Source organism: Mustelus asterias, chromosome 5, assembly GCF_964213995.1.
Source record: "Mustelus asterias chromosome 5, sMusAst1.hap1.1, whole genome shotgun sequence".
Lineage (NCBI taxonomy): Eukaryota > Metazoa > Chordata > Chondrichthyes > Carcharhiniformes > Triakidae > Mustelus > Mustelus asterias.
This window is the reverse complement of record NC_135805.1, coordinates 146,389,248-146,533,426: the sequence shown is the minus strand read 5'-3', so window position 1 is coordinate 146,533,426 and position 144,179 is coordinate 146,389,248. Positions and strand designations below refer to the sequence as shown.

The 144,179-nt window shown below is 44.3% G+C and overlaps 1 protein-coding gene across 3 annotated transcripts; it reads right to left on the bottom strand.

The window, feature by feature from the left end:
- Positions 1-24,327: 24,327 nt before the first annotated feature.
- LOC144493873 (Fc receptor-like protein 3) lies at positions 24,328-112,703 on the bottom strand. Of its 3 annotated transcripts, none has more exons than XM_078213449.1 (15): positions 112,410-112,703; positions 111,120-111,266; positions 93,092-93,121; positions 78,437-78,709; positions 67,464-67,751; positions 63,536-63,802; positions 60,418-60,702; positions 55,826-56,104; positions 54,885-55,172; positions 43,920-44,030; positions 42,217-42,235; positions 39,879-39,922; positions 38,601-38,666; positions 33,504-33,535; positions 24,328-31,748 (listed from the first exon to the last, which is right to left on the bottom strand). In XM_078213449.1, the coding sequence occupies exons 2-15, from the start codon at positions 111,148-111,150 to the stop codon at positions 31,608-31,610; spliced, it is 2,154 nt and encodes a 717-aa protein (XP_078069575.1). In that variant the 5' UTR covers positions 111,151-111,266; positions 112,410-112,703; the 3' UTR covers positions 24,328-31,607. The 3 variants fall into 3 exon arrangements, with proteins under 3 accessions (XP_078069575.1, XP_078069574.1, XP_078069576.1); XM_078213448.1 differs by having other exon boundaries at positions 112,022-112,471; XM_078213450.1 differs by lacking the exons at positions 111,120-111,266; positions 112,410-112,703 and adding an exon at positions 110,511-110,586.
- Positions 112,704-144,179: the final 31,476 nt, after the last annotated feature.

The following is a 144,179-nucleotide window of genomic DNA, read 5'->3' as shown; positions in this document are numbered from 1 at the left end:
TTTTCGCTGTGGCGCCTCGGAACTGTCGATCGATGAGTCGAGCGCCATATCCTGTTCTTATGAGGGCATCTTTCAGTGTCTGGAGGTGTCTGTTGCGATCCTCCTCATCCGAGCAGATCCTGTGTATTCGGAGGGCTTGTCCGTAGGGGATGGCTTCTTTAACGTGTTTAGGGTGGAAGCTGGAGAAGTGGAGCATCATGAGGTTATCCGTGGGCTTGCGGTACGGTGAGGTGCTGAGGTGACCGTTCTTAATGGAGATGCGTGGCTCCACATCATAAACCATAGCAGCAGTGTTGCTCTGTTGATAAATATTCAACACTGGTAGTTGAAATATTGCACAACAACACATTACAGGCTATGATATCCTACTTTATGCGTTTCATGAACCAAGTAGCTATATAATTCCAGTGATACAGAATGATCAGTAACTGTATATTCCTGATGGTGTAGATTTGTGTGTAGTACAGGTCTACGGTCAGTTCATATTTTGCTCTCATATCACATCTGATTTGCACTTCCACTTTTCCATTGTTGCAGAACAGTTTAAGTACCTATATTGTCTTTGTAGTCCAGATCTACCATTATTGCAAATGCTGTCCTGTTTGTGAAATACTAATATCCGTATCAAAATCAACCATTGGAAGAAGTAAATGAGCTTGAATCCATTAAGATAATCATTTAATTAATGTCAAGATGCCAATGGGCACATGTATAGTGAATGCAACTTTACATGTTACAGTAAAGTATGAGTACGATTACTCTCCGACTGTTGCAGGTCTAATATTATTGGATATTCCAATGGTCCAGGTGTATGATTACATCTGTGCCACCCCACAGATCGTTTTCCTTCACAGTGTGTTTTGCACTGCTGTCTTAGCTAGCACCTATTGCCCATCCCCAATTGCCTTTGAAAAGTTGATGGGCTACCTTGTTAAACAATCATTTTCTATGTAGTGCAGATGCGCACACAGTGCTTAGCTGGTAGTTTTAAAATCCCTATTTTTGGTGTGGCTGTACATTCCCAGCTTGAAATATGGTGTTCTTGAGCACTTTGTGCAAAATTAATTGAAGCCATTCCAGTAGAAACTCAACCAGTATGATTGGAAAGCAGCCAGAATAGTTAAGTATCTTAGTTAAATAGTTAAGCCTTATCTTTGAGACAAACAAAGGGTAAATAATTAATAATTAAATACATTTTTGAAAGGCTGTAAATGTAACTTGAACACAATTCTGGACATATTCTTAACATTCTGTTATTAACACAGATTCTGTCCATCATGTAGAAGTATGTAGTCTGTGCCCTTAACAAGATGAAAGAATTAGGATGTGTGTATGTCTGTGTGTGTGTGTATATATATATATATAAAGAGATATAGCTTGAGAGAATATATTGTCTTGAAAGATGTGGCATTATGCAAAATTATCTCAACACCAATGGGCTCAGTCTTATTTCGATATTGAAAATTTATAGACCAGTTTGCTACTTTCCAACAATTGGCTAAGCTGGACTTTCAATATTATTAACGTTATGGGGAAAGGGCCGGAAAGTGGATGAGGGGAATGTCGGATCAGCCATGATCGTATTGAATGGTGGAACAGGCTCGAGTGGTAAACGGCCTATTCCTGATTCCATTAATTATTTTCTAATGGTCTTATGGAAAAATGTTAATGATGATTATTCGAACTGAAATCTGCAGTAGATGTGGTCATTTACAGATAAGCATTTGAGGGGAGATGGAAATTCAGTTCAAGAAGCTTGAAATTAAAGGGAGAATCCATGACATGCGTAAGAAACGTTGAAAACGCAGTCTGGGTGCTGGAAGTCAGAAATTACAGCAAAATAACTATTGCAAATGCAGCAGGTCATGAGTAACTGTGGAGAGAGTAATTGAGTTAAAGTTTCAGTTCTGAAGTTTCATTTTCGCTGAGTCAATAGATATTCTTTCACAATGCATTTTCCATGGTTCTACTTTTCCGCAGGTGGAACAGAAAATACACAATACACAGGTGGCGAGTTTATAGAGCAAATGGGAAAATTGTTGTCTACAGCATGAACTAAATGAAGCACCGCTGCCTCCTGATCTTTTGTAAGTCAATGTCAATGTTTACATCAGCTCTTACAATGTACATCGTTCATTTCTCCGCTATGAACGTGGTATTAAAATACATTCTGTCAGGGGGATCATCATACAACATTTCCATTGGGAATTTATCAGTGTCAAATATTCGAAGGAAATATCTTGGAATTTATATTCTATGCTTCAGATTTAATCAGGAGTCAGTAACTATCTCAGTTAGTTTAATGAAGCTAACAACATTGTTTTTTGGATCATCTAAACGGAGTTACCATTGTGTATTGTTTATATGCAAGCTGTTTTGATGCGAATGAGATCCAAGGTAATTAGTTAAAGTGAAAAACAGAGAGGGAGACTTTGTTGACTTGTTTAATTTCGCCTCCCACAAAACGCAGTGTCTCATTTAATCCCGGATGATGTGTGCTCAAAGAAAGTTTATATGCATCACCTGTTTCTCTAAATATCACCAATGTAAATGACGAGTTATTGAAAACCATAGCATACTTGACATGACAAAAAGGTCATAAACTGCCTGTTATTGCATCGTCTACTAATTGACCAACTCTTCTCAAAGTGCACATCGCTATGTGCATAAGGTAAACTCAGTAAGAAGTCTCACAACACCAACAGGCTTATTTGGTTGGACTTTAACCTGGTGTTGTAAGACTTCTTACTGTGTTTACCCCAGTCCAACGCCGGCATCTCCACATCATAATGTAAACTATCAGATTTTTTCAATTCATTAATTCATACCAATTGATTTCACTGCCCATTTTTCTGTAACTACATTTTCACTGGATCCATGTGACAGAGTAATATTTTATGTTGCTTTCTGTGGCCCGACCTCCTGCAGAGTGTCCACAGAGGGAATACACGGTAAAACACACATTGGATAATGGAAGAGTGAGAGAAAGAGAGAGAGAGACAGACAGACAGACAGTATGAAAGATAGGCAGACAAAGACAGACAGAGTGAAAGAGTGAGACAGCCAGAGGCAAAGAGAGAGAGAGGCTTACGGACAGTAAGCATGAAAAGAGAACGAGGGACTGAGAATGAGCGAGTGAAAGAAATAGAGAGACAGACAGATAGACAGACATACAGTATACAAGAGAGACAGACGCAGATAGAGTGAAAGAGAGCGAGGCAGACAGATTTACAGAGAGACCGACAGAGCCAGAGAGAGATAAAGAAGCAGATAAACAGAGTGAAGAGAGAGAAAGAGAGATTGAAATAGAGACAGATAGACAGAGACATAAAGACAGACAGCCGGGCTTAGGAAATGGTTAAAGAGTTGAACCGGAAAAAGGAACGGTGCCCAACATGAAAGGGTCAGAGTGAAAAGACACAGAAAAGCGAGATGGAAACAGAACATTAAGGAGACACATGAAAACATAAAAGGTTCGATACTCGAAAGATGCTGCAGAGAGGCAAATGACTACATAGGACGAGGGATTTAATGGAGTGCACTTGACAACACGGCATCGGGTTTGGATAAAGGAAAGTTGGAAGATTCTGCCACAAGCCTTTCAGATATAGTTGGAGATAGAAGTTGGGAAGTATTAGAAAAACATAGAAAGGGCAGAGGCAGAAAAAAAATCAAAGGCATTTATCAAGACTCAGAACTCAATGCAAAGCGGTGTAGAAATAAAGAGAACTGATACACCAGTAAGAGATGGCGATGGAGTGACAATCAAAGAGACAAATATGTGAGGGAAAATCGTGACAATTGTATTTCTTCAATGGAACATTGTAGGTTTTCTATTTTGATAATTTCTAATGATCCCCAGATACCAGGGAAAAAAGTTGTGTATCTCCAGGAGTCAATGTTCATGTCCACACTCGTTGATGCACTTGATGGAGCTGTAAAAAACCTGTTCCTATGATTTGAGTTGAGCTAAGTTAACTGGAGGATCTTTGAGCAGAGCAGCTTATAGTGTTGCATCTGCAAATGTGGCAGATAGCTGGAGCTTGATATAGAAATAATTCCTTGTTGTCACGTGTTGTTTCTGCACCTTTTACGTGCTATTCTGAGGTGAGTGCGGTGTTGCATTGTTAACCACTGGGCCACAAACTTCCATTTGATGTCACACTGTCATGTTAGCATAACCCGATTCCATTTCTAACTCGAACGTGCATCTTTGCCACAATAGCCACAGTAAATTGCACTAACGGTCGTGACAAGTTTAAAAAGACATAAACATACTTAAAAATGTACTCCATGTGGAATAGTAAATCGGAGGTGAGTTACTGACACTGAATATGAAGAGGAACTCGGCCAAGTGGATCGAGATAAAAGTTTGGCAGGTAAATTAGCAAATCAGGAATGTGAGGATTTCAAGGTGCAGAATAATTGCTTGCAGGATTGCAATCATTCTTATAACATAAAAAAGGAAGACCAGCCAAAAATAGAAGCCTCATTCTCACGGATGTCTGGACGTTAACAGAAAGCAGGGTTTAATAATAAATATCATAGCCATAATGTATTGGGGAACCACACTTAATACAGAGATATAAATATGAGCAAACAGGTGGGATGTCGGTGCATTGACCATGTTGCTCACCCAGTAATCTAGCGGTCTAGACTAGGTATTTGGGTTCAACTGCCACCATGAAAAGAAAACAAAGTGCACCTTTAGGACAAGAAATCAGCCGTCCTTACCTGGTTGAAACGACATGTGACTTCAGAACCACAACGATGTGACTAACACTCAACTCACCTTTGCAATAGCCTTGCAAAACTTTCAGTTCAAGGGCCGTTCGAGATGAGCAACAAATGCTGGCCTTGTTGCACGCCATGGAAAACAAAATAAACTATCAAATGTGTTGCAAAAAGAAATGTGGCAATAGATTGGCAGTTACTAAGAAGTAAAATGAAATGTTTTACAAATCTGCAAGCAGAGAAGGGAACTGGAAGTCTGGAACAGTGGAATAGTAAACTAGTGTTCGACTAGTAAGTGTAGAACAGATTAAGGTCCAAATAGGGAGAAACCAAAACTGTTGTGGTGAAAGGTGTTACTTTTTCGAGAAGAGGGACTTCGGATGCTACATACAGCCCTGGAGGAATACAAAGAAAGTAGGAAAGAACTCAAACGAGGAATTAGAAGGGCAAAAAGGGGTCATGAAATGTCCTTGGCAGACAGGATTAAGGAGAATCCCAAGGCATTTTATTCATACGTTAGGAACAAAAGAGTTGCCAGGGAAAAAATCGGACCTCTCAGGGACAAAAGTGGGGAATTATGCTTAGAGCCCAAAGAAGTAGGGGAGATCCTAAATGAATACTTTGCGTCGGTATTCACAAAGGAGAGGGATGTGTTGACTGGGAGTGTCTTGGAGGGGAGTGTTGACCCGTTAGAGAAAATCTCCATTACAAGGGAGGAAGTGTTAGGTCTTTCAGGGAATATAAAGACTGACAAATCCCCAGGGCCTGATGGAATCTATCCCAGGCTGCTCAGGGAGATGAGCGATGAAATCGCTGGGCCTCTGACGCAAATTTTTGTCTCGTCACTGGACACAGGTGAGGTCCCAGAGGATTGGAGGATAGCTAATGTGGTCCCGTTATTTAAGAAGGGTAGGAAGGATAACCTGGGAAATTATAGGCCGGTGAGCTTGACATCCGTGGTCGGGAAGTTGTTGGAGAGGATTCTTAGAGATAGGATGTATGCGCATTTAGAAAGGAATAAACTCATTAACAATACTCAGCATTACAAGGGAGGAAGTGTTAGGTATTTTAGGGAATATAAAAACTGACAAATCCCCAGGGCCTGATGGAATCTATCCCAGGCTGCTCAGGGAGATGAGCGATGAAATCGCTGGGCCTCTGACGCAAATTTTTGTCTCGTCACTGGACACAGGTGAGGTCCCAGAGGATTGGAGGATAGCTAATGTGGTCCCGTTATTTAAGAAGGGTAGGAAGGATAACCTGGGAAATTATAGGCCGGTGAGCTTGACATCCGTGGTCGGGAAGTTGTTGGAGAGGATTCTTAGAGATAGGATGTATGCGCATTTAGAAAGGAATAAACTCATTAACAATACTCAGCATTACAAGGGAGGAAGTGTTAGGTATTTTAGGGAATATAAAAACTGACAAATCCCCAGGGCCTGATGGAATCTATCCCAGGCTGCTCAGGGAGATGAGAGATGAAATCGCTGGGCCTCTGACGCAAATCTTTGTCTCGTCACTGGACACAGGTGAGGTCCCAGAGGATTGGAGAATAGCTAATGTGGTCCCGTTATTTAAGAAGGGTAGGAAGGGTAACCCGGGAAATTATAGGCCGGTGAGCCGGTGAGCTTAACGTCCATGGTCGGGAAGTTGTTCCTCTAACGGGTCAACACTCCCCTCCGAGACACTCCCAGTGAGAGGGAGGTCCTGCCTCTCTAACCTGGTGGAGTTTTTTGAAGAAGTGACTCGAATGGTTGATGAGGGAAGGGCCGTGGATGTTGTCTATATGGACTTTAGTAAAGCGTTTGACAATGTCCCTCATAAAGGGAGTGCAGCCGAAGACACACAACATAGACATGGTCCACGGACTCCACAAGGCCACAGAAAGGGCAGTCTTTGGAGCCCGTGAACCAGTGAATCCTATGGTTGTGCGGAACTGCTGCATGCATCACCCTCCACCCCAGGTCCCCAACGGAATTGGGGGAGATCCCTCTGTAGAGGGACCTCCAGCGGGGACCTCCGCCGCCCGGCGGCAACAAGGCCCGCCAAGGTGTATCCGCGCAACAGGCGAGGAGGCGGTAGTGGAAGGTGTGCAGCAGCAGCCCGCACAGAAAATGCCTCCGCATGGTAGAAAAAGGCACGGAGGACATTTCCGCGAGGTGGCTCAGGCTGTGGGGCACCTCACCCAGGGAGGGGGGTTGAGGTTTTGGGCCAATGTGGAATTCCATCTGCTCAGGAGAATGCTCGGCCGGGATCCCACCGCACGCCTGCGCCACCTCGAGTTTGCGTGCAGTTTCGGGGCCGAGCACAACCGTCCTAAGGTCTAAGATGGCTTTGGCCGCACGCCGGATGGTCGTCCCCGCACGCTCAGCCAGCACGCGGGGACTCACCCAGCCCGCCCCTCAGCCATCGAGCACGTCCCCGATTCTGGTCGCCCCGACGTCCACCGCCCTCCTCTCCGCCAGCCACCTGAAGTCATACGCAGATGCTGCGTTGCCAACATCTCAAATGGTCTACGAAATTTTCCGCTCCTCTAACTCTTTTCAATCATTACATGCACTTCAACCAATAAAACTCCTTGAGAAAGCATTTGGCCATCTGGCCTAATATTTCCTTCATGATTCGGTGCCGTTCTTGCTGCTTGGAACAATATATTATATTAATGACACTGTATAAGTTGCCCCTGTGTCAGCGCCACATAAAAGCACCACGTGACTTTATAATGTCTCAACTGCTCCTGTGACTTTCCGAGTGTTGGATGTCAGCTTGCACAGATACATCTGGCTGGCCTGCTGCACATCAGAATACAATGTCTGATCGTGTAACTGCATCAGTACAAGTGCAATGCACAAATTATGGACCGTCATCATTGCAGCAGTTCATGCATTAGTTATTAAACTGGAATAATGGAAAAGTGCAAGCACTAATTATTTTTCTCTATCAGTAAGAGGATCGGAATACAGACAAGCGTTGCATTGTAGGGTTGCATTGTAACTTCTGACAGATTAATTTCCAATCACCGACCTTTACAATAAGGCAGTGTAAACATTCCCCTTAGGATATTATCACATGGTTATTATAGCTACCGATCAGAGGCAGGCAGCAGAAGGACAGACTTGTAAATTCTTCAGAAAGTTGTACTTGAACAAAAAAAATCATAAGAATCCTCAAGAGAAGAGCTTAGGATTTGATCATCAATGACTCCAGTGGTCCAAATGCCAACGTGTTTTAGATACAGGACAAGTATTAATATATCGCCTGAGCATAGCTTATTTCTATTGGTAAATAGGTTACGATAAATAATCTGCACCATTAGTCCGGTATATGAACATAGAACATAGAACAGTCCAGCACAGAACAGGCCCTTCGGCCCACGATGTTGTGCCGAGCTTTGTCTGAAACCAAGATCAAGCTATCCCACTCCCTACCATCCTGGTGTGCTCCATGTGCCTATCCAATAACCGCTTCAATGTTCCTAAAGTGTCTAACTCCACTATCACTGCAGGCAGTCCATTCCACACCCCAACCATTCTCTGCGTAAAGAACCTACCTCTGATATCCTTCCTATATCTCCCACCACGAACCCTATAGTTATGCCCCCTTGTAATAGCTCCATCCACCCGAGGAAATAGTCTTTCAACGTTCACTCTATCTATCCCCTTCATCATTTTATAAACCTCTATTAAGTCTCCCCTCAGCCTCCTCCGCTCCAGAGAGAACAGCACGAGCTCCCTCAACCTTTCCTCATAAGACCTACGCTGCAAACCAGGCAGCATCCTGGTAAATCTCCTCTGCACTCTTTCCAGCGCTTCCACATCCTTCTTATAGTGAGGTGACCAGAACTGCACACAATATTCCAAATGTGGTCTCACCAAGGTCCTGTACAGTTGCAGCATAACCCCACGGCTCTTAAACTCCAACCCCCTGTTAATAAAAGCTAACACACTATAGGCCTTCTTCACAGCTCTATCCACTTGAGTGGCAACCTTTAGAGATCTGTGGATATGGACCCCAAGATCTCTCTGTTCCTCCACAGTCTTCAGAACCCTACCTTTGACCCTGTAATCCACATTTAAATTAGTCCTCCCAAAATGAATCACCTCACATTTCTCAGGGTTAAACTCCATTTGCCATTTTTCAGCCCAGCTTTGCATCCTATCTATGTCTCTTTGCAGCCTACAACAGCCCTCCACCTCATCCACTACTCCACCAATCTTGGTGTCATCAGCAAATTTACTGATCCACCCTTCAGCCCCCTCCTCTAAGTCATTAATAAAAATCACAAAGAGCAGAGGACCAAGCACTGATCCCTGCGGCACTCCGCTAGCAACCTGCCTCCAATCCGAAATTTTTCCATCCACCACCACCCTCTGTCTTCGATCAGACAGCCAGTTACCTATCCAATCGGCCACCTTTCCCTCTATCCCACACCTCCTCACTTTCATCATAAGCCGACCATGGGGGACCTTATCAAACGCCTTACTAAAATCCATGTATATGACATCAACTGCCCTACCTTCATCAACACACTTAGTTACCTCCTCAAAAAATTCAATCAAATTTGTGAGGCACGACTTGCCCTTCACGAATCCGTGCCGACTGTCCTGGATTAATCCGCATCTTTCTAAATGATCGTAAATCCCATCCCTAAGGACCTTTTCCATCAATTTACCAACCACCGAAGTAAGACTAACCGGTCTATAATTACCAGGATCATTTCTATTCCCTTTCTTAAACAGAGGAACAACATTCGCCATTCTCCAGTCCTCTGGCACCATCCCCGTGGACAGTGAGGACCCAAAGATCAAAGCCAAAGCCTCTGCAATCTCATCCCTTGCCTCCCAAAGAATCCTAGGATATATTTCATCAGGCCCAGGGGACTTATCAACCTTCAGTTTATTCAAAACTGCCAGGACATCCTCCCTCCGAACATCTATTTCCTCCAGCCTATTAGTCTGTAACACCTTCTCTTCCTCAAAAACATGGCCCCTCTCCTTGGTGAACACTGAAGAAAAGTATTCATTCATCACCTAGCCTGTCTCTACTGACTCCATAAACAAGTTCCCACTACTGTCCTTGACCGGCCCTAACCTCTCCCTGGTCATTCTTTTATTCCTCACATAAGAGTAAAAAGCCTTGGGGTTTTCCTTGATCCGACCCGCCAAGGACTTCTCATGTCCCCTCCGAGCTCTCCTAAGCCCCTTTTTCAGCTCATTCCTTGCTAACTTGTAACCCTCAATCGAGCCATCTGAACCTTGTTTCCTCATCCCTACATAAGTTTCCCTCTTCCTTTTCACAAGACATTCCACCTCTTTCGTGAACCATGGTTCCCTCACTCGGCCATTTCCTCCCTGCCTGACAGGGACATACCTATCAAGGACACCCAGTATTTGTTCCTTGACAAAGTTCCACTTTTCATTAGTTCCTTTCCCTGACAGTTTCTGTTCCTAACTTATGCCCCCTAATTCTTGCCTAATCGCATCATAATTACCTCTCCCCCAATTGTAAACCTTGCCCTGCCGTACGGCCCTATCCCTCTCCATTGCAATAACAAAAGACACCGAATTGTGGTCACTATCTCCAAAGTGCTCTCCCACAACCAAATCTAACACTTGGCCCAGTTCATTTCCCAGTACCAAATCCAATGTGGCCTCACCTCTTGTCGGCCTATCCACATATTGTGTCAGGAAACCCTCCTGCACACACTGCACAAAAACTGCCCCATCCGAACTATTTAACCTACAAAGGTTCCAATCAATATTTGGAAAGTTAAAGTCCCCCATGACAACTACCCTGCGACCCCCACACATATCCATAATCTGCTTTGCAATTTCTTCCTCCACATCTCTATTACTATTTGGGGGCCTATAGTAAACTCCTAACAACGTGACCGCTCCTTTCCTATTTCTAACCTCAGCCCATATTACCTCAGTGTGCAGATCCCCCTCGAAGTTCCTTTCCGCAGCCATTAAACGATCCTTGATTAACAATGCCACTCCTCCACCTCTTTTACCAGCTTCCCTACACTTAGTGAAACATCTATACCCCGGAATGTCCAACAACCATTCCTGTCCTTGTTCTACCCACGTCTCCGTAATGGCCACAACATCGTAGTCCCAAGGACCAATCCACGCCCCAAGTTCATCTACATTGTTCCAGATGCTCCTTGCATTGAAGTAGACACACTTCAACCCACCTTCCTGTCTACCGGTACCCACCCTTGACCCTGATACCTTCCCCAATACCTCACCACCCTCACTGACCTCTGGACTACAACTCCTTTTCCCACTCCCCTGACAAATTAGTTTAAACCCCCCTCAAGAGCCGTAGCAAATTTCCCTCCTAGGATATTGGTGCCCCTCTGGTTCAGGTGCACCCCGTCCTGTTTGTACAGGTCCCACCTTCCCCAGAATGTGTTCCAATTATCCACGTATCTGAAATCCTCCCTCCTACACCATCCCTGCAACCACATGTTTAACTGCACTCTCTTCCTGTTCCTCAACTCGCTATCGCGTGGCACCGGCAACGTACCAGAGATGACCACATGTTTTGTCTTGGCTCTCGGCTTCCAGCCCAGCTCCCGAAATTCCTGCTTTAAATCCCCGTCCCTTCTCTTACCTATGTCGTTGGTACCAATGTGTACCATGACTTGTGACTGTTTCCCCTCCCCCTTCAGAATCCGGAAATCACGGTCCGAGACATCACGGACCTTGGCATCCGGTAGGCAACATACCATCTGTGAGTCTTTTGTTGCCACAGAACCTCCTATCTATCCCTCTAACTAATGAGTCCCCAATAACTATTGCCCTCCCGCTCTGCCCCTTACCCTCCCGAGCCACAGAGACGGACACAGTGCTGGAGATCCTCTCACTGCGGCTCACCACTGGTATGTCATCCCCCTCAACCGTATCCAAAGCGGAATACTTGTTGCTAAGGGGAACGACCACAGGGGATCCCTGCACGGCCTACTTCCTCCCAGCCCCTCTCACCGTCACCCATCTATTTTCATTCCTCGGAGTAACTGTATCCCTAAAGCTTCTGTCTATGGCCACCTCTGCGTCCCTAATGATCCTAAGTTCATCCAACTCCAGCTCCAGTTCCCTAACACGGTTTTGGAGGAGCTGCAGATGGGTGCACTTCCCACAGATGTAATCAGCAGGGACACTGTCGTCGTCCCTCACCTCAAACATAGTGCAAGAGGAACATAGCACTGCCTGCACACCCATTCCCTCGAGATACCTTGCCAGTACCAGGTAGAAACAGCAGAAATGAATTAAACTCACCCCTGCTCGCCCTTTCTGCCTAAGCCCTGTGAGCCAAAGCCTTCTCGCTCACACTCTGCTTCCCACACACTATGCTGCCCGCTGTATACTGCAGCCTACCTTTTATACTTCGCGCGCTTAAAAAACCCTTCCCAGACTCCTTAGCAACCCACTTCCAGTTTTCACTTTTAACTTAAGAAAAATACTACTACGAAAGTAAAGGCCAAAAAAAACCACACTCGCTGACTAATTAAATAAATAAATAATTCAATCAATCTCTCACCAGCACTCCTGCCTCCAATCACTCCCTCTCAGCTTGCTCCAGTGGAACAATGAGGGAGAACCTCCCAGGTAACTATAACTTAAGAGCGGGTGTTGTGTGGTTTCATATTCAGAGTTAAAATATCAGAAGCTGCAAAATGTGGCGGTGGGTGGTGGGGTGGGGTGGTGTGGGTGGAAGAGGGGGAGAGGACAGCACGTGAGCATAAATTGGAATATGGCAAATGTTGCTTATGAGATAATTAGAATTAGATTTTGGATGTGCAGCTCAATTTCAATTTCAATTCGACAAATCAGTAACATCAATGCTTTGATTTGAATGGGGCTGGAGATATCGAGTAAGGGAAGTGTTCTTGACTGTTGCCCATGGATCCCTCGGGAATGATGAAGATACAGAACCTTTCATGTTCCTTCCTGAAACTTTTCTAAGATGCTCTCTGCATCAGATAAGCTCATACAATTTGACCTGTATCATCTTTCCAATAATTTGTGGCATTTCGCTTCCAGCTGAAAACTCGAAAGTGTTGGGTGAGGATGTTTTGCAAACCAACGTTCCCTTGACAGTTCCTGAGTGCTGAAAATAGAGATGGGGATGGATGGCTATCAAAGTTTTTGTTTTCTGATATATTCTCACAGAGAGACTGTCCACTCATCCATTTTGAATGTTTCTCTACAGGATCTTGTGGTCCTTGGCATCAGATATCCAGGTCAAAATGGACTAGGCTTTGATGAATGGTGGCAAGAGTGCAAGGGTGTCATGAAAAATGCCTGAGGCACAGATATTCCAGGGCAATGCTTTACTAATGTGCATGTGACACTAACTCAACCTCGCGTCTGTTGGGAGAGCCAGAATGGCAAATTGCCTTGATGCAATCCTGGGTATCTGAGAACAATACGCAGCACTGCTTGATATATAATTAATATTATCCTGTATCAGCATTCGAAAGGGACAAAACAACGGGTATGTTTTTAAACAGAAAGTTAAATCATCCAGTTTGCAAAGTTGAAAATAATAACAATAGGAAATTTGAATTGTATTTCTGAATCTCACCAGAAGTAAATATATTCCGAGGACGAAGAATTTGTGAAATAGATGCGGACCTTTATTCATTCCGTTGATTTCAGTTATATCTATAAATACATTCCATGCCAAATATCCACTTCATTCACTGAAGACCAACTCTTTCGTTTGCTCCAACTACATTGCCCAATTTACTGCTTGATCATCGAACACTGGCTGTACTTTCCCTCCTCCGCCACCTTTTTATAATGCACTGCACTACAAATACTAAATTAAACGGTCCTGCTCCCCTGCCAAGAGCAAATGCAATCTAATAAATAATGACCCTGTAATGAGAGCCAATTAATGTGAATACCACAAGCTGTATCGAAGAGTCATTCCTAAATCTGGGTCACCTACTCATTGTACCATTAAATTAATAGATCAGTTCATCAATATCTACACTATCCAAATCTAACATAAACGTGCACACCTTTATCAAAGCTCCCGTAAATTTCTTTTGCTGCAGAAGAACAAGCCTAGGTTCTCCAATCTAGCAATGTAGCTGCAAGAACTGACAACAGGAATAAACATGCTACATGTCCTCTGCAATCGTTCAAAGATCATCATACACTTTATTCCAGCCTGTGCTCGTTACAACCGGATGCAATACAGGAAATGTGGCTAAAGTAGAATTATGTAAATGTTCATGAATTAAAGTAAAAAATGCTGACAAATGAAAAGCAGATTAAGCAGCATCCTTGCAGAGAGAGAATGAAACAGTTAAAATGTCATATCTGTCATCCTTCGTCAGAAAGCCCCCTTTTATCTCCTCAATGCAAGCATTTACGAAGTCTTAATGTTTTGTCCCGCACGCAAGCATAGGTACCCACGTTGCACACATCACCCTGTCCCTGCACACTATTCTGAACTGTGCAACTGAATTCACGTCTCCCGCTCCCCATCCCTTTCATCAAAAAAACAATCAACTCATACACCTATGAACCAGATTCCATCTTCCACTTCAAAAGCTTTTTTATTTGTCACAAGTAAGGCTTAGATTCACACTGCAATGATGTTACTGTGAAATTCCCCTCGTCGCCACATTCCGGCACCTGTTCAGTTCAGTGCACCAAACCAGCATGTGTTACCGATTGTGGGAGAAAACCGGAGTACCCAAAGGAAACCCACACAGACAGTGATCCAAGCTAGGAATACGAACGTGGGTCCTTGGAGCTAGGAGTGCTAACCACTGTGCTACCGTGCCGCCCAGTCTAATAGCTTGTGACATTGAGTTTAGCCCTTTGTAAGCTTACTGAGTAAGAAGCAGGCCTTTGTCAGAAATAGAGGGGGAAAAGTGGGTGGTGGGCAGCATCAGCTTCAAGAATTAATCATAATGGTGAATGGTTCGGTTTTGAATTATTCTACTTACTGGGTTACAGAGCCAAACTCCAATTAAGTTGCAATTTAAATGTTGCAACCAAAAGTGTGGCGAGTGTGCTGTTCGCCATTTTTCTGTAACGTTAATATTATCAAAACAATGTCGATAACATTTCTTTTTACAATTCCAGTAATCCCAATATCAAAACCGAATATAGAAATCCAAACACAATCAGAGATTTTTGAGTTGATTTGATTTATTATTGTCACATATATTCGTATACTGTGAAAAGTATTATTTCTTGCATGCTATACAGACAAAGCGTACCATTCATCGAGAAGGAAACGAGAGAGTGCAGAATGCAGTATTACAGGCATAGCTAGAGTGTAGAGAAAAATCAACTTAATACTAGGTAGGTCCATTCAAAAGTCTGACGGCAGCAGGGAAGAAGCTGATCTTGAGTTGGTTGGTACGTGACCTCAGACCATTGTATCTTTTTCCCGATGGAAGAAGGTGGAAGAGAGTATGTCCGGGGTGCGTGGGGTCCTTAATTATGCTGGCTGCTTTGCCGAGGCAGCGGGAAGTGTAGACAGAGTCAATAGATGGGAGGCTAGTTTGCATGATGGATTGGGTTACATTCAGGACCTTTTGTAGTTCCTTGCGGTCTTGGGCAGAGCAGGAGCCATACCAAGCTGTGATACAACCAGAAAGAATGCTTTCTATGGTGCATCCGTAAAAGTTGGTGAGAGTCATAGCTAACATATCAAATTCCCTTAGCCTTCTGAGAAAGTAGAGTCGTTGGTGGGCTTTCTTAACTATAGTGTCGATGTGGGGGGACCAGAACAGGTTGTTGGTGACCTGGACACCTAAAAACCTGAAGCTCTCGACCCTTTCTACTTCATTCCCATTGATGTAGACAGGGGATGTTCTCCTCTACGCTTCCTGAAGTTGATGACGATCTCCTTCATTTTGTTGACATTGAGGGAGAGATTATTGTTGCTGCACCAGTTCACCCGATTCTCTTTCTCATTCCTGTACTCTGTCTCATCATTTTTGATATCTGTCTGACTACGGTGGTGTGGCCAGCAAACTTGTAAATTGACTTGGAGGGAATTTGGCCACACAGTCATGGGTGTATAAGGAGTATAGTAGGTATAAGGAGTATAGTAGGGGGCTAAGAACACAGCCTTGTGGGGCACCAGTGTTGAGGATCATCGGGGAGGAGGTGTTGTTGCCTATCCTTACTGATTGTGGTCAGTGAGTTAGGAAGTTTAGGATCCAGTCACAGAGGGAGGAGCCGAAGCCCAGGTCATGGAGTTTGGAGATGAATTTCATGGGAATAATGGTGTTGAAGGCTGAGCTTGAGTCAATAAATAGGAGTCTGACATAGGTGTCTTTGTTATCTAGGTATTCCAGGGTTGAGTGAAGGGCCAGGGAGATGGCACCTGCAGTGGACCTGTTGTGGCAGTATGCAAAATGCAGTGGATCCAGGTAATCCGGGAGGCTCGAATTGATTCATGCCATGACAAGCCTTTCGAAGCACTTCATCATGATGAATGTCAGAGCCACCGGACGATAGTCATTGAGGCTGCTTGGTTTTTCTTAGGTACCGGGATGATGGTCGCCTTCTTGAAGCAGATGGGAACCTCAGATTGTTGTAAAGAGAGGTTGAAGGTGTCTGCGAATATCCTTGCTAGCTGATCCGCACAGGATCATAGTGGGAGAGACGCCTTCATTGATCTGCTCAGTGTCCACTGATTCTACCCCGAATGATTATGTTTTCTATCGCAATTTGATCAAAGCAACATACTGGGAGACTTCCAACCAAAACAGAATTGCTTATCAAATTGTTGATGTCAGAAAAATTGCTGAAGGAAATTACAGTTACAAACCAGGCATCAGAAATGTCTCTACATAGCGAATCAATTCCGTTGGTCCAGATAGGTGCGTGGGACCGCAATTGTTTACAATTTACATAGATGATTGGATTTGGGGACCAGGTGTAGTGTGTCAAAATTCGCAGATGACACGAGGATGAGTGATAGAGCAATGTGTGCAGAGGACACAAAGTCTGCAAAGGGAAATGGATGGTTTAAGTGAGTGGGAAAGGGTCTGGCAGATGGAGTACAATATTGATAACTGTGAGGACATCCATTTTGCTAGGAATAACAGCAGAATGGGCTATTACTTAAATGGAAAAATATTGCAGCATGCTGCTGTGCAAAGGGACCTGGGTGTCCTTGTACAAGAAAAACAAGGAGTTGGTTTGCAGGTGCAGCAGGTAATTAAGAAGGCAAATGGAATTTTGTCCTTCATTGCCAGAGGAATGGAGTTTAAAAACAGTGAGGTCATGTTGCAACTGTATAAGGTGCTGGTGAGGCCACACCTGGAATACTTGTGAACAGTTTTGGTCTCCTTACTTGAGAAAGGGTGTATTGGCACCAGATGGAGTGCAAATGTGAATTACCAGGTTAATTCTGGAGTTGAGAGGTTTGGATTATGAGGCCAGACTGAGTAGACTGGAACTATGCTCATTGGAATTTAGAAGAATAAGGGAGGATTTTATAGGAACATATAAAATTATGAAGGGAATGGATATGATAAAAGCAGAGAGGTTGTTCCCACGTCTGTTGAAACTAGAACTTGGGGGCAGAGCCTCAAAATAAGGGGGAGCAGATTTAAGACTGAGTTGAGGAGGAACCTCTTCACCCAACGGATTGTGAATCTGTGGAATTGCCTGCCCAATGAAACAGTTGAGGCTATCTCGCTGAATGTTTTTAAGGCAAAGATAGGTAGATTTTTGAACAGTAAAGGAATTAAGGGTTATGGTGACCGGGCGGGCACTTGGAGCTGAGTTCATGAAAAGATCAGCCATGATCTTATTGAAGGGTGGAGCAGGCTCGAGGGGCCAGATAGCCTACTTCTGCTCCTAGTTCTATTGTTCTTTTGCATTCCTGATTATCCTTTCACATCTTGGGCTTCATTTTCTGTGCCAGTAATTTTATTCTCCATCCCTAATTGCACTTGGTGTACAGAGGGCAGCACTTTGGATGGTCATTCCATGCAAAAGGAGCTGATGTCGTGATATAATGTGCTGGTGTAAAATCCAAGTTCTATCAGTCATATGGTTAATCTGCTGCATGTGGAACTGCCACTCATGCAATATCTTCATTTGATTCCAGATTGGATTACCCAAGCTGCTATCCAAGCGACAATTGGCACAATCTTCATCCTCAGCATTTGGTTGATTTGCGTCATCTGTCACAAGAAGAAACCCGGTTAGTAATGTTTCCCAAATATGTGACTGTCTCGACAGAAAGATGAGTACACTCAGTGCCGTCCAGTGATCCAACGAACCAGGATAATGCTTTGGGAGCCCAGGTTCAAATCCACCCACCGCAGATCACGAAACTCAATAAAAATCTGAAATATAAACCATTGTTGATTGTCTTCAAGAAAAACCAACTGGTTCACTTAAAATCTGCCACCCACATGGCCTACATGTGACTCCGGGCCCACATCAATCTGATGAACTCTTCAGAGGCCTGGCAAACCAATTAGTTCGGGGAGAGTCAGTGATGGGCAAGAAAGGTTGGCCCAAACAATGACATCCACATCCACTGAATGAGTAATAAATAAAATAAAACATTAAATAACCAACACAATAGATTTGCAAGAAGGTTGGAGCAATAACTGCCAACATTAATCGTAGTCAATATCAAATCTGGTGAAAAGAATATGCAATATCTTTAACATCACCATGTGTCATTTCTAAATTGATGCTTTGTCAATTTCCCCCAATTTCCAAATAGTTAGCATGACAATAAACATAGAAAGATAGGAGCAGGAGGAGGCCATTTGGCCCTTCGAACATACTCCGCCATTCATTATGATCATGGCTGATCGTCCAACTCAATAGCCTATTCCTGTTTTTTCCCCATAACCTTTGATTCCATTCGCCCCAAGTGCTATATTTAGCTGCCTCTTGAATACATTCTATGTTATGGCATCAAGTACTTCCTGTGGTAATGAATTCCACAGGCTTACCACTCTTTGGGTGAAGAAATGCCTCCTCACCTCCATCCTAAATAATCTACCCTGAATCCTCAGACTGTGACCCCTGCTTCTGGATTCCCCCACCATCGGGAACATCCTCCCCGCATCTACCCTGTCCAGACCTGTTGGAATCTCTATGAGATCCCCCCTCATTCATCTGAATTCCAGCAAAAACAATCCTAATCTACCCAATCTCTCCTCATACATCAGTCCCACCATCCCCGGAATCAGCCCGGTAAACCTTCGCTGCACTCCCTCGAAAGCGAGAACATCCTTCCTCAGAAAAGCAGACCAAAACTGCACACAATAGTCTCGGTGTGACCTCATCCTGCTCCTGTACTCGAATCCTCTCACAATGAAGGCCAACATACAATTTGCCTTTTTTACCGTCTGCTGCACCTGCATGCTTAACTTCAGCAACTGTGCACAAGGACACCCAGGTCCCGCTGCACTCCCCTCTTCCAATTTACAGCCATTCAGGTAGTATAATCTGCTTTATTGTTTTTGTTTTCGAATTGTAAAACCTCACATTTATCCAAATTATACTGCATCTGCCTTTGATTTGCCCACTCACCCAACCTGTCCAGATCATTCTGAAGGATCTCTGCATCCCCGTCACAGTTCACCCTCCCACCCAACTTGGTATCACCTGCAAACTCTGAGATGTTAAATTTTGTTCCCTCATCCAAATCATTAATATATATTGTGAATAGCTGGGATCCCAGCACCGATCCCTATGGCACCCCACTAGTTACTGCCTGACAATTTGAAAAGCACCCATTAATTCCTACTCTTTGTTTTCTCTCTGCCAACTAGTTTTCCTTCCATCTCAACACATTTCCCCCAATCCCATGCACGATAATGTCTTATATGGGACTTTGCCAAAGGCTTTCTGAAAGTCCAAATATACTACATCGACAGGCCCCCCTTGTCAACTCGAGTAGTTACATCTTCAAAGAATTCAAACAGATTTGTCAAGCATGATTTCCCCTTCATAAATCCATGCTGACTCTGCCTGATCCTGCCACTGCTTTCTAAATGTTCCGCTATAAAGTCTTTGATAATGGATTTGAGAATTTTCCCCACTACCGCTGTTAAGCTTACTGGTGTATTCTCTCTACCTCCATTTTTGAATATTGGAGTGACACTAGCTACCCTCCAATCTGCAGCGACTGTCCCCAGTCTATAGCATCCTGGAAGATGACCAGCAATGCATCCACGATTTCAAAGCCACTTCCTTTAGTACTCTGGGGTGTAGATTATCAGGCCATGGGGATTTGTCCGCCTTCAATCCTATCAATTTCCCAGCACCATTTCTCTACTAATATTGATCTCCCTCAGTTCTTCCCACTCAATAAATTTTTCATTTTCCAACATTTCTGGCATCTGATTCATGTCCTCTTTTGTGAAGACAGAACCACAGTATGTATTCAGTTGCTCTGCCATTTCTTTGTCCCCTACTATACATTCCCCCATTTCTGTCTGTCGGGGACCTACATTTGTCTTCACCAGCTCTTTCTCTTCACGTAGCAATAGAAACTCTTAGTGTCAGCCTTTATGTTCCCTGCAAGCTTCCATTCGTAATGTATTTTCCCCTTCTTAATCAATCCCTTTGTCTTTCTTTGCTGAATTCTAAACTGTTCTCAACCCTCAGACCTATTATCTTTCTTGGCCAATCTGCATGCTTCTTCCTTGGATTGGATACTCTCTCTAATTTCCTTTGTAAGCTATGGATTGGCGCTCTTACCCATTTTGCTTTTGTGCCAGACAGGAATAAACAGTTGCTGCAGTTCCCACATGTATTCCTTGAACGTTTGCCATTGCCTATCCACTGTCATCCCTTGAAGTAACTCTCCCCAATCTATCAAGGCCAACTCACGCCTCATATCTCCATAGTTTCCTTTATTAAGATTCAGCTGCCTAGTCTCCGAATCATCTACTTCACTCTCCATCTTGATAAAAAATTCTCTTATGTTATGGTCGCTCATCCCCAAGGGGCGTCGTACAGCTAAATTGGCAATGATTCCCTTCTCATTACACAGTACCCAGTCTAAGATGGCCTGCTCTCTAGGTTCCTTCACATATTGATCAAGAAAACCATCCCGTATACACTCCAAGAATTCTTCCTCTATGGCATTGTGGCTAATTTGATTTGCCCAATCTATGTGCAGATTGAAATCACCCATGATCACCAATATTCCCTAATCACATGCATCTCTAATTTTGTGCTTAATTAATGATGTTGTTGGCTGCTGAACAATGGGAAAGGTGCTTGCAATATATCATAATAAAGTTGGACTTTTCCTATTTCCCCCGGTCAACAGGGAGAGGAATGCAACACCACCGCTGTAAGTCTGAAATAAGATGGATTGTAATGATATCCGCCAATTTTCTGAGTCTCGGCATATTTGAACTTGATATATAATGTTCATCTTATCTCTGTGTGGTAGATTTCAATTTGCATTGAGCTTACATCCCGCGTTGGGGATCAACCAGATGCACAGTCTACCAGGTTTTAGTTTAATATTTACCCCCATTGGATTGAATCAAATGCGATATCTACAATGAATGCTGGTTCCATAAGGTCTGCTTAAATTCCAGGAGGCAACTTGAAAATTTCCACTGTGACTTTGGACTCTTTTTATATATCGCACTGCCACAATTCTAAACACTGTTATTCATAAGAAACATTATTCAAAATGCTTGTAATTTCTGAAGGATAACCAGTGAAATTCGTCCAGTTTGGTACATTATACCAGGCAACTGAAAATGATTTTAACACTGTGAACTGCTTTTGCATTCAGTAAATTCTGACCTCGTTTAGAGCAAAATTTAAAACCCATTGGGCAATCGTTGTCATCTCACCCCGCCCCCCCCCCAACTCCCCTCCCTCCCCAAATCCTGCCACCCGCCATCGTTCAGATCTGCTCAAAATTGTTTTACTTATCCTTTGAGCTAGCTATTTTATTTCTAATATTGTGTAACTCACAGTGACATGAATTTCTCGTGGGTGAGTGTGAGGGGAGTCTGCATGTATGGTTGATAACATAACACCAGGTTAAAGTCCAACAGGTTTATTTGGTAGCACAAGCTTTTGGAGTGTCACTCCTTCTTCAGGTGAGTGACACTCCTTCCTCAGGTGAGTGACACTCACCTGAGGAAGGAGTGACACTCCGAAAGCTTGTGCTACCAAATAAACCTGTTGGACTTTAACCTGGTGTTGTGAGACTTCTTACTGTGCTTACCCCAGTCCAACGCCGGCATCTCCACATCATCTCTTTTGTGAAGACAGAACCACAGTATGTATTCAGTTGCTCTGCCATTTCTTTGTCCCCTACTATACATTCCCCCATTTCTGTCTGTCGGGGACCTACATTTGTCTTCACCAGCTCTTTCTCTTCACGTAGCAATAGAAACTCTTAGTGTCAGCCTTTATGATCCCTGCAAGCTTACATTCGTAATGTACTTTCCCCTTCTTAATCAATCCCTTTGTCTTTCTTTGCTGAATTCTAAACTGCTCCCAACCCTCAGACCTATTATCTCTCTTGGCCAATCTGCATGCTTCTTCCTTGGATTGGATACTCTCTCTAATTTCCTTTGTAAGCTATGGATTGGCGCTCTTACTCATTTTGCTTTTGTGCCAGACAGGAATAAACAGTTGCTGCAGTTCCCACATGTATTCCTTGAACGTTTGCCATTGCCTATCCACTGTCATCCCTTGAAGTAACTCTCCCCAATCTATCAAGGCCAACTCACGCCTCATATCTCCATAGTTTCCTTTATTAAGATTCAGCTGCCTAGTCTCCGAATCATCTACTTCACTCTCCATCTTGATAAAAAATTCTCTTATGTTATGGTCGCTCATCCCCAAGGGGCGTCGTACAGCTAAATTGGCAATGATTCCCTTCTCATTACACAGTACCCAGTCTAAGATGGCCTGCTCTCTAGGTTCCTTCACATATTGATCAAGAAAACCATCCCGTATACACTCCAAGAATTCTTCCTCTATGGCATTGTGGCTAATTTGATTTGCCCAATCTATGTGCAGATTGAAATCACCCATGATCACCAATATTCCCTAATCACATGCATCTCTAATTTTGTGCTTAATTAATGATGTTGTTGGCTGCTGAACAATGGGAAAGGTGCTTGCAATATATCATAATAAAGTTGGACTTTTCCTATTTCCCCCGGTCAACAGGGAGAGGAATGCAGCACCACCGCTGTAAGTCTGAAATAAGATGGATTGTAATGATATCCGCCAATTTTCTGAGTCTCGGCATATTTGAACTTGATATGTAATGTTCATCTTATCTCTGTGTGGTAGATTTCAATTTGCATTGAGTTTACATCCCGCGTTGGGGATCAACCAGATGCACAGTCTACCAGGTTTTAGTTTAATATTTACCCCCATTGGATTGAATCAAATGCGATATCTACAATGAATGCTGGTTCCATAAGGTCTGCTTAAATTCCAGGAGGCAACTTGAAAATTTCCACTGTGACTTTGGACTCTTTTTATATATCGCACTGCCACAATTCTAAACACTGTTATTCATAAGAAACATTATTCAAAATGCTTGTAATTTCTGAAGGATAACCAGTGAAATTCGTCCAGTTTGGTACATTATACCAGGCAACTGAAAATGATTTTAACACTGTGAACTGCTTTTGCATTCAGTAAATTCTGACCTCGTTTTGAGCAAAATTTAAAACCCATTGGGCAATCGTTGTCATCTCCCCCCCCCCCAACTCCCCTCCCTCCCCAAATCCTGCCACCCGCCATCGTTCAAATCTGCTCAAAATTGTTTTACTTATCCTTTGAGCTAGCTATTTTATTTCTAATATTGTGTAACTCACAGTGACATGAATTTCTCGTAGGTGAGTGTGAGGGGAGTCTGTATGTATGTTTGATAACACAACACTAGGTTAAAGTCCAACAGGTTTATTTGGTAGCACAAGCTTTCGGAGTGTCACTCCTTCTTCAGGTGAGTGACACTCCTTCCTCAGGTGAGTGACACTCACCTGAGGAAGGAGTGACACTCCGAAAGCTTGTGCTACCAAATAAACCTGTTGGACTTTAACCTGGTGTTGTGAGACTTCTGGCTGTGCTTACCCCAGTCCAATGCCGGCATCTCAACATGATGTCTGATAATAAGCAGGAACTATCTCAGATAGAGACACATCCATCCAAACACAATTCAATCATATTTTGCCAAGGCACATTTATTAACCATTCAGAATGAATCACAATTCTTGGAAGATAATGTTTAATGTGAACTTGTTTGAACTTCAGTGTTTGGATTCATGTTGTTGTACCTATCTGCAGTAACGTCTGTCAATCATTTATATTCTCAGGGTGATTTCCGTAGATTCTCAACAATTATCCTGGTATTATGAGTTTCATGAAGTAGGATACTGAACTGCACGAGGTCAATTTATTCCGTATATTATCAGCGAATGTTGTCATTCTCTTAATGCGACCCATTTCAACAAATAAGTTAACATTGTTGCACCTGTTAATTCTCAGATACTTTCGACCAGTTTGCTTACTCTAAGGTTTTACCCGGTGCCCTTATTTGCAAGATGGACAAAGGACAAACACAAGTAAAGGTTCAACAAGTTTATTAATAATAACACTATTAACCCTTAAATTACCCACATAAAACAAGAGGATACACCAGATTCAAGTATACTACCCGCAAAGCTGGTTTGGTTAAACTGCAGCCTCGATTCTCTGAGTCCCTCTGGTCTGTCGTCACGAAGGTGAATCTCGATGGCAGCTTCTTCCTTCCTTCTTTCTCTGGTCAGTCTTCCAGATGGTCAAGGTCGCTTCCTTCGTTGAGCCTTCGCTGCTGGTGTGTCTGAAATGTGTCCCTTTATCCCCCTGCCTGCTTGCCTTTCCAGAAACTCCTCCGGCTTTCAGCCAATGAGGTCCCAGGAGGGGGTTCAAATACCCAGTGGGTTTCTTGATGTCTGCCTGACAGGACACTGGGGTCCACCCCCAGGTGTCCATCTGCATGCTGTTGCTTACATGTAACCTGTTATCAGATAAGCGAACTGCAGGAACTCTCAGTGACAGAAAGTCTGGCCCAATCTGGGCTTCTAACAATAGGCCGGGGGTGCATTTCAATGGGGTGCAATGATCTCCTGCTAAGTATCAGTAGAGTGCAACGACCTTTGATGGGTGATTGATGGGTCAAGCCCTGACATGTTTGTGTATTTGTACAATTGGCCTGCCCGAGGTTTGACTGTGTTTGATTTTAATATGCCCAATTCTTTAATTTAGGATATCCAATTTAATCAGCCTTAAAACTAGGCCCCGATTATATTACCACAACATGAATGAGTTTCCAAATATTCAATATTGCCTGGAAAGGGGTTGAAAATATTGCAGTGCACTGCTCCTTTTCTCGATTATTAAGTTATCAGTTAATTTTGGGACATAATAGGCTGAAGTTAACGAGTACATTGGAGAGCAACATCCCATGTCACAGAATTTGGGCAGCACCTGTTTCTTTCATGAGAAAGTGAATGTTGGAGTCAGTAGCAGTGTCAGTAGACCAGTAAATTCTAATTCCAGGCTAATGTTCTGGTGTCAAGACCTCGTGTACCACAAAGGTAGCTGGTGATACTTAAATTTAATCTAATCAAGACTGGCATTGTAAAGCTGTTCTCAGTAATGGTGACCAAGAAGCAATTGTTTATTTTTGCAAAATTCCCCATTGGTTCAAAGCTGCCCTGAAAGGAATGAATCTCACATCCTTATTGGTTCTTCATTATGCAGAGCATGTCCCTGACTCTGTGCTATTCTGTGAAATTGTATGGAAGCCACTGGGCAGCATAGTAATTACAAATGGTGAATAGTTGCCGTCCTTGCCAATGATGCCCATATCCCAAGAAGAAATGAACATAAGAAACATGACTAATAAAAAATTACTATGGAAGCCAACTTTTTATCTCGGGGTGAACATAAAATCAAATTTTACAGACTGGACATCCCTTTTAAATAATTCTGATTCCCTTAAATGTACTTCCATTACAGGAAGATTTGTTCAGTGAAGGACATTTTGTTCTTCAATCAAATTCTTCACTTCCATACTCCAGCACTTTGATCCTGAATTTCCTGCTGATGAAGTCGACCACTTCTCTCTATGTCTAATTGTCACCCTTACCTTGGTTACGCTGACTAACAACTGACCTTGGGCTACAGTTCCCACAATTGTTGATGCTTTCTGTGCTTGACCCATCCGTTAAATACGAGCAAAATGAATGGACATACCGAAGACAGCTTTGCTCAGTGATAAACATGACCCTGATTTTCAGACCACGTGCATTTCAATTCACTGTCTTGCTCTCACGCTCACATCTCTGCCCTGGGCCTTCTCCACTGTCCCAGCAAAACAAGCTTGAAAATCGGTGCCCCATCTTTCAATGAAGCATGTTTCAAACTTCTGCCCACATCAATGTGAGTCAGTGGCATGCTGGCGTTGTCACTGGGTTTGTAATCCAGAGGCCCAGGGTATTGCTCTGAGGACCCAGATTCAAATCCCACCATATCAGATGTTGGAGTTTGAATTCAATCAAAAATCTGGATTCAAAAGTCTCATGATGACCATGAAGCCATTGCCGATTGTCTTTAGAAAAAACATCTGATTCACTAAAGTTCTTTAAGGGAGGAAATTTCTATGGTTACCTGGCGTTGAGTGACTCCAGACCAAAAATGATGTGGCTCACTCTTAACCACCTCCTGAAATGTTCTGCTCATTTATTTTATTCATTCATGGGAGATGGAAGTCGCTGGCTGGCCAGAATTTATTGCCCAACCCCAGTTGCACTTGAGAAGGTGGCAATGAGCTGCCTTCTTAAATTGCTGCAGTCCATTCTGTTGCCAAGTTGGTGTTTGTGAAATTATTTTTTAAAAATGTATAATGCTAAGAGTTGTAAGATTGTAATGTCCCTTTAAAGAGGATAGTATTTTTCATGACCTAGAGATTTTTTTAAACAAAAAGGATGCAGGTGCATATCGAGAACTCAGACTGAAACATTGTGCCCAAAGGCAAAGCAACAGGATTGCCTTGGTAACAGACATCAGGCATTTGAATCAAAACAGGCCTTTGAATTTTAACCAATAAATTTAAATTAGGCACTTGGATGCCAGCAGCATATTAGATTTAAATTTGATGTTTTGGTAACCTGATAATCCTATTGTGGGGATGTTGGCATGTCATCAGGAGTTGTAAGAGACGGGGAAAACTGGAGGAGAAGAGCATCTGCCACCTGCTGAATACCAGCTTAGTCCAGCTCTCAGAGACAGAGAGAGACTGGCTGGCTCTCATAGCTGCATTTATATCCTAAAAGGAAGGCTCAGCTCGATAGTGAAGATAGCAAAGAAGAAAGAAGACTAGAAGATTCTGGAAGACACAAAAAACTGGTTGCAATTTGGAGAGTGACTAAAAATTCTATTTTTTTTTGTTAATAAGTAGGAATTGTATTGGTCTAAACAGCATTTCATTAGAATAGTGTGCTGTTTGCTTTGTTAATAGTTTTGTTAACCTGTTCACTGCTAGTTAGATAAATAATGATGATTTTAAAGTGAAAGTCTCAGGTAGTTATTTTGATTTAACCACGAAAAGTTGCTGAAGTGTAGATATTCCCACTTCTCACTCAATGTTCATAGATGATAAAGCGAGGTATTCCTCTTTGGGGGTTTCAGCGTTAGCTCTTAATGTGGACATCAACCTCCCCTTCATAACGATGTGCAGAGGATGTTGCCTGGTATGGTGGGAAGATCGTATGGGGAAAGGCTGAGGGACTTGAGGTTGTTTTCGTTAGAGAGAAGGTTAAGAGGTGACTTAATAGAGGCATACAAGATGATCAGAGGATTAGATAGGGTGGATAGTGAGAGCCCTTTTCCTCGGATGGTGATGGCTAACACGAGGGGACATAGCTTTAAATTGAGGGGTGAGAGATATAGGACAAATGTTAGAGGTAGGTTCTTTACTCAGAGAGTAGTAAGGGCGTGGAATGCCCTGCCTGCAGCAGTAGTGGACTCGTCAACATTAAGAGCATTCAAATGGTCATTGGATAAACATATGGATGATATTGGAATAGTGTAGATTAGAGGGGCTTTAGATTGGTTTCACTGGTCGGCGCAACATCGAGGGCCGAAGGGCCTGTACTGCGCTGTAATGTTCTATGTGTGTTGACCAACAGTGCCATAAGGAAGGGAATTCCAGGACTTTGACCAGCAACTGTGAAGGAACAGCCGATATATTTTCAAGTCAGGATGCTGAGTGGCTTGAAGGGAAACCTGTGGGTAGTTCTGTTCCCATGCTTCATCCTGCCCACGTTCATCGTTAATTTGGGGTGGACAACAAACACAATTATTGTCAATGGTGCCGGCATGCCAGAATTATTTGCAATTGCTAAAAAAAATGTAAATGTCCATGCCTATTTCTTCCAACGCTCCAGATGAAATCGAATCATGGATCTCATATTTCCTCACGCCAAAATGTAGCCTGTGCAATTTTCTTCTTTTAATTTCAACTACCAACTATGTGGCAATGTTTTAAATCTGGAAGTACCCTGCAGAAGACTTTTGCCATCCATTCGTTTCTGCATCATTTTCTAACCAATGTGCACATCCCCAAGATTAGACTATTCCCGTCAAAATAAAAACAGATAACAGCTAATATTCTACTTCTTTGCCTTTCACCGATATTCCCACATCCATTGATGCCATCAGTATCCAGAAATCTATCCAATGTTCACATGGATTTGACATTCGGCATCCCTCTGGGGTAGGGAATTCCGATGACTGACAACCCTCTGAGAGAGAAAAAAATGCCTCCTCAAATATTCGGAGACTGTGTCCCATGGTTCAAGACCCAACAGCCAGCATTCCTTCTGCATCTATCTTGTCAAGACATCAAAACATTTGTGAACTTTTTTGCAACTCTCAATATGTGCCCACTTTATTTCAATCGCTCCTCATAAGACAATCACGTTATTCCAAGAATCAGCCTGGTGAACAGTGGCTGCACTCCCTCAAAGGTAGATATATCCTTCCTGAGCTAGGGGAAGCAAAACTGTCCACAATGCAACACTCCCTCCCAACCAGGCTTGGTAAAATTGTGACAAGACATATTTACTCCTGTGCTCAAATGCCTTTGCAATAAATGCCAAAACTACAAACGTCTAACTTACCATCCGTCAATAAAACATATGAAAAATAGCCTTGTCCCGAACACTAATCCCTGTAATACAGCATTCTGTATTCCCCAATAAGGAAGCCAACTGTTCAACATTACTCTCTGCTTTATGTCCTTGGGTCAGGCAGCTTGATCAACATCACTAAACTCGCCAATGCTCTACAATGCCTCAAGGAAGAAAAATAAGTTATCTTTTCACATTTTTCGTATTTCTGTCAATTCTGTCTGTTATTTACTGTGTCTCTTTGACACTGCTTCCTTCTTCATGTCTAACTCTCTCTTTCATAGGGTCTCTTTGGCCTGTTTCTATCTTTCTCTGACCACCTCTATTATTCATTTCATCATTATTTTGGCTTATGCTACTACCAGGAGCAATATAAAAAAGGGATGACTCGCCACAAGGAAACGTTAGGTTTGTGATACATTCCAGATACAAAGTTCAACCTTTTAGGCACAAAATACATTGAGTACAAAAAAACATTAACCCTTTCCCTTCTTCACAGGGGAAGGCATTATCCAGCCCCGGAGCGATGTGGCAGGGGAGCCGCATTCTATCTTTCTTTTCTGCGCATGCGTGGTTGGAGGTGCTGATCGGAGCTGCAGGATTTTGGGTGCGTTAAGCCCCACCCAAAGGTTTCTGCAGCACGATTCGGAATCGCTGATATTTCTTCAGGCAGAGTATGTATGGGAGTGCCTGAGAATGGGTCTAAATGTCGGATCTGAAACACTCCCAGTTTCAAGTCCGCCCAGCACTTAGAATCAAAATGGTAAAATAGGGCCCATAGTCTAAGAATAAAGCATTGCCTAATGGCCCCAGTGTATGGTCATAAACCAGAAATCTAATACCAAGAACGGAAGTGCTCTCACACCAAATGTGTGCATGAAAACCAGCATGACCACTATTCTCACTGTTAGCAACAGTCCGTTTTCTGGTCCAAAATTAGCCATTACTGCAGCTTCCTCAGAGAGTTTGTCAATATGAAATGTCATTAACTCCGAGCTGTAGTTGGGATTTTCCAATATTTTCCATATGGGACCAAACAGTGTACCATCAATAAATAATGTATCCTTGGCATTAGGCCATCGGTCGCATTAACCTTGCAAATTAATAATTAAACTACTTGTAATATTAATAACTTGTAATAATTCACATGTCTGCAATCCACAGACCAAAGGTAATGTTCTAGGGTTGTGAGATCATGGCTGAAATTTCAAATTCAATAAAAACCTGGAATTGCCTGTCTAATGACGACTAGTGTGAAGCCCAACCGGTTTACTGATGTCCTTTTACTATGGATATCTGCCACCTTTACCTTTTGAGAGATTCCAGATCCACAGCAGTGTCGTTGGCTCTTAAGTGTCCTCTGAAATAGCATTGCAAGCCTTTCGGTTCAAGAGCAATTAGGGAAGGGTAATAAATGCTGGCCCAGCCAGTGATAGCCTCACCCCCGGAATGAATAAACTTTCTTCCCTTTTAAGTAAGGTCAATATGACGCAGGAAGAGAGCTTTCCTTGACACTTGAGAAATGAGGAACTTTTGCAATTTTCAGACTGTTAGTCTGCCAATAACATTTATATTGTTAGATTGGAATTGTCGACTTGGGGAACGTTAGCAGATCATCGTTCTCCGACATCCTGACTGTGATAAACTAGAAATAAGAAACTGTTATAATCCATTCAATTGGTGGATGGCCAGGTACTGCCAGAAGTTTACAATCTATTCCCTTTTTTATATATTGATTCGTGGGACACGGGCATCACTGGTTGGCCAACATTTATTGCACACCCCTAGTCGCCCTTGAACTGAGTGGCTTGCTAGGCCATTTCAGAGGGCAGTTGGGAGTCAACCACATTGCTGTGGCTCTGGAGTTACATGTAGGTCAGACCAGGTAAGGACGGCAGATTTCCTTCCCTCAAGGGAATTAGTGAACAGATGGGTTTTTCCAACAATCGACAATGGTTTCATGGCCATCAGTAGATACTTAATTCCAGATATCTTTTATTAAATTCAAATTCCACCATGGCGGCATTTGAATCTGTGTCCCCAGAACATTAGTTGCATTTCTGGATTAATGGTCCAGCGATAATACCACTAGGCCATCATCTCTCCAAATGGTCTCTAGTAGAGATGACAAAATCAAGTCATCTGCGAGACAATTTTGGAAATATGGACATCCACAAGCAGTCAATTCTTGATTCTTTTTTTGTAACCACAGTGGGCTTGCATGGATTAGTTGGGCTGAATGTCCTGTGTCAGTGTTGCAGTTCACATTGTCAGGAGTTAACACAACATATTTGAGTGATGCATGGTTAAGAATTGAAGTTCCCAGGCATTAAGTCCTTGTTGTTGGTACAAAGACAAATATTTTTAAACAGGAAGTTGGCTGGACCTAAGCTGAAATAGACCACTTTATCATCCAGGGTCGACAAGAAGGAAGAGTTGCTGAAAATAAACAGAATGGATGCTGCATTGTGCCTTATGAGATATCAGCTCCATTATGCCGTATATTAAAGGAACCATGTCCTGTGTGAAGAGGCTGATGTGCAGAAAGATCCAACTCATGTCTTTGGAATGTGAAACATTCACAACTCTTGCTTTGATTTAACAATTAAATATAGGACACTCACATGGCAAAACAAAAAAGAATTACTGGTCGGTAGGAACAAGGTTCACTCAGTGACTATGACCTCTGGACATTTTGGTAGATGTCTCTGTACTCTGGAGAATCGCCTTCCTCTCCTTCACGAAGTGCAGACTTGTGATTCTTTTTCATTTGGAGGTGGTCCAGGGACGCGTAAGTGACATAATAATCGGACCTCACCTGAAAGGGAGTGGAGATTGTGTCAATATATCACTGTTTGCTCACATCTATAGTTCCAAACTATACCTGGGATAATCTCATCCTCCTTCAGACACCAGGCCCTAAGAGAACATTGATAAGAATTGACTTATATAGGATTTATGAACAGGAAGAGGTCTTTGGGCCTTTCGCAATTCTACTCTGTCATTCAATGAGTTCAGGACTAACATGGATGTGATCTGAACTTGATCGTCCATCTGCCCACCCGTCTATCTATCTCTCCCTCTCTCCATCGATCCCTCTCTCCCTCTTTCCATTCCTCCATCCCTCTATCTATCTCTCCCACTACCTATCTAATTATCTCTCTCCCCCTTCTTCCCTCTCTCCATCTATCTATCTATCTATCTCTCGCCCACTATCCATCTCCCCCTCACTAAATTTAAAACTACCTCTCTCTCCGCCCTCCCATCCGTCCATCTATCTATCTGTCTATCTGTGTGTCTGTCTGCCTATCTATGTGTCGATCTATCTGTCTGTCTATCTAGCTGTCTGTCTGTCGATCTATCAACCTGTCTGTCTGTCAGTCTGTCTATCTGTCCAACTATCTATCTATCTGTGTCTTGATTATGTGCAATTATCACTGCTCTGGAAGGACGAGATTGCCACACACTAATAGCCCTCTGGACGAAATCAATTCTCCCCATACCAGTCTTAAAATAGATTATTACTCTAAAAGTATCTCCACAAGTTCTAGGCTGCACCACATTGGATCTCATTGCCTTTGTCCATGATTATGCTTGGCAAAGTAACGTCATGGATTGTTGTTGTCCTCTGCTTGTATGACTGGCCAGTAACATTCAACCTACCCAATGAAAGGACTGTTTCTGGCCAACAAGTCGTGTAATGGGAATTAAAGTATCTGGCACAGGAGTAGGTCATCGTTGCAAGCGGGATTGGAGAATCTGGCGCTCAGCCAAATCTCCATTCACTCTAGTGGGACCGGAAAATTGCAGCTGCAGGCGTGGTCAGAGAATTCCCACCCTATCATTGCACAAGTCATAACAGCTAAGGAAATGTAAATACAACAGCAAGTGAGTGATTTCTAAAGGCAGTGGAAACTGCTGTGTAAGTGCCCAGCGATTGCCAAGATCAGTGCAAAAGAGACATCTGTCATTTCAGCATTTTAGAATGTCTGGACGTAAATAGATAAGCACTTAAAGATAAATGGCTCAGTCACAATTTACAACCAGAGCAACGATTTATAAGGAATCTTTGAGTATGACAACCATTGAGAGGACTGAGCCTTTGTCTATATTTGCTAAGATTGAGGGGTGGTGTCATTGAAACTCACAACATTTATTATTGGGCTTGACAGGGTATATACAGGAAAGAGGCTTCTCCTGGATGGGGAAAGACAAGAAAAAGGAGCAACAGTCTGAGACAGGCCATGTAGGGCTGAGAATGAATGTATTTAAGCAGAAGACAGCAAATCATTGGAATTCTCTGCCCCCTACAGGTTGTGAAGTTTGAGTCATTGAGTAAATTCAAGGCAGAGGTTGATAGATTGATGGATACCAAAAATGTCTGGGGATATTCCAGGAAAATGGCTTTAAAGTGGATGGTCTGCCGTGATCTAATGAAATGGCAGAGCAGGCTGAGTGGGCTGAGGGGCTTGCTGTTGCTCCCATGTAGCTAATTTTAATTTGATAAATCCTGTGGATTTCCTCCGATTCCCTTCCAATATTCCAAAGATTTATCATGAACTAAGAGACTTACTGGGTTTTTTCTTGCTCTATCTCCATCGTGACCTATAAAAGACAAAACAGTAAACGTTGAGTGTGCTATTAAAACTATTTTGCCTTTCCAGTCTCTCTTCCTATTATATTCTTCAATGTCTCAGTTAATATGTTTTTTCTGTCTGTAGTAGTCATTGCATCTGCTGCTGGTGAAATCAAATTGGTGAAGTAGGACAGTTAAAGGTAAATAAACTCACTGTGGATCAGGAGTCAAATTGGGGGCAGCATATGTTTTCCCTAAAGGTTCAGAATCACATTTCACTACACGCATTTCATGCTCACCATCACTGAGACTACTTTTCAACTCCAGACATTCAGTATTAATGTAAGTTAGTTTACATCAGGTGATGTGGTACACTTTGAGCCGGTGTCCGGAGACTGTTCGGCTGGGCCTCTATTATTATAGGAAGAAGTCTCACAACACCAGTTTAAAGTCCAAGGTTAAAGTGAATGGACTTTAACCTGGTGTTGTGAGACTTCTCACTGTGCTTACCCCAGTCCGGGCATCCACATCCTCTATTATTATTACAATGATATTACAACTATAATTCCCCAAGCGACTCAAGGTTCCAGACTCTTTGGAAAGGGGAGGGGAAAATCAGGACGTTTCTCTACTAAATGCCTGTTTTCCTGTTTGCTACTGCCCCCCTCCTCCCCCACTTCCCCCCACCCCTCCCCCAACCCTGCACACAGACACGTACACACACGCACACTGTGGATCAGGAGTCAAATTGGGGGCAGCATATGTTTTCCCTAAAGGTTCAGAATCACATTTCACTACACGCATTTCATGCTCACCATCACTGAGACTACCTTTCAACTCCAGACATTCAGTATTAATGTAAGTTAGTTTACATCAGGTGATGTGGTACACATCAGGTGATGTGGTACACATCAGGTGATGTGGTACACATCAGGTGATGTGGTACAGTCAAGATAACGAACAAACTGTCCATTCCAAAAGTCAATCACGTATCCTAACATGTTAATATAAGAGCATAGAAATTTACATCAGAGGTGAATATACTTATTGTTGTTAATAGGGCAAAGTTGATCACTTTGGATTGGTCTCCTTTTTCTGTACATCACCTGATCACATGTATCACATGGGACAGAGGGTAATTTGATTACCTGGATTCACAATTGGCTCAGTTGTAGGAGACAGGGTGATAACAGAAGGCTGCTTTAGTAATTGGAAGCCAGTGTCCAGTGGCATACCACTGTTGGGCCCCCTATTTTTCATCATTTATATAAATAGCATTGATGACTATGTGGGGGATAGGATTAGTAAGTTTGCGGATGACACAAAGATTGGACGGAGTGTCTTGGGCTACAAGAAAATATAGACGGAATGGTCAACTGGGCAGATGGAATTTAACCCTGAAAAGTGTGAGGTGATACAATTTGGAAGGAGTAATTTGACAAGAAAGTGCTTAATGAATGGAAGGAAATTCTGTGGAACAGAGGGAGCTTGGCATGTTCGTCCACAGATCTCTGAAAATGGAAGGGCATGTTAGTAGGGTGGTGAAAAAGGCATTTGGGACACTTGCATTATCAATCAAGGCATAGATTACAAAAACAGGGAAGTCATGTTGGAGTTGTATAGGACTTTGGTGAGGTCGCAGCTAGAGTACTGTGTGCAGTTCTGGTCACCACATCATTGGGTGGATGTGATTGCACTGGAGAGGGTGCAGAGGAGGTTCACCAGGAAGCTGCCTGGGATGGAAAATTTAAGCTATGAAGCTTAAAGCTGGGATGGTTTTCATTGAAGCAGAAAAGACTGAGGGGCGACCTGATCGAGGTGTACAAGATTATGAGGGACATGGACAGAGTGGATAAGGAGCAGCCATTCCCCTTAGTTGAAGGGCCAGTCATGGGGGGGCATAGGTTCAAGCTGAGGGGCAGGAGGTTTAGCGGGATTGTGAGGAAAAGTTTTTTTTAAACGCAGAGAGTGGTGACAGTGTGGAATGCGCTGCCTGGGAGGGTGGTGGAGGTGGGATGCCTCACATCCTTTAAAAAGTATCTGAATGAACACTTGCCACATCATAACTTTCAGGGCTATATGACAAGTGCTGGCAGATGGGATTAGGTGGGAGTTCAGGTGTTTCTATTGTGTTGGTGCGGACTTGATGGGCTGAAGGGCCTCTTCTACGTTGTATGGTGCTATCATTCTACGATTATTAAATGACCGTGTGGTGTTGGTATAATTACTATGCTGTTCGGGAGGGGTTCCAAAACTTTGACCCAGCGACAGTGTAGCAAAAGCGATCCAAATCAGGATGTTGAAAATATTATCCAAGTAATGGCAATATCTCTCAGTCTCTTTTTATCTCCACATAACCACATATATTACCCTGCTCAAATCTATATTCAATTTGTATCCGAAATATGCCAGTGAGTGATTTCCCCATGGCTCCACAATGTTAGCACTTGCTAAGTAAAACCAATTTTGTTTATTCATGGGATACAGATGTCGCTGCATGGGCCAACATTTATTGCCCATCCCTCAAGGCAGGTAAGAGTCAAGCACATTGCTGTGGATCTGGAGTCACAGGTAGGCCAGACCATGTAAGTATGACAGATTTCGATCCCTAATGGACGTTAGTAAAGCAGATTTTTTTTCTCCTCAACTTCTAGCTCATTTCCTAGTTGCATTAACGATCCCCATATCATTTCATCTTCCCATATTCCATCACACACATCTTAATGACTATAGATTGAGAGAGATGAATGTGCAAGACCTGGGTGTCTCTGTACAAGTCACTGAAAGTAAGCATGCCTGTGCAGCAGGAGGTGAAGAAGTCAAATGATATGTTGGCCTTATAGCAAGAGGATTCAAGTACAGGAGCAGGAATGTCTTTCCGCAATTATACAGGGCCTTGGTGGGACCACAACTGGAAAATTGTGTGCAGTTTTGGTCTCCTTATTTAAGGAAGGATGTTCTTGCTGTGGAGGGAGTGCAGAGAAGATTTACCAGACTGATTCCTGGGATGATTATATATGAGGAGCGATTAAGTGGGTTAGGGATATATTCGCTGGAGTTCAGAACAATGAGGAGGAATTTCATAGAAACCTATAAAATTCAGACAGGACTCGACAGGGTAGATGCAAAAATGATGTTCCCAATGATGAGGGAGTCCAGAACCAGGGGTCACAATCTGAGGATACGGGCTAAATCATTTAGCACTGAGATGAGAAATTTCTTCACCCAGAGTGTGGGGAATCTGTAGTATTCTCTCCCACAGAAAGCAGCTGGGACCAAAATATGGCATGTTTTCAAGAAGGAACGAGATGTAGCATTTTATGCTGAAGGGATCAAAGGGTATGGGGGGATAATGGGAATAGTTGACGGAGTTGGATGATCAGCCATGACCATAATGAACTGCGGAACAGGCTGATAGGGCTGAATGTTTTACATAGACCGGTTCAGTTAACACTCCCTTTATCATCTTCCGCACAGAGTGGAGCAATCCTGGATTCTCCAGCCGGTCTGCATTTGGGACACCTGTAGAAATGCGTCATATGACAATTAGTATGTTCATGAAGCAGATCAGCCTCAAGCAGAACAGAACACTGGGCGTAAAACACACATGCTCTTCATGTGCAGAACATACCCAAAATTAAGTTTGTTTTCAGAAGTGTAAAGTCTCTCAGGTTATAAATTCAAACACACTTCATGATGTCAAATATAAAATATGCGATTAATGAATGCAACCTGGTAGTGTTGTAAAGCCTATTGCGTTTCAAATAGTTCATTATATCTAAATACATTGAAGATAAGCTTGCTGCTGTCTGATGAAGGCAGATTCTAATGGTTTTATCATAAAACAATCATTCGAAATCACAGAGAATACTGTCCTCTATTTCCAAAGGAAGTTAAATATATAAAACCCGCTGCTAATTAAATTTGTGTGTAGTACTCAGTTTCCTAGTGCATTCATAATATTCTAGTCCAAAATATCTTAATATCTGTCTTATTGAGTCCTTGCAGCAAAAAAAGCCTAATGTGAAGTGAACCACACAAAGACTCAATAAAAGGTGTGAATAGAGGAAACTTGCACGAGTGAATTATTCGATTTTGGAGGCATAGCATATTTTGTGAGCAAAGCCAGTGAAGTGTTCAGAAAAATATATCTTTTTCGACATGATGGCCGGCGTTCAAACATAGCATTCTATCAAATGCATTCAGGCTAATTCAACTGAACAAAAAGAACAAAGGACAATACAGCAGAGGAACAGGCCCTTTGGCCCACCAAGCCTGCGCCGTCACACGATGCCTTTCTAAAGACCCTTTGCCTCGATATGTTCCGTATCCCTCTATTCATTGCCTTTTCATGTATCTGTCAAGATGCCTCTTGAATGTTGCTGTTGTATCTGCTTCTACCACCTCCTCTGGCAGCGCATTCCAGACTCTTACCACCCTCGGTGTAAAAAACTTGCCTCTCACATCTCCTTTACATGTTCCCCTTTTATCTTAAATCTATGTTCACGAGTAATTGACATTTTTACCTTGGGAAAAAAACTGATATCCATTCTATCCATGCCGCACATAATTTTGTAGACTTCTATCAGATTGCCCCCTCAGCCTCTGATATTCGAGTGAAAACAAATCAAGTTTGTTCAATCTTTCCTCATAGCTAATACCTTCCAAACTAGGCAACATCCTACTGAACCTTTTCTGTACTCTCTCCAAAGCCTGCACATCCTTTTGGTGGTTAGGAAACCAGAACTGTTCGCAATATTCCAAATGTAGCCGAACTAAAGTTCTATACAGCTGCAACATGACTTGACAATTTTTATGCTCCATGCCCCGACTGAAGGCAAGAATGCCATATGCCTTCTTGACCACCTTATCCACTTGTGTTGCTACTTTCAGGGAACAGTAGACCGGTGTGCCTAGATCCCTCTGTATGTTAATTCTACTAAGGATTCTGCCATTGTAGAATCAGACTTACAGACCAGGAGGCCTTCAATAATTAATCACAGCCTATAAAAATGATTGCATGAGGTTAAGTTACTTATGTCTGTCTTTCCATTTTTGCATAATGGTGCAAAAAAACCTTTTAACTCATATTACCATCCGTCTTCCTCTTTACTTGGACCTCAGCGTAAACAATTTCACCGCAGGGGGGTGCAGAATTTTCTGAATAAGGAGAGAACACATTGCAGAGTTACAAGTGAAGCCGCTGCCCGTCATCTCCCGATTTTGCTGTGCTACACTTCCCCAGCACTTATCAGCATTCAATCGCATCAGCATATATGTGAATTATGGGGTGGCAATGGCTAGACTATTGATCCAGAAACTCGGCTAATGTTCTGCGGACTCGGGTTTGAATCCTGTCACAGCAGATGGTGGAATTTGAATTCAATAAAAAAAAATCTGGAATTAAGAATCTACTGGTGACCATGAAACCATTGTCGATTGTTGGAAAAACACATCTGCTAAGTGTCTTGGAGGGGGCCATGCAGGTGGTGGTATTCACATGTGTCTGCTGCCATTATCTTCCTTGGTGGTAGAGGTCACGTGTATGGAAGGTGATGTCAAATCTCCACAGAATTCTCAGTCTTTAACCTGCTCTCCTAGGCACAGTATTGGTATCGCTGTTTCAGATCAGTTTCTTGTCGATATGGGTGGACTGGGGGTTTTTGGGGAGGGGGGTGGGGGGGGGGGGGGGTGGGATGGTCGGTGATGGTAATACGATCGAATGTCAAGGGACTTTGTTTTTTTTATCGTTTTGGAGTTCGTCATTGTCATTGAGCTGCGTTTCATTAATATTACTTGCACGGTGGAACACTAGTTAACACTGCTGCCTCACAGCGCCTGGCCTTGGGTGACTGTGTGGAGTTTGCACGTGCGTCCCACATCTGCGTGGGTTTCCTCCGGGTGCTCTGGTTTCATTCCACAATCCAGAGATGTGCAGATGAGGTGGATTGCCCCTTAGTAGCCAAAGATGTTTAGGTTAAGTAGATTAACCATGGTTAATGCGTGGGATTCTGGGGTTGGCGCTGAGGGGAGAGTTTGGGTGGGATGTTCTTTTGGAGACTCTGTGCCGACTCAATGGGCCGAATAGCCTCTTTGTGCCATGTAGGGATTCTATGGTTCAATTGTCAGCTCTAACCTTTCTATTGTCCAGGTCTGACTGCATATAGACCTGGATTATTGCAATATTTAAGGACTCGGAAATCTTATGACGCATCATTCATTTTGCAGTAGATGCAGACATACATAAAAAGATGGACAGACACGTTGATTAGTAACCAATATATGTGGGTGGATGCTTGACAGGTAGGTAGCCAGACATATACTATACAGATGGTAATTGACAGACGAATAGATAGATGGATAATATCTTACCAGCAGGTGTATTGCTGTTATGAAGCGGTAAACTGCTGCTCAATCTGATGAATGCAACAAAAAAGTTTAAAAATGAAGACATTTATCAATATTTACATTGTAAACTGAGATGAAATACACAGCTGCCCCAAGATATCAACAACCTACAAGACATTGTATATTAAAAACTGGAAATATGATTTTTTTCCCTGTTACGTGAATGGGGAGAACGTGCAGACTCCACATAGACAGTGATCTGAGGCTGGCATCAAACCCAGGTCCCTGGAACTGTAAGGCAGCAGTGCTAACCACTGTGCCACCATGCCACCCATGGAATATTGCTGTCACTAGTTAGGCCATCCTGACCTGTCCCTGACTTAGTCAGGTATTCCAGTGCAGCACTGGGTGATCGGTGCACTGCCAGAAGTTCCTCCTCCTCCATGTGAGGCAACATACTGATGCAGTCTCTTGTCCCAGCGTAAAGATCCCATGGCATTATGTGGATTGACGGTAGATGTCTTGTAGATGGGCTGCTTAATATTCGTCTCCCAACTGCCAACTAAAATAAAATCATCTGGGCAGCATGGTGGCACAGTGGATAGCACTGCTGCCTCACAGCGCCAGGGACCCGGGTTCAATTTGCGGCTTGGGTCACTGTTACTGTGGAGTTTGCAGATACTCCCTGTGTCTGCGTGGGTTTCCTCTGACTGCTCCGGCTTCCTCCCACAGTCCAAAGATATGTGGGTTAGGTGGATTAGCCATGCTAAATTGTCCCTTAGAGTCAGGGGGACTAGCTAAGGTAAATGCATGGAGTTATGGGGATAGGGCCTGGCCAGGATTGTGGTCGGTGCAGACTCGATGGGCCGAATGGCCTCCTTCTGCCCTGTACGACTCTTGAATATCACATTATTGCAAAATATGATGGGCAAATTAACTGTGTGTGTGCCCCATGCATTTGTGGGTAGATGGTCGAATAGTAGTAATATCACTGGAATAGATACCTGCAGCCCAAGGTAAGTGTTCGGGGAAAGTAGGTTCAAATCCTACCTCGGCAACTGATGAAATTCGAATTTAATTCATAAAAGTTACAACTGAGTTCTTGTGAATAAACTTTATTTTTCTAGTCTCACTAACAGCGAAAACAAAATTCTCACCAATTGTCATAAGTGAAATAAAGACTTGGCTCACTACTTGTGGAGTCTGTTTACCATGCATGTGTAGGTTATCTTATAGTGCACCACACCTTCATAGTTATTTTAAAAGTCTTTTGTTTCTGTCTAATTTGCACTTCAGCCCCATGCTCTTGATCTCCGGGCACCCAGTGTGGAAAGGGATGGGAAGGAGGATGACCTCTTTGTGAACTTTCTCCTGGGCCTGACTAAACTTATCATCAACAGGTGTAGGCAGCAGGCGATGGATGGGGTCATCCACCCGAATGTCTGCCCTTTTACTGCGGTGATGTTTGTCGCTGAGTATCCCTGGGAAAGGAACATGCCATGTCTGCTGGCACCATTGAGGCCTTCAATACCCAATGGGCACCATAGGGTCTGGTGTGCCTTATTAACACCTTTGAGCACATCTTAGTTTGATGCTATCAGCTTTATTAGTGATTTATTTTCATATAGGGCAGCATGGTGGCACAGTGATTAGCACTGCTGCCTCACAGCGCCAGGGAACCAGGTTCAATTCCCAGTTTGGTTCACTGTCTGCATGTTCCCCCCATGTCTGTGTGGGTTTCCTCCGGGTGGTCCGGTTTCCTCTCACAGTCCAAAAGACATGCTGGTTAGGTGCATTGGTCATGCTAAATTTTCCTTCTGTGTACCCGAACAAGCGCAGAGTGTGGTAACCAGGGGATTTCACAGTAACTTCATTGCAGTGTTAATGTAAGCCTACTTGTGACACTAATAAATAAACCTAAAAATTAAACATCCCTTTATGGGGCCACCCTTTCCATATTGTCCCTCAGTTTATTTGATTTAGTTCAATTGAAGATGTCAAGTTTTGACTCAAAAGAGTTGGTTCACTAATGTCCTTTCGGGAAGGAAATTGGTCTTCATTACTTTGTATGGCCTTCATGCGATTGTAGAGGCTCAGTAAAATAATTGAGTGTTAGTTATCCTCTGAAATGGCCTAGCAAGCCACTCAGATCAAGGAGGGATGGGCAACAAATGCAGCACCCACATCCTATGAAAGAACCTGTAATGATAAAAAAAGAATTACTCTGCTTCCTCGGAGCTTCGGTTGTTTGAGGGTGCCATGAGGGCCTGGAAAGTCACAGATAAATGAACAAACCCATTCGCCCCTACCCGGACCCCATTGTTCTCACAATGTGAACAAAATGTTGAAAGATAACTCTTACCCAGTCTGGTTGCAGTTCCCTGAGTAAAAGTAGAAAGACAGAGATGTAAGAAGAAATTGCAAGCACTGTAAACATGAGATAAATAGCAAAAGGAAGGGCAATAAACAATAATGCGCCCGTGTAGATGGTGCACATTGCTGCCATTATGCGTTGGTGATGGAAGGGCAGAATATTTGTACAGAGGTCACCAAGCAAGTGACACCTGTATGGTGCCGAGCTTCTTGAGTGTTGTTAGGGTTGCACTCATCCAGTCAAGTGGAGAGTATTCCATCGCACATCTGACTTGTGTCCTTTTAGATGTTGAACAGGATTTAAGGACGTCAGGATGTCAGTTACTTTCCACAGGATTCCGAGCCTCTGACCTGCAACGGTAGCCACATAATTTCTATGGCTAGTCCAGTTCAGTTTCTGGTCAATGGTAACCCCCAGGAAGCTGATAGTGGTGGCAGGTGTTGGCGGGGATATTGGGGTGACTCAGTAATGGTAATATTTAAATGAAAATGGGCGGTGCAGCGGGTGGCGCGGCGGCACAGTGGGCGGCGTGGCGGGCGGCGCAGCGGGCAGCGGCACGGCACAGCGGGCGGCGCGGCGGGCGGCACAGCGGGCGGCACAGCAGCACAGCGGGTGGCACGGCGGGCACGCAGCGGGCAGCGCAGCAGGCGGCGCAGCGGGCACAGCGGGCGGCGCGGCAGTGCAGCGGGCAGCACAGTGGGCGGCACGGCAGCGCAGCGGGCGGCGCAGTGGGCGGCGCGGTGGGTAGCACTGCTGCTTCACAGCACCAGGGACCCGGGTTCGATTCCTGGCTTGGGTCACTGCCTGTGTGGAGTTTGCACATTCTCCCCGTGTCTCCGTGGGTTTCCTCCGGGTGCTCCGGTTTCCTCCCACAGTCCAAAGGTGCGTGGGTTAGGTGGATTGGCCATGGTAAATTGACCTTAGTATCAGGGGGATTAACAGGATAAATATGAGGGGTTCTGAGGATAGGGCCTGGGTGGGAATGTGATCGGTGCAGACCGATGGGCCGAATGGTCTCCTTCTGCACTGTAGGATTCTATGATTGTATGTAAAGGGTTAGATACTTTCATGTGGCCATTGCCTGGTCCTTTGTGTGGGCGACTCTTTCTTTCCCAAGAATGTGGTCCCAGTCGTTGTACACCTCAGGGACATTAAGAAATGTCTTCAATATTGAACAGTAAGAAGTCTCACAACACCAGATTGAAGTCCAACACATTTATTTGGAAGCATGAGATTTCGGAGCGCTGCTCCTTCATCAGGTGAGTGATGAAGGAGCAGCGCTCCGAAAGCTCATGATTCCAAATAAACCTGTTGGATTTTAACCTGATGCCGTAAGACTTCTTACTGTGCCAACCCCAGTCCAATGCCGGCATCTCTACATCATTCAATCGTGAAGTGCCACCGAAATGTGTAGTTCGCCTGTTGGCGAGCTACCACATTATCCCAGTGGGGATAGTAGTGTTTATGTGGTGGCAGCCTATCTCCATCATTTCCCAAGATGCCGTTCCTTGCAACACAGTGGGACAAATGTTTGCATCAACATTGTTGACTCCGCTTGGCTCCCTAACATTTAGCAACCTGAATTCAGATGTTCTTTAAACCTCTCGTGATAAATAGGCTCCATTGTCTTGTGAAAATGAGAAGGGATGGAGGGGGATTGAGAGGGGGCACAGTGTGAGGGGTAGTTTTACCTTTCTTATTGCGGCGAGTCTTGCACACAGTGAGTAGAATCAGCAAGATCAAAACCAGGAAGGAAACCACGGCAGCCACACAGATCAGCAAGAAGGATTGCGGAGTGGAAGCTGAAAAATAAAATCAGGAAGATGGATTAATTATTTCATGCAAAAGCACAGTATCACAAACGTTGGAAATGGGAAGTAAAAGCCTAAAGTGCTGCAAGAACGCATCAGGTCTGCAAGCATCTGCGGAGAGATTAGCAGAGTTAACATCTAATCTGATCATTCTACACAATTCCTGATTGAAAATTAAAATAGCATATTTATAGTCATTAACAAGCAAGTTCTCAGAGTCATCAAAGAACAAAGAAGAAAGAAAAGTACAGCACAGGAACAGGCCCTTAGGTCCTCCAAGCCTCTGCCAATCGTGGTTCCCTAACTAAACTAAAGACAAACCTTCTGCCCTCAGTCCATTTCCCTCTATTCCTTACCTATTCATGTACGCATCCGCTGCCTCTTAAATCGTGCTCATGTGTCTGCTTCCACCACCTCCTCCAGCAGCAAGTGACAGTCAACCAGGCACCCACCACTCCCAGTATTAAAAAACTCCCCTGCACATCTCCCTTAAACTTTCAGCCTTTCATGTTGAACCTGTGACCCATTATAATTGACATTTCCACCCTGGGAAAAAGCCTCTGACTATCCACCCTGTCTATGCCTCTCATAATTTTGTAGACCTCTGTCAGGTCTCCCGTCAGCCTCTATCTTGCCAGTGAAAACAATCCTAGTTTGTTCAATCTGTCCTCACAGTCAATACACTCGAAACCAGGCAACATCCTGGAGAACCTTCTTTGCAATCTCTCCAATGCTTCCACATTGTTCGGTAGTGTGTGACCAGAACTGCATGCAATGCTCCAAATGCGGCCTAACCAAGGCTTTACATAGCTGCAACATGATTTCACAACTCCTGTACTCAATGCCCTGGCTGATGGAGGCAAGCATGCCACATGCTTTCTTAATCACCTGGGCCACTTTAATAACTTCAATCAGGCCATTAAGATTGGCTTATTGGAGTCTGAACTCCCTGATTAAGGATCCAATTGATGGGCCAATCAGGGAATCTTTGTCTTGGACTGAACCAGAAGTGTCAGTTCTGCTCACATCCTGGAGATAGACTGCTAACTGCTAGCACTCTGTGTACAGCTGTTAAAGTTGTAAATAAACGGATTTTGTTGAAGGGACTTCTGCCTCCACAGAGTTATTACAGCCACCTGTGTTGCCAGTTTAAGGGAACTGTGGACCTGCACGCCCAGATCCCTCTGTATATTACTGTCTTCTTCTTAAATTGTTCATATTTTGTGTTAATTGCCAGCTTTTAAGGAGCAACACTGACAAACAGGCTGCTTGGAATTAGCACAATGGAGGCATGATTTTTGTAAATTCATTTATGGGGGCATTGCTGGCAACATTAATTGTCTATTCCTAACCGCCCTTGAGAAGGTGGTGGTGAGCCACCTGCTTGAACCTCTGCAGTCCCGATGGTGTTGGTAAAGCCACAGTAGTGTGGTTAAGAGTGACTTGACAGGTCATTTCAAGAGGTCACTTAAGAAGAAGCCACATTGATTTAGATCTGGAGTCACATGTAGGTCAGATCAGACAAGGACGGCAGATTTTCCTCAATGAAGGGCATTATTGAACAAGATACATTTTTACGACAATCGACAATGGTGTGGCGGTTACGATTATACTTCTAATTCCAGATTGTTATTGAATGCCAATTCCATTATCTGCCATCGTGGGATTTGAATCAGGCTTTTTTTCTAAATGCATTCATGGGACATGGGCATCGCTGCTGGCTGGCCAGCATTTATTGCCCATCCCTAGTTGTCCGAGGGCAGCTGAGCATCAACCACATTGCTGTGGCTCTGGAGTCACATGTAGGCCAGACCAGGTCAGGGCGACAGTTTCCCTTCCCTAAAGGACATGAACCAGATGGGTTTTTCTGACAATCAACAATGGTTTCATGGTCATCAGTAGATTCTTAATTCCAGTTTTTATTTATTGAATTCAAATTCCACCATCTGCCTTGGCGGGGGGGATTCGTACCCGGTTCCCCAGAACATTCGATGAATTAATGGTTTAGCAAAAAGATACTATTTTGGTTAGAAAGTTATGATGTGAAGAATGATAGTTGCCTAGCAGATGGGGGGATGGGCGGTGCGGCGGGGGGTGGGGTGCTCTGTGAGGGAGGCAGAAGTTTCTTTGTTTTTTAGTTTTAGCATAAATCGAGAAGCAATAAAACGGATGCAAAGGAGAAACTAACTCAATGTTGCTGCAGGAAATGTCATGCAATTGTGTAGTGGTTTCAGGCAGCCAATGCCAAAGGTCTAAATAGCAGCTAGTTAGGACGCTAGAGAAATTAAGAGACATTTCCTGAAGGTCTGGAGTTAAAGGACGAAACTGGGAAATAGAACAGGATCCTGTTCAGGAACACCAGACAAAGGAGGAAAAAATCGATTAGTGAGGCTACTCGGGAAATGATCATTAAGAGTAATACGAAAGATTGGAATGTTTTACTTTTGTTTATTAACAAGTTATAAAGTATTGATTGGACATCAGAATTGGTGTGGCAGTGAAAACCTGAAAAGGTTAGTCCATCGCTTCCCAGGCCATTAGCCTGGCCCAGTGCCATCTCCTCCCAATTGCTGGAGTGGATTTCAAACCAAGAACTTTTAGCTTCCAGAGTGTTACTTACCGCATCAGAAGACCCTACCCACAGCTAAGTACGGAAGCAATATCAGTGGTGGCAATACTTTCACAGTCTTCATAATTGGCAATATAAAAATGTTTGCAGTCATTGCCCATAGGTCAGGATAAAGACACAGAGTACCAGAATATGGAATCATAGAATCCCAACAATGCAGAAGAAGGCCATTCGGCCTATCGAGCCTGCACCAACAACGATCGCACCCAGGTCCTATCCCTGTAACTCCTTATATTTAACCTGCTAATCCCCCTGACACTAATGAGCAATTTAGCATGGCCTATCCACCTAACCTGCACATCTTTGGACTGTTGCAGGAAACTGGAGCAACCGGAGAAATCCTATAGAGACATGGGGAGGATGTGCAAACTCCGCACAGTGACCCAAGCTAGGAATCGAACCTGGGTCCCTGGCAGTGTGAGGCAGCAGTGCTAGCCACTGTAACACTGTGGGGGTGAGTTTCAATTGGAATTGCTACTACTTTGGCATCAACTTTAGGTGTTGCATCCAGTTACGGACGCCGCACTTTAGGAAGGAGCAAAGAACAACAAAGAAAAGTACAGCACAGGATTTTGTCCTCCGTGTTAATCTTGAAAGCTATGTTTATTGGTTAACCTGAAAGAGGAATAAAGGGCTATTGTATTATAATCCTTTTTTCATGCTGAATAAATGTTCTTTTTTCTTGTTGTTAAAACTATTCAGTGGTCCTGCGACTCATCCTCCAAGTTCGAGACAGTGAAAGTATTGCCCTGGCTTCATAACTAGTTGGTCTTTAGATCCTTGGCATTGGCTACCTGAAAACATTAATCAACTGCAGAACATTTCCTGCAGTGCAGTTAAGAGTTGGTTCCTCTTCAGCGTCCGTTTATTTACTGCTTCATTTTCTTTCTCCAAATTCCAGATTTTTGCTAAAAGTAAAGAACAAAGAAACTTCTGCTCCCCTCACAGAGAAACCCCCTGCCAATCTGCTAGGCAACTACTATTCTTCAAACCATAACTTTCTAATCAAAATAATATCTCAGCTAGAACTGAAACTAACCACCACAAATATCTTTGTCAAGCATGAAAACTAACTACAGGCTTATTTCAGGCACATAAATGTTAAGTTAAACTAACCTAAAACTCTACCTTATTTTTATTGTTGAACCAAACCAATAATAATCCCTGAAAACTCTCTTTGGTTCCCCAATGCTGCAAGTATGGAGGGGAGAATGTTCATTTGAAGTGTTCAAAGAGGCAATGGACTGTTATCTTGAAAGGAAGAATGCAGCAATATGGGGAGGAGGGTTACGGTAATGGGTAACTTGAATATTGGGATAGCCATTGGAGACACGACGGACTCTGCACCAAATTATTGCAATGATGACTGGAATTATTCATAAATTATTTAATGGACAGATTAACAATGTGGGAGCATTTAAAGTTTATTTCTTAGTCACAAGTAAGGCTTACATTAACAGTGCAATGAAGTTACTGTGAAATTCCGCTAGTTGCCACAGTCCGGCGTCTGTTCGGGTCAATGCACCTAACCAGCATTTCTTTCAGAGGCAGTTACTATTGTACTGAAATGCGCATTGCGGCCACACTTTAAAGGAGTTTTATCATTCTTACCTTGCTATTTCACATTATTAGCCAACATGCTGGAGGCAGCCTCACAGTGAACTGGTTAGCCACAAGCTGAAAAACTGTCAGCAGTTCCATGTGAATTCCTTGGGCAATGATCTGTTGGCCTTGGAGGGAGTGTGGTGCAGATTTATTGGGATAATATATAGATTCAGAGGATTGGCTGAGGTGGGAGATAAGACATATAAGAAAAGCTTTCATTGGGGTTTAGAAGGTGATGGGTGATTTAGATGTATTTAACAATATTAATAGGAACACGGGTACAATGAGGAAGTGAAAATGATCTGATCTCGGTAGTGTGTTTTGGGACAATTCTGTGGCCAATTTAAGTTGAGCTAAAAATGGAAGAAATTGAAATAGAAACAGTGTTTGATGGAAAATGCGGTATAAATCTGGAACCGTGCTGCAGAAACAAGAACTGACACTTGCTCAGTTATTCATTCGAAAGCTAGGACTGGTGCTGTGTGACTGAAACACGGTACCTTATTAGCTCAACTTTATGCCCTGATCTCATTGAATGTTAGAACAGGGCTGTGTGTGTTTGTGTGTGCATGGTTGTGAGCATGGGGTATGTGCGCTTGTGGGGGTTGTGGTGAACCATAGTTGGTTACCACTATGAGTACTGAACCATAGATGGTCAGCACTATGGGTACTTGTACATATGTTACTGTTGTCACTGTTGGGGTTAGGGTTGTGGGGTGTTCTACCTGTTGATATTGTTCTGTGGTACACTCCAGTTGGCTCCGCCTACCTGGAGGAGTATAAAGGTCACTGCACTGCCTGGTGACCCTTTAGTCTGGGATTGTATTGTGTATAGTATGCTCCATTCTTGTTAGTAATAAAAGCCTTTATTTCCCGGGTACGATCCAGCCTCCCGAGTGATTTAATCGCGCATCAGGGGTGTGTGTGTGTGTGTGTGTGTGTGTGTGTGCGTGTGTGTATGTGTGCGTGTGCATGTGTGTGCGTGTATGTGAGTGTGTGGGGGGGTCGTGCTTGTGGGTGTGTGTGTGCACGCTTGTGTGAATGTGTGTGTGTGTATGGGGGGTTGTGTGCATGTGTGTGCCTGCATGTGTGGGTTTGTGTGGGTTTGTGCAAGAGTGTGTGCGCATTTGTGTGTATGCACACGTGTCTGAGTATGCATGTGTGAATGCGTATGTGTGTGCAGACGTGTGTGTGTGTGTATGTGTGTGTGCATGCGTGCATGTACATATGCACGCCTGTGCATGTGTGTACGTGTGTGTGTATGTGTGCAAGTGTGTGTGTGTGAAGGAATGCACATGTGTTTGAGTGTGGAGGAGGTGTGTACATGTGTGTGTCTGTGTGTTCACATGTGTGTTTGTGTGTGTGTGTATGTGTGTGTATGGGGGTGGCTCAAGTAAATTAAAAATTATATTTATTTAAAAATAAAGAGATCACAGAATTGCTGCAGTGCAGAATTCAGCCCATCGTGTTGCTACCAGCTTTCCGAATGAACAACTCATCGAATGTCAACCTTCTGCATTCTTACCATATCTATGCACATTTTTAAGATTCAAATAATTTTCTTCCATTAAACTTGCATCCACCACACTCATGGGAAGTGCATTATAGACCCAAAGCATTCATTGCATGAAAACATTTTTTCTCCATGTCATTGTTCCTTCTTTTTACCAAAAATACTTTTAACCTTTGCCCCGATTTCTTGATCCTTCCAAAGAACAAAGAACAAAGAACAATACAGCACAGGAACAGGCCCTTCGGCCCTCCAAGCCCGCGCCGCTCCCCGGTCCAGGATTGAATCCTGAATCCAGGATCCCCGCCCAATTTTCCAGCCTATCTACATACCAATATCCTATCCACCGAGCTGTCCCCCACAGCTACGATGCTTTGTTCATTACAACCTATTAACTCACCCCCACCCCCCCATTCCAGACCATGTGATCTCCAGGGAGAGGCGAAAACCCAGAGTGAAAAACCCCAGGGCCAATATGGGAAAAAGAAATCTGGGAAATTCCTCTCCGACCCCCTGAGGCGATCGAAACGAGTCCAGGAGATCACAATGGCCCTGATCGGAAAATGCTTCCCAACCCTAGTCATTTCCACTTCCACGAGAAACAAGGAACAATTAGCCCGCGCCGCTCCCTGGTCCAAACTAGACCACTCTTTTGTATCCCTCCATTCCCACTCCGTTCATATAGCTGTCTAGATAAGTCTTAAACGTTCCCAGTGTGTCCGCCTCCACCACCTTGCCCGGCAACACATTCCAGGCCCCCACGACCCTCTGTGTGAAATATGTCCTTCTGATATCTGTGTTAAACCTCCCCCCCTTCACCTTGAACCTATGACCCCTCGTGAACGTCACCACCGACCCGGGGAAAAGCTTCCCACCGTTCACCCTATCTATGCCTTTCATAATCTTATACACCTCTATTAAGTCTCCCCTCATCCTCCGTCTTTCCAAGGAGAACAACCCCAGCTTCCCCAATCTCTCCTCATAACCAAGCCCCTCCATACCAGGCAACATCCTGGTAAACCTCCTCTGTACTCTCTCCAAAGCCTCCACGTCCTTCTGGTAGTGTGGCGACCAGAACTGGACGCAGTATTCCAAATGCGGCCGAACCAACGTTCTATACATCTGCAACATCAGACCCCAACTTTTATACTCTATGCCCCGTCCTATAAAGGCAAGCATGCCATATGCCTTCTTCACCACCTTCTCCACCTGTGACGTCACCTTCAAAGATCTGTGGACTTGCACACCCAGGTCCCTCTGCGTATCCACACCCTTTATGGTTCTTCCATTTATCGTGTAGCTCCTCCTTACATTATTCCCACCAAAATGCATCACTTCGCATTTATCAGGATTGAACTCCATCTGCCATTTCCTTGCCCAAATTTCCAGCCTATCTATATCCTTCTGTAGCCTCTGACAATGTTCCTCACTATCTGCAAGTCCTGCCAGTTTTGTGTCGTCCGCAAACTTACTGATCACCCCAGTTACTCCTTCTTCCAGATCATTTATATAAATCACAAACAGCAGAGGTCCCAATACAGAGCCCTGCGGTACACCACTAGTCGCAGGCCTCCAGCCGGAAAAAGACCCTTCCACTACCACCCTCTGTCTTCTGTGACCAAGCCAGTTCTCCACCCATCTAGCCACCTCCCCCTTTATCCCATGGGATCCAACCTTTTTCACTAGCCTACCATGAGGGACTTTGTCAAACGCTTTACTAAAGTCCATATAGACAACATCCACGGCCCTTCCTTCGTCAACCATTTTGGTCACTTCTTCAAAAAACACCACCAGGTTAGTGAGGCATGACCTCCCTCTCACAAAACCATGTTGACTATCGTTAATGACTAATGGGACATTCTCGAAGCCCCACTGATATTGAATAATTGTACGCTATGCTCCTATTAATAAATCCTAGGATACTGTGTGCTTCATTAGCTGCTCTCTCAACCTTTCCTGCCACCTTCAGTGACTGATGCACATGAACAGCCAGGTTCTTGTTAGAATAGAGACCCATGGCAAGGACTGGAGACATAGGTTCAAATCCCACCTCGGTAGATGGCGAAAGTTGAATTCAATTAAAAAAATGGAATGAAAAGATCTAACGATAGCGAATGTTGTAAAATCTCATCTGGTACACTAATGTCCTTTAGGGAAGGAATTCTGCCATCCTTACCTGGTCTGGCCTACACGTGATTCCAGCCCCACACAGGAATGTGGTTGACTCTTAAATGCCCTCTGCAGGGCAATTAGGGATGGGCAATAAACACGGGCCCAGCCAGCGATGCCCACATCCCATTAATGAGTAAAACAAAGTATACTATTTTATATACCGTCTGTCCGAGTTCTTCCTACAAAATATATACATGAGCCCACATTTGATTTAATCTGTCACCTAACTGCCATTCCACCCACATGTCTATGTCAATCTTATACGATTGCAAGGCAGGGGGGAAATTATGCCTGCATCCAATATCCAAATGTATCCTTTGCATGTAACCTCGCTCACTCTAAGGCTAATATTCGCTTAATTACAGATTCAAAATAGCACAGCTGAAGTATTGAAACGCATGTCTTCAACTTTCACGCCAATCATACTGCTTGGGCTCCCCAACAGAGGTCACAGCCTTTGCTCTACACTGCTTTTCTGGGAGACAAAGCCAGTGAAATTCCATCTGTCTCATGGAATGTAAGTGTCGCTGGTCAAAACAGCTGACTTACTCAGAATGATGTTCGCAACTGAACTAGAGTACAGTCAAGTCAACTGTTTGTGCATTTATGCCTACTTGACCAAACATTTAACCACACTAACTGTTGTGAGTTAGGAATTAGAGTCATAGAATCCCTACAGTGCAGAAGGAGGCCATTCAGTCCATCGATCATTATCCCCACCCAGGCCCTATTTCCATAACCCCACATATTTACCTTGCTAATCTCTGACACTAGTCAATTTATATTGGCCTATCTACCTAACCCGCACATCTTTGGACTGTGAGAGGAAACCAGAGAACACAGAGAAAACCCATGCAGGAGAATGTGCAAACTCCACACAGACAGTGACCCGAGGCCAGAATTGAACCTGGACCCCTGGCGCTGTGAGGCAGCAGTGCTAACCACTGTGCCACCGTGCTGCCCATTATGTACAGTCTGAATTGGGTCTGCTGGTGGATGATGGAGAGAAGCCAGCCCTTTCTAGGTATCTTTCCAAACTGATTGCCTTCAATATTTTTGATACAGCATTTAAGGGATCTATTAACAACTTAATTCATTTACATTATTATTTAGATGTATCAGTTGGCCCTTATTTCAAGAGGGTTGGAGTGTGAGAGTAGGGAAGTCTTGTTGCAACTGTACAAGTATAACTGAAACCACATCTGTTTATTTATTATTGTCACAAGTAGGCTGACATTAACACTGCAATGAAGTTACGATGAAAATCCCCTAGTCGCCACACTCCGGCGCCTGTTTGGGTTCACTGCGGGAGAATTTAGCATGGTCAATCCACGTGACCAACACGTCTTTCGAACTGTGGGAGGAAACCGGAGCACCCATAGGAAACCCACACAGACATGGAGAAAATGTGCAGACAGTGACCCGGGAATCGAACCCGGTTCCCTAGCACTGCAAGGCAGCAGTGCTAACCACTGTGCCACCGCAGAGTAATGTGAGCCATTTTGGTCCCCAAATTGAAGGAAAGATTTGATTGCATTGGAGGGAATTCAGAGAACGTTCCCTTGGATGACCCCAGGTATGGAATTGTCTTATGTGGAAGGTTAAACCTGCTGTAGCTCTACTCATTGGAACTTAAAAGAATGAGAGGCGCTCTCATTGAAATATAAAGGATTCTTAAGGGGCTTGACAGGGGAACAGCTGAGAGACACATTGGAGCGTCTAGCACCAGAGGGCATAGTCTCAAAATAAAGGGGTACAAATTTAAGACTGGGAAGGGAAGGAATTTTTTCTCCCAAAAGGTTGTGTGTCTTTGGAACTCAGAGAGCTGTGGGGGCAGAGTCCTTGTGTATATTTAAAGTTCAGATGGATAGATTTTTGATCAGTAAGGGAATCAAGGGTTACAGTGAAAGAGCAGGAAAGTGGACGTGAGGGATGCCAATGATCCCATTGATTGGCTGAGCAGGCTCAAGAGTTCATAAGTTCATAAGATATAGGAGCAGAATTAAGCCATTTGGCCATTGATTCTGCTCTGCCATTTGATCATGGCTGATATGACCCTCATCCCCATTTTCCTGCCTTCTCTCCATAATCCTTCAACCCATTACCAGTTAAAAATCTGCCTAATTCCTCCTTATGTTTAGTCACTGTCCCAGCATCCATCGCACTTTGGGGTAGTGAATTCCGTAGATTCACAATCCTTTTAGGAAAAGTAGTTTCTCCTCAACTCTGTTTTAAATTTGCTATCCCTTATCTTAGACTATGACCTCTCATCCTAGAATACCCCACCAGCGGAAGCATCCGCTCCACATCTAATTTATCCATACCTTTTATCATCTTGCATACCTCAAGTTGATCTCCCCTCATTCATCCAAATTCCAGAGGATATCGGCCTAAACTGTTCAATCTCTCATCATACGACAAACCCCTCATCTCTGGAAGCAAGCTGATGAACCTCCTCTGAACTGCCTCCAATACATTTTTCCTCAAATAAGGGGACCAAAACTGTGCACAAAACTCCAGGTGTGGTCTCACCAATGCCTTGCATATTTGCAACAACACTTCCTTACATTTATATTCTATTCCTTTTAGCTGTTAACGCCAACATTTCATTTGTTTTCTTTATTATCTCCTTTTCTTCGATTGGTATATATTAATTACTTGAAATTGAATTTGAAACCATAATTGCTTGTGTATTTCTGAATTCTGCATTCTGGCTAGTCGTGGAGATTCGGTCAGAGTCCTGTAGCTATAGTAATAAGTCATCTTAAACAGCTCTGTGACTTTGTCTGGCTACTTGAGGGTGATGATAGTTTTAACTACAGCAATAAAGACATCATGCCAGCCCTGTAACATGAGGACATTCAGTTTGTGGAACCAAGGAGTACAATCTACCTCACCCATTCATACATCATTGGCTTTTGAGTCATACCTGTTACTTTGAGGACCATGGTTTTTCCACAGTGGACAATGGGGCCGAACCCATTGTTAGCACCACAGGAGTACAGGCCTCCTTCTGCCTCAGACTCCACTGTAAAGGTCAAGTTCCCTGTCCTGGAGTCAATAGCTGTCTGGTTCGCGATGATTTGACGATCACGATAGAACATGTAATCTATGGGTGGTGTGCCTCTTTGGGACTTGCATGTGAGTGTCACCCTGTCTCCAATAGCAACGATCGGAATACTCCAATCTGATGCAACATCTGGACAGACCACTGGCACTGAAATGAAGTAAATCCATGAATAAATACATTTTTCAATGAACAATCGCGACAACATCATAGAAGGTCGCATTGTTTCCAATGCAGAGAGGTGGCCACAGTGGTAAATGTGAAGATTCCCCATCTTATCTTTAAATAGCCTTGTGAAAAATAAATTTGACATGGATTAAAGCAGAAATGGGTTCGATTAAAACATAAATCAGGGTCAAATCAAGCCAAATTGTTTATTTTGGTTTACTCTTAGACAAGTCTCTATATTATGTACTATCTACAATGTCAATCTTATGAATTAGAACCTCCTAGTTTTGGAACCCATCGATTTACTTCTGTTTTATCCATTAATCGTTGTGAACGCTCCATCGTTGAATACAATACATGTTCGGATAGAGAGATTGTTGATTTCTCCGGGGCATGAAGGGATATGAGGATCCAGTGGGAAAATGGAGCAGAAAACCTAAGATCAGCTGTGATCCAGTTGCGTGGCAGAATACACTGTGCCACTGTGCTGCCCTGTCATGTTAGGGATGGGCAATAAGAGCACATCCTATCAGTGAAAAATAATTTTAAAAATCAACAGGTTGTCATGCCAGTCTCGGAGCCACATAAAATCCCAACACCTTCTGCATGAAATGCTCTTTGGCTTTGTTGTTTACCTGCTACTGTCAGGTGCACGTTTTCACTGCAGTTGGTAACATCAGCCATCTCATTGGCAGCACCGCAGGAGTACATGCCACCTTCCTGTAATGTAATAATGAAGATCCCTGGTCCAGATTCACTGACTGTCGTGTTGGCAAGGAGGCACTGGTCACGATAGAGTTGGTAATGTATGGGTGGCGTTCCTCTGGGAGACCGACATGTGAACCTCACCTTGTCTTCAACAGCAACAAATGAGTTACTCAAATTGGAGGTGAGAGATGGGCAGCTCACGGCAACTGGAAAGACAATAATTTCAAGTGTGAATTAATCCCTGTAACCCTGTGTGGTGAACCATAGTTGGTTACCACTATGGGTACTGAACCATAGATGGTCAGCACTATGGGTACTTGTACATATGTTACTGTTGTCACTGTTGGGGTTAGGATTGGGGTGTTCTACCTGTTGATATTGTTCTGTGGTACACTCCAGTTGGCTCCGCCTACCTGGAGGAGTATAAAGGTCACTGCACTGCCTGGTGACCCTTTAGTCTGGGATTGTGTTGTTATATAGTATGCTCCATTCTTGTTAGGAATAAAAGCCTTTATTTCCCGGGTACGATCTAGCCTCCCGAGTGATTTAATCGCGCATCACCCTGCACACTGTTTCTATTCAAGTAATCATCCAATGTCTGAGAACAAAGTAAAGGACAAAGGAAAGTACAGCACAGGAACAGGCCCTTCAGCCCTTCAAACCTGTGCCGATCATGATGCCCGAACTAAACCAAAAAACTCTTCTGCCCTTACTAGGTTCCTCTCCCTCTACTCCCTCCCTAATCATGAACCCATCCAGATGTCTCTTAAATGTTGCCAATGTGCCTGCTTCCACCACCTCCTCTGGCAGCACATTCCAGGTACCCACCACTCTCTGCATGAAAAAGTTCCCCCGCACACCTCCCTTAAAATTTTCCCCTCTCACTTTGAACCTGTGTCCCCTTGTAATGGACATCTCCATCCTAGGAAAAAGCCTCTGACTTTCCCCTCTGTCTATGCCTCTCATAATTTTGTAGACCTCTATCAGGTCCTCCTCAGCCTCCATCTTTCCAGTGAAAACAATCCTAGTTTATTCAACCTCTCCTCATAGCCAACACCCTCGTGACCAGGCAACATCCTGATAAACCTTCTTTGCACTCTCTCCAAGGATTCCACATCCTTCTGGAAGTGTGGTGATCAGAACTGCATGCAATACTCCAAATGTGGCCTAACCAAGGTTTTATTGGGCTGCAATATGATTTCCCAACTCTTGTACTCAATGCCCCGGCTGATAAAGGCAAGTCCCCGTGAAGGCTTTGATTGAACCTGCCTCCACCAGGCTTCCAGGCATCAGGTTTCAGGCCACTTGTTATGTGAACAAGTTTTTTTTATTCTCAGATCACCTTTGCTTTTTTTGGAAATTACTTTCAACCCTCATTATTGATTCTTTTACGAGCAGGAACATTTTCTCCCTATATACTCTGTCCAGCGCCCCCCCCTTGACTTTGAACTTTTCTAGCAAATGTCCTCGTAGCATTCCTCTCTCCAAGGAGAACAGCCCCAACATCTCCGATCTATCGTCATAACTGAATTTCTTCATCCCTGGAAGCATTCTTGTAAATCACATCTGCATGCTCTCCAACGTGCTGACATTTCTTTTTACACTGTGGTGTACAAACTGTACGCAATTTTCAAATGCTTCTTTTGCCAATCACATGAAAATGGGACCCAGTTTGTGCAGTTTTAGTTTTCTTCGTGAATACTTAGAATCCTAAATGCAGAAGGAGGCCATTCGGTCCATTCAGTCTGCACCGACCACAATCCCACCCCATCCCCACAATCCCATGCATTTACCCTAGCTAGCCCCCCTGACGTTTCGGGGCAATTTAGCAATCCACCCAATCCAATCCACCCATCCCGCACATCTTTGGACTGTGGGAGGAAACCAGAGCACCCGGAGGAAATCCACGCAGACATGAGGAGAATTCCTGACGTTGTGAGGCAGCAATGCTAACCACTGTGCCATCATGCCACCCAACACAAGAGTAGATTTCTAATTTGCCAGGCAGATGCGGAATTTGGAACCCAGCCACATAAGCTAATTAATGCTGCATTGCTAGATAAAAAGAAAGCCAACCAATATGATGGGTTTTTCCTTTCAAACTCGAGAGGCTTGCATTACAGTTGGTTAATCTGATGTAAACCATTGCTAGCAATCTCCATAGCCTTTGTTAATGCCATAATGTACAGATGAATGATCTGTCCCAGCATTGTAAAATAGTCATCATCACACAACACACTCCGTATATACATATAGCACAATGTATAATCACTATCATTGTCATCCGCTTGGACTGTGTTCAGTGATGGGATGTCGGCGTCGCATTTGTTCTCCATCCCGGATTGACTTTGAACTGACTGGCTCGCTAGGACAGTCAATCGTCACTGCGTGGTGGCACAGTGGTTAGCACTGCTGCCTCTCAGCGCCAGGGACTCTGGTTCAATTCCAGCTTTGGGTGACTGTGCGGAGTCTGCACGTTCTCCCCGTAACTGTGTGGATTTCCTCCGGGTGCTCTGGTTTCGTCCTACATCCCAAAGACGTGCAGGTTGGGTGGATTAGCAATGTTAAATTGGCCTTTAGCATCCAAAGATGTACAGGTTAGATGAGTTAGCTTTGGTAAATGTGTGTGGTTACGGGGAAAGAGCAGGGGAAGAGAGCCTGAGTAAGATACTCTGTCGGAGAGTCGGTACAGACTCGATGGGTGGAATGGCCTCCTTCTTCACTGTAAGGATTGCTGTAGATCTCACGTCATATCGCAGACCAAATAAGGGTAATAGAGTTTCTTTCCTAAAGGACATTGTGAACGTGATGTTTTTTTCCTAAAAGGAAAGAATAGCTGATAGTAGTTGATGAGACCAGTTACTATATTAACTTTATACCGATTAATTGAATTTATTTTCAGCTGGCTGCTATGGTGGGACTTGAGAACATGTTCCCATAGCATCCACTTGGGAATACAGGTCGAGTGAAATTACTTCCACAGGATTGTGTTTCCTGTATTGACTGGATTGATTATCAAGGCTTATATTCATGAGTAACGCTCTGCAAATGGAGAAACTGTGCCTTAGTCACCGGACTAGTGACCAGGAGGCCCAGTCTATTGCTCCAGGAAAGCCCAGTGTTCAACCCCCACCATCACAGCTGGTGGAATTTGAATACAGTTAATAAATCGGCAATAGAAAGCTGGCCTTAGTAATGGTGATCACAAACCCATCATCGATTGTCGTAGAAGCCCCTTTATTCATTAATTTCCCTTTGGGGATGGAAATCCGACATCCTCTCCCGGTCTGGCCCCCATGTGACTCCCATCCCCACAGCAATGTGTTTGAAAGTTTTGCTCCCCCTATTTAAGGGAAGATATACTCCCATAGGAGGCCAACCAGAGAGGTCAATCCCAGGGGTGGAGGGATTTTCCTATGAGGAGAGGTTGAGTAGAATCATAGAATCCCTACAGTGCACAAGGAGGCCATTCGGCCTATCGGGTCTGTACCGCTCTTACAGTGGTTAGCACTGCTGCTTCACAGCGAAGGGACCCGGGTTCGATTCCCAGCTCGGGTCACTGTCTGTGTGGAGTTTGCATGTTCGCCCCGTGTCTGCGCGGGTTTCCTCCCACATTCTGAAAGATGTGATGGTTAGGTGCATTGACCCGAACAGGTGCTGGACTGTGGCGACTAGGGGAATTTCACAGAAACTTCATTGCGGTGTTAATGTAAGCCTTACTTGTGACTAATAAATAAACTTTACTTTTACCTTTATATATTTACCCCATTAATCCCACTAACCTTGGGACACGAAGCAACAAGTTAGCATGGCCAATCAACCTAACCTTCATATCTTTGGACTGGGTTGCACCTGTACTCAGGACAGTTCAGAAGAATGAGAGGCGATCTTATTGAGACATATCAAATTCCCGGGGGCCTTGACAGGGTAGATGCTGAGAGGTTGTTTCCCCTCTTGTGGGAGGGTCTAGGACAAGAGGGACAGAATCTCAGAGTGGGGAGGTCACCCATCAAAGACAGAGATGCGGAAGAATATCTTCTCTCAGAGGGGAGTGAATCTGTGGAATTCTTTACCATAAGCGGGCTGTAGAGGCTGGATCACCAAGTATGTTGTAGACTGGGATAGACAGATTTTTAATCAGTCATAGAATCAAGGGTTATGAGGATAAGTGGAGTACACAGAGGAGGAAAGTGGAGTTGAGGATTAGCAGATCAGACCAGCCGTGAGTTCATTGAATGGTGGAGCAGACTCAATGGGCTGAATGGCCTACTTTTGATCCTATGTTTTATGGGCTCTTAACTATCTTCTGAAATAGCCTCACAAGCCATGCGGTTGAATTGCTGGCTTTTCCAGCCATGTCCACATCCCATGAAGCAACAAATGACCTTAATGTCAATTGTCGTCCACATTCTTCGACACAACATGTGTTTGCTCTCCCTCACTGTTCTGCCGATGTTACAACTACAATCAATGCGTTGATCATGTTAATGCGGGGATTCTCATTGAAGATATTCCTCACCTTCCGCCTTCACATCAACTCCTGCACTGTAAACAGCTGATTTCATGTTATTGAAAACACTGCAGCTGTAATTGCCCTCGATGCTTTCCTTGAAATGATAGATTTGGTGAGTGACCTCCCTGCTGGATGAAGTTTCCATATGGAGTTTTTTCCCTTCTCTGTACCAGGTGAAATCCATTGGTGGGGAACCTGCATTGACTGAGCATCTCAGTGTCAGGTTGCTTCCTTCCCTTACCCTGCCGTTGAGTGGACTGATGTGCAAATGTGGGTTCGCAACTGGAATTCCTGTCGGAGATTCAAGCACAGATTAAAGTCGGTATGATTTCATTTAACAAGTCACGTGCTATGTCATTTCATGAGCCAGTTTTGGCTATCATTCTAATTCATTACACATTCTTGTCTGAGACAGGAGGTGATGGATTCAAATTGCACGCCATGGACTTTTCTATGTACGTTTTCCATGGGATGTGGGTGTCACAAACTGGGCTAATATTTGTCCACATCCCGAATTGCCCTTGAACTGAAAGGATTGCGAGCCCATTTCAGAGCGCAGTTCAGAATGAATCTGCTCGCCCGGTGAATTGTAGACCAGGCCCATTAAGGACAGCAGATTTCCTTCCCTAAATTAGTGAACATAATTGAACCAGCTGGATTTTTACAATCATGGATAACTGTTTAACAGGCGCCATAGCCAGGGAAAGGTTTATAGTACAGACATATTGCCGCAGTTCAAATCTCAGCATCTGCCATTGAGTCACAGGGCAGGATTTTTCAGAGCTGGAAAATCCCGCATGATCCGTCCCCAACTCGGGTCACTGTCTGTGTGGAGTTTGCACTTTCTCCCCGTATCTGTGTGGGTTTCCTCCCAGAGTCCAAAGATGTGCAGGTTAGGTTGATTGGCCTTGCTAAATTGACCCCAGTGTCAGGGGGATTAGCAGAGTAAATGAGGGTTACGGGAATAGGGCCTGGGTGGGATTGTGGTTGGTACAGACTCGATGGGCTGAATGGCCTTCTTCTGCACTGTAGGGATTCTATGATTCTAAATCTCCTGCCCCCTTACCTTAAATCTATGCTCCCTGGTTATTGACCTCTCCACAAAGGGGCACATAGATTTCTTCCTATCTTCCCTATCTATGTCCCTCATAATTTTGTACACCTGAATCAGGTCCCCTTCTCTGCTCCAAGTAAAACAACCCCAGCCTATCCAGCCTCCCTTCATAGCTGAAACGCTCCAGCCCAAGCAACATCCTGGGGAATCTCCTCTGCACCCTCTCTAGTGCAATTGCACCCTTCCTATAGTGTGGCGACCAGGACTGCACACAGTACCCAAGCTATGGCCTAAACAGCGTTTATACAGCTCCATCATAACCTCCCTATTTTATGCCCAGTTAATGAAGGCAAATATCCCCATGTGCTGCTTAACGATCTTCTCTACCTCTCCGGCTCCCTTCAGGGACCTCTAATCACGCACCGCTAGGTCCCCCTGGTCCTCTGTGTGTCCGAGCTTTTTACCATTCATTGTGTATTCCCTTGCCTTGTTGGTCCTCCCAAAATGCATCACCTCACACTTTTAAGGGGTAAATTCAATTCGCTATGGCTCTGCCCATCTGACCAGCCCATCTATATCGTCCCATAATCTAAAACTTTCATTCTTGCTATTTAAAACACCACTAATTTTCCTGTCATCTCCAAACTTACTGATCATACTCCCACATTTGTGCCTCGGTCGTTAATGTACACTACAAACAGCAAGGGACTCAGCATGGATTCCTGCGGTACTCCATCGGACACAGGCTTCCAATCGCAAAAAAATCCTCCAAGTGAAACTCTTTTGTTAATATCCCATCATTACATTGCAAAACCCCACTGTCTCGCCCTTTCCGGCTCACTCCCCGCCTTTCCCCCTTTCTCCTCTCTCTCCCACAACAGACTATCTCTCTTGTACGCAGACATAATCACAGACACTCACACCAACACAAACATACACCCACATACGAACACACAAATGCACACAGCCACAACCACACCCATCAATGAAGGTGGAATGGAGAACAGACATAAAGTCTAAATCAAATACAGAAAGAAAACTGGAATTTAATCAATGTTTCTCTCAGATAAACCTCCGCAAACTAGGAGCTCAGAAAGAGTTGGGTTAAAAATACTGAAGCTTCATGGGATGTGGATGTCATTGTGAAAATCGGAATTTACTCCACAGTCCAAAGATGTGCAGGTTTGGTGGATTGTCCATGAACAATGCACAGGGTTATGGGGATAGAGAGGAGAGGAAGGGCCTGGTGTAATGCACTTTCTGAGAGCCAGTACAGACTGGATGGGCAGAATGCCCTCCTTCAGGGATCCGACAGTTAAATCTTTTCACTGAAATTCAGGTAATACATTTTCCTCATGGTAAATGCAGTTTGTTTAACTATTACAATCACAGTTCGAGCAGCAATTCCTAAGGGAATTGTATTTATAGACATTGCAGCCTCTGGTTAATTTAACATGATGTACACTGTACACTTCCCGATGCGTGCACTTTATGATTGCGCAGAAGGGTTAGAAATTGGCCTCCATCTCTCAATAGAGGCGAATATTTAAAAACAATCAACTGCCACTTGGTCACTGAGCAGTAAATCCACCAATTTCTGTGGAAGAAAAGTTGATCAGATTTAGATCTGTTGAATTGATCAGAATTAAATTCTGTGAATTAAATTCTCCATGGGAGGAATAATGGTCTTGTCACTGGACTAGTAATCCAGAGACCCAGGGTAATGTTCTGGGGACCCGGGTTCCAATCCTGCCACAGCAAGTGGTGGAATTTGAATTAAATAAAAATCTGGAATGAAAAGTCTCATCATGACCATGAAACCATTGTCGATTGTTGTAAAAACCCATCTGGTTCATTAATGTCCTGTCAGGAAAGAAATCTGCCATCCTTACCTGGTCTGGCCTACATGTGACTCCAGAGCCACAGCAATGTGGTTGACTCTCAACTGCCTTTGGGCAACTAGGGATGGGCAATAAATGCTGGCCCAGCCAGCAATGCCCACATCCCATGGGTGGAAGGCGCAGTTTGTTCACTCCTGGCCAAAGGCACTTTAACCAATCTCCAACTCACCCTTAACAGTAATTTGCACACTTTTGGCTGTGTGTGTTAAACTGCTGCTGAGAATTGCACAATGATACCATCCAGAATCCATCACAGTGGCAGTTTGGATTCGATACTCATTGTGACTGACGGAATCAGAATTCACAAGGGCGTTGTTTCGGTAGAATGAATATTGTCTGCTGCCACACGCAAGATCATCCGTGCACAGACAGCGCAGCGTTATGTTATCACCATCCTCTGGTACTTCCGGGTCCACGGTTATCCTCACTGGAGTTTCTGAAATTGAAGGGCAAAAGGAGATCCCTGTTAATGATTGCTTGGTATTCCAAAGTATGTGGCTGAGACCTGTTGCTATTTTGTTCAAAATGAAGCAGTTATATGTGTAGTAATTTCAATTCGGGATGAGGAAAAGGGCGGTGGTGGTCATTTTATGAAATCTGAGGGCCCGGGTTCAAATCCCACTCCGGCACATGGTGAAATTTGAATTCAATATAAGGTCTGGAAATAAAAGTCCAACGATGACCATGAAACCATTATCTATTGTCATCAAAACCCATCTGCTTCACTAATGTCCTTGAGGGAAGGAAATCTGCCATTCTTACCTAGTCTGGCCTATATGTGACTCCAGATCCACAGTAATGTGGCTGATTCATAACTGCCCTCTGAAAGGGCCCAGCAAGCCACTCAGTTCAAGGGCAATTAGGGATGGGAAACAAATGCTCGCCCAGCCAGTGACATCCACATCCCATGAACCAATTCTTAAAAATTAGGTAGAATGTATTTTTTATACATTTATGGGATTTGGGCATTGCCGGCAATGTCAGCATTTATTGTCTGTCCTTAATTGCCCCTTGAAAAGGATGTGAGTTACCTTCTTGAAATGCTGCAGTCACTGAGATGTAGGTCCACCCACAGTGCTCTGAGGGAGTTCCAGGATTTTGATCCAGCGACAGTGAAGGAACGGCCAATGTATTTCCAAGTCAGGATGGTGAGTGATTTAGAGGGAGTCATCCAGGCGGTGGTGCTCCCATGTATCTGTTGTCCTTGCCCTTCTAGATGGTAGTGGTTGTGGGTTTGGAAGGTGCTGCCAAAGGAACGTTGTTAAGTTTCTCGAGTGCATCTTGTAGATGGTACACACAGCTGCCACTGTGCATTGGTGGTGGAGGGAGTGAATGTTTGCAGAAGGGGTAGCAATCAAACGGACTGCTCTGTCCAGCATGGTGTCGAGCTTCTTGAATGTTGTTGGCGCTGCATTCATCCAGATGGTGGATAGGCTTTGGGTAGGCAGGAGGTGAGTTACTCACCACTGAATTCCCAGCCTCTGACCTGCTCTTGTAGTCACAGTATTTATATGGCTTGTCCAGTTCAGATCCTGCTCAATGGAAACCCCAGTGTTGATAGCATCTCTGAGCAGTAGCATAAGCTGGTGATACCTGATGTGCTGTGAGATTCACCTAACATGCAGTTTCAGAGCAGTCACGTTGTTGATGTTTTTTGATTTGTTCACGGGATGTGGGAGTCGATGACTGGACCAACATTTATTACCCATCCCCGAGGGCATTTGAGAATGAACCAAATTGGTGTGCATATGGAGGCACAGGCAGGCCAGACCCAAGGAAAGGACGGCAGATTTCCTTCCCTAAAGGACATGAGTGAACCCAATGTTTTTAATACGACCATCCACAATGGACATCCTTAGACTTTAGTTCCTGATTTTTTATTGAATTCAACTTTCACCATCTGCTGTGGACTATTGTTCATAAAGTGTTGTGGATCAGGCTGTTCAGCCCATTTGAAATAATTTAATCGGGTGACCTCTAAGAATACGGTCTGATGCACAACAGCACTTTTTATGCCTGACTGCAAACCAACAATGTACATCCAATCATCAAGAAGTAATGTCAGCAAAGGCCCTCCATAAGGTTGCATCTTTTACAATCTAACAGGAAAACCGCGGTGAGTATCTGGATCATTTCTCTGTCTGCTTCTCTGGAAGAATTATCGGTTAAGCAATGGGCTGTAGGGTAAAACCCCTTTTGCTTTATTCAGATTTTTTCTTCTCACCTTTCTTCTTAGCATCAAACAACTTTTGTTTTTAATCCAATCATCAAATATGAATGCCAACCTTAACCAGTGATGATGCTAAAACTAACAGATGTTGGCATCAACATTGAACACAGCAACCTCTCTCATTTTGCATTTCATTTTCCCTCTTTTGCAAGAATAAACCTTTTTTTAAGTTTTATAAGTTTAAGTTTAACGTTTTTTTTATATATGTCACATGTAGGCTTACATTAACACTGCAACGAAGTTACTGTGAAAATCCCTACTCACCATACTCTGGCACCTGTTCAGGTACGCTGAAGGAGAATTTAGCATGGCCAAGGCATCTAACCAGCACATCTTTCAGACTGTGGGAAGAAACCAGAACTCCCGGCAGAAACCCACACAGACACGGGGAGAACGTGCAGACACCACGCAGACAGTGACCTAAGGCCAGAATTGAACCGAGGTCCCTGTGCTGTGTGGTACTGTGCCACCATGCCACCCATTAATTTATTCATTCACAGGGCATGGGTCTCGCTGGCTGGCCAGCATTTATTGCACAGTAAGAAGTCTCACAACACCAGGTTAAAGTCCAACAGGTTTATTTGGTAGCAAATACCATAAGCTTTCGGAGCACAGCTCCTTCGTCAGATGGAGTGGATATCTGTTCTCCAACAGTGCACAGACACAGAAATCAAGTTACAGAATACTAATTAGAATGCAAATCTCTACAGCCAGCCAGGTCTTAAAGGTACAGATAATGTGGGTGGAGGGAGCATTCAACACAGGTTAAAGAGATGTGTATTGTCTCCAGACAGAACAGCTAGTGAGATTCTACAAGCCCAGGAGGCTTACATTGTTCTGTAATCTGTTCTGTCTGGAGACAATACACATCTCTTTAACCTGTGTTGAATGCTCCCTCCACCCACATTATCTGTACCTTTAAGACCTGGCTGGCTGTAGAGATTTGCATTCTAATCAGTATTCTGTAACTTGATTTCTGTGTCTGTGCACTGTTGGAGAACAGATATCCACTCCATCTGACGAAGGAGCTGTGCTCCGAAAGCTTATGGTATTTGCTACCAAATAAACCTGTTGGACTTTAACCTGGTGTTGTGAGACTTCTTACTGTGCTTACCCCAGTCCAACGCCGGCATCTCCACAGCATTTATTGCCCATCCCTAGTTGCCCTTGAACTGAGTGGCTTGTTAGGCCAGTTCCGAGGGCAGTTGAGAGCCACCCACATTGCTGTGTCTCTGGAGTCACAAGCAGGCCAGACCAGGTAAGGACGGCAGATTTCCTTCCCGAAAGGACATCAGTGAACTGGGTGGGTTTTTCTGACAAACAACAGTGGTTACTTGGTCACCAGTAAACACTTAATTTCAGATTTTTGAATTCAAATTCCACCAGCTTCCATGGTGGGATTCGAACACTGGTCCCTAGAACGTTAGCTAAGTTTTGGATCAATAGTCCAGCGATAATATGACTAGACCATCGCCTTCTCTTCTTGTTCTTTGGTTTTCGTTGTCTTAATTTCCCTCAGATTATTATGCTGCTATTCACACATCCTCTGGATTTTTAAAAATCTTTACCATGACCTTCTCTTTCCTTTTGCTCTATAACATTTGTCATTTATTCTCTCTTGCCATTTACGCTAACTCTGACCTCTTTTCTGCTCCACCTGATTGCTCTCCACCCTCTCACGCCCCCCTCATGCACACACACCCCGCTTTTCAACATTATAAACCATCACATTTTCATTCCTTTGCAGACTCAAAAAAGTTAACTCTGTTTCTCTCTCCATAGATGCTTCCAGACCTGAGCTTTCCGAGCACCTTTAATTTCAACTTGTCACTGGCTAAGTTTGTGGATAATGTACAGCAACATGTACCTTTAATAACGACATGTGTGTAATTTGATGAGTATACAGGTCCATTGGGATACCCAACATAGCGCACTTCGCATCGATATCGTCCTTTATCCTCCAAAGTAACATTCCTCAGTTCCAATGTAGCAGTTTCATTCAGAACGGGTGTCTCAGTTACAATCGAATGTTCTCGGTAAAAAGTGTAAATCAGCCCTTTCCCAATGGGAAAGCTGTAATTACATCGGAGTAACAGCCTTTGGTCGGCCCACACGATTCTTGGCACAGCCTCAATGCTCATATGTGAAACCAATTCTGTTGTAAAGAAATAACCAAAATTAGGAATGGGGCAGATAATCATTACTTAAATCGCACGTGAATTTTTCTAGATAAATCAATTGGTTCAGGTGTGTGCGAGAGTTTATTGCATCCAAATTGACTGGGCCCAATGTAAGCTGCAGCTGAATCTGTGATGTTGCCCACAGCCTGCATTCCTAAGGGGTGGATGTATTGGGGCAGAAAATCGATACTTAAATCATATTAAATTAGATAATAAATTCCAGTCTCCCGGACTACCCTGATCCTCTACAGTTTGCCTACCGCTGCAACAGGTCCACAGCAGACGCCATCTCCCTGGCCATGCATTCAATCCTGGAAAAGCTTGATAACAAGGACACCTATGTCAGACTCCTATTTATTGACTACAGCTCAGCCTTCAACACTATTATTCCCACGAAACTCATCTCCAAACTCCGTGGCCTGGGTCTCGGCACCTCCCTCTGCAACTGGATCCTGAACTTCCCAACTCACAGACCACAATCAGTAAGGATAGGCAACAACACCTCCTCCACGGTCATCCTCTACACCGGTGCCCCACAAGGCTGTGTTGTCAGCCCCCTACTATACTCCTTTTACACCTATGCCTGTGTGGCCAAATTCCCCTCCAATTCGATTTACAAGTTTGCTGACGACACCACCGTAGTGGGTCAGATCTCAAACAATGATGAGACAGAGTACAGGAATGAGATAGAGAACCTGGTGAACTGGCGCAGCAACAATAATCTCTCCCTCAAAGTCAACAAAATGAAGGAAATTGTCATCGACTTCAGGAAGCGTAAAGGAGAACATACCCCTGTCTACATCAATGGGGACAAAGTAGAAAGGGTTGAGAGCTTCAAGTTTTTAGGTGTCCAGATCACCAACACCCTGCCCTAATCCACCCATGCTGACACTATAGTTAAGCTTCTATTTTCTCTTAAGACTAAGGAAATTTGGCATGTCCGCTATGACTCTCATGAACTTTTACAGATGTACCATAAAAAGCATTCTTTCTGGTTGTATCACAGCTTGGTATGGCTCCTGCTATGCCCAAGACAGCAAGGAACTACAAAAGGTCATGAATGTTGCCCAATCCATTACGCAAACCAGCCTCCCATCCATTGTCTCTGTCTACACTTCCCTCTGCCTCGGCACCCTGAACATTCTCTCTTCCACCTTCTTCCTTCAGGAAAAGATACAAAAGTCTGAGGTCACGTACCAACCAACTCAAGAACAGCTTCTTCCCTGCTGCTGTTAGACTTTTAAATGGACCTACTTTGCATTAAGTTGATCTTTCTCTACACCCTAGCTATGACTGTAACACTACATTCTGCACACTCTCATTTCCTTCTCTATGAACGCTATGTTTTGTCTGTATAGCGCGCAAGAAACAATACTTTTCACTGTATGTAATACATGTGACAATAATAAATCAAATCAAATCAAAATAAACCAGTTGGTTTGAATGTGAGCGATGGGGTGTTTGGCACAGCCAAAAGAAGTGGACCCTAACGTAAACTCCAACAGAATCCCTGATGTTGGCCAAAGCCTGTATTCCTAAGGGATGGGAGTTATTTTGTTGTGGTAGAGATCGCTAGTTAAATCCTATGTAGAATATTCTAATTCGGAACAGCAGACCTCAGGAAATATTGGCATTGGAACGGGTGCACAGCAGATTTACAAAAATGGTACCTGGAAGAACACGGGTAAATTATAACACGATTGTAATACTTTCTTGCTCTTGAAGAGTACAGGGTGGTCTAGTTAGAAATCATAGAAACCCTACAGTGCAGAAGGAGGCCATTCGGCCCATCGAGTCTGCACCGACCACAATCCCACCCAGGCCCCACCCCCACATCCCTTACCCGCTAATCCCTCTAACCTACACATCCCAGGACTCTAAGGGGCAATTTTTTTTAACCTGGCCAATCAACCTAACCCGCACATCTTTGGACTGTGGGAGGAAACCGGAGCACCCGGAGGAAACCCACGCAGACACGAGGAGAATGTGCAAACTCCACACAGACAGTGACCCAAGCCGGGAATCGAACCCGGGACCCTGGAGCTGTGAAGCAGCAGTGCTAACCACTGTGCTACCGTGCCACCCCACGTTGCAGTTGCAGTGCACCAGATGATTTAATACATTGATAAATTAAATAGACAGAAATTAATGATTTTGCTGAGAAGTTCAGAAGGGTGAGAGGGGATCACATAGAAAATTATAACATTCTAACAGGAATTGACAGGGTAGAATCAGAAAGAATGTTCCCGATATTGGGGGAGTCCAGAACTCGGGGTAATAGTTTGAGGATAAGGGGTAAACCTTTCAAAACTGAAGTGAGGAGAAATTTCTTCACCCAGCGGGTGGTGAATGTGTGGAATTTACTACCACAGAATGTAGTTGAGGCCAAAACGTTGCCTGATTTCAAGAAGAAATTAGATATAGCTCTTGGGGCGAAAGGGATCAATGGATATGGGGGAAAGGTGGGATCAGGATATTGCATTTGATGATCAGCCATGATCAAAATGAATGGCGGAGCAGGTTCGAAGAACCGAATGGCCTACTCCTGCTTCCAGTTTCTATGTTTATGTTTTTCTATGGGTGTGCAGAGATTTTGGTCGTAATGCCAAGTCCATGAACTGATGTAAAGAAAGAATCCTTCAACAACGGAGAGAGGTAATCTGGAATGATCTCCAAAAGAAATGGCCATTGGGTCTGGTGGTGGAGGCGAACAACAGAAGCTTCAAAACAGATATGGATCCATTTTAATCACCGACACTTCCAACTCTAGGGTCCCTAGATCTAGGTGGAGTTTAGCTTCAGCTCAAGCATTACCGCATTGAATAGTGGAAGAGGTTTGAATTTCTGAATGGCCAATCCCTCTTCCCCTCTTACTATGCAACATATAAGATGGATTGGGTGTTTCCTGCAATTTCAAAACTGATAACGGCGCCAAACTCTGCTACGCAAAACTTTGCCTTGATTGTGAATAACTTCACCATGTTGAAACCATAACTACTGTAAATCTGTCTTATAGAAGAAATTCATATTACTAGGCTAGGTCTATGGACAGTGTTGGAGTAAAAGTGAGACGCTGCCAGATAGAATCCCGAAATTTGAAGATACAAGATGGTTACCTGGTACAAAATGGACTCTGTGGAAAGACATTAAAATGTGCTGACTTAGGCATAGACATTGCACAACGAACTAATAAAGAACAAAGAACAAAGAACAGTACAGCACAGGAAACAGGCCCTTCGGCCCTCCAAGCCTGTGCCGCTCATTGGTCCAACTAGATCAATCGTTTGTATCCCTCCATTCCCAGGCTGCTCATGTGACTATCCAGGTAAGTCTTAAACGATGTCAGCGTGCCTGCCTCCACCACCCTACTTGGCAGCGCATTCCAGGCCCCCACCACCCTCTGTGTAAAAAACATCCCTCTAATATCTGAGTTATACTTCGCCCCTCTCAGCTTGAGCCCGTGACCCCTCGTGATCGTCACCTCCGACCTGGGAAAAAGCTTCCCACTGTTCACCCTATCTATCCCCTTCATAATCTTGTACACCTCTATTAGATCTCCCCTCATTCTCCGTCTTTCCAAGGAGAACAACCCCAGTCTACCCAATCTCTCCTCATAGCTAAGACCCTCCATACCAGGCAACATCCTGGTAAACCTTCTCTGCACTCTCTCCAATGCCTCCACGTCCTTCTGGTAGTGCGGCAACCAGAACTGGACGCAGTACTCCAAATGTGGCCTAACCAGCGTTCTATACAGCTGCATCATCAGACTCCAGCTTTTATACTCTATACCCCGTCCTATAAAGGCAAGCATACCATATGCCTTCTTCACCACCTTCTCCACCTGTGTTGCCACCTTCAAGGATTTGTGGACTTGCACACCTAGGTCCCTCTGTGTTTCTATACTCCTGATGACTCTGCCATTTATTGTATAACTCCTCCCTACATTATTTCTTCCAAAATGCATCACTTCGCATTTATCTGGATTAAATTCCATCTGCCACCTCTCCGCCCAATTTTCCAGCCTATCTATATCCTGCTGTATTGCCCGACAATGCTCTTCGCTATCCGCAATTCCAGCCATCTTCGTGTCATCCGCAAACTTGCTGATTACACCAGTTACACCTTCTTCCAAATCATTTATATATATCACAAATAGCAGAGGTCCCAGTACAGAGCCCTGCGGAACACCACTGGTCACAGACCTCCAGCCGGAAAAAGACCCTTCGACCACTACCCTCTGTCTCCTATGGCCAAGCCAGTTCTCCAGCCATCTAGCCACTTCTCCTTGTATCCCATGAGCCTTAACCTTCTTAATCAACCTGCCATGTGGGACTTTGTCAAATGCCTTACTGAAATCCATATAGACGACATCCACGGCCCTTCCTTCATCAACCGTTTTTGTCACTTCCTCAAAAAACTCCACCAAATTTGTAAGGCACGACCTCCCTCTTACAAAACCATGCTGTCTGTCACTAATGAGATTGTTCCGTTCTAAATGCACATACATCCTGTCTCTAAGAATCCTCTCCAACAACTTCCCTACCACGGACGTCAAGCTCACCGGCCTATAATTTCCTGGGTTATCCCTGCTACCCTTCTTAAACAACGGAACCACATTCGCTATCCTCCAATCCTCAGGGACCTCACCCGTGTCCAAAGAAGCGACAAAGATTTCCATCAGAGGCCCAGCAATTTCACCTCTCGTCTCCCTGAGCAGTCGAGGATAGATGCCATCAGGCCCTGGGGCTTTGTCAGTTTTAATGTTCCCTAAAAAACCTAACACTTCCTCTCTTGTAATGGAGATTTTCTCTAACGGGTCAACACCTCCCTCCGAGACACTCCCGGTTAACACGCCCCTCTCCTTCGTGAATACCGATGCAAAGTATTCATTTAGGATCTCCCCTATTCCCTTGGGTTCTATGCATAATTCCCCTCCTTTGTCCCTGAGAGGTCCGATTTTCTCCCTGACAACTCTTTTGTTCCTAACATATGAATAGAATGCCTTAGGATTCTCCTTAATCCTGCCTGCCAAGAACATTTCGTGACCTCTTTTTGCCTTTCTAACTCCCCGTTTGAGATCTTTCCTACTCTCTCTGTATTCCTCCAGAGCTCCATCTGTTTTCAGTTGCCTGGACTTAACGTACGCCTCCCTTTTCATTTTAATCAGATCCTCAATTTCCCTGGTTATCCACGGCTCTCGAATCCTACCTTTCCTATCTTTCCTTTTTACAGGCACATGCCTATCCTGCAGCCTTATCAATAGTTCCTTAAAAGACTCCCACATGCCAGACGCGGACTTACCCTCGAACATCCTCTCCCAATCAACATCCACCAATTCCTGCCTAATCCGGCTATAGTCAGCCTTCCCCCAATTTAGCACCCTGCCCGTAGGACAGCACTCATCCTTGTCCATTACTATCCTAAAGTTAACAGAGTTGTGGTCACTATTTGCCACATGTTCCCCTACCGAAACTTTGACGACCTGACCGGGCTCATTTCCCAGAACTAGGTCCAGTATAGCCCCCTCTCTAGTCGGGCTATCTACATACTGTTCCAAAGAACCTTCCAGTACGCATTTTACAAATTCCTCCCCGTCCGGTCCCCCAGCTCTAAGCACTTTCCAGTCTGTGCCAGGGAAATTAAAGTCCCCCACTACAACAACCCTATGTTTTCTGCACCTATCCAGAATCTCCTGACATATCCTTTCCTCCACTTCCCGTGGGCTGTTGGGTGGTCTGTAGTACACCCCCAGCATAGTGACTGCACCCTTCCTATTTCTGAGTTCCACCCACAGCGACTCCATCCTGTTATTGTATAAATAACTACGGAACAGACAAAAAAACCAGACCTTGAGGTCTAGATGGTCAGCTTAGCTTAAGATAAAGCGGAACCGAAACAATAAGTTCCCCTTTTGTTAACGGTTGAATGTGATTGGAGGTCAATTGTTGCTAGGGTGGCATAATTGGCTAATGTGTGTAACTAACCAAGGCTAATGATGTAATAACTGCTAATGTCTGTACTTGTCGACTCTTTGAAATGTATAAAAGAAGCTCAGCTGCCATTTTAAAATTGAGCAGTTGACTGCGAGCACTGCGGAGTGCCGAGCACTTCTCCCAAAGCTTTGTCCAATAAACTGCGTGTTGAATCTTTAAGTCTGACTCCGAGTGGTGATTTCCCACTACAAATTGGTGTAGTCAGCAGGATCTCACTGCTGGTGAGTTGATCGGTTGGCCTCGATCGGCGAACTGGAGTAGAGATCATTGAACTGTGGGAGTCAGACTGAGCCAACAATACAGTTAAAAATGGGTGAAAATTAGGGGAATTTATGGGACTATTGGATAGAAGCAGGAATTGATTGCTTGTGCTGATCGACTAAGGACAAGGAAGTGCCTGTCTCAAATGCGCAGCCTTAGACCGGTTGTTAAGAGGGGAAATCCCCCACGCGAACGTCAGGACCCTGAAGTGGGCGTAGAGGCATCAAGGCACTTAGGATCGTGAAGCACCAGCAATAGAGGTCATCCAGCATCAAACTCTGTGGTGGTGAACAAACGCAGAGTTTACCATCTGTTTACATAAGTTGTGTAATTTTTGTCAGTCTGTCAGTTAAGTTGTAAAGCGGTGCAGTAAGGAACCGATCATCCTGACCTCGAGCTGGACTCCGGTGGAGGAAACACGTTACTGAGAAGGTAGCCGTGGCCGTGAGTATAAACAGAAACCCCAGCGAGGGGGCGTAGAAGTCTGCAAGATAGCAGGTAAGGAAACTAAGTGGGGACCTGCGGGTTCCCTTATTGATAAATATATGACAGACAGACACTCGTTGATTGAGAAGATGCAAAGGGATGGCTGGGATGTTTCTCAGACCTTCGAACAACAGAGAAAGTGGGTAGATGGGGAAAAGAAAGACAAAACAAAAAAGACAGGGGTATTCTTAATACATCAATTAGCTGGACTAATTGGACAGGTAGCCCCTTCCACTAAGAAGTGGAACGAAGACAAGGTCAAAATTAAGAAATTAGAATCTAGGGTAAGGGAATTAGAGAAAAGAAATCAACTATTAGAAGAGAATCAATGGGGCTATTTGCCCCCTTACGAGACAACACAATAGGAAGCGACAGCCCCTCCAGAAGAAGAGATAACGCCAGAACATAACTTGGCGCCAGTAACCCAAGGGGAAACGGTCGCGCAGCCAACAGCACATTATAAACCATTCACACTGGGTGAGAGACAACAGATAATGGCCTCCCTGGGTAAATTACAACCCAGAAGCGCAAATACGAAATTTTGGGCAGAATGAGCGACGGTCTGGGTAGGACACCAACTGCACTTAAGGGATATACACCAACTAGTCAGGGCCGCATGCCCAGTGGACAAATGGAGGCAGGTAGCCAGAGGGGCCAATGCCCAAGCCGCAATTGACTACCAGGGTGGGCGCCGGATGCATGCGGTAGCCCAACGGCAGAGGTGGACGCCCAACAGGCACCTTTCGTCTTGTTTAAAACGGAAGTTCAGAGGGTTTTGGGGAATGCCCCTACCAATTGGAGTAAAATCACAATGACCAAGCAGCAGAAGGGGCAAGTATACCAGGAATGCTCAGGGCAAGCAAACCCAGGTCACGGGGACCGAGCCTTCATCCAGGCTTTCAAGGATGGGCTCTCCAGTGCCCACAAAACCATCTTGAAAATGGGAGTGATCATGTCCAGGATTATGACGAACTGGTGGAATGGGCCAGTGGCGTACACGCAGGGGAGAGGAGAAATCTCAGACGAAAATAAAACAGGAAAGAGTAGCCGCCTACGGTACGGGGAGCAGAACTAAGCCCAAACTAACTTGTCACAATTGTGGCCGACTAGGGCACTTTGCAAAGGAGTGCCAGGTCCCAAGGAAAGGAAATAAATTTGGAAACAGTGGGAGACATTGTAATTATTGTAATAAAAATGGACACACGGAAGCAATATGTAGAGATATACACCATGGAAACAGGCCCTTCAGCCCTACTCATCCATGCGGACCAGGTTTCCTGAACTGAAGTAGTCCCATTTGCTTGCATTTGGCTCATATCCCTCTCAAGCGTTCCCTTCCATGTACCTGCCCAAATGTCTTTTAAATGTGTAATTGTAACCGCCTCTACCACCTCCTCTGGCAACTCATTCGATATACGCAACACCCTCTGTGAAAAAGTTGCCCCTCAGGTCCCTTTTAAATCTTTTCCCCTCTCATCTTAAACCTATCCCTCCAGTTTGGACTCTTTGAAGTGATTGGAGAAAGAAGCAAAACCGTCATGAAGAAATATAATCACACAACGAATGGTTGGCGTCTGAAATTCTCTGCCGGAAAGGATGGTGCAGGCAGGTTCAATCGAGACATCGATGAGGAGACTTAAAATAATCAATCTACAGGATATGAGGAGCAGAACGTGGGAAGTGGGTGGATGGCACCGCGCAAAGGCTCATTTGGTGACAGTGCAGAAAAGATGGATCGAATAGCCTCTTCCATGACTAGCCATTCTGTGAATAATGCTGAATTTGAAGTGATGCGTATGAAAGCTAGGGACAGTCATTTCATTCACTGAGGACCTAAGCTGATTAGAATTACAAGACTGATTTCTGGGATGGCAGGACTGGCGTACGAGGAGAGATTGAGTTGATTAGGATTATATTCAATGGAGTTCAGAAGAATGAGGGGGGATTTCATAGAAACCTATAAAATTCTAACAGGACCATACAGGGTAGATGCAGGAAGGATGTTCCCAACAGTGGGAGCGTCCAGGACCAGGGATCACAGTTTGAGGATACAGGGTAGACGGTTTTGGACAGAGATGAGGAGAATTTGTTTCACCCAGAGAGTGGTCAGCCTGTGGAATTCGCTCCCACAAAATATAGTTGAGGCCAAAATATTGAATGTTTTCAAGAAGCAGCTAGATATAGCTCTTGGGGCGATGGGGATCCAAGGATACTGGGGGCATGGAAAAACAGGATCAAATATTGATTTTGATGATCAGCCCTGATCATAATCAATGGTGGAGCAGGCTCAAAGGGCAGAGTGGCCTCCTCCTGCTCCTATTTTCCATATTTTTATGTTTTTTTTTTATGAATGTTCCAATGTTTCTACGAATCCCACCCCTCCCCAATCCATTTCATTTGCTCTTGTCAAGGAAACAACATTGGAGGGTAGGAATTCATCCCGGATGGCTACCTATAACTATGATGTGGAGATGCCGGCGTTGGACTGGGGTAAACACAGTAAGAAGTTTAACAACACCAGGTTAAAGTCCAACAGGTTTATTTGGTAGCAAAAGCCACACAAGCTTTCGAGGCTCTGAGCCCCTTCTTCAGGTGAGTGGGAATTCTGTTCACAAACAGAACTTATAAGACACAGACTCAATTTACATGAATAATGGTTGGAATGCGAATACTTACAACTAATCCAGTCTTTAAGAAACAAAACAATGGGAGTGGAGAGAGCATCAAGACAGGCTAAAAAGATGTGTATTGTCTCCAGACAAGACAGCCAGTGAAACTCTGCAGGTCCACGCAACTGTGGGAGTTACAAATAGTGTGACATAAATATAACTACGCAGGATACCACTGACCATCTGCTGCAGTCTCCACTCAATGCTCAATGTGCTTGAAGACAATCAGTTGAACAATAGGAGGGATAACAGATGATCGATGTGACAGCACGTGGAGCATTCACGGTTACTTTGGGCATCTGCAGCCTGCAGATAGGTAAGACCTAATACGAAGGAGGTGTAGGGGGCTGCATATGAAGCTCTCATGATAGCAGGGGTTGATCTCAGGGGTGGCACTGTGGCACAGTAGTTAGCATCACTGCCCCACAGCACCAGGGACCCTGTTCAATTCTGGTCTCAAGTAACTGTCTGAGTGGTGTTTGCACATTCTCCCTGTGTCTGCGTGGGTTCCTTCTGGGTGCTCCGGTTCCCTCCCACTGTCCAAAATATATGGGTTAGGTTTATTGGCCATGCTAAATTAAGCTTAGTGTCAGGGGGATTAGCAGGGTAAATATGAGGGGTTACAGGATTAGGGCCTGGATGGGATTGTGGTCAGTGCAGGCTCGATGGGCCGAATGACCTTCTTCTGCACTGTAGGGGTCCTTCACAGTCGGTGCCTTTCTATACAAGCTACATCTATAGGGACGGCATTTAAGCATAATTATCTGTAATATTGTTATGATTATGGATAAAGTTTACACTAGTACATCTACATGAGCTGAATATCTATTTTTGTATGGCTACCATTTCCTGAAATTTTTCTAAATGTTGCTTCATTCAATTGTTCAATTAATAAAAGGTTAAAATACTCAAAGAATATTTAGTGCAATTAACGTTCAAAGACTATTTCCTCGGGTGGATGGAGCTATTACAAGGGGGCATAACTATAGGGTTCATGGTGGGAGATATAGGAAGGATATCAGAGGTAGGTTCTTTACGCAGAGAGTGGTTGGGGTGTGGAATGGACTGCCTGCAGTGATAGTGGAGTCAGACACTTTAGGAACATTTAAGCGGTTATTGGATAGGCACATGGAGCACACCAGGATGATAGGGAGTGGGATAGCTTGATCGTGGTTTCAGATAAAGCTCGGCACAACATCGTGGGCCGAAGGGCCTGTTGTGCGGTACTGTTCTATGTTCTATGTAACTTACCGGAGATGTTCACGTGAATGACGTTACTGTAGGATGTGCTCAGATTTGGTGAACCTGATGTTGTTTTACATTTGTACAGTCCATTATCACTCTTATTAGCTGCCTCAATGATGTAGGTTTCCTTCCCGACTATGTCACTCTGATTATTTATTTTCCACATATAACTCCGGGAGCGCAGATTCTTTCCAGCATCACATTTGAGAATGATCTTGTCACCAGTCAGGAATCTGTCCCAGGGAGGTTCCATTGACAGTATCGGTGGCACAGTCTGTTCTGTGAAGGCCAATAGCAAACAAATAGCAAATGATAATTCTATGAGTCGATAGTCATGCGTGCAACATCATTCATTCTTATTCACCACAAATGCTGATCATTGGATCTGTCAAAGGGTCATCCAGACTCGAAACATTGGCTCTATTCTCTGAGCAGAAACAGACAGCCAAGTTCCGCACACATGAGGATGGCCTCAACCAGGATCTTGGGTTCATGTCAAACTATCTGTAACGCCCACGACTTGCCTGGGCTTGCAAAATCTCACTAACTCTCCTGGCTGGAGACAATACTCACCTCTTTAACCTGTGCTTGGCCCTCTCTCCACTCACATTGTCTGTACCTTTAAGACTTGATTACCTGTAAAGGCTCACATTCCAACCATTATCTTGTAAATTGAGTTTGTGTATTTATGTGCCCTGTTTGTGAACACAAGTCCTCACTCACCTGAAGAAGGAGCTTGAGACTCCAAAAGCTAGTGCTGCCAAATAAACCTGTTGGACTTTAACCTGATGTTGTGAGACTTCTTACTGTTCTATTCTCTCTCCACAGAGGCTGTCAGGCTGTCGTGGTTCCCCAGGACGACAATTTATTCACATCGATTAAAACAGAGAGTCTGAGCAGCGATCTTCCAAGCAGTAGACTTTATTTCCCAGCACAACAGAATAAAGTCGGGATGTCCGGAACAATCCGACGAGCCCTCAGGCTTACAGTCTTTTTATGTACATTTCAGCTCCATATCTCAAGATTCTTATCTTACTTTACAGCCTGACCTTCCTTTGGCCACCATTGTTTTTAGTTGACTCTTTATCTGTTTTATTCGCGATTGGTCGCTCCCTGTTACATCTCTTTGTTTCTTAAACCATGGTGGTTATAATTCTTGCCCTTATGTAAACTTCTCTGCTTGTACAATAATCGTGGTTTTGCTGACTTAGGCCGAATGTGTTAGAAAAAACATGCTCACTTTATTCTCTCTTTTTATTATGGACCAACATTAAGTTGAACCACTGAGCAGTATTCATTGTTCTCCCAAGTGACTATTGTTTGCTTTCGTTAATTAGTGACTGCTATACTACTTCTCTGGGTCCTCTGCTTTGATCATATCAACTATACTTGATTACATTAGGTCATCCATTCTAGGTTTGATTACGTTAGGTCACATGAGGTTACTTTAGGTTCCATTAGGTCACATAGGTTACATACCCATCTCACTACTCACCTAAATCTGCTTTATCATTTCACTAAGACCTAAATCTACTTTATCATTTCACTAAGACCTATGAATCTGAATTCCATACCTAACTCATACAATATCCAGTACAATTTCCCTTACATGTCCCCCCTTTGAGGCTATCCCCTAGCCTCATCCCGATTACCAAGCTCAAATAATCCCCTCGCTCGATCCCATTTGCATTTTATTTTAATCACTCTTTGCAGGCGATGTGGAGGAGCCGAATATTTTGGTCAGGGATCAATGTCCCTATTCTAACTTTATCATAATTTGTCTATCCAGGTTCTGATTCTTGGGTCGCTCCTCCAGATTGCCTGCTACTGACAGTCATCAGCCAAAAACCTTCCCACCCTTGTCTAGGGAAGGGAAAAAGACTGATTCCTGTGTACAGACTAAGTTCTCCTGGTCTCCCGCGGACTTCAGCAAGGTGCTATCGTTGTCACAAGGCGATCTTCCACTATTGTAGTTATTTTACAGAGTGACGAGTTTCAACTTCGACCAAGGTCATTGTAAATCCACTCAGCGGGGGCGGCTCAAGGTTTTCCCATTCCTCTGTTTTTTCTCTTGAGCGTGAGCTGCTTATCACCCGTGTCACCATCTGCCGCGCTGCCACTCTGGTAAGGAAGGATCTCAGGGCGGGTAGAAAACAACAAAATATCAATCCCAGAATGATTATTGTTGTGATTGCTACAGCTCCAGCTTTGGCAAACCATGCCCCCCATCTTCCTAACATTCTGTCCAGCCAACTCCTTTCTCCTTTGGTTCAGCCCATCCAAATCCTCTTCTGTTTTCCTAGCCGCTTCCTCTATACCTTGTCTCTTTTCTCTCTCCCTTTGTGCCCATTCCTCCTTCGTCATCTGTTCTATGTCATATTCTCCCTCAAAATTCATTGTGCCTGATATAACTGGGTACAGTCCCGTGGAGCTCTGTTTCTCTAAGTATGGGGGTGGGGCTACGTTTGGATCTTCCAATTTTGCTTTTTCCTGAAGTTGCACTGGCATCTGCATTCTACCTCCCCTCCATACCCCTCTTCTCTCTTTCCCTTCTTGTTTGAATAGTGCTAATATCTCTAACTCCTTTTCTCGCTTCTCCCTTCTTTTGCTCGATCTATCCTTAATTTTATAGTTCTTTATCATTCCCTTCTGGTCCTCACACCTCTCTATGCACCATGTGCCTTCCTCTGGCCACTGTGTATTGGTCTTACTTGTTCTTTTGGCCCATTTTTTAGAGACGTGTTCTATATCTCCCCTGAGGGCTGGGAACTTATCCCCTAATATCTCCACTGGTGTTTTAACTTGGTGCGCCATTACTCGTCTTTTTGGATCACTGTCACAATTTTTATCACTTAATCTGTCAGAGTTAGGTATCACAGTGATTATTACTTGCTGTATTGTTTTTCCGTGCTCAGTCCCCTGTTTACCTTTCCTTTGGGTTTCCCTTGCCAATATCTGTAACTCTAACCGGGGTCCCGATATCCACTTCCCCGTAGTCCCCTGTCCCGGCACTATCTTCCTCTCCCGGGCCAGAGGGTAGTAGGTTTTCACTTGCTCGTCTATGTGTATAAAAACCCTGTATCGGTCAGATCCCTTTATTAATTTCTCTAGAGTTTCCAATTTTATTTTGTCTATCCAATTCCTATCGGCTACTCTTTCCCATTTTACATACGGCCACTCATTCTTTATCTCCTCTAAGTTAGTTATATGTGTAATCTTTTTCCAATCCAGTGTTGCTTCCGTTTTTGTTATTACCCTACCTATGTTCCGACTCTCCCTCTTATTTCTGTCCTCCACGCTGCTACCTCAGACCAGTTTGTTCAAATTGGTCTTTTACTTCCTCTATTCTAGCTGCTACTCCCCTTTCCTGGGGTTAGAATCCACTCCTGTGCTTTTGACTACTGTATTAGGTCAGAGAGCGATCTCTCACTGATCTCTCTCCCTCTCGGTTGACGTCCCTTACCCGAGGCCCTGGGTAGGTTTGGACTGGCAGGTTTTCCCACACTTACTCTCTTCTGGGCAAGTCGTAACCTGAAAAACCCGCTCCAAACCGCTTGACTTAACCTAATTGCATTACTTTAGCGTTCGGCCTTTTTCCCGTCTCACTTTTTACCCATTCACAGACAATACAGTATTCGTAGCGCGCTTTTGCATGCAAAACTCTACTCTTCAGATCAGACTCAGTCTCTCAAAATATTTTACACAATTTGGTTTTACCTATGCAGGATATCTTTTTGGGTTGGGGAGATCCAGGACCAGCAGAGAGCCGGGTGCGCCGGGCCTCGAGATCTCTTTTCCGACAACAAGGATTTACATGCAATACAAATCTGCTTACCTTGCTGTCGGAATGCCGGCTTTGGGACGTCCAGCCCCGGTCGGACCTTCGCCTCCGCCACTCCTTCCAGATGCTTTTCTGGGCGATCTCTCACCAACCCTGCTCGCAGCGCCAATTTTGTCGTGGTTCCCCAGGACGACAATTTATTCACATCGATTAAAATAGAGAGTCTGAGCAGCGATCTTCCAAGCAGTAGACTTTATTTCCCAGCACAACAGAATAAAGTCGGGATGTCCGGAACAATCCGACGAGCCCTCAGGCTTACAGTCTTTTTATGTACATTTCAGCTCCATATCTCAAGATTCTTATCTTACTTTACAGCCCGACCTTGATTCTTATCTTACTTTACAGCCTGACCTTCCTTTGGCCACCATTGTTTTTAGTTGACTCTTTATCTGTTTTATTCGCGATTGGTCGCTCCCTGTTACATCTCTTTGTTTCTTAAACCATGGTGGTTATAATTCTTGCCCTTATGTAAACTTCTCTGCTTGTACAATAATCGTGGTTTTGCTGACTTAGGCCGAATGTGTTAGAAAAAACATGCTCACTTTATTCTCTCTTTTTATTATGGACCAACATTAAGTTGAACCACTGAGCAGTATTCATTGTTCTCCCAAGTGACTATTGTTTGCTTTCGTTAACTAGTGACTGCTATACTACTTCTCTGGGTCCTCTGCTTTGATCATATCAACTATACTTGATTACATTAGGTCATCCATTCTAGGTTTGATTACGTTAGGTCACACGAGGTTACTTTAGGTTACATTAGGTCACATAGGTTACATACCCATCTCACTACTCACCTAAATCTGCTTTATCATTTCACTAAGACCTAAATCTACTTTATCATTTCACTAAGACCTATGAATCTGAATTCCATACCTAACTCATACAATATCCAGTACAATTTCCCTTACAAGGCCTGCTGAGATTTTGCAGCATTTTCTGTTTTTGTTTCAGATTCCAGCATCCGCTGTATTTTGCTTTTATACTAAGAGTTTTAACAACACCAGGTTAAAGACCGACAGGCTTATTTGGTAGCAATTGCCATTAGCTTTCGGACTTTAACCTGGTGTTGTTAAAACTCTTACTGTGTTTCCCCCAGTCCAACACCGGCATCTCCACATCATGACGACCATCGACTTCTGCTTTTATCACATTGATCAATGGCTGGTGGTGTTTTACTCAAACAGCCAGTAGATACTGATGTAAGGCAGGCGGGGCTTTAAGCAGGTGGTGGTGGGGGTAGGGTTGTGGGGAGGTCTGGGGGGTGGTGGAGGTGGGAAGGTGGGTGATAGTGGGGTGCAGAGAGGTGAGGGGCAGTGGGATGGTGGGGGTCAGGGGTGTAGGGAGGAACGGTTGAGGGGTCGGGGGTGAGGGGAAGGGGGTAGGAATGTGGGGGGGAGGTGGTGGGGGTTAAGGGATGGGGAGGTGGTGGTTAGGGGTTTTGGGGGTAGGGAGGTGTGGGGATAGGGAGGTGAGGGTGGGGAGTAGGAAGCTGAGCATAGTGCGGGGGACGGGTGGTGGAAAGATGGGGTAAGGGGGTAGAAAGGTGGGGGTAAGGAGGTGTGAGGATAGGGAGATGGTGGGTGGGGGTAGTCGGGGTGTGGGGGGGGGGGGAATGGAGGGCTATGGGGTGGGGGCTGTGGGGTTCGGAAGGTGATAGGGGATAGAAGAAGAAGTTTTCTTCGTTCTTTCATTTTAGCTGGAAGCTGGAAGCAGTGGGAGACATCGTTCAGACAGACAGTGCCAAAGAACTGAAGGGCAACTAATTAATAATCTAGGGAAAATGAAGACAGGTTTCCTGATGGTCTGGATGTAACCAGAACAAAGAAGAAACTGAGAACTGGAACAGGATTCTGATCAGGAGCACCCGACAAAGCCGAGGACACCAGAGAAAGGTTTTTCTGAAAGCAATCCAAAGGATTGAAATATCATAAAATCATGGAATTCACAGAAGGAGGACATTCAGCCCATCAAGCCTGCACCGACAACAACCCCACCCTATTCCCCCTAATCCCATGCATTTACCCTCGCTAGCCCACCTGACACTCAGGGGCAATTTATCACAGCCAATCAACCTAACCTGCACATCTTTGGAGTGTGGGAGGAAACCGGAGCACCCGGAGGAAACCCACGCAGAGATGGGGAGAGCGTGCAAACTCCACACGGACAGTGACTGAAGCCGGGAATTGAACCTGGATCCCTGGTGCTGTGAGGCAGAAATATGTCACTGTGCCACCATACAATTTAATATAAATAAATTATAAAGTATTGACTGGATATCAGAATTGGTGCATGAGTGAAACCTGAAAGGGTTCATCCAAAATCCTCGCACGCACCTACTGCAGGAAAAGGGGTGGAAGCTCTGGTTTAACAGAGCATTTGGAAAAAGTGAACTGGATTTGGAAATCCAGATCCCTCATTGAATATATAGTGAGGGGAGAAGATTTTAAAGCATATTTTTGGAGTGCAGTTTGGAAATTCTCACACGACAATCATCTGGGGGTATTCTGAGGAGAAATCCACAAACAACATCTTTGAGCTAATGAGACCCTTATAGCTTCAAATGCACTTTGTCATCCATGTCAATCCTAAATCCTACATGTATTGGCTGAGCGAAAGGAGGAATAAAGCAGCATTCTATTATCATCCATTTGTTATGTTTAATATTTTTTCCCTTTCTCTGACAATTAATTAGTGGTCATGTGACTCTGTTCCTCCATGTTTGGCAGCATGGTGACACAGTGGTTAGCACTGCTGCCTCAAGCACCAGGACCCGGATTCGATTCCCGGTTTGGGTCACTGCCTGTGCACAGTCTGCACGTTCTCCCCGTGTCTCCGTGGGTTTCCTCCGGGTGCTCCGGTTTCCTCCCACAGTCTGAAGGACATGCTGGTTAGGTGCATTGGCCATGCTAAATTCTCCCTCAGTGTACCCGAACGGGCGCCGGAGGATGGCGACGAGGGGATTTTCACAGTAAATTCATAGTGTTGTTAATGTAAGCCTAATTGTGACACTAATAAATAAACTAAAAAAAAAGATATTTAAAAAGAGTAAAAGTTCTGGTCTTTAGAGCCAGGGTTCCAATCTGGCGCCTTTCCATCCAGTTATAACATTAGCAAGGATTGTAACACAGGACAGCCAGTTCCCTCCACACCATTGAGTTTTACAATCTCTCCCCATTTAATTCCTCCAGTCCTCTCCCATTCCTCACATTTTCGCACATCACACTTGCAAGGAATGAACCACGGTTATCATTCCAACCCTGTGTTTTCTTTCTGGGCGTTAGTCCTGGGTAAAACATGATCTGTCCAAAATGAGGAACCCCTCATACTAAAGAGTGACCCCCAAGTTCTACATTCTCCCACAAGAGAAAACATCCTCTCCACATCCACTCTGTCAAGATCCCTCAGGATCGAATATGGTTGAGTCAAGTTACCTCTTACTCTTCTAAACTCCAGTGGGTACAAGATTAACTGAGCCACACTTTCCTTATAAGGCAAACCATCCTTTCCAAGAATTAGCTGAGTAAACCTTCCCTGAACTGTTTCGAAAACACTTACATCCTTCCTTAAATATGGAAATCAGCAATGTATGCAATGCTCTAGATTTGGACTCACCAATGTCCTGTACATCTAAAGTAGAACCTTCCTACTTTTGTTTTCAATTGTCCTCGCAATAAATCCAAATATTTCATAAACTTTTTAAATGACTTGATGTATCCTTCGTACTGACGTTTTGCGATTCACGCAGCGTGACACCCAGATCCCACCTCAGAACTATGTTGTAAAAACTCAACTGGTTCGTGGAAACTCTAACCATCTTTGCTAACCTGGTCTGGCCTACTTTTGACTGCAGGCACACTGCAATGTGATTCAGTCTTAATTGTTTTTTAAAATGGCATACAAAGCCACTCAGTTAAGGGATGGGCAACAAATGGGGTGGCACGGTGGCACAGTGTTTAGCACTGCTGCCTCACAGCGCCAGTGACCCGGCTTCAATTCCTGGCTTGGTTTCCTTTCTGTGTGGAGTTTGCACATTCTCCCCATGTCTGCGTGGGCTGCCTTTGGGTGCTCCAGTTTCCTCCCACAGTCCAAAGGTGGATTGGCCATGCTAAATAGCTCCTTCGTGTCAGGGGGGACTAGCCAGTGTAAATGACTGGGGATAGAGCCTGGGAGAGATTGTGGTCGGCGCAGACTCAATGGGCCAAATGGCCTCCTTCTGCACTGTAGGATTCTATGATTCTACCAGTGGGGCCCTCATCTTCTGACTGAATACATAACAACAAATTTCTTGTTATGTCTTTCCTATCTTCCCCTTGTTTGATTGGCACATTCTGACTCTTGCACCATATTTTGCCAAGAACTCTGCCTGACAAAAGAGGATCTTCACATGGTTAGAACATAGAACATAGAACAGTACAGCACAGAACAGGCCCTTCAGCCCACGATGCTGTGCCGAGCTTTATCTGAAACCAAGATCAAGCTATCCCACTCCCTACCATCCTGGTGTGCTCCATGTGCCTATCCAAGAACCACTTAAATGTTCCTAAAGTGTCTGACTCCACTATCACTGCAGGCAGTCCATTCCACACCCCAACCACTCTCTGCGTAAAGAACCTACCTCTGGTATCCTTCCTATATCTCCCACCATGAACCCTATAGTTATGCCCCCTTGTAATAGCTCCATCCACCCGAGGAAATAGTCTTTGAACGTTCACTCTATCTATCCCCTTCATCATTTTATACACCTCTATTAAGTCTCCCCTCAGCCTCCTCCGCTCCAGAGAGAACAGCACGAGCTCCCTCAACCTTTCCTCATAAGACCTACCCTCCAAACCAGGCAGCATCCTGGTAAATCTCCTCTGCACTCTTTCCAGCGCTTCCACATCCTTCTTATAGTGAGGTGACCAGAACTGCACACAATATTCCAAATGTGGTCTCACCAAGGTCCTGTACAGTTGCAGCATAACCACACGGCTCTTAAACCCCAACCCCCTGTTAATAAAAGCTAACACACTATAGGCCTTCTTCACAGCTCTATCCACTTGAGTGGCAACCTTTAGAGATCTGTGGATATGGACCCCAAGATCTCTCTGTTCCTCCACAGTCTTCAGAACCCTACCTTTGACCCTGTAATCCACATTTAAATTAGTCCTACCAAAATGAATCACCTCACATTTATCAGGGTTAAACTCCATTTGCCATTTTTCAGCCCAGCTTTGCATCCTATCTATGTCTCTTTGCAGCCTACAACAGCCCTCCACCTCATCCACTACTCCACCAATCTTGGTGTCATCAGCAAATTTACTGATCCACCCTTCAGCCCCCTCCTCTAAGTCATTAATAAAAATCACAAAGAGCAGAGGACCAAGCACTGATCCCTGTGGCACTCCACTAGCAACCTCTATTAACCTGTGCAAGTCCACAGATCTTTGAAGGTGACGTCACAGGTGGAGAAGGTGGTGAAGAACTTACTCTTACTCACGTCTACAAGATAAAAATTTTCAGCAACATGTTTGCATCCTCCGCAATGTAGACAATCCTGGATGCAGCAATGCTTGACATGATAGATGGTGAGAAGGATTTTTTTAATCTCCTCGGGACATTAAGATATACTGTGAGTAACATATAGAAGGCATATGGCATGCTTGCCTTTATAGGACGGGGCATAGAGTATAAAAGTTGGGGTCTGATGTTGCAGATGTATAGAACGTTGGTTCGGCCGCATTTGGAATACTGCGTCCAGTTCTGGTCGCCACACTACCAGAAGGACGTGGAGGCTTTGGAGAGAGTACAGAGGAGGTTTACCAGGATGTTGCCTGGTATGGAGGGGCTTGGTTATGAGGAGAGATTGGGGAAACTGGGGTTGTTCTCCTTGGAAAGACGGAGGATGAGGGGAGACTTAATAGAGGTGTATAAAATTATGAAAGGCATAGATAGGGTGAACGGTGGGAAGCTTTTCCCCGGGTCGGTGGTGACGTTCACGAGGGGTCATAGGTTCAAGGTGAAGGGGGGGAGGTTTAACACAGATATCAGAAGGACATATTTCACACAGAGGGTCGTGGGGGCCTGGAATGTGTTGCCGGGCAAGATGGAGGAGGCGGACACACTGGGAACGTTTAAGACTTATCTAGACAGCTATATGAACGGAGTGGGAATGGAGGGATACAAAAGAGTGGTCTAGTTTGGACCAGGGAGCGGCGCGGGCTAATTGTTCCTGGTTTCTCGTTTCAAGGCTTCATTCTATGATCATCTTGCTGGGCCAGTACAGAGTGAGACTGCGGATAGTTGGGAACCTGTCTCGGGGGCAGGGAATTCATATGGTGTTCGTGGAAGTGGAAATGACTAGGGTTGGGAAGCATTTTCCGATCGGGGCCATTGTGATCTCCTGGACTCGTTTCGATCGCCTCAGGGGGTCGGAGAGGAATTTCCCAGATTTTTTTTCCCCATATTGGTCCTGGGGTTTTTCACTCTGGGTTTTCGCCTCTCCCTGGAGATCACATGGTCTGGAATGGGGGGGTGGGGGTAAGTTAATAGGTTGTAATGAACAAAGCATCGTAGCTGTGAGGGACAGCTCGGTGGATAGGATATTGGTATGTAGATAGGCTGGAAAATTGGACGGGGATCCTGGATTCAGGATTCAATCCTGGACCGGGGAGCGGCGCGGGCTTGGAGGGCCGAAGGGCCTGTTCCTGTGCTGTATTGTTCTTTGTTCTTTGTTAACCTGCCTCCAGTCCGAAAATTTTCCATCCACCACCACCCTCTGTCTTCGATCAGATAGCCAGTTACCTATCCAATCGGCCAACTTTCCCTCTATCCCACACCTCCTTACTTTCATCATAAGCCGACCATGGGGGACCTTATCAAACGCCTTACTCAAATCCATGTATATGACATTAACTGCCCTACCTTCATCAACACACTTAGTTACCTCCTCAAAACATTCTCTCAAATTTGTGAGGCACGACTTGCCCTTCACGAATCCGTGCTGGCTATCCCGGATTAATCCGCATCTTTCTAAATGGTCGTAAATCCCATCCCTAAGGACCTCTTCCATCAACTTACCAACCACCGAAGTAAGACTAACCGGCCTATAATTACCAGGGTCATTTCTATTCCCTTTCTTAAACAGAGGAACAACATTCGCCACTCTCCAGTCCTCTGGCACCATCCCCGTGGACAGTGAGGACCCAAAGATCAAAGCCAAAGGCTCTGCAATCTCATCCCTTACCTCCAAAAGAATCCTAGGATACATTTCATCAGGCCCAGGGGACTTATCGAACTTCAGTTTATTCAAAACTGCCAGGACATCCTCCCCCCGAACATCTATTTCCTCCAGCCTATTAGCCTGTAACACCTTCTCTTCCTCAAAAACATGGCCCCTCTCCTTGGTGAACACTGAAGAAAAGTATTCATTCATCACCTCGCCTATCTCTACTGACTCCATACACAAGTTCCCACTACTGTCCTTGACCGGCCCAAACCTCACACTGGTCATTCTTTTATTCCTCACATAAGAGTAAAAAGCCTTGGGGTTTTCCTTGATCCGACCCGCCAAGGACTTCTCATGTCCCCTTCTTGCTCTCCTAAGCCCCTTTTTCAGCTCATTCCTTGCTGACTTGTAACCCTCAATCGAGCCATCTGAACCTTGTTTCCTCATCCCTACATAAGCTTCCCTCTTCCTTTTCACAAGACATTCCACCTCTTTCGTGAACCATGGTTCCCTGCCTGACAGGGACATACCTATCAAGGACACTCAGTATTTGTTCCTTGAAAACTTTTCATTAGTGCCTTTCCCTGACAGTTTCTGTTCCCATCTTATGCCCCCTAATTCTTGCCTAACCACATCATAATTACCTCTCCCCCAATTGTAAACCTTGCCCTGCCGTACGGCCCTATCCCTCTCCATTGCAATAACAAAAGACACCGAATTGTGGTCACTATCTCCAAAGTGCTCTCCCACAACCAAATCTAACACTTGGCCCAGTTCATTTCCCAGTACCAATTCCAATGTGGTCTCACCTCTTGTCGGCCTATCCACATATTGTGTCAGGAAACCCTCCTGCACACACTGCACAAAAACTGCCCCATCCGAACTATTTGACCTACAAAGGTTCCAATCAATATTTGGAAAGTTAAAGTCCCCCGTGACAACTACCCTGTGACGCCCACACATATCCATAATCTGCTTTGCAGTTTCTTCCTCCACATCTCTATTACTATTTGGGGGCCTATAGTAAACTCCTAACAACGTGACCGCTCCTTTCCTATTTCTAACCTCAGCCCATATTACCTCAGTGTGCAGATCCCCCTTGCAGTGCCTTTCCGCAGCCGTTAAACTATCCTTGATTAACAATGCTACTCCTCCACCTCTTTTACCAGCTTCCCTATACTTACTGAAACATCTATACCCCGGAACGTCCAACAACCATTCCTGTCCTTGTTCTACCCACGTCTCCGTAATGGCCACAACATCGTAGTCCCAAGTACCAATCCACGCCCCAAGTTCATCTACCTTGTTCCAGATGCTCCTTGCATTGAAGTAGACACACTTCAACCCACCTTCCTGTCTACCGGTACCCACCCTTGACCTTGATACCTTCCCCAATACCTCACCACCCTCAACATTGACTTCTGGACTACAACTCCTTTTCCCACTCCCCTGACAAATTAGTTTAAACCCCTCTGAAGAGCCGTAACAAATTTCCCTCCCAGGATATTGATGCCCCTCTGGTTCAGGTGCACCCCGTCCTGTTTGTACAGGTCCCACCTTCCCCAGAATGTGTTCCAATTATCCACGTATCTGAAACCCTCCCTCCTACACCATCCCTGCAACCAAACGTTTAACTGCACTCTCTCCCTGTTCCTCAACTCGCTATCACGTGGCACCGGTAACGTTGTTCTGCAATTCAGTAACCGCATGACCATCTCAAGAGAAAGGAGAAAGATGTCGAGCCACAAATAGTTTCTGCTGATGGGAAAGGAACTTCCCAAAATGACCGGGTCAACTGCAGATAGTTATTGTGTAATCTTCAGCAGAAACTCTAATAACAAGTATTTAGATATTGCCATTCATGCAATAATAAAAAAAATACTACCAAAGGGCTTCATAAGGACATTGAATAACCTTGATATGGAGTCTTATCCTTCATACCGTGAAGAAGGAGGCCGTTCGGCCCATCGAGTCTGCATCGACTCTCCAACAGTTCACCCCATCCAGTACCTATCCCCATAACTTGACTATTTACCCTGCTAATTCCTCTTGTACATCCTTGGTCATTAAGGGGCAATTCAGCAGGGCCAATCCACTGAACCTACACATTTTCTGATACTAAGAGGCAATTTACCATGGCTAACCCACCTAACCTGCACATTTTTGGACACTATGGGGCAATTTAGCACGGCCAATCCACCTAACCGGCACATCTTTGGACATGAAGGAGAAATATTTAGCATGGTCAATCCATCTAACCAGCTCATCTTTGGACACTGAGGGGAAACTTAGCATGGCCAATCCATCTAACTGGCACATCTTTGGACACTAAGAGGCAATTTACGATGACCAATCCACCTAACTGGCACATTTTTGGACACTAAGGGGCAATTTAGCATGGCCAATTAACCTAACCTGCACATCTTTGGACACTAAGGGGCAATTTAGCATTTTCAATTAACCTAACCTGCACATCTTTGGACACTAAGGGGCAACTTAACATGGTCAATCCACTTAACCTACCCATTTTTGGGCACTTAGGGGCAATTTAGCATGGCCAATCCACCTAACCTTCACATCTTTGGACACTAATGGGAAATTCCGCGTGGCCAATCCACCTAACCTACACATGTTTGGATACTAAGGGGCAATTTAGCATGGCCAATCCACCTTGCCTCCACATCTTTGGACACTAAGGGGCAATTTAGCATGGCCAATCCACCTAACCTTCACATCTTTGGACACTAATGGGAAATTCCGCGTGGCCAATCCACCTAACCTACACATGTTTGGATACTAAGGGGCAATTTAGCATGGCCAATCCACCTTGCCTCCACATCTTTGGACACTAAGGGGCAATTTAGCATGGCCAATCCACCTCGCTGGCACATCTCTGCACTGCGGGAGGAAACCCACACAGACATGGGGAAAATGTGCAAACTCCATACAAACAGTCACCCAAGACCAGAATTGAACCTGGGTCCTTGGCGATCTGAGGCAGCAGTGCTAACCACTGTGCCACCATGCTGCCACATGTCAGGAAAGACTACTTTTTCTTCCATCATGGGGCGTGAGAAGCATTTTTATTATGCATCTTTAATTGTAAATCAGAAGGTAGTTGTCACACATCTTCTTGAACTGCTACAGTACAAATAGTCTGGACATATTCACACTATTGATAGGGAGGGAATTCCAGAATTTTGACCCAGCAACAGCGGGATCAGTTATACAATCAAAGAATCCCATAGCATAGAATCATAGAGTTCCTGCAGTGCAGAAGGAGGCCATTCGGCCCACTGAACCTGCACCAACAACAATCAGGCCTTATCCCTATATTCCGTTAAGTCCACATATTTACCCTGCTCCTCGCCCTAGCATTGAGCGGCAATTTAGCATGGCCAGTCAACCTAAGTCCACCTTTGGAGTGTGGGAGGAAACCGGAGCACCTGGAGGAAACCCATGCAGACACAGGGAGAATGACCAAACTCCACACAGAGAGTCACTGGAGACCGGAATTGAACCTGTGTCCCTGGCGCTGTGAAATGAATGATGACTACTGGCTATCTAGTAGCCGTTTAAAAGATTATGAACTGTTTTGAATTCAACATACCTTGTGCTGTCATCGGAAACACCATTTCCACTGAAAAATATAAACAGAAATGTCATATTTGAGATTGTGTTGATTGCTGTGATTTTCCATTCAGAAAAAAACCCCAGAAAGTTTTAGTTAACGGAGAAAAGTTAGAAGTTTATCATTGTTCGTTCTTAATTCATGTCTTCAAACAGAACTTGTAATGTGATGATTTTATAATTCTGAATGAAAATACTCATGATACAATCCTTTGAAATAGACCAATAACTGTCAGTTGGTGATGTGTGTGTATGTTTATTTATTAGTGTCATTAACACTGCAGTGAAGTTCCTGTGAAAATCCCCTGGTCGCCACACTCCGGCACCTGTTTTGGTTCACTGTGGGAGAATTTAGCATTTCCAATGCAACTAACCAGTACATCTTTCGGGCTGTGGGAGGAAACCAGAGCACCCGGAGGAAACCCACTTAGACATGAGGAGAACGTGCAGACTCACCACAGACAGTGACCCAAGCCAGGAATCGAGACCACTCCCTGGCACTGTGAGGCAGCAGTGCTAACTACTGTGCCACCGTTCTGTCTCAGTGTTTGTGTGACAGAGAGAGAGAGCGAGAGAGACAAAGTAATTATGTGCACTAATGTGTGTGCGTGTGTGTGTGTGGGGATGGGTGGGGGGGGGGGGGAGGTGGGGGCAAGAGGGTGGGTGAGTGAGAATTAGTGTGTGATTGTGTTTGTGTATGAGTGCTTTTCTGTATGAGAGAGAGTGCGTGTGCATGTGTGTTTGTGAATGTGTATTGTATGCGTGTGTGTGTCAGTGTGTGGGTGTGTGAGCATGAGAGAGAACTTGGGGGATCCTTTGTGTGATTGTGTGTGAGTGTTTTACCGCACATGTATCCGTAACAGAGGGCGAGAGATTGTGTGCCTCGTGTATGTGCGCCTTTGTATGTGTATGTGTGTGTACATATGAGTGTGTGAGCAAAGGTATGTCAGGGTGGCACAGTGGCACAGTGGTGAGCACTGCTGCCTCACAGCGTCCGGGACCGGGGTTCGATTCACTGCCTGTGTGGAGGTTGCATTTTCTCCCTGTGTCTGCGTTGGTTTTCTCCGGGTGCCCCGGTTTCCTCCCACACTCCAAGGACGTGCGGGTTAGGCTGATTGCTAAATTGAACCTAATTTCGAGGGGATTAGCAGGGTAAATATGTGGGGTTACGGGGAATTACGGAATTGTTGTCAGTGCAGGCTCAATGGCCGAATGGCCTCCTTCTGTACTGTAGGGATTCTATGTGTGTGTGTGTGTGTGAGTGAGCATATTAGAAAGCATTTCTTTCTTCCAAGAAGAGAGTGTTGATGAGGGTGCTGAGGTTGATCCCATCTGCCTGACCAAGGGCAAAAAACAGATTAATGTTGAACAATTGGCTTCCTTACTGGAGAATACACAGTGTTGTTTCACAGGAATTAACGTTAGGGACACGGCTATTTTTCATGTAAATGATTGATTTTTACACAGATGATAAGTTAAACGTTTGCAGTTTTGGCATCCAATGCAAAGGCATTTGAGGACAGGAGTAAAGAGTTACTGCTGAAATTGTACAAAGTCTTGGTCAGATTGAATGTGGAGTATTTCTGGAAATGTTGCTCTCCATTGCAAAGGAAGGTTATAGCCATCCTCGAGGGAGTGCCACAAAGTGAATTCTGTGATGATATGATTATCTTATGAGGAGAGATTGAAGAACTGTGTGCATTTTCACGAGAGTTTCAAAGAGGTGATCAATGAATCATCCAAGCCTCTTATGTGTCGTGACCAGAAAGATGTAAAGAGGATGTTTCCCCTTGCTGGGGGGTCCAACATCAGGGGTTACCATCTCAGAATAAAGGAGAGGCCATTTAATAATGAGGTAACGAGGAATTTCTTCACTCAGAGGGACGGGAATCTTTGGAATTCCCGACCCTAAAGGGCTGCTGAATGTCAGAGCATTGTAAATGTTAGATTTCTGGATACTAATGACCATCAGGGGATTGGGGTGTCCTGTGAACATGATGTAGAGGTCACAGATTAGTTTTCGTTTAGAAGAGCAGGCTCAGAGGGCCAAGTTGACTACCCCCTTTTACTATGTTGCTGTGACAGGAAAAGAAGTTACAACAAATGGATAGTTGCAGGTCTCCATCGCCCATTGACAAATTGCTAAAATTGGGACATGGCCTCCCTTTCTGAGGAAGGATGTTCTTGCTCTCGAGGGAGTGCAGCGAAGGTTTCCCAGGCTGATTCCGGGGACGGTGGGACTGATGCATGAGGAGAGATTTATTGATTAGGATTGTTCTCACTGGAGTTCAGGCGAATGAGGGGGGATCATAGAGACTTATATAATTTTAACAGGACAAGACAGGGTAGATGCAGGGAGGATGTTCCTGATGGTGGGGGTGTCCAGAACCAGGGGTCACAGTCTGAAGGTTCGGGGTAAACCATTTAGGACGGAGGTGAGGAGACATTTCTTCATCCAAAGCGTGGTGAATCTATGGAATTCATGACCACAGATTGTAGTTGATGCCAAAACACTGAATGTATTCAAGAAGCGGCTAGATATAGCACTTGGACGAATGGGATCAAAGGTTATGGGGAGAAAGCAGGATTAGGCTATTGAGTTGGACGATCAGCCATGATTGTGATGAATGGCGGAGCAGGCTCGAAGGGCAAAATGGCCTCCTCCTGCTCCTTCTTCTATGTTTCTATGTTTGGGAGCTGAAGTTAAACATAGAAAACTGTCAGGTCTACGTCTTGTGGGAAAGTCAGAGAACGCAAGAAGGTCTGAATGGCCTAATCCTGCTCCTATTTTATATGTTTCACAAGCAATTACAATTGAAGAGTGAGTCTGGAGTCATATATAGGCCCGACCAGGTGCGGATCGCAGATTTCCTTCCCTAAAGTACAATAGTGAACCAGATATATTTTTATAACAGTGGTTTCATGGTCATCAATCAACATTTAGTCTCAGATTTACTGAATTCAAATTTCACCATCTGCTATGGTGTGAATTCGAACCCGGGTTCCCCAGAGCATTACTCTGTGTCTCTGGATTGCTTGTCCACCGACAATACAACGACGCCACTGATTGTATATAACCATACTTCCCACATTTGCAAGACATTGATCTGTGATCTATACATTTACAATACGCTGCCTGAAAGGGTTGTTTTGTTACAGAAAGTGTGTATTTGCTTTTGCCAATCAATCTTCTGTGAGTGGCCCCAGACTTGTTAAGTGCTGTACCTGCAAGTTGCCATTTCAATGATATAACTACTGGTGTTCTGCTGAAAATAGAGACATTCCATTGAAGCTTACTATCTTGCACTCATTTGTCCAGGTGTGCAAGAACACCAAACAGCAAAGTGAACAGCAGTTTCGAGAGTGCTGATTGGTTGGCAAGTGAACTCTGAATGGAAGAGGTGATAGCATGAAGAATAGACCAGAGAATATGTTAAATATGAGCAGTTCCTTAAACTCAAAGAGGAAGGTTAACATTTATAAATGAAGTAATTGCCATGAGGAATGAACTCGGGAATGGCTGCCCACCAAACCTTTGTTTCAATGAGAAACAAGTAAATGCATTTAAAGAGCAATGCTGGACTATTTTATGTCATTTGCACAGAAAAAAAGTGTTGTATGTGAATACCTATGGCTTTGAGTGCCACAGTGCAAGGTGGACTGATATTGGTTCAACAGTGAATTTCTCAGCGCAATCAGGATTGGCCAGCAAGTGCTACCTCATTGCTGAATGGCACCTAATGTTGGACGCAATGCTTTGAGTTTTGTAAGCCCGGAGCGGTTGTGTATGGTCAAGCATTGGAGAAATGATTGTTAAAGCTCAGAGTTTGTGGACCAAGGCTTTCACAAATTGACCTCTGAATGGTAGATACATTACATCGTGAATTTGGTGAGAGTCAGAATTCTGTGGACAGGGATTGGGTGATTGCGACTAACCAGAATGATAGGCCAGAAGTAAATAGCCCCCTTGATGAATAAATTACCAGCATTAGGAGGTGGCATTCGAATTAAATTGATGTAATTAGAAGGATTGGAAGTTCATTGAATAAAAATCTGCATCAATCATAAATGACTACAAACGGATATACAAGTAAATGCATTTAAAGAGCAATGCTGGACTATTTTATGTCACTTATGCTACTCCCATCCTTCTGCTTTGTGACAATTTTATTAATTTAATCTCGGCATGGTAGCACAGTGGTTAGCATTGCTGCTTCACAGCTCCAGGGACCTGGGTTCGATTCCCGGCTTGGGTCACTGTCTGTGTGGAGTTTGCACATTCTCCTCGTGTCTACCTGGGTTTCCTCCGGGTGCTCCGGTTTCCTCCCACAGTCCAAAGATGTGTGGGTTAGGTTGATTGGCCGTGCTAAAGAATTGCCCTTAGTGTCCTGGGATGCGTAGGTTAGAGGGATTAGTGGGTAGATATGTAAGGATATGGGGATAGGGCCTGGGTGGGATTGTGGTTGGTGCAGACTCGATGGGCCGAATGGCCTCTTTCTGTGCTGTAGGGTTTCTAAGAAGATAATTGATTTACCTTTTCTAAGGCTGACCTATCCTGGATATCATCTTTCATTTGCTCACCTTACAATATAAATATCTCCCACTTTCTATGCATTACAACTTTGACAAAGAGTCATCTGGACTCGAAATGTCAGCTTTTGTCTCTCCTTACAGATGTTGCCAGACCTGCTGAGATTTTCCAGCATTTTCTCTTTTGGTTTCAGATTCCAGCATCCACAGTAATTTGCTTTGATCTCTAATATTCCCTGCTTTTATCCACCTGACTTTGGTTCCTTTTCAAAAAGCATCAGACCCACATCACTACTGAGTCCTGCAGTTCTGAACAATGGCCATGTTGGTCCAGAAACATTAATTCTGTTTATCACTCCACAATTGCTGACAAACTTGCTGCGTGTTTTTGTTCCCCCAACAGCTTTATAGTTTTAGAGCAAAGGAGGGATTAAATTTCCAAAACAAGGTCCACAATGCAAAAGCCAAAGAGTGGAGTAATGGGTAAAGAAAGGTATAAGTCCAGATGAGGCGCAAAGCAACCATGGAAATACGACATGCAGGATAAAGTAAGAAACAAGACCTGGTATGTTTATATACCGGCCCCTTAGGTAGCAGGGCCAGTGGAGCAACTGGTTAAGAAGGCATATGGTATAATTTCCTTTAATAACCGACGCACTGCATTGAAGAGGTTATGCTGGAACTATATAAAACTTTGGTTGTGCCACAGCTAGAGTATTGTGAGCAATTCTGGAATCTACATTATAGGAGCAATGTGATAGCACTGGAAAGAGTGCAGAGATTTACCAGGATGTTGCCAGGGCTGGAGAAGTTTGGTTATGAAGAGAGATTGGAGAGACTGGGGTTGTTTTCTTGGAGCAGTGGAGACTGAGGCGGGGGGGGTGGGGGGGTGGGGGGGGGGTGGGGACGTGATTGAGGTGTATAAAACTCTGTGGAGCATAGACAGAGTAGACAAGAAGAATCCTTTCAACTTGGTGGAGGGATCAATGACCAGGGGGCATAGATTTAAGGTAAGGGGCAGGAGGCTTCAAGGGGATGTGCAGAAAAAACCTTTTCACCCAGAAGTTTGTGGGGGTCTGGAACTCACTGCCTGAAAGAATGTTGGAGGCAGAGACCCTCACAATATTTAAGCAGTATAGAGATGTGCCCTTGCAATGCCAAGGCACACAAGGCTATGGATTTTGTGCTGAGATGTGGGATTAGAATAGTTAGATGTTTTGTCTTTGACTGCTGCAGATGCAATGGGGTGAAGGACCTTTTCCTGTGCCTTAGACATCTCTGGCTCTGTGACTCAAAGCCGGTAAAAGAAAAAATGTATCAAGATGGAAGAGGGGGTTACGATTTCAATTTGCTGAATGCTTCACAAAGGCCTCAAGGCCGTGCCTTGGCGAATCAAAATATGAGATAATTTCCTCAGAGCTTGTGCTGATCTCCATTCGAACGCTGCGGCAGAGCAATGACAGAGATGTCCCAGAGGAAGCAAGGTGGGAAATTAAATTACTAGAAGCAGGAAACTCAGGGTAGACTGAACAAGTGGTGATCCAGTGGTTATCCAGTCTCTGGGTTGTCTGCCTAGGGTTACAGAGGCCATTGTGTAAACAGCGAATATAGTCTACTAAATTGATGGAAACAGAAGTGAATTATATAATATTCATACGGCTTGTCCAGCTCAGTTTCAGGGCAACAGTATATAAACAGCCAAAAGCAAAGACAGAGACACATTTATCGACCATGATTTTTCCAACCAGGAGCTGCACCCATGTCTCTGGCATAAATTTGGGCGACTGTTGCACCTATTTCCTGGAAGAGGGGAGGGGGAGGGGGGTGGAGGGGGGGAGACAGTCTCAGAGTAAGGACGAAGGCGGCCGATAATTTAGGTCTGAGATGAGGGGCTACTTCTTAACCCAAAGGGTTGTGAGCTTTTGGAATTCCCTTACCCAGAGGATTGTGAACGTTGTATCCTTGAATATATTTGTGGCTGTGAGAGTTGGATTTGTGGCCTCTTGAGGAATTAAGGGATACTGGGAGAAGGCAGGAAAATTGAGTTGAAGCCCAAAAATCAGCCATGATAGTATTGAATAGCGGAGAGGTCGAATGGGCCGAATGGTCAACTCTCGCTCCTATTTCTTATGTTCTTAATTTCTTCAGATCAAAGGTAAAAATATTGTTGGGTGTGGGCTAATCTTAAATGTTCACGTCATTGATCTGATGAAAGGCAATCAACAAACAAAAGAGTCAAGGGATAATGTGAGGCCTTCAAACAGGAAGCAGTGCTGGTGTGTAGTAATATAGACACATAGCAAATACAAGCCGGAGGAGGCCATTCAGACCTTTGTACCTGCTCCACCATTCACTTTGGTCATTGATGATAATCAAATTCAATATCCTGATCCCCATGTCCTCCCAATATTCCTTGATCCCTTTAGCCCAAAGAGCGATATCGAATTTCTTCTTGAAATCAGAGTGTTTTGGCCTCAATTACATTCTGCGGTAATGAATTCCCCAAATTCACCACCCTCTGGGTGAAGAAATTTCTTCTCACCTCAGTTCTAAAAGGTTTACCTCTTATCATCAAACTATGACCCCTAACTCTGGGCTCCCCCACCATTGGGAACATTCTATCTTAATCTACCCTGTCTAACCCTGTTAGAATTTTCTAAGTTTCTTTGAAATCCCCTCTCGCTCTTCTAAACTCCACTGAATACAATCTTAACCGACCTAGTCTCTCCTCATATGGAAAACTTGCTATCCCAGGAATCAGCTTGGTAAACCTTCGCTGTACTCCCGCTATATCCTTCCTCAGATAAGGACACCAAAATTGCACACATTCCTCCAGTTGTGGCCTCACCAATGCCCTATACAATTGCAGTAAAACATCCCTATTCCTATATTCAAACCCTCTCACTATGAAGACCAACATACCATTTGCCTTATTCACTGTCTGCCGTACCTGCACGCTCACTTTCAGTGACTGATGCACGAGGACACCAAGGCTCTGCTGAGTATCCACCCCTCAAAATTTACACCCATTCAAAGAATAATTTGTCTTTCTATTATTGCTACTGAAGTGGATAATTTCACAGCAGTCACGTTACTGTGAAGGAATCATCATAGAAATCATAGAAACCCTACAGTGCAGAAGAAGGCCATTCGGCCCATCGAGTCTGCACCGTCCACAATCCCACCCAGGCCCTACCCCACATATTTACCCGCTAATCCCTCTCACCTACGCATCTCAGGACTCTAAGGGGCAATTTTTAACCTGGCCAATCAACCTAACCTGCACATCTTTGGACTGTGGGAGGAAACCGGAGCACCCGGAGGAAACCCACACAGACACAAGGAGAATGTGCAAACTCCACACAGACAGTGACCCGAGCCAGGAATCGAACCCAGGACCCTGGAGCTGTGAAGCAAGAGTGCTAACCACTGCGCTACCGTGCCGAGGCGAAAGAGGCAAAACCCAAGTCAGTTACTCCCCGAATAAATAGATTTTGTAACTTGACGGAACACAGAAATGCATTTTATCCAGCAGTTTAAGTATTCAGTCGTGACCAAAAAGAACTCAGGAATGAAGAATTATCAGCAAGCATGAGAAATGCAATAAAGGGGAACTTGAGATGTTGTTTTAAAAAGCATAACTAACCAAAAGAACCACCAACGGACATGCCCCTTGTGACGAACATGCTAAGTCTCTATTTTGTATTTCCTGCACCAAGCATTTTGTTTTTGCAGTCAAAAGAACTTGAAAGAAATTATAAGAAGTGAATATAATTAAAGAGGAAATTAAAGATTTCACAAAAGAGAATAGAAGGTTTCTTTTTCTGTCGAGGGAATTGTTAAGCTTGGCAATATTTCCATCTTCCTGACATGCCATAATGGTGGCACACAAAAGTAAGCTTTTCAAATGTCTAAAAACCATAATGAATCCGAAAATCAGTGGCTGGTCAAACTGATGTTAGTGGAGACAGATTCAGAGATATTGATCAGGGACAAAATTAATTTGCACTTTGTTCAAATTTGATTTTGAGACAAATTGAGTTTTAATGATTTGCTTTAGTCCTCTGTTGAAGCAAAGGAAGGAGTTCATGGGGACAATGTGCTTTGAATTAGAGAAATACAGCGTTATTTCAGGCAGAGAATGCATCCCTTCAACATTTCCTTAATTCCAACAAAGTCCTTCCAAACTCATTCTTCGTCTCTGTTTCCACAGCCCTTGTGGATACTGCGTTCCAGGTCAGTACCACTCGCAGCGTGAAAAAAAGCATGTTTTCCTTGCAACTCTGACACAGAACCTTAAATCATTGTCTCTTGCTCCTTGTCTCAGCAATTAATTACACATTTGTTCTTCTTCCAGAATCATAGAGTCCCTAAAGTGCAGAAGGAGGCCACTCAGTGCATTGAGCCAGCACTGACAACAACCCTCCCCAGACCCTATCCCCGTAACCAAAATATTTACCCCATTAATCCCCTTGACACTAAGGGGCAATTTAGCATGGCCAATCCACCTAACCTGCACAACTTTGGACTTTGGGGGAAAACAGATGCACCCAAGGGTAATCCACACAACCATGAGGAGAACGTGCAAACTCCACACAGACAGTGACCGAAGGCTGAACCCAGGTCCCTGGCATTGTGAGGCAACAGTGCTAACCACTGTGCTACCGTGCTATCTCAAACAAACTTCTCTTTTTTAAGAACTGTTCTTCGATGAAATCTGTATTCTACCTTATGTTTTTCGAGCAGAGCAATTCCAACTTATCTAAAACTATACCTGTAGCCACAAAACTACATCCCTCCAACCATTCTGCGCCATCTCCACCAACCTCACATCCATCCAAATATGTGGTACCCGGAAATGGATGATGTTCAATGGATTGAAGTTCAGAAAAAAATTGCTTAAAAAAAATCTACAGTATGGGCATTTCAGCAAAAATGACAGCCCCTTGTCGATAAAGGAGCAGTGGTTACTGAGATGTAACACTTGTTAGTGAAATAGAGTGGCCAGGCTCGATGGAAGTGTGAAGTTGTGCAGGTCCACGGTCTTACAAAAAACTATTCCCCGACTCAACAACAACCTCCCTCCCGCCAACCCATTCCTGTACCTTCAGGAATCAATGTTGGAAGCAATGGAACATTATACTTTGTGGCCAAGTGACCAAAAGTAGCAACAACGGCAATATCAACTGTGAGAGCAATGATGACAATGGGAATCAAGCATGCTGAGAACTGTGGCCAAGTTTTAATGTAGGTTAGAATGCTGCTGCAAGTCGTGACCTGTCCTGTGAGCTGTGACCTGATGTTTTTTGTGCTGACCAAATAAGGGTAGTTGTTCGGGTTACGTTAGACTTCCCAATGCTGAAGTTTCTCACCGTATCCTTACACGGTGAAACTATGTGACCTTTGTGTGGTTTGGCAGAAACATTTGGGAGTTGTTCACAATTAACTCCATTGGTTGTAAGTGAACATTGTGATTGTGTTCTGGTGATATCATTGACTAAGTGCGCTCTGTGTGCACTAAGAGAACACTCTGAAAGACTGGGGAGTTTGGGGTAGAAAAAAATGCTGTTTGAGACTTTGTCTCCAGTGACATCTCAAGGTCCACTTTCACAAATGTGCCCTGAAGAACATCTTCAGAGAAGACAAAGAACCAGGAGGGAAGATCTACACAGAGAGCAACCTGGCCATTTGGCTGAAACCGGGTAGTTTTGGGCTTCCATTAAATGTTTAGAGTTAATGTGAGAGTCAGCGGGATACAGTTAAATGAGTTGAAGTGTTGCCACTGTTATGAGTCTGTATGAGTATTGATGCCTCAAGTTAAGTAAAGTGAAATGTTTTGTTTAACTGAATTTGTGTTGACCCCTTTCCTTGGCTTTGTTTTCCAAAGGTAATTACCTGGAAAGAGGTTTATGTTTACAGTCAGATAACAACTTAGACAAATGTGGATGCAAAAGTAAACAGGCAGGTAGAAAGACAGTGGGACATTTGGAAAGGTAGGTAAGTAGAGTGATAGTTTTTGGTAAGACCATTTCCCTGCACGGTAGCACAGTGGTTAGCACTGCTGCTTCCCAGCTCCAGAGACCTGGGTTCGATTCCCGGCTTGGATCACTGTCTGTGTGGAGTTTGCACATTCTCCTCGTGTCTGCGTGGGTTTTCTCCGGGTGCTCCGGTTTCCTCCCACAGTCCAAAGATGTGCGGGTTAGGTTGATTGGCCATGCTAAAAAATTGCCCCCTAGTGTCCTGGGATGCGTAGAGTAGAGGGATTAGCGGGTAAAATATGTAGGGATATGGGGGTAGGGCCTGGTTGGGATTGTGGTCGGTGCAGACTCGATGGGCCGAATGGCCTCTTTCTGTACTGTAGGTTTCTATGTTTCTATGTTTCACACTTTCATTCAGTCTGGCCACTGTAGGGGCCACACGATGGCACAGTGTTTAGCACTGCTGCCTCACAGTGCCAGGGAACTGGGTCAATTCCCAGCTTGGGTGACTGTCTGTGTGGAGTTTGCACATTGTTCCCATGTCTGCGTGAGGTTTTCACCAGGTGCTCTGGTTTCCTCCCACAGTCTGAAAGACATGCTGCTTAGGGGCATTGGCCGTGCTAAATTCTCCCTCAGTGTACCCAAAGAAGCGGCAGAGTGTGGCGGCTGGGGGATTTTCACAGTAACTTCATTGCAGTGTTAATGAAAGCCTACTTGTGACACTAATAAATACATTTTGGGTGGCAAGGTGGCACAGTGGTTAGCAGCTGACTGTCTGTGTGGAGTTTGCACATTTTCTGTCTGCTTGGGTTTCCTCCGGGTACTCCGGTTTCCTCCCACACTCCAAAGATGCGCAGGTTAGGTTGATTGACCATGCAAAATTGCCCCGTGGTGTCAGGTGGATCAGCAGGGTAAATACATGAGGTTGTGGGGATTGGGGAGGTTGGGTGGGATTGTTGTCGGTGCAGGCTCAATGGGCCAAATGGCCTTCCTCTGCACTGTATGATCCTAAGTGGAAAGGCAGGTAGTTCATTGGAAAGGTGGGTGGAGAGGTGGATAGTTAGGAAGGTAAGTAAAACGTCAGATAGGTGAAAATATAGGGAGGTAGAAATGGATGAAGGTCAAAGGGGCATTGGAAATTTGAATAGGATTTGGGAAATTCCACAAATATGTTGACATGGCAAAATGGATGAAAGACTTTCAGATCCTTGCTTTGTCAATATGTGTAAAAGAAACAGTGATTCCTTTATGAAACATGCATGTCATCATCAACCTCAATTCTGGCTACCACAATGTAGACAGTATGTTAATCTGGACCAATGCAGGATTGCTATTTTTGAGACTTGCCCTACTGGTTTTTCAGAATAAGACTTGATTAAGTTGATTAAGTTGCGGCATGGGGGCACAGTTGTTGGCACTGCTGCCTCACAGGGTTCAATTCTGGCCTTGGGTGACTGTGTGGGGTTTCCACTTTTTTCCTGTATCTCCGTGGGTTTCCTCTGGGTGCTCCGGTTTCCTCCCACACTTGAAAAATATGCGGGTTAGGGGGGATTGGTCACGGTTAAAAAATGACCCCTTACTGTCTGAAGGTCTGTTGATTAGATGGATTAGCCATGGTAAAATGTTTGGGTTATGGGGATTGGGCAGGTGAGAGAGTCTGGGCAAAACACTGTGTCAGAGAGTCAGTGTAGATTCAATGGACCAAATGGCCTCATTCTGCACTGCAGGGATTCTATGATTCTATGATTGACAGATCATATTGTCATATGTCTAAGTGGAACTAGGCGTGTGCAGAAAATTCAAGCTTGGTTGTTCTTTAGATGTTGCTTTGAGGTTTTAGAGTGCAGCAGCTCCCTTTTCCCCTCTGTGAAATCTGGAGATTGGGTTACTTCCCTGAAGTTTTTCTGTTTGAGGATATATCCTTCTCTGGAAAGTAAATCTTTGTCCAGAATTGTTAAAAGGCTGGAAATCGTGCACCACGTGACCATACTTGTATTTGTGCTAACTACTTCTGAAGAACGGTGTATGTCTATGGGGATACGGCTTTAAATTGGAACAACAGAGATAGCTAGCTGTTAAGATTATACTTTACCATGTGTCAGTATCTTAATTCGTAAATATTAGGTTCATTCTTTTTGTTATATTCTAACTTTTGTTCTTAAATAAAGTTTGTTTGGGTAAAAACATCCTCGTGGGTCAATTGAGTCATACGTCAAGCGAAACATCTTATTTTCACCGTAATGCCAAAATCAAATGGGGTTTAGGCCAACTTCATAAAATACCTTGGAGTTTCTGGTCTGGTCCCTAACACCATGTATCACAGAATGCTCAGGCAGTGTTTGTTAATTGTGTTCATGGTCATTCAGGATTTTGATGGATGAAATGAGATCATTTCATTCCCTGAAGGTTGAATAATGAGTAACTAGGGTGGCATGGTGGCACAGTGATTAGTACTGCTGCCACACAGTGCCGGGGACCCGGGTTCAATTCCCGGCTTGGGTCACTGTCTGCGTGGAGTTTGCACATTCTCCTCGTGTCTGCGTGGGTTTCCTCCGGGTGTTCTGGTTTCCTCACACAGTCCAAAGATGTGCGGGTTAGGTGGATTGGCCATGCTAAATTGCCCCTTAGTGTCAGGGGGCCTAGCTAGAGTAAATGCATAGGGTTATGGTGATAGGACCTGGGTGGGACTGTGGTCAGTGCAGACTCGATGGGCCGAATGACCTCCTTCTGAGCTGTAGGATTCTATGATTCATTGAGTCATAGAGGTTTACAGCACGGAAACAGGCCCTTCAACCCAACTTGTCCATGCCGCTCTTTTTTTTAAACCCTTAAGCTAGTTCCAATTGCCCGCATTTGGCCCATATCCCTCTATACCCATCTTACACATGTAAATGTCTAAATGCTTCTTAAAAGACAAAATTGTACCCTCCTCTACTACTACATCTGGCAGCTTGTTCCTGACACTCACTACCCTCTGTGTGAAAAAATTGCCCCTCTGGACACTTTTGTATCTCTCCCCTCTCAGCTTAAATCTATGCCTACTAGTTTTTCCCTCCCCTACATTTGGGAAAATATATTGACTATCTACCTTGTCTTTGCCCCTCATTATTTTATAGGCCTCGATAAGATCATCCCGCCGCCTCCTACGCCCCAGAGAGAAAAGTTCCAGTCGATCCAGCCTCTCCTTATAACTCAAACCATCAAGTACTGGTAACATCTAGTAAATCTTTTCTGCACTCTTTCTAGTTGAAGAATAATATCCTTTCTATAATGGGGTGGTCAGAACTGTACACAGTATTCCAAGTGTGGCATTACCAATGTCTTGTACAACTTCAACAAGACACCCCAACTCCTGTATTCAATGTTCTGACTAATGAAACCAAGCATTCTGAATGCCTTCTTCACCACTCTGTCCACCCGTGACTCCACTTTCAAGGAGATATGAACCTGTACCCCTCGATCTCTTTGTTCTGTAACTCTCCCCAATGCCCTAGCATCAACTGAGTAAGTCCTGCCCTGGTTCAATCTACCAAAATGCATCACCTCACATTTATCTAAATTAAACTCCATCTGCCATTTGTCGGCCCACTGGCCCAATTGATCAAGATCAAGATCCCGTTGCAATCCAAGATAACCTTTTTCACTGTCCACTGTGCCATCAATCTTGGTGTCATCTGCCAACTTACTAAACATGCCACCTATTTCTCATCCAAAACATTAATATAAATAACAAATAACAGTGGACCCAGCACTGATCCCTGAGGCACACCGCTGGTCACAGGCCTCCAGTTTGATATCATGATTCTGTATTCAGCAGCTGAATCAATGATGGAAGCAGATTTTGCTGTAACATTATAAAAGGAAGTCACAGTTTGGATAAAGAATCAGGGCTCTGGTGAACTAAAGAGGAAGAGATAACTTTGTGGCAATGTCACTAAAGTAGCCACGTGGGGATGCAGAATGGCTCCTGCTGGCCATGGGTACAAATCTTCCCAGGGCTGCAGGTGACATTTCAATTCAATGACTGATAACCTAGCAGGACTGATTTAAGGTAAGGAGCAGGAGAATTGAGGAAGAAGGATGTTTGAAATCTGGATCTCGCTGCCTGCAGAGGAGGGGTAAAGACGGGAACCCTCACAACTTTTAAGGAGTGTTTAGATGAGCATCTGAAATACCACAGCATACGTGGCTATGGACAAAGTGCTGGAAAATTGGATTAGAATGGATAGGTGCTTGATGGCTGGCACAGACACAATGGACTGAAGGGGTTCTTACTGTGATGTGAACCTCTGAGACTGCACCATGAAATCTGTAATTATAACGCTATTGTAAGTAATGGTGAGCACAAAACTGTCATCAATTATCATTTTTAAAACTCCATTTGGTTTGCTAATGCCCTTCATGTAAGGAACATTCCCATCCTTATCTGCTCTGACCTCGCCGAGACTCCATGTCCTGGAGTAGAAACATGGAAACGAGAAGCAGGCGTAGGCCATTCGGCCCTTCGAGCCTGCTCTACCATTCATTTTGATCATGGCTGATCATCAAATTCAATATCCTGATCCCCCCTTCCCCCATGTCCCTTTAGCTCCAAGAGCTATTATCTAATTTATTCTTGAAATCAAAGAATGTTCTGACCTCAAACTACTTTCGGTGGTCGTGAATTCAACTCATTCACCCACCCTCTGGGTGAAGAAATTTCTCCTCACCTCCATTCTAAATGGTTTACCTCTTATCTTCCAACTATGACCGCTAGTTCTGGAATCCCCCACCATTGGGAAGTAAGATTGTTGACTCTGAACTGCCCCTCTGGAATAGGCCTAACAAGCCATGCATGTCACAGGCAACCAGTGATAGAAGAACAAAGAAACAGAAATGTAGAGATGATTCAGTTGGCCAACATGGCCCTAATGGACTGAATGAATTTGCTCAGTGCCCGTGCTATAGTCTTCATATCTACGGCCATCAACTGCCCAGGATGCTGCAAGCATTTCTAGGCTGTCCTCTATTACGACAGTGGGACGTTTTGCCAGCCATTCCCGCCCCCCCCCCCCGCAGCTGTTACCAATAGGCCAACAGTGAGACCATGTGAAACATATGTGTCTAGAATGCAATGCTTCCTTTTTCAAACATACATCCACCGTCTCTGTTAATGTTTTAACCAACTGGTCTCAATCTATGAAACAATCTCTTCTCAAATTTTGCCTCCTTTTGGGGAATTCCAATAATTTTAACACTTTTCAAGTCACTTATACGAAAGGTATGTTACTGGTGATGTGACAGACTATTACAGCTTCAACTCCTGTGGGAAGCAATCTAGATCAGAAGGAAGCCCGTGATGAGTAAGTTACAATGGTGTGGGTGCATGCTTTCTGTTAGGGCATATTTGTCCCAGGCAAGGGTATCGCTCACTCCTTAAATAAACACACACACAAACACAAACAGAAACATGCACACTCACAGAAACACACACACACACACACACATAGAAGCACACAAACACACACAGAAACACAAACCTCACACGACACACACAAATGCACACAGACTCACAGAAACACTCACACACACATGCACACACAGACACATAGACACACAACACACACAAGGTAAAGGCAAAATACTGTGGATGCTGGAATCAGAAACAAAAACAGAAAATGCTGGAAAATCTCAGCAGGCCTGACAGCATCTGTGGAGACAGAATAGAGCCAACGCTCACAAATACACACACATTCACAAATCCATGCATTCACGCACACACAAAGAACAAAGAACAATACAGCACAGGAACAGGCCCTTTGGCCCTCCAAGACCGTGCCGCTCCCTGGTCCAAACTAGACCATTCTTTTGTATCCCTCCATTCCCACTCCGTTCATGTGGCTATCTAGATAAGTCTTAAACGTTCCCAGTGTGTCCGCCTCCAGCACCTTGCCCGGCAGCGCATTCCAGGCCCCCACCACCCTCTGTGTAAAATACGTCCTTCTGATATCCGTGATATCAGATACACACACATATTCACATATTCACAGACATACACACACAAAATGCACACGTACACACAAGGACTCAGACACATAAGGACCACACATTCTCAAAGGCAGATGCTCACAGACACACACGCAGAAACTCACGCACAATCCCACACACGCAAACACAGATACACACATGCACAAACTTAGACATATACAGACGCGCACATACACACAATAACAAGCACACACATATCATCCAAAGATGTGCGGGTTAGGTTGATTGGCCATGCCAAAATTGCCCCTTAGTGTCCTGAGATGCGTAGGTTAGAGGGATTAGCGGCTAAATATGTAGGGATACGGGGGTAGGGCCTGGGTGGGATTGTGGTCGGTGCAGACTTGATGGGCCGGGTGGCCTCTTTCTGCACGGTAGGTTTTCTATGATTCTATGATTCTATACACAAACAAACACAGATGCACAAATGCTCAGACTCATACACACTTAATCATACACATACTGATGCAGATACTCACAAACACACATCCGAGTTCACACACACATATACATTCACACCCATACTCACACATTCACAATCAACTGCACACATCCACTCAGTCACAGCAGCCATAATTATATATGTGTGTGAGTGAACAAAGAACAGAGAAAAATACAGCACAGGAACAGGCCCTTCGGCCCTCCAAGCCTGCGCTGATCATGATGCCTGCCTGAACTAAAACCGTATGCAATTACAGAGTCCGTATCGCTCCATTCCCACTTATTCATGAATTCGTCTAGTTGCCCCTTAAATGCCGCTATCGTTCCTGCTCCCACCACCTCCCTGGGCAGTGAGTTCCAGACATTCACCACCCTCTGTGTAAAAAACTTGCCTTGCACATCTCCTCTAACGTTTTCCCCACGCACCTTAAACCTTTGTCCCCGAGTGCTTGACTTTTCTACCATAGGAAAGAGCATCTGACTATCCACTCTGTCCACACCCCTCATAATCTTGTAAACCTCTATCAGGTTGCCCCTCAACCTCCGACGTTCCAGTGAGAACAAACCAAGTTTATCCAACTGCTCCTCATAGCCAACACCCTCCAGACCAGGCAACATCCTGTTAGGGGGAGAGAGAAAGTGTATGTGTGTGTGTGCATGTGGTGTGCGTGCGTGTGTGCGTGCGTGTGTGCGTGTGGGAGTGTGTCTGAGAGAGTGTGTGGTGTGTATGTGTGTGTATGTGTGTCTGCGTGTGAGAGAAAGAGACTGTGTGTGTGTTTGTCTGTGTGTGACAGAGAAAGACTGTGTGTGCGTCTGTGTGTGAGAGAGTGTATGTCTGAGTGTGCATGTGTGTGTGTGAGAGAGAGAGTGTGTATGTGAGTTGTATGTGTGTGTGTGTGTGAAAATATATATGTGAAAATTTATGTGTGCTAGACAATGCGTGTTCTGTGTGCGTGAATATACATCTGAAATTTCAGTGGCAGAATTACTCCTTATAGATTGTTAGCGGTCGTTTCAATGCACACTGATACTTACAAAGTAACAGAAAAGCCAACGGGAGATCCATCTCGACTCCTCTCTCTGACAGGAATTTTCTTCAGAAAGTCAGGGCCAGATTGACAATGTCCAATGCTGTTTGAATTCCAGCCAGCGATTGTGATTGTGTCTTGAAGAGCAGAGAACCTGAAGGAGACAGAGGTGGAGTGAGTCACCGGCAGTGTTGGGCAAATAACAAACTCAATAGACACGAGATAACATCACCCGATACACTATGAGAGCTTAAAGATTGGACAAAGACCGAGACAAGCGAGGGGGGGAGGAGTGGTATTCTTGCACACAGCGGCTGGACAAAACAAAGCATGCATAAACTCCAAAGATGAAAAATAGAAGCAGGAGGAGGCCATTCTGCCCTTCGAGTCTGCTCCGCCATTCATTTTGATCATGTCTGCTCATCAAATTCAATATCCTGATCCCGCCTTCCTCCCTTATCACTTGATCCCTTGAGCCCCAAGATGTATATCCAATTTCTTCTTGAAGTCACACAATGTTTTAGCCTCAACTACTTTCTGTGGTAGTGAATTCCACACATTTACTACCCACTGGGTGAAGAAAGTTCTCCTCACCTCAGTCCTAAAAGGTTTACCCCTTTCCTCAAAGTATGATCCCTCGTTCTGGACTCCCCCCACCATCGGGAATATTCTTTCTGAATCTGCCCTGCCTAAACCTGTCAGAATTCTACAAGTTTCAGTGAGATCCCCTCTCACTCTTCTAAACTCCAGTGAATATAATCCTAACCAACTTAATCTTTCCTCAAGTGACAGACCTGCCATCCCAGGAATCAGCCTGGTAAACCTTTTGTGTACTCCCTCCATGGCAACGATATCCTTCCTCAGATAAGGAGACCAAAACTATACACAAGACTCCAAGTGTGGCCTCACCAATGGCTTTTCAAATAACACCTCTATTGCTTCATACTGTGCTGCTGTTGCGTAAAGTTGCTGCTGTTTTTCTGGAGACCAACTGGCCCCTGAACAGACGGACTGTGACATTTGTTGAACGGGGCATCTTGAGTGATCATCTGAGGTTAGTCGGTTTTGAGAAGAGAGAATAGCATAAACATAGTTCCTCTTTCCAGTGCAGCTGAGCAGCACTTGCAACACAGATGATTGTGTAGAGTTGAGACTTCACCCGCAAGGGCAGGACTGACAAACAGAGAGTCGGGTCGAGAATTCGCAACACACAAAGGAGGAGCAGATGCCTGAAGTTTGCTCTGTAACAGTTCAATTTTGACCTGCAAAAGGTCAAAGGCAAAAACCCAACGGTTACCTGGGCATCTTTGCTGATTAAGGAAGCAGCAGCATCCTGAAGGAAACTGTTCCGTTCTGATATGAAGCTCTCGTCTTGAAATGAACTGGCTCCAAACCACAGCTGGGTTGACAACGAAAAAGAGAATTTCCAGTCTGTAAACCCCCCAAAAAAGACACGCCTTTCACCACACGGAGGTTTGAAACTTCCACTTATAGCTATTCGGTTCCTCATTCGCCTTGCCTCTCTGGATATCAATCCTCCTCTTCTATATGTAAATAATTATTTCATGGGTGTAGGTGTTCATAGAGTCCCTACAGTGCAGAAGGAGACCATTCAGCCCATCAAGTTTGCACTGACAACAATCGCACCAAGGCACTATCCCCATAACCCAACATTTTTTAACGTATTTCCCTTGCTAGTCCTCCTGACACTAAGGGGCAATTTATCATGGCCAATCCCCCTAACCTACACATTTTTGGACACTAAGAGACAATTTAGTGTGGCCATCAACCTAGCCCGCACATCTTTGGAGTGTGGGAGAAAACCGGAGCACCCAGAGGAAACCCGTGCAGACACGGGGAGAATGTGCAAACTCCACACAGTCACCCGAGGCCGGAATTGAACAGGGGTCCCTGATGCTGTGAGGCAGCAGTGCTAACCACTGTGCCACCATGTCACCGTGTCAGTATTTGCTGCCTATCACTATTTGTCCTTTTACTGAATGGTTTGCCATGCCACTTCAGAGGGCAGTTAACAGTCAACCGCATTGATGTGAGTCTGGTTACATGTAGGCCAGAGTGGTAAGGGTGGCAGTTTCCTTCCCTAAAGGACATTAGTGTCTTCCAAAAAAAAAGCTTTCATTATCCTTAAAGAAAACAGATTTGTTTCACTTTTCTAAGGAAGGATATACCAACATTGGAGGCAGTCCACAGAAGGTTCACCAGGTTGATCCCGGGTAGGGAGGGATTTTCCTATGAGGATAGGTTATGTAGGTTGGGCCTATACTCATTGGAGCTTAGAAGAATGAGAGGCGACCTTATTGAGACATATTGGATTCTTGGGGGAGGGTTGACAGGTTAGATGCTGAGAGGTTGTTTCCCCTTGTGGAAGAGTCTAGGACCAGAATGAGGGGATATGGGGAACAGGTGAGGAGGTGGGTTTGAGACATGGAAGAGATCAGCCATGATCTGATTGAATAGCGAAGTAAGCTTTAAGGGCTGCATTTGCTGACTTCTGCTCCTAATTCTTATGTTGTTATGTTCCAAATTATGTAACACCTCCCAATCCAAACTCACAACCACTAACATCTAGAAGGACAAGAGCAAAGATATGTGGGGACACCACCACTGCAAGCCCCTGCAAGCCATTCGCCATCTTGGCTTGGAAGTAAATCGTCGTTCCTTCACTGTCGCTGGGTCAAAATCTTGGAACTCCCTCCCTAACACCACTGTGTGTGTTCCTGGGATGCGTAGGTTAGAGGGATTAGCGGGTAAAATATGTGGGGGTAGGGCCTGGGTGGGATTGTGGTCGGTGCAGACTCGATGGGCCGAATGGCCTCCTTCTGCACTGGAGGGTTTCTATGATGATGATGATTCTAACCACAGGGACTGCAGCGGTTCCAGAAGGCAGCTCACCACCACCTTCTCAAGTGGCTGTTAAGGATGGACAATAAGTGCTCACATCCCGTGGAAAAATAATGGAAAATGCTCATCTGTATCATCCCCCTCCATGTTTTAATTTAAATTCCTCTGTTCCATTTGAGTCAGCTACTTCCAATTTCACAGATTAATCACCCAGGGAGAAGAAATGTCTCACTAATCATTTATAAAACTTATTCGTGACTATTTCATATGAATACCCCCAGATGTACACATACACACACACAGCCACAAACCCACAGATACAGACACATACCCCCATACAAATCCACACACACATCCACACACACAGACGCACACACACTGACGCACACACAGAGACACACAGTCTCAGACACACAAATGCAACCACGCACACATAGACGCACACACACAGACACACATGGTCCCAGACACACAGACACACACACACACGCATGCACAGAAGTAGATAAAAACATACACTCACACACATATGCAGACATGCACACAAGCACAGATGTACACACAGATACATCACTCACACACACACTGTGACAATACTGAGTGTTTAAGGCATGTATTTAAAAAATGTTTTTTTTGCAGGTTTTTTCAAGCAGCTCCGATCATTATATTTTGGCACCCTAATGTGTGCAGCTGGTGTCCTCTAATTGTGACTGAAGCAATATAATGGACCTCTTGCTTATTTTTAATCTGGCCTAATGCAGTGTCCTAGGGGTTTTATGGTCCTTTTGAAATTGCTGGCTGGAGCATGATTGACAAATCATGTGATGCCTGGAGACACTTTTATTCCATGGAAAATTCCAAGGTTTTAGTTTTGACTGTTGCTGTTTGAAGCAGGTGGGAGAAGGCAGGCTTTTTCTGTCTCCCTCTCTCTTCAGAGGCAAGCTGAAACTTCCAGGACTGGTAGGTCTCAGAGATTTAATCCAACATTGAAAGAACCAATTCACAGTGAGTGTTAAAAAACTGAAAACCCAGTATCTCGTGAGCATCCTTACATTTTATGGCAAGTCTAGAAGGTGGTGTATGTTTGTGGGATGTTGGTTGACTTGGAACATCATAGATAGCTAGCTGTGGGCTTAGCTGGTTAAGCCAGCTATTCCATTGCTCTTCACCAGGACGGCAATTGAGGCCAGGTATTCCAATTTGTTTTACTCAATTAAATATTATCAGATGTTGTGGTGGGATTTGAATCTTTGTTGCCCAGAGCATTAGCTGTTGAAAAATGGCCCCAATGACAGTATGGCTGTCGCCATTCCTTTTGGTATCGCTGTTTTATGCTTGCACGTTCCAACTGCTGTTCTATCACCACTCAATAATGAGGATCAGAACTGTGCACAGTGCTCCAAGTGTGATCCAACAAAGGCTCCTGTATAAGACTCTGGCAACCACTGCACTCTATGTTACTTTTCTCAAATAGCATCCCAGTATTTTGTTTGCATTGCTATTGTCTGGGAGGGTTGTTGAACTGTGTGGGGTATCACAGGCTGAACTTGACAGCATTCATACTGGCCTGAAATTATTACACGTGACTCAGGTATCATAAGTAGGTACAGGCAGTAGCTGATCATAGCACCATTCCTACCTTTATCATCATTATTTACATTCCCTTTGTCTTTTTGTCTATACTACTCCTATCAATTACAATCTCCACACTCTCACCTTCTGATTTTCCTTATTTTCAGCTCTGATGAAGGTTCATCCAGAACGTTGGCTCTATTCTCTCTCCACAGATGCTGTCAGACCTGCTGAGACTTTTTAGCATTTTCTATTCTTGTTTCAGGTACGTTGGTGTGTTGTTTATCCAACTGGTATCAAGGGTCAGGTACAAATGTCATGTCTCAGCCATTGCTTGTCAGCTTTTTGCTGTGAGCAAGGGTCAGATCAAGCCCAAAATCAGGTGCAATGCCTTTTCATATCAGCTTGGATCTTGAATGTCTCTCTTGCGGGGACAATGAATTGGATTCAAGTTTAATTGCTTTTTTTGGAACAAGATAGAAGATGGATTCATGGCTTGCCCTGTTCACTCTTAACATTGGCATTGTAACGATAAGAATTGATTCATTTTAAACGGTGGCACAGTCGTTAGCGCTACTGCCTCACAGCACCAGGGACCCGGGATCAATTCTGGCCTCGGGTGACTGTCAGTGTGGAGTTCGCACATTTTCCCCCATATCTGCGTGGGTTTCCTCTGGGTGCTCCAGTTTCCTCCCACAGTCCAAAGATGTGCGGATTCGGTGGATTGGCCATGGTAAATTGCCCCTTAATGTCAGGGGGATGAGCAGGGTAAATGCGTGTGGTTACAGGAATAGGGTCTGGGTGGGATTATTGTTGGTCCAGGCTTGGTGAGTCGAATGGCCTCTTTCTGCCCTGTAGACAATCTATGATTCTATGATCCTATGAAACAAATTTGCTCTTGAAAATCATCTCTGGCAGTGAATAATACTTCCACAAATCTTCATGTAACTCCTCTTTGGGATTGGAGGAAGACAGACCACTGCGATGTTTTTGTATTCCTACCCCAATCTCACCAATGTCTCGCAATTTAAACAACACCCAGAATACGCAACACAAACATCACTGGCGCAGTCCCATGATTGTCTCTCAGTTGGAAGGTTGAGTATACTGGTTCCCTTCGGAGATTGCAGCAAAGAAAAAACAAATAGTTTGGCAGTCCAATGAAGCAAAGGCTATGGTATTGGCTGGTGTTCTGTTACAGGATGTTTCGACTGTCCTCATAGCTGAGTGACACATTCACTGGTTTAACAACAGAGCTAAAGTTTAAGAGATGACCGGGAAGCCTGCAGAGCTCCACAATTTTGACAAAGTGACAGTGAAGGAACAGCCATTATATTTCTAAGTCAGAATGCTGAGTGGCACAGAGGGGAACCTCTAGTTGGTGGTGTTCCCAGTGTTAGAGCGAGTGGGCGAATACGACCATTGCGGACCCAGAGTCAGGTTGAACAATGGCACAGCTTTATTGCTTTACGTCGACGGAGGTACAATCAGGACATACATACAATAACAGTCCCGAAGGTACTCTGAAGGCCTGCCAAAACGGGTTATAGTTATAGTCATATTCTGTAGTTGATGTGTAAATGGTTTGTTTATGGTTTTCTGCTATGGTCATCCTGTTTAATGGGTTTTTAGGTGCGGAGTTGATGTGTTAAGTCTGGTGATTGCCCAGTCTAGGGAGGTGAGAATTGTCTGAGATCTCCGGAGTTTCTTATACAATAGGTGTTTAATTGGATACCAGGAAGTCTTCCAGGTCTAGGAGACCTTCTGAAGTGTTTGATAAGGGCTTCCTGATATCCTTGGAGCCAATTTAATTAAATGGAAGGGTATGCTAATGTGAGTTCCTGAGTCCTTTTGTCAGCCTTGTTTCTGCGTTTTAAAAGACCTGTTTGTCTGTTCACACTTTGTACCTGGGTGCTGCTTTGTCCTGTTTCATTTAATTGATTTTATTCGAAGAAATATTTAATCTAAGGAATCACAGAAATTTGTAGCCGCTTACACCAGGTATCTGCTGCTCTTGTCCTTGTAAATGATAGTGGTAATGGCTGTGGAAGCCACTGCACAATGAACCTTGGTGAGTTCCTGCAGTGCACCTTGTAGATGGTTCACACGGCTGCCACTGTGCGCTGGTGGTGGAAAGATTGAATGTTTGTGAAATGGCTAACAATCAAGTCGGGCTGCTTTGTCTAAGTTTAAATTTAAGCTTATTTATTAGTGTCACAAGTAGGCTTATATGAGGTTACTGTGAAAATCCCCTAGTCGCCACACTCCGGCACCTGTTCGGGAACACTGAAAGAGAATTTAGCAAAGCCAATGCACCTAACCAACATGTCCTTTGGACTGTGGGAGCAAACCGGAGCACCCGGAGGAAATCTACATAGACACGGGGGGAGAACGTGCAGACTCCACACAGATAGTGACCCAAGCCGGGAATCGAGCCCTGGTCCTTGGCACTGTGAGGCAAGAGTACTAGCCACTGTGCCACCATGTCCTGGATAATGTCGCACTTCTCGAGTGTTGTTGGAGTTGCACTCATCCAGGCAAGTGGAGAGTATTCCATCACATTCCTGACTTGTGCCTTGTAGATAATGGACTGGCTTTGGGGGGAGTCAGGAGGTGAGCCACCTTTGCAGTTCCGAGGAGCTGCATTGAGAGGAACATTGAAGGAGTTCTGGAATGCATATGCAAATTAAATTGGGAGGACCAAACGGAGTGAGGGATGAATTAGGAAGACAAGGGGGAGGGGCAATATGGGGGTGATTATGGAGGCCGAGCAGGAGAGATATCAGGCTTGGGTCACTATCTGTGTGGAGTTTGCACGTTCTCCTCGTGTCTGCGTTGGTTACCTCTGGGTGCTCCAGTATCCACCCACAGTCCAAAGATGTGCAGGGTAGGTTCATTGGCCATGTTAACTTAACCCTAGTGTCAGGGGATTAGCAAGTTAAATATGAGGGGTTACAGGAATAAGGCCTGGGTGGGATTGTGGTCGGTACAGACTTGATGGGCCGAATGGCCTCCTTCTGAACTGTAGGGATTCTATGAAGAAAATGGAGGGATAGGATAAAATGGAGAGATAATTGGGTGGAAGAGAGGGTGCATGGTGCACCTTAGTTTGAGGCCAATTAGGAATGTGCCTCCAACATTGCCCTGGTGGCAGAGAATGACAGTATCACAGAACTGTTACAGCGTAGAAGGAGCTTCCTTAACCCACTGTGTCTGCACCGACTCTCCAAATGAACATTGTGACTTAGTGCTATTCTCCAGCCTTTGCCCAGTACTCCTTCATATAGTTTCAGTTCAAATAATCATCTCATGCCCTCTTGCATGCCTCGATTGAAGCTGCCTCCACCACAATTCCAGGCAGCGCATTCCAGACCCCAACCACTCGCTGTGTGGAGAAATTCACATCTTAAAAGCAAATGACTTGAAATCTGTGCCCTCTCGCTCCTGATGCTTTTACAAGTGAGAACAGTTTATTGCTAACTACTCTATCCATCCCCCTCACAATGTTGAACATCTCTTTCAAATCTTACTCAAAGTAAGCATGCAGGTACAGCAGGCAATAAAGAAGGCAAATGTTACATTTGCCTTCATAGCGAGAGGATTCGAGTATAGGGATAGGGATGTTTTGCTGCAATTGTATAAGGTGTTGGCGAGGCCACACCTGGAGTACTGTGTGCAGTTTTGGTGTCCTTATCTGAGGAAGGATGTCCTTGCGATAGAGGGCACAGCAAAGGTTTACCAGGCTGATTCCTGAGATGGCAGGTGTGTCATATGAGGAGAGACTAAGTCGGTTAGCATTGGAGTTTAGAAGAGTGAGAAGGGATTTCGGGGAAACTTATAAAATTCTAACAGGGTTAGACAGGGTAGATTCAGGAAGAATGTTCCCAATGGTGGGGGAGTCCAGAACTAGGGGTCATAGTTTGAGGATAAAGGGTAAATCTTTTAGAACTGAGGTGAGAACTTTCTTCACCCAGAGAGCGGTGAATCTGTGGAATTCACTACCACAGAAGCTAGTTGAAACCAAAACATTGTATGATTTCAAGAATAAATTAGACATAGCTCTTGGAGCTAAAGAGATCAAGGGATATGGGGGGAAAGGCAGGATCAGGATATTGAATTTGATGATCAGCCATGATAAAAATGAATGGCAGAGCAGACTCAAAGGGCCGAATGGCTTACTCCTGCTTATTGTTTCTATGTTTCACTCCTTAGCCTTCTTCTCTCCAAGGAGAACAGACCCAACCTCTCCAATCTATCCCTTAAATGTATAACACGCAAGAAACAACACTTTTCACTTTGGACTAATCACAGAATCTTACATTCCCTCAGTGCAGAAGGAGGCCTTTCAGCCCATCAAGTCTGCACCGACCACAATCCCACCCAGGCCCTTAGCCCATAACCCCATGCAGTTACCCTAGCTAGTTCCCCTGACACTAAGGAACAATTTAGCATGGCCAATCCACATAACGCGCACATCTTTGGACTGTGGGAGGAAACCGGAGCACCTGGAGGAAACCCACGCAGACACGGGGAGAATGTGCAAACTCCACTCAGACAGTGACCCAAGCCGGGAATCGAACCCGGGTCCCAGGTGCCGTGAGGCAGCTGTGCTAACCACTGTGCCATCATCCTGCCCCTACATGTGACAATAATAAATCAAATCAAATAAAAATAACTGATGATTCTCATCTCTGGGGCCATTCTTGTGAAGTCCAGAGTATCAGCTTCAATTGTCTCAGTCCCTGCAGCCTGAAACCGAGCCTGTAACCAGCAGCACCTCACACAGAGACCGGAGTGTTCTCAGTTGAGCCACATTAGACAGGTGATGGGTGAGCTGGGCTCATCCAACTGTTGACCAGACAGGAAACCACAGCAGTTTTGTTCCATCAGACATCAGTTGCCTGTGTGCTAATCTCAGCATTCAGCTGTGAACCACAGAGCTTTGATGCTGCACCAGGACTCCATCTTAACCACACGTTGGGTTCTGTGTTAAACGTTGCTGTAGAGAACAGTAGGGAGGGCTCAAAATGGAGGGCACATAAACCAGATAGAGTGAAGGTAATTGCAGTTTCTAATGTGCTGATTCTGCCTCTGAAGATGAAAGCAGTATTCCACATTTTACTGTATGAGGATGTGATGGGGCATACATAGAAATATAGAATATGGGAGCAGGAGGAAGCCATTTGGCCCTTCGAGCCTGCTCCGCCATTCATCACGGTCATGGCTGATCATCCAATCCAATGACCTAATCCTACTTTTTCCCCATAACCTTTGATCCCATTCGCCCCAAGTGCTATATCCAGCCGCCTCTTGGATATATTCAATATTTTGGCATCAACTATTTCCTGTGGTAATGAATTCCACAGACTCATCACTCTTTGGGTGAAGAAATGTCTCCTCACCTCTGTCCTAAATGTTCTCTCCTGAATCCTCAGACTGTGTCCTAAATGGTCTGCCCCGAATCATCAGGCTGTGACCCCTAGTCCTGGATTCTCCCACCAAAGAACAAAGAACAAAGAAGAGTACAGCACAGGAAACAGGCCCTACGGCCCTCTAAGCCTGTGCCGCTCATTGGTCCAACTAGACCATTCGTTTGTATCCCTCCATTCCCAGACTGCTCATGTGACTATTCAGGTAAGTCTTAAACGATGCCAGCGTGCCTGTCTCCACCACCCTATTTGGCAGCGCATTCCAGGCCCCCACCACCCTCTGTGTAAAAAACGTCCCTCTGATATCTGAATTATACCTCGCCCCTCTCACCTTGAGCCCGTGACCCCTCGTGATCGTCACCTCCGACCTGGGAAAAAACTTCCCACTGTTCACCCAATCTATACCCTTCATAATTTTGTACACCTCTATTAGGTCTCCTCTCATTCTCCGTCTTTCGAGGGAGAACAGTTTACCCAATCTCTCCTCATAGCTAAGACCCTCCACACCAGGCAACATCCTGGTAAACCTTCTCTGCACTCTCTCTAAAGCCTCCACATCCTTCTGGTAGTGCGGCGACCAGAACTGGACGCAGTACTCCAAATGTGGCCTAACCAGCGTCTATACAGCTGCAACATCAGACTCCAGCTTTTATACTCAAAACCCCATCCTAAAAAGGCAAGCATACCATATGCCTTCTTCGCCACCTTCTCCACCTGTGCTGCCACCTTCAAGGATTTGTGGACTTGCACACCTAGGTCCATCTGTATTTCTATACTCTTGATGGCTCTGCCATTTATTGTATAACTCCCCCCTACATTAGTTCTTCCAAAATGCATCACTTCGCATTTATCTGGATTAAATTCCATCTGCCATTTCTCCGCCCACTTTTCCAGCCTATCTATATCCTGCTGTATTGTCCGACAATGTTCATCGCTATCCGCAAGTCCAGCTATCTTCGTGTCATCCGCAACTTGCTGATAACACCAGTTACACCTTCTTCCAAATCATTTATATATATCACAAATAGCAGAGGTCCCAGTACAGAGCCCTGCGGAACACCACTGGTCACAGACCTCCAGCTGAAAAAAGACCCTTCGACTGTTACCCTCTGTCTCCTGTGGCCAAGCCAGTTTTCTACCCATCGAGCCACCTCTCCTTGTATCCCATGAGCCTTAACCTTCTTAACCAACCTGCCATGTGGGACTTTGTCAAATGCTTTACTGAAATCCATATAGACGACATCCACGGCCCTTCCTTCGTCAACCATTTTTGTCACTTCCTCAAAAAACTCCACCAAATTTGTAAGGCACGACCTCCCTCTTACAAAACCATGCTGTCTGTCACTAATGAGATTGTTCCGTTCCAAATGCGCATACATCCTGTCTCTAAGAATCCTCTCCAACAACTTCCCGACCACGGACGTCAAGCTCACTGGTCTATAATTACCCGGGTTATCCCTGCTACCCTTCTTAAATAACGGTACCACATTCTCTATCCTCCAATCCTCAGGGACCTCACCTGTGTCCACTAGCTTTTGGAGCGCTGCTCCTTCGTCAGGTGAGTGGGATTTCAGTTCACAAACAGGGCATATAAAGACACAAACTCAATTTACAAGTCTTTCCAGGTAATCAAGTCTTAAAGGTACAGACAATGTGAGTGGAGAGAGGGTTAAGCACAGATTAAAGAGATGTGGGGGTTACAGATTGTGTGACATGAACCCAAGATCCCGGTTGAGGCCGTCCTCATGTGTGCGAAACTTGGCTCTCAGTCTCTTGGGTTCATGTCACACTATCTGTAACCCCCACGACTTCCCTGGGCTTGCAAATTCTCACTAACTGTCCCGGCTGGAGACAATACACATCTCTTTGGACTTTTGGACTTTAATCTGGTGTTGTGAGACTTCTTACTGTGTTTACTCCAGTCCAACGCCGGCATCTTCACATCTGTGGGAGGAAACCAGAGTACCCGAAGGGAACCCATGCAGACACAGGGAGAATGCAAAAACTCCACACATACAGTCACCCAAGGCCGGAATCAAACTCGGGTCCCTGGCACTGAGACAGCAGTGCGAACCACTTTTCCTTCCCGAAAGAACATCAGTGAACCAGATGTGTTTTTCACAACAATCGACAATGGATTCATGCTCATGATTGGATTATTATGATTTAAAAATACGGATTTTTTTATCATCAGCCACGTGGAATTTGAACTATGGTCCACAGATCTATCCTTAGGTCCTCGATTTACGACTGCAGTGACAAGACCATTACACCACTGCCACTCTTATTGAGATGCTTACGTGACTAAAAGGTTTGTACTTTAGTCGTTCCATCAAAAAAAGCAGCCATAAGCAGATTTGTTTCCTTCCATCTAAATTTGTAAACCTCAAACTTGTTTCGCATGAAATTGCGGGCAATATTTTACAGAACCTTGTTTGCTATGTGGTGCACAATTTTTCAAGGAAGTTGCTTCAGTTCAACATGCTGGTAGTTGTAAAGCAGCTCTGCTGAATACAAGTTCACGAAAGAAAGCACTTCATATGAGGGGAGGCGATGCCCTCGTGGCATGTGATGTTAGTGTGTCTTTGTGAGATTTTTAAAAAATCATATTTTCTCAACTCACAGCCTTAGCTGATGTCATCGTTGCCGAGCTGGCTACAAGGAGTCCTTTCATTGCTACTTAAGTGGCTAAATGGTGTTGTTTATGTTTACGATGTGGAGATGCCGGCGTTGGACTGGGGTAAACACAGTAAGAAGTTTAACAACACCAGGTTAAAGTCCAACAGGTTTATTTGGTAGCAAAAGTGGCTTTTGCTACCAAATAAACCTGTTGGACTTTAACCTGGTGTTGTTAAACTTCTTACTGTGTTTATGTTTACTCCAGGATTAGTTTAATGGTCCTGCATTGTTAGGAGAAAAGGTCATGCGTTCTGGACATTTTTTTGTTTTCCTTCCTCGGGAGTTTAAAGTTTTTTTCTTCTGTTTGGCTGCAGATTGAGTTTTACTGTTTCGAAGGGACATCAAGCTGGAAAACAAGTCTCTCTCTCTCTCTTTCTCTCCCTGGTATTGGACATTCTGCGGGTTATCTGAAAGCCTTGCTGGAGTAGAAACTCTGTTGTTTGTGACTTGACCAGTGTCGACCTGGGGTTCTGAGAAACTGTCCTGACTTCAAACTGATCTGAGTCTATCCAGAGAACTGCAGACTTCATCCAAAGGACTCAATTCCAGTTTAAACACACAATCCTCTTTTATTTGTCCTGTGCATTGCTCGTCCATCCATGCACGGTGGTATAACAGGGGCAATATGTCGATGTCTTGAAATTGTGCAGCTCAGGGAGAACATTGCTGACGGAGCCATCTTCCACTGATCCACAGCTGATTGATTTTGTTCAATCTTTATTTGACACTGGCGTCCCGGGCAAAGGCAGCAATCGGTTTAATATTCCTTGATTAGCAGATTTCCTTCCCGATGTGCAACATTCAGAGAGATATTCATGATCATTATCACTGTGACTGACCTTCGATTCCAGACTTACGAGCTGAATTTGGCCTCCACCATAGAATCATAGATCCCCTGCAGTGCAGAAAGAGGCCATTCGGCCCATCTGTTGTGGTGGGATTTTAAATTATGTCCAAAGCACTACCCTGGGCCCTTGGTTTATGAGCGCATTACTGCACCATCTTCCTATATCATAGAATCCCTACAGTGCAGAAGGAGGCCATTTCAGTCCATCGAGTCTGCATCAACTCTCTGACAGAACATCTTTCCCAGGCCCTATCCCAGTAACCCCACATGTTTACCCTGCTAATCCCCCTAACCCACACATCTTGGGGCACGAAGGGGCAATTTAGCATGGCTAAGACACCTAAACTCCACATCTTTTGCATTTGGGAGGAAACCCATGCAGACACGAGGAGAATGTGCAATCTCCACACAGAGAGTGGCTCGAGGCCAGAATTGAACCTGGGTCCCTAGTGCTGTGAGGCAGCAGTGCCAATCACTGTGTCACCGTGCCATCCTATATAAGAGACAGCGAATGTAATGTCACCTATTCTGTGCCCCATTTGTTACTCTTCATGACTTTGACCATTGGACTCATTCTTACAATACTTTGACTTTAATAATTGAGATAATTGAGTTGTGGCGAGTTGGGGCACCAGTTGAAAAGGGCTATTGGCTTTCACCATAATGCCAAAAAGGATCATGCTCTGGGGTAAGAGAGCTCCCCCACTCACCACAGTGGCACAGTGGTTGGCACTGCTGCCTCACAGCACCAGGGACCCAGGTTCAATTCCGGCCTTGGGTGACTGTCTGTGTGCAGTTTGCACATTCTCCCCATGTCTGAGTGGGTTTTCTCCGGGTGCTCCAGTTTCCTCCCACACTCTGAAGATGTGTGGGTTAGGTTGACTGGCCATGCTAAATTGACCCTAGTGTCGGGGCCTGGGTGAGGTGTGGTCATTACAGACTCGATGGGCCGAATGGCCTCCTTCTGCACTGTAGGGATTCTATGTCCCACCGAACAGATAACGAATACCACATGGTCTATTTTCAACACCATTCATTTTGATCATTGGACTCATTCATAAGACAAGGTGACACAAGCAGCGTTTGAGGGGTGTGCCATCGATGTTGCATATTTGAACTTTCAGAAAGCATTTGATTCAGTGCCACATGGCAGGTTGGTTAGCAAATTTGAAATGTTTGTGATTCATGGGCCCTTGGCAGCATGGAGTGGAAGTTGGCTAAGAGAAAGGAAACAGAGGGTAGGAGAGATGTGCATTTCTCAAACTGGAGATGAGTTGAAAGTGGTGTTTCCCAGGGATCAGTATTTTCCTTTTTCTGATTTATATGCATGATTCAGAGATGGGTGTAGAAGACAAAATCTCTAGATCTGCAGATGATTCCAAGCTGAGGAGAATAATGAATTGTGAGGATGGTGCTGAGTGAATTCAGAGGAGCATTGACAAGTTGGCCAAATGGGCAGACACCTGGCAGATGAATTTCAATGCAGCCTGATGTGAGGCCATGCATTTTGGTAGATAAAACATGGGAGGGGAGGGGCGGGGCAGGGCGGTGGGGGGGGAGGTGGGGGGCGGTGGAGGGGGGGGCGGTGGGTAACCAATCCAGGCTCAATGATACAACATAGAGGGGAGCAGCGGACCTTGGGGTTTAAGGGCATCATTCTCTGAAGGTGGCCAGGCAAGCTGATACAGTTGTTAAGGAGGTTAAGGAGGTTAATAGGGTCCTTGGTTTAAAAATAGATGGTAGCCATGATGTGGAGATGCCGGCGTTGGACTGGGGTAAACACAGTGAGAAGTTATCTCATCAAAGTTGAGAATATTCCATCATACTCCTGGCTTGTGCCTTGTAGATGGTGGACAGGTTTTGGGGAGTCAGGAAGTGAATTACTCGTCGCAGAATTTCCAGCCTCTAACCTCTCCTTGCAGAAATAATCTTTACCGGCTTGGTCCAGTTCAGTTTCAGGTCAATGGTAACCCTCAGGAGGTTAATATCTCTCCCATCTTCTTCATTCTCCAAATCTAAATCCTCGTTTCTGTTGGACTTTGCCCAATGCATGTGAACGTTTCCGTGCCCTCGATACAGCCAAACCTTGATCAATTTGATCAGCATCATCCTCATTATCATGATCACAGTGTTACGCTGATGAACTCAGGGTACTGGGATCCGGTGAAATAATTAAACCGCCACAAAAGGCATTTTTATTTCACGATTCATTTTTAATCATTGGAATTTGCATGAAAACAAATTTATTGGTTCAAAAGATTGAATCACACATCACAGAGGCTGAGGGAGTTCCATACTATCACTAGGTTTACAGTAACTCGTGTTAAATGTACAGGAGTCTGAGGTGTCATTAACAACAACCATGCCACTTACTGAGAAGGAATAATTCCTCACGGTCGCCCTTGTGATTATAAGTACCTGAAGTACCCAATCACCCAGAATTTGTCCCCCCACGCTGACACTATAGTTAAGAAAGACCACCAACACTTTAATTTCTCAGAAGGCTTAGGAAATTTGGTATGTCCACCACAATTCCCATCAACTTTTACCTATGCACCATAGAAAGCATTCTTCCTGGTTGTATCACAGCTTGGTATGGCTCCTGCTCTGCCCAAGACCGCAAGGAACTACAAAAGGCCGTGAATGTAGCCCAATCCATCACGCAAACCAGCCTTCAATCCATTGACTCTGTCTACACTTCCCACTGTCTCGGAAAAGCAGCCAGCATAATTAAGAACCCCATGCACCCCGGACATACTCTCTTCCACCTTATTCCATCAGGAAAAAGATACAGAAGTCTGAGGTCACAAACCGACAGACTCAAGAACAGCTTCTTCACTGCTGCCATCAAACTTTTGAATGGAGCTACCTCGCATTAAGTTGATCTTTCCCAACACCCTAGCTATGACTGTAACACAACATTCTGCACTCTCTCCTTTCGTTCTCTATCAATGGTATTCTTTTATTTGTATAGCGTGCTAGAAACAATACTTTTCACTGTAAACTAATACACGTGACAATAATAAATCGAATCAAATCAAATCGACTTAAGTCTGAATGGTCATTTTAAGACCTGTGCCTCCTATTTAAGATTTTATTGCAACATGTAAGATTCTTACTGTGCTTGAGATGGGGAGGTTGAGAGAATGCTTCCCTGCGTGGGGGAATGGAGAAATAAGGGACACAGATTAAGAGTAAGGGGGTCTCTCATTTCAAATGGAGATGAGGGGGAATATCTTCCTTGCCTCACAGCACCAGGGACCCGGGTTCGATTCCCGGCTTGGGTCACTATATGTGTGGAGTCTGCACATTCTCCTTGTGTCTGTGTGGGTTTCCTCTGGGTGCTCCGGTTTCCTCCCACAGTCCAAAGTTGTGGGGGTTAGGTGGATTGGCCATGCTAAATTGCCCCTTAGTGTCAGGGGGACGAGCTAGGGTAAGTGTATAGGGTTATGGGGATGGGGCATGGGTGGGATTGTGGTTGGTGCAGACTCAATGGGCCGAATGGCCTCCTTCTGCACTGTAGGATTCTATTCTTCTCTCAGAGGGCAGTCCATCTTTCGAATACACTTCTCCATTGGAGGTTGCTTATTTAATATATTCGAGATTCAGTTCGACAGATTTTTCAATGACAAAGGAGTCAAGGGATATGGGGGGATGTGGACAGGAAATCAGATCCGCCATCAGAAATCACACAATCAGATCCGCCATGATTGTATTGAATGGCAGAACAGCCTCGAGGGGACAAACAGCCTACTCTTGCTCATAATTTCCCTGATCTTATGATCCGTGTGACTAAGCATGCGATTTCAGACCTTATAAAGATGGGAATATCTTTGTCTATCACTCAGAAGGTCGTGATTCTTTGTAACTCTCTCTTCTCCAGGCAATGTTTGAAGCAGGGCCAAAGATAATTGTTAGGGGGTTTCATGACTGGCAATGGAGATAAGGGTATTGGGGTATGTGGAAATGTGGAATTAAGGCCACAATTAAATCTACTCTACCCCCTCTAGTGTATGTTCCTATGTACAGATGTAGAATATTCACTATACATTCTTACTACAGTCATTTGTTTATTTTTGCCAGTTGATAACAGATTTACTGACCAGGTAGTTTCAAAACATCATGTGTCCTTTAACAGTAGTTTATGACAATACCTTGCCTTTAAGAGATGTATTTGAGTCATGTATCTTGTGCAGGATAGTTTTTTTCTTAAACAGTCTGCTCTATTTTAATTGGGAAAAGTTATGCTAATTATTTTTGTTATATTCTCAGTGTCCTACTTGGTCAATTGAATCATACCTGGAGTGAAACACCTTCTGCTCACCCTAACGCCAAAATCTAATGTAAAAGTTGGGGTCTGGGCGAACTTAACAAAATACCTTGGAGTTTCTGATCTTGTCCCTAACAAGTTCCCCATCAAATCACACACCGCCCTGACTTGGAAATATATCGGCTGTTCCTTCACTGTCGCTGGGTCAAAATCCTGGAACTCCCTCCCTAACAGCACTGTGGATATACCTACAGCTCTTGGACTGCAGAGGGTTTAAGATGGTGGCTCACCCACCACCTCCTCAAGGGGTAATTAGGGATGGGCAACAGAAGCTGGCCTGGCCAGCAATGCCCACAGCTCAACAATATTTCAAGTATAAAAATGTACGCGATCTGGGCTCAGTTTCAGAGGAGTGTCCAAATCCCACTCTGCCAGGATCTGAATGCTGACTCCATCAGATGACTCAATATATGCAGGTTGACATCAGAAAATGACGATATAAAGGAAGGTGGTTTAACTGAAGTGTCAGTTTTTAAGCCTTGCCAACCCTTGTCAAATGAAATCAGTACTGCTGAACATTGCGCTGGGTACATAACGAGGGCCAATGTGGTACCAAGTAATCTGAATTTCTACTCCCACCTGTGGCATGGTTGTACGAAGATGATCATTCTTCAGTCCCTGACGGTGAGGCGTGTTTATCAAATAAATACATTCAACATGGCTTCAAAGCAGTAACGTAACAGAAGGATAAAACAAACAAGTTAAGAAGGCACCTTCACCAGGATGAAAATGTATACGTAATTTGAACAGAAACACTCCAAGGTCGGAATTCACCATTGGTGAAGTGGTGCAAAATGGGCACTGTTGGATTGCCAGCCTACCACAGATAGCACCTGACATTTCCATGACTTCAACTGAAGCAGAGCACAACAGGAGCCAAGGCATTGGTCACAAACCTTCCTTTAGTGTCCCAAGATGTATAGGTTTGGGGGAATAGCCGGGTAAATATTTGGGGTTTACAGGGATAGAGTCTGTGTAAGATGCCTTGTCGGAGAGTCGAGGCAGACTCGATGGGCCGAATGCCCTGTTTCTGCACTGTAGAGATTCTATCAAAAACTTTAAGTATCATGAGATGTTCCGTGTCGTCAAAGACAGTGGAACAAATATCAGGCGATGGATGATGCCAGGTCACCCCTTCTGACTTTGCAGACTCGAAGAATTGCAGACCAATCACAACAGCTCTCCACTTCCTCCTCTTAGAATCCCGACAGTATAAAAGGAGGCCATTTGGACCATCGAGGCTGCACCAACAACAATCCCAACCAGACCCTGTCCCCATAACCTCACATATTTACTGTGCTAGTCCCCCTGACGTTAAGGGGGCAATTTAGCATGGCCAATCAACCTAACCTGCACATCCTTGGATATTAAGAGGCAATTTATCATGGCCAATCTACCAAACCTTCGCATCTTTGGAGTGTGGGAAAAAAACTGGAGCACTTAGAGGAAACACGGGCAACACATTGGCACAGTGGTTAGTACTGCTGCCTCACAGCTCCAGGGACCTGGGTTCAATTCCCGGCTTGGGTCACTGTCTGTGTGGAGTTTGCACATTCTCCCTGTGTCTGCGTGGGTTTCCTCCAGATGCTCCGGTTTCCTCCCACAGTCTAAAGATGTGCAGGTTAGGTTGATTGGTCATGCTAAACTGCCCCTTAGTGTCCCAGGATGTGTAGGTTCGAGGGATTAGTGGAATAAATTTGTAGGGTCCGAGCCTGGGGTGGGATTGTGGTCAGTGCAGACTCGATGGGCCGAATGGCCTCCTTTTGCACTGTAGGGTTTCTATGATTTCTTCTATGAATCCCATGCAGATATGGGGAGAATGAGCAAACTCCAGACAGACAGTCATCCAAGGCTGGAATCGAACCTGGGTCCCTGGCACTGTGAGGCAGCAGTGCTAACCACTGTACCACCGTGCTCTGACAGCTTTTTGACCAGCATGAACTTCCATTGGATTAGTCCATGGTTGAGCTTGGTAAAGCACTGCAGTCGTTAGCCATTGTGTTCTGCAGTGTGAATGACCAGGAAACTCCACAAATATTTTATACAGTTCCGACAGCTTTACAAGATCAGTGTTGATACATTGCCAAGTGATGCCTTTATTTATGAACAAGTGCCAGACAATGGAAATGTAGCCCAGGTAGAGCAAACTAAGGCCATAACATCACCTTCGAACAAATAAACCAGTTAAACAAAAGGGAAAAAATCTTAATATTGATAAAAACTAGACAGATCTTCACAAACAAATCTTATGAAGTCAAGCAATGATCAATCCACTGGATAAACTCAAACAAATTGAGATATTATAAGAGCTGGGATTGAAGATGAGTGATGGGCTGAGTGGACTGAGTTGCAAGGGACCAGAGTTTCATCAACTAGTTGTTATCTTTTTTTCAAGGTTTTCGCACTCTCTCAGTCAATAAATCCAATTGTGGCGGAGTTGTTCAGATCAAGATCTTAAGACAGAAATGCAACTCGTGAGATAGGTAAACAATCCAACTAGTGTTCACCCGGGACTCTTAACTCAGTCCCAATCTCATTCACCCATCACCTCCTGTGCTCGATTAGCTTAACTGCCCATCCTTTGCCACCCGCACCTCCACCCCCATCCCGCCAAGCCAGCCCCAGCCACACCACCCTCCCCTCCCCAAAACCACACCCTATTCCCTCCCCAAACCCACACCCTATTCCCTCCCCTCCCCACCCATCCCAACTCTGTAACCTCTGTCACTGGTTGGGGAAATCAAGAACGAGAGGAACCTGTCTCAGAATTAAATGTTTAGGGCCAGGATTGAGGAGGGATCTCCTCACTTGAAAGACTAATGTTTGGAATTTCTATTGGCAGGGGGAGCAGAGGCGATGACCTCGTGGTGTTATCACAAAGCTATTAATCCAGAAACTCAGCTGATGTTCTGGGGACCCTGGTTCGAATCCCGCCAAGGCAGATAGTGGAATTTGAATTCAATAAAACATATCTGGAATTAAGAATCTACTGATGACCATGAAACCATTGCCGATTGTCAGAAAAAACCCATCTGATTCACTGATGTCCTTTAGGGTAGGAAATCTGCCATCCTGGTCTCCACGTGACTCCAGAGCCACAGCAATATGGTTGACATTCAACTGCCCTCTGAACAAAGCAACAAGGATTGGGCAATAAATGCTGGCCAGTCTGCGATGCCCATGTTTCACGAATGAATAAAAAAGTTTGGAATTCTCTGTCCTGTGGGCTGTGTGTGCTCAGTCATTGAGTCGGCTCACAGCAGAAGGTTTACAGATGCCAATGACACCAATTGAACGAATTTAGGACATAGATGAGGAGAAATCAGCTCAATAGGCCAAATGGTATCCTTCTGGATTGTAGGGATTTTATGATTCCGTGTAGTTTCTTCACCCAGAGAGCGGGCTGCCTGTGGAATTCGCTACCACAGTAAGCAGTTGAAGTCAAAACAGTGAATGTTTCCAAGAAGCAGTTAGATATAGCACTTGGGGTGAAGGAGATCAAGAGATATGGCGGAAGGATGAGATCAGGTTATAATAAATCTCTGTTGATTCTCTTTGCTCGTCGCTCTGATGAAGGGTCATCCAGATTCGAAACGTTGGCTCTATTTTCTCTGCACAGATGCTGCTAGACCTGCTGAGATTTTCCAGCATTTTCTGTTTTTGTTCAGATTCCAGCATCCACAGTATTTTGCTTTTATTTTATTGAATTCGATGATCAACCATGATCCTAATGAATGGCAGAACAGGCTTGAAAGGCTGAATAACCTCCTTTTTCTACAGAGCTAGTGCAGGAAGATGGTAATGAGGTAGAAGATCAGCAATGATCGCACTGAATGGTGGCACAGGCTCGAGGGGCCGAATGGTCCTCCTCATGCTCCTATGTTTTTATGTTCCTGCCGCTCTCTGAAAACTCTCAGTTCTCCCAATTCTCGTGACTCGCACAAATCCAAATTTCAGCCGTCACCATCACCTCTCCCTGAAATTCTCCGCCACTCTTTTAACGTAGCTCTCATTTTAAGATGGTCTTTTTTTTCCCGTTCATGGGATGTGAGTGTCGCTGGCTGGGCCAGCATTTGTTGCCCATCCGTAATATGTTTTCAGACGTCGAAGTACCTTCACCAAAAGCCCTTTATTTACACACTCTAACAGCAGGACACAGAGTGTTAGCATTTGGCCGTCTCCCTCTGGAGATGTCCGATGAACTCACATTCCCAGTTAAGTACAAGGCAAAGACTCCCTGACTGGCCCATCAATTAGATCCTTAATCAGGGATTTCATACTCCAATAGGCCAACAGAATGGCCTGATTGAAGTCATTACCATCTTAATCACCCTTGAACAGAGTGGCTTGTCAGTCAGAGGGCAATTAAGAGTGAAATAAATGGCTATGGCTCTGGAGTCCAAGCCAGGTCGAATCCCTTCTCAAAAGGACATTAGTAAACCAGATGGGTTTTTACAGCAATCAATAATAATTGTATGGTCATCATTAGAATTTAAATCCAGATTTTTATTGAATTCGAATTTCAGTGGGTCCCCAGGGCATTTTCAAGGGTCTCTGGATTACTAGTCCACCGACAATACTATTACAATGGCGTGGTGGCACAATTGGTTTGCACTGCTGCCTCAAAGCTGCAGGGACCCGGGTTTAATTCCTGGCTTGGGTCACTGTCTGTGTGAGGAGTTTGGACATTCTCCCTGGGTCTGCGTGTGTTTCCTCCCACAATCCAAAGTTGTGCGGGTTAGGTGGATTGGCCATGCTAAGTTGTCCCTTTGTGTCAGAGGGACTAGCTGGGGTAAATGCACTGGATTGTGGGGACAGAGGTTGAGATAGAAGACCAGCCTTAATCACATTGAATGGTGGAGCAGCCTCGAAGGGCCAAATGGCCCCTGCTCCTAGTTTCTATGTTTCTGTGTTTAACTGCCCTCTGACATGGTCAAGATAGCTGCTCAGGTCAAGGCCAATAGGCAGTTTGCAATGAATGTTGGCCTTGCCAGAGATACCCACAACCCATGATGGAATAATATTTATAGACAAAAATAATGAAGTAATCACATAGAACCATAGAATGAGGAACGATGATCTGAAGCTTGATGGAAAAGTGATGTTTCTTGGGTTGCATCGTAGAATCCCTATAATGCAGAAGAAGGCCAATTGGTCTATCGAGTCTGCACCAACCACAATCCCACCCAGGCTCCACCCCCAGTAGATTCTGAATTCCAGATATTTTTATTGAATTCAAATTCCACCATCTGCCACGGTGGGATTCGAACCTGGGTCCTCAGAACATTAGCTGATTTTCTGGATTAATCGTCTAACGACAATACCACGAGGCCATTGCCACACTATAGGCTGTTTCATATTGGCCGGCTGTTACATTCCCCGTGCTAATATTCAGTTCTATTATAGCAAGGGTAACTGAGAGAGCCAGAGAAACATCATCCAATGTGTTGCCAGGTTTCCAATCCAAATTTCTACCGACTTGATTTTGCACTTGCTTTTCATCAGTAACATAATTGGTCAGGCCACATTTGGAGAACTGCGTACAATTCTGGTCACCCTGCTATAGGAAGGATGTTATTAAACCAGAAAGGGTGCACAAAGATTTACAAGATGTTACCGGAACTGGAAGGTTTGAATTATAAGGAGAGGTTGGAACATTTTTCCCCTGGAGCGTAAGAGGATGAGAGGTGAAAATAATAAAGGTGTATAAAATCATGAAGGACATAGATAAGATGAGAGCCAAGGGTAGGGGAGTCCAAAACTAGAGGGCATAGGTTTAAGATGAGAGGGAAAAGATTTAAAAGGGACCTGAGGGGCAACTTTTTCACACAGAGGGTGGTTCGTGTATGGAATGAGCTGCTAGAGGAGGTGGTCGAGGTGGGTACATTTAAAAGACGTTTCGACAGGTACATTGGTGGGAAAGGTTGAGAGGGATATGGAGGAAACACAGGAAAATGGGACTAGTTCAGTTTGGCAAACCTGGTCGGCATGGACGGGTTGGGCCAAAGGGCTTGTTTCCGTGCTGCATATCTCTATGACTCCAAGACTCTGTGACATGGCAGAGGTCTCAGTGACAGAGAGGCATAGAGTGTGGTGGAGGGAAGGAGAAAGATGGAGATAAAAATAGAGAGTGATGAAGGCAGATATTGAGAGATTAATATAAATATTGTGATAGAGATAGAGACAGATAGAGATGGAGCAAGAGCAAGACATATACTGGGGCAGTAAGAGATAGAGAGATAAAGAGAGAGATAAAGGGATTTAGAAATAGAGAGACAGAGACAGCAATGGAAAAGCAGAGAGAGAGATTTGGACAAGTGAGATGTATGAGAGATAGGGATAGAGACGGCGAGGTAGTTCGCGGAAGTATGGAGAAACAAATAGAGAGGGAGAAAGGGACAGATAGGTAAAGTTGCAAATCACGAAATAGAATTACAAATTGAGATAGAGAAAAATAGGGACAGACGGACAGATATGGAATGATGGAGGACCAGTTTCAAATGGAGTGATAGAGGTATATAAGGAGATAGAGACTGGGATAGCATAATAAATTTACAGATAGAAATTGAGTGATTTGGGGAGAGGTCAATAAAGAATGATAGAGAAAAATAGAAAGGGTAGAGATAGGGATTGCAGAGAGATAGTAGGAGGTGGGCAAAGAGAAAAATGGATAGGCAGAAAGGTTTCCAAATAGAGACAGAGAGAGGGACTGTGAGAGGTGTAAATGGAAGGCACAGATAGAGCAAGAGAGAGAGAGAGTGGGATGAAACTACAAAAAGTGAAATAAAGAGGCAGATAGAAGCAGAGATAATGGAAAGGTGGCAAGTATGGTTGCAATGTATAGAGAGGTAGATGGAGTGATATGGTTTCGTTTATTTTTTGATGTCACAAGTAGACTTACATTAACACTGCAATTAAGTTACTGCGAAAATCCTCCAGTCGCCACAATCCAGCGCCTGTTTGGGTACACTGAGGGAGAATTTAGCATGGCCAATGCACCTGACCAGCACGTCTTTCAGACTGTGGGAGGAAACTGGAGCACACGGAGGAAACCCATACAGACATGGGGAGAACATGCAGACTCCGCACAGACAGTCACCCAAGCCGGGAATCAAATCTAGGTCCCTGGCACTTTGAGGCAGCAGTGCTAACCACTGTGCCATGAAGTATAAGTGGTGATACATGGATATATAGTGATAGAAATGATTAAAGAAAGATACGAAAAAGAAACAAAGAGTGTCAGAAAGATGGAAGTGGAGAGAATGAGATCCAGACAGAGATACTGAAAGAGTTAAAGACTGAGAAATGGAGATACAGATAGGAATTCAGATAGATATTGAAGATAAAAAGATGGAAGGTTAGGGATAGATAGCGAGACAGAGATTGAAATAGAGAGATATAGAGGAGTATAAACAATGATAAAGATAGAGAGAGAGTTTGAGAAATGGAGATAGAAAAAGCAGGATAGAGATAGAAATTTATAGAAAGAGAAAAGGAGAGCGATAGAGATGGAGAAAACACAGAGATATTGAAGCAGAACACAGATAGGAGAAGAAAAAAGATAGCAACAGCTGAAGAGATAGTCATAAAGAGATACAGAGACAGAAATAGAGTGATACAAATGAAGGAAGAGATCAAGAGAGTGTGATTGAGAAAAGGAAAGAGATTGAAAGAGAGGGAGAATAAATATTGGAGCCAGAAGCAGGCAGTGGAGATAGATGGAGAGAGACAAAATGAGATATGGAAAGATGTAGAAAATAGATAACACAGGAGGAAAAGATCAAGAGTGAATTCGAGGGAAGCACTGATAGTGAAAGTGAGAGATACATGGAGAGAGAAAGGGGAAATCGAAATAGAGAGAGAGAGAGGGACAATAATGGTTAAAGATAGAGATGAAAGTGCATGATAGAAAAAGAGAAGAGTGATATGAAGAAAATTAGGAGGGATTCTGAGCAGGAAAACAAGAGAGAGCTATAGACGGAGAGAGCAATAGAGTTAGAGAGATTGAGATAGTCATCGGGAGAGACAGAGAGAGAGAGAGTGAGATATACTTCGGGCTTTTGAGAGGGGGAATACAGACAGAGATACAGAGAGAGTTAAAAAAGGAGACAAATCAGAATAGAGAGGGATAGAGTGTGATAGAGAGATAAAGAAGGAGAGAGGGTGAGTTAGAGAGGGAGCTAGAGTGATAGAGAGAACCATAGAGTTATAGAGTGATAGAGAGATAAAGAAGAAGACATGTGGGGAGTTAGAGAGAGAAAAGAAGAAGGATAGGAAGAGATAGAGGGAGAGAGATAGAGAGAGAGAGAGAGATGGGGAAAGATAGAGAAAGAGGGAGAGATATATGGAGAGCCACAGAAAGGAATAGAGAGAGAAATACGGAGACAGATAGAGACAGTGAGATAGAGAAGGAAATAGAGCGGCAAACAGAGAACATAAGAAAGATGCAGGGATAGATAGGGAGCTAGAAGGTGAGGTGTACAGGAGATAGAGATTGGGGCTTTGGGGCGAGCACGGTTGGGAAAACACACCCAGAGAGTTGGAGAGATAGAGATAGAGAGAGATAGACACATAGCGAGATCATGATGAAGAACAATAAAGAGAAGAGAGGGAGATCAAGAGGGAGATGGAGAGAAATAGAGGGAGGTACATAGAGCGATTGTGCAATAAGGAGAAAGATAGAGAGATAGAAAGAAAGATAGATAGAGTGTGAAATTGAAATAGGAGAGGGATAAAGAGAGGGATGGAGGACAAAGAGACAAATGGTGAAGCTTAATGAGAGGGGGGATAGAGAGGGAGATAGAGAGGGAGATAGAGAGGGAAATAGAGAGGGCAAAGAGAGCAACAGAGACATGGAGAGATAGAGAGCTACAGATACAGAAACCGAGATAGAGAGGGAGATAGCGAATAAGATAAAGATAGTGATGTAGAGTAAGCTAGAAAAGGTGATAAAGACTCAAAGCATTAATTAGAGATAGAGAGGGGTAGAGAATTAGAGAGATAAATAGACAGAGAGAGAAAGATCGAGATAGGGATATCGAGGCCTATATAGAGCGAAGTACAAAGTGAGATAGAAACAACGACAAAAAGCAATAGAGTTACTTAGAGATAAGAGAGGGAGAGATGGAGAGTGATATAGAGTTAGAGAGATAAATTGAGATAAGAGAGGAGAGATGGAGAGAGAGAGAGATAGATTGAGATACAGAGAGATAGAGAGATATAAAGAGGGAAATAGAGAGAGAGATAGAGGGGTAGGGAAGTGACAGGTCGGGATAGACAGGTAAAGAGAGAGATGGAGCAGAGATAGAGAGGGAGAGAAAGAATGATAGAGAGATAGAGATAGAGGGAAATAGTGTGATTGAGAGAAAACGAGAGAGGTAAGAAGTCTGAGAGGGAGATAGAGGGGCAGGTATTGAGAGTTTGAGGGAGAGAGTTAGGTAGTGAAAGAGAGTGACTGATAGAGAGAGAAATAGAGAGAAAATGACAGAGAGATGGTAGAGTGGGAGATGGAAAGTAAGTGAGTTTGAGATAGAGAGCAGTAGACAGCTAGAAAGATAGAGAGGGAGACAGAGAAAAACATAGAGATATATAGATAGAGAGAGAAATGGAGTGCAAGATAGAGTGGAGAGAGGGTAATAGAGAGGGAGAGATAGAGAAAGATAGAGAGAGTTAGAAAGAGTGATAAAGAGATCAGGAGAGAGATACAGAGGGATAGAATGAGAGATAGCGAGCAATCGTGATTTCAAGAGTAATAGAGTGCAAAATAGAAAGAGGTAGGGAGATAGAGACAAGGGTAGGATAGAGAGCGGTGGAGACAGATATACGAGATAGAGACTGATAGAGATAAATGGAGAGAGATACAGAGAACAAGACATAGAAATCATAGAAACCCTACAGTGCAGAAAGAGGCCATCTGGCCCATCGAGTCTGCACTGACCACAATCCCATATACATAGTACATGTACATAATCATATACATAGAGATGGACAGTGTAGAGAGGGAGATAGAGAGAAGAAGAGAGTAAATATGACACTCTCATTATATAAAGATATAATCTGATAGCTATACCACATATAGAAAGAGATAGAGAGATTGAGGAATGGAGGTACGTAGAGATAGAAAAAGAGAGAGAGATATAGAAAGGGAGAGACAGAGAGATGAAGTGGGATAGTCAAAAACCGAGATCGATAAAGAGGAGATATATAGAAAGCTAGTGAGAGAAATAAAGGGCAAGATAGAGAGAGTGACAGAGAGAAAGAAATGAGATTGATAGAGAGTTAGTGAGATAGACAGAGCACATAGAGAGCCATAGAAAGAGATTGAGAGGGAGAAAGAAAGGGAGACAGAGATAGAGGGACAGATCGAGAGAAACAGACTCAGATCAATAGAGAGATAGAGATAGACAGAGCGTCAGAGAGCAAAAGAATCAGAAGGAAAGATAGAGAGGTAGAGAGAGAGATAAAGAGCGAGGACGAGATCAATAGGGGAGATAGCCAGAGCGACACAGAGTGCTAGAGATAGGGAGAGGGATAAAGGGGACAGAGAGATAGAGGGGTAGAGAGAAAGGTAGAGGGAGAGATAGAGAGGGATATAGTGACAGAGAGACAGATAGAGAGACAGAGACGGTTAGAGAGAGATAGAGTGAGAGAGAGATAGAGAGCAATAAAGAAATTGAGATTGATAGGAAGATAAAGGCTATAAAGATATAAGTATGGAGGGTTGATAGAGAGATAAAGAGCAACAGAGAAAGATGCAGATAGAGAGAGAAGTGGACAGCAAGATAAAGAGTGAGTTAGAGACAGAGAGCAATAGAGAAAGTTAGAGATCGTGAGAAAGATAGCACAGGAAATAGAGAGAGAAATGTAGAGAAAAAGTGATAGAGAGAGGGTGATAGAGGGAGATAGAGAGAAATCAAGAGACAGAGAGCAATAGAGAGGGCAATCAAGATAGATATAGAAAAAAGCGAGATATAGGGAGACAGAGGGGCAGACAGAGTTAGATGTAGAGACAGAGATAGAGAGAGATGTGGAGAGGTAGAGTGAGACAGTGAAAGATAGCGAGATAGGCAGAGATAAAGATATAGCGAGATAAAGAATAAGTTCGAGAGATCAACAGAGGGACACACAGAGAGATAGATGGAGAGAGACAGAGAGAAAACAATAACAGACAAATGAAGAAATAGAGAGCGGGATTGAGACAGTGCAAAAGAGAGAGATAGAGTCAGAGATATTGAGGGAGACAGACACACAGAGATAGATATAGAGAGATAGGGAGGGAGGAAGAAATAGAGGGAGATGCAGATAGGGAGAGGTGGAGAGGGATAGGGAACGATAGAGAGCACAGTAGAGAGAGAGAGATAGTGAGTGAGATAGAAAGAAAGAGACACAGAGACAGAGAAAAACAAGAGAAAGATAGGCAGAGGGATAGAATGAGATAACACAACCAAGAGGGAGAAAGATAGGGGGATTGAGAGAGGTAGGGAGAGATAAAAGGAGTGATTCAGAGAGATTAAGAGAATGTGAAAGGGAGAGAGGTAGAAAGAGCAGGATAAAGTGAAAGAGGGAGATATGTAGAGATACAGAGGAAGATACATGAATCGAGAAAGATAAGATTATATATATATATAAAATATATATAGGACTTTCAGAGAGTGATAGGGAGAGAGATTGATAGAGAGATGGATGGAGAGAGATATAAAGAGAGAGATAGAGACAGAGAGGGAGTGATAGAGAGATAGAAATGCATAGACAGAGAGATGTAGAGAAATTTAGAGGGTGAGATAGAGAGAGAGTAAGAGAGAGTGCGATAGAAAGATAGATATGTAGCAAGACAGTAGGTTAATGAGATAGACAGATTGTGAGGTAGCAGTAGAGAGAAATTTGAGAGAGATAGAGAGATAGCTAGATAGTGAAATAATGTAAGATTAAGAGAAACAGAGAGATAGTAGGTTTATGAGATAAATGGATAGCCAGTTGAAGTAAGCTAGAGCAAGACAGAGAGATATAGAGAGCATGGGACATAGAGAGAGAAATAGATTGAAGGAGAAAAAGCGAAATAGCGAGATAGCGAGTTAATTAAATGGTTAGATGGCAAGGTATAGAGTGAAACAGTGAAAAAGAGAGATCAGCAGAGATGGAGAGAGCAATAGAGAGAGAGTAAGAGATAGTGATGGAGAGAGAGAATGAGATGGTGAGATAGCGAGATAGCTATACAGCAATGTAAAGTAGGATAGAGAGAGACAGAGAGAGATATAGAGACAGAGAGAGATAGAGAGAGACAGAGAGAGAGAGATAGAGACAGAGAGAGAGAGAGAGATAGAGAAAGACAGCGAGATATGCATAGATACAAAGAGTGCAATAGAGAGATTGATAGGGATAGAGATAAATAGAGAGCGATAGAAAGAGATAGAGTGCAATAGTGAGATAGTGGATAGTGAGTTAATGATATGGACATATATCGCAATAGAGAGTAATAGAGAGAGAGAGGGATAGAGAGAGATAGAGAGCAAGATAAAGAGTGAGACAGATAGAGAGATAGAGGGTGAGATAGTCAGGGAGATTGAAATGGTTATGGAGAGGGGACTGGGGAGTGAGATAGAGAGGGAACTGGAAAGCTTCAGAGAGAGATAGAGAGAGGGAAAGGGGGCGAGAGAGAGCTAGAGTGAAGGATATAGAAAATTGAGAGACATAAAGGAAGAGATAGATGAGAGAGAGAAATAGAGGTAGAGAGAAGATGTTAGAGAGTGCTAGAGAGAGGGGGACAGAGGCATAGAGGTGGAGGGAAATATAGAGATAGAGAGGGAGATAACGGGAGATAGACAGAGCTAGGGAGAGAGTTAGGGGGATAGAGAAATAGAGAGAGCGAGATCGAAGCTAGATGGTGAGATAATGAGTTAATGACATTGTCAACAGCATGATAGAGATTGTTAGAAAGAGAGAAATGGAGAAGGATGGAGAGAGCGATAGCAAACGTGATGGAGTGATAGGTAGGGGGAGGTACAGAGCTCGAAAGAGAGAAAGATAGAGAGTGATATATAGATGGTGAGGGAGATAAAGAAAGACATAGAGAAAGATAGAGAGAGAGTGAAATGGTGAGATACTGAGTTAATAATATAGCTAAATAGTTAGCTGATGTAGGATAGGGAGAGATAGAGAGAAAGAGAAAGATAATGAGAGAGAAAGAAAGATAGTGAGCGACAGAGGTAGCGAGATATAGGGCAAGATTTTCCGGCATCCCAGCTGCATGTTTCCTGCCAGTGGGAGGTGGCACGTTATTTGCTAGCGGTGGGATTCTTTGGTCCCACCGCTGTCGATGGGAATGAGATACAGTCATATAGAGATCGACATAAATAGCGACAACCAGGAAGGGACAGAAATGAAGATAGCAAGATAGATAAAGAAGTAGAGATATTTGAGAGAAAGACCAACAGTGTGATAATGTCAGAATGAGAAAGACAGAGATCGAGACAGACAGAAATAGACAGAGATTGAGATAATATGATAGAGAGGTAGAAATATTACAGTGTGAGAGTAATAGAGATAATCACATAAAGATAGACACTGAGACAGTTAGAAAGAAACAGAGATTCAGAGATTGAAATAACAAGATAGATAGATAGAGATGAGAGTTATCACAGACATTGTGATTAGAGAATTAGGGCAAAAGTCAGATCAAGATAGGACGGATAGAACACAACAGGCAGTGAGTGATTATCATTGGGAGTCAGAGGTAGAGATGCTACAGAGAGAGAGTAAAACAAGGGTTGAGTTAGATCGAGGTAGACTTAGATAGATAGAGAGACAGAAAGACAGGGATTGAGAGATTGAGATAATGAGCTAGAGGTCGATATATTGCAGAGAGAGTGAATAAAGTAATAGAGTCAGGTATAGATAGAAAGAGATTAAGACATAGAAAAAGATAGAGATCGGGAAATTGATACAATGAGATGGAAAGAGAAGTAGAGATATTAAAGAGATCTTGAGTTGAGTAACAAAAAGATAGCGGCAGAAAGAGACAGAGTTTGGGAGATTAATATAACAAGATAGACAGAGAGAGATAGAGTTATTACAGAGACAGTGAGTGGAGAACTAGTGAGATAGTTAGAGATTGACAAAGATAGGGACAGACCCAATGAAACAAAGATGGAGAGATTGTGATCAGGATAGAGAAATAAAGATATTACAGAGAGAGAGTAACAGAGAGGTAGAGTCAGCTTCAGATAGATAAAGACAGAGACAGATAGAAAGAGGCAGAGACTGAGAGATTGAGATAACAGGATAGAGAGGAAGAGATAATGGGAGATGGTGAAGTGAATAATAGAGAGGTAGGTTCAAATAGAGATAAACCAAGATTGTGACAGGTGGCAAGAGACAAAGATTGGAGAGTGTAATAGAGAGATTAAGAGGTAGAGATATTACAGAGAGAATCTAGACTAATAAAAAGATGGACTCTAATAGAGATAGACAGAGATAGAGACAGATAGACAAGGACAGAGACTGAGATAACACAATTCAGGTGCTACAGAGATAGAAAGCAGAGCAATATAGAGTTGGAGTTTGATATAGACATAAATAGCAACAGATAGGAAAACACAAATACTGAAATGGTGAGATAGATAAATAGACAGAGATATCACAGAGAGACAGCAATAGAGTAATAGAGAGAGAGAGTCAGGTAGATATCGACATAGATAGAGACAGGTAGATAGAGATTAACATGAGATTGTGATAACAAGATAGATAGAGGTAGAGATAGTACATAGAGTCAATGGAGCAATAGAGAGAGAATTAGGTAGAGATAGACAGAGATAGAAACAGATAGAACAAGAAAGAGATTGCTATCGGAGATAACGAGATAGAGATATTACAGAGCAAGTAGAGAAATAGAGAGATAGATTCAGATATAGATAAACATAGATAGGGACAGACAGAAAGAGACAGAGATTGAGAGATTGGGATAATGAAATAGATAGAGAGGCAGAGATATTGCAGAGATAGTGAATAGGCAATTAGAGAGACAGATAGAGATAGACTGAGCTAGAGACAGAACGAGACAGTAATTGAGACTTTGTGATAGGAAGGTAGACAAGTAAAGATATTATAGAGAGAGGGTAATAGCGAAATAGAGTCAGATAGAGATAGACAGAGAAAGAGACAGGAAATAAGAGTTTGAGATAATGAGATAGAAAGGTGGGGATATGATAAATAGAGAGTAGAGTAATAGAGAGGGAGAGTCAGATAATAAGAGACAGAGATAGAGACAGATAGAAAAAACAATGTTTGGGAGATTGTGATAGGGAGAAAGAAAAGTAGAGATATTGCAGAGAGTGAGTAGAATAATAGAGAAAT

What these genes read in the sequence shown, in the direction of transcription:
- LOC144493873 (XM_078213449.1), bottom strand. Translation starts at nt 111,150, where the DNA reads ATGGATCTCCCGTTGGCTTTTCTGTTACTTT. An exon ending in AGTTGATGTGAAGGCGGAAG is followed by an intron (nt 56,105 to 60,417) that starts GTGAGGAATATC and finishes TTGTCTTTCCAG; the next exon opens with TTGCCGTGAGCTGCCCATCT. An exon ending in TAACAGCAATACACCTGCTG is followed by an intron (nt 38,667 to 39,878) that starts GTAAGATATTAT and finishes CTCCTTATTCAG; the next exon opens with AAAATTCTGCACCCCCCTGC.